The sequence below is a fragment of the Medicago sativa genome, chromosome 2, assembly GCF_051527215.1.
Source record: "Medicago sativa cultivar Bolivia chromosome 2, Bolivia_mono, whole genome shotgun sequence".
NCBI classification, from domain to species: domain Eukaryota; kingdom Viridiplantae; phylum Streptophyta; class Magnoliopsida; order Fabales; family Fabaceae; genus Medicago; species Medicago sativa.
In genome coordinates this window covers 37,887,230-38,031,142 of record NC_140750.1, presented here as the reverse complement: position 1 = coordinate 38,031,142, position 143,913 = coordinate 37,887,230, and the positions used below count along the sequence as shown (strand labels likewise).

Genomic DNA, 143,913 nt, shown 5'->3' with positions numbered 1-143,913 from the left:
GATCAAAGATGGTTTAAGACGTTAAGAGTTGCATAGTCGAGTCTAGATGCATTGTCAGGTCAAGTTGTTAAGATGTCAAGTTATCGAGATGTTAAGATGTTAAGATGTCAAGTTGATGAGCTATTAATGAAGTGCTTTATGAATGATTATGATGCTTAAGATGATGAATGATTATGATGTGTATGATGATTGATTACGAAGTTGCTTATGATGATTGATTATGAAGTTGTTTATGATAAGATGCTATGTGATTTATGATAAGATGCTATGTGATTTATGGTATGATGCTATGTGATTTATGATATGATGCTACATGTTTACTAATGATGATATGTGATGATGTATGTGATATTATTGATAATATAAGATGAAGTATATGACTAATATAGGAAGAATAGTGACACTAGTTAAGAAAGTTTAAGTTGTTAGATATGATTAATGAATTATAAGATGTTTAAGTTGTTGAATGTACTATATATGATTTATATGCTTTATATTATTGTTTGAGAAATCTCACCCCTCTGCTTGGAAATGTTGCTCTTCGTGAGATTACTTGATGAAGTATATGACTAATGTAGGAAGGATAATGACACTAGTTAAGGAAGTTTAAGTTATTAGATATGATTAATGAATTATAAGATGTTTAAGTTGTTGAATGTACTTTATATGATTTATATGCTTAATATTATTGTTTGAGAAATCTCACCCCTCTGCTTGGAAATGTTGCTCTTCGTATGGGTAACTTGCAGGTAACCAGGATTAGTTGCGGTCGTGAGTGGACTCCTCACAAGTGTGTCTTAGGTGCTCTGATACGTAACGGGATGGGATTATGTCTTTACATTCTGTTCCTTACGTATTACTTTATGAATCTTTCAAGAATTGATGTTGAATTAAGTTTTATGAAATTTTATATGGAGGCCCTTGTGCCAAAGATTATTTTTATTGTTGAACTAATTTCCGCTGCGAAGTTTTGAATTACTTATGTTAAATGATTTTGAAGAATAAATTGTTATTTATTCAGTTTATGAATTTTTAAGAAGTGTAGCATTCCGTTTAAAGTTGAAAAACTCTGATTTGTTTATGAAATTTTTACGTTGGGAAAACGGGGTGTTACAGTAAGGAGCATAAACATTGACAATAACTAACCACCTGAATGTTGTTCTTCTTCTTCTTCCACTCCCCCACAAGAATCAGCGCATAATTTACATTAATCACAAAATTCAAACTAAATGACTGTGTCCCAGATTATTAAGAGCCATTCAGATCTTCCCTCCACATCTTTGATAGAAAAATCAAAATTCCATAAATAACTACATCAACCAGCTCCAAATTTCACCCCATACACTTGATGTTATAACTGATAAACTTCATTAAACACAAGCTTTTTTACTCCCATGTACCCCAAACCCAAATTAATGACTACTATTATGTTTACCTTTTGAATTGACTCTGTTCCTATTTTCCAACTCCTCCAAGTCATCATGCTTATTCCCATCAAAACTCCAAGTATCCTCCTCATCATTAATAACACCCAGGGACGCTATTCACTAATTATTTGCTTGATTAGTTGACTCTGAATTCTCCTCCCCCAATCTAACAAGATATTCGTTTGTTTCTATATAAGCCTTCATATCTTCAATTGTTTGTTTCTACGCTGCCAGACTTCCTTCCTGATTATTGCTTTTGGTCCATTCTGAATTATGAATTGGCAATAATACATTCTTAGTTTCAAAATTTTGGACCTAATTCCTTATCCACATTAGCCTCCCCAAACTCGGGAGTCGGGACTAACTACTGGACTTTCTCCCTCCACATCAGATGGCTTAATTGTTTCTTTTACATTTTTGAAACCCTCACTCGGAGCAAGATTCTAATGGAGCTGACCCCACTTCTTTTAGTAAGAGAAGCTTCATCTTCTCTCTTCTATTTCATCCATCAGATCATTTGCATGCACAGTTTGTTTTCTGAAACACCCAATTTCAGTTTAAACTTTATTTAAGTGAAATATTATCTCAATGCAGAAATAATCATGAAAATAAACTTTAGATCCCTTTAAAAGACTTCATTAAAAACTTTAGACTCTGGACGTGATTCGGCTCCGACTGAACGATTTACGGCTGACGAGCTACAAACACTCTTCAGTCTTCTAATGTGCACTTCTATACCTGGAAACGTAACCCCAAATACATAGTGAGTAAAACTCAGTAACATATAATTTAATTCAAAATAGTTTAAAACGTTTCCAACCATGTCGGTGTGCTAAACATGGAAAATCTTCTCAAAAGTTAATTATTACTTGAACTTTTCTTCCTTCTCATTAAATCTCAAAAACACAATAATTTATTTATATTCTTAAATTTAACCTCCTTGTCTAAGTCACTAAGTGTGAGTAACTTAACTACTTAAACTAACTAATATGATGTCATACAAACTATACTTCATAGTTTTAACCTCTTCTGGTAAGATTGGAGATAGATTAAACAGTGCCCTGTTTACCCTCGCTTACATGTCCCGTCATATATAGACGGAGCACTCACCTTGCAAGGGTAAATCTTAATATTCTCACTTACTACAATACACATATACTTATATGTATAATTATAGACAATATATATCTATATCGAACATTTTAACATAACATTTGGGTTATCATCTACTCCATTCACGCTATTAAACGTGTTATATAACATATATCGATAACTTTTCTCATGTCATTGAACGGTGTAAATGTAATACACATAACAATCAAGAAGATAACCTTCTTCAACCTTTAATAACCAACCATACATCACAAAACTATTATGCCATTATAACTCTTTAATAAGGAAATCAAATATACAATGATATTTGAAAGAGTATTCTCAAACCTCTGTTCTTTAGGAATGGTTATCACGATCCCTCAAAAAAAAAAAAAAGGAATGGTTATCACGACAAAAATAACTAAAACGGAGAACCATCTATTAAATCATCATTTAAATGATTTCAAACTAAAATACTCCTCTTGCAATGATTATAGAAAGTACCATGATTCACCACTTTGAATAGTTTAGAAATAGTTTCAAATCAGAATTTCATGCATTACATCTATCAATTAAAGTCATAAACGACATATGAAATGAAATCAAATAATTTTGTGGATTTTACTTGGGATATCCAGTTCACAAACAAAGACAATTCAATTGTTCCCATATCAAAACTCAAGGTAATTAATTCAGGAAAAATCATTTATTCTGAACATAAGACTAATGCAGAACTGTCATCAATAAAATGCATAAACAGACAGTCAAATAAAATCTACTAGAATTTTTCTAAATTTTATTGAAGATAGTCAACTTGCATATGGACACGATGCAATTGGTCCCATATGAATATCACATGCCAATAAATTATTAAAAATCACCAACTGAACATGTTTTTGCAGAAATTTTCAGGATTTCTAGTTCATCTATACAATTATCCTTCTTTCTATCAATATCTAAACGTGTCAAAACTTCATATTCTTAATCAAAATTAAAGTTCAAATAAGTACTGATTAATAACATTTACAAAATAATCACAACCTATCAAAATCAAATGCAAAATCACCTATGTTCATCTCACCCCACCAAACAATCAATCAAATTAACTCATGAGTTAAAACCCTAAATATCTCAATTATATTATGATACCAACAATTTATAAGCACACCCTGAAGAGGTTTTAAGAAGAGAAATTATATGTTACCTTAAAGGATTTAAGATCCATCTTTGGTTCTTCTTCAACCTCCAACATACCCAAATTGATTACTTCTTCTTCTTCATTTTTCTGTCTAACCCTAATGTTGGTGTAGGAGCTTTTCTATGGGGAAATTATGAAGTGGAAAGGCTTAAGGAGAGTATGCAATGAAATGATAGATACCCGTGCATGACCTTAATTTCTTTTTTATTTTTGGTGCAAAATGAATTTGACCCATTAGATATATTTTTAATCTAGTGAATGGTTGTGATCTCTTTGAATTGTGACCTGCTAACATTTTATTATTTAAACATATATATTGATTTTAAAAAATACAAATGAATTTAAAATCAGATTTAATAAAAGGGTGTTTTCAGTATTGTTGAAAAAATTGTGAAAATTTCAGGATCGGTTCTAGAAACATTACAATGAATTTTGAGTTTTTTGTTACAATTGATAAAACATTAAAATGATTTTTTTTATAATTTTCATTAAATCTTTAAAACTAAATTTCATTTTAATTAAATTCAATTGTACTCCCCTTTACCATGAATGAATATCTTTAATACAGTATTGTTTTTTTTTAAGTTGTACTAATAGGATTTGTGTTTGAATTCACAAAATAAAAACCGATAAAGGAAATTTCATGATTTTGTTCATCAAATTTCAGGGTGGGCATGCTTAATAATGTGCTTGGCTGATTTTAAAAATTCGGTTAAGTTTTTGTATTGTAATTAAGTTTTGGTGAAAGTGAATTTAAATTATAGGCTAACTTACATCAGAGGTCATTTAAATTATTTAATTGTAACAATTTGGTCCGTTAAGTTGTTTCCGTACCACTTAGGTCCCTTAAGTTAATAATTGTAATAAGTTGGTTGATGAGTCCAATATTCCAAAAATTGTTATTTTTCCTCCAAATTCACGAAATTGCTTGATAATATGATTCAAAAATGCATTAAACAGAATGGAAAGTGGTTATTTGAGTTAAAATATGCAAATGGCAGAATTTTGACCCAAACAGATTTTGTGGATAAAATGGAGAAATGGAATGGAAAGAAAGGGACGCCACACTTTCCAATCCAAGAAAGTGATAAGTCTATGGGATTGAGGATCACCACAAGAAAGGATTCTTGATATGATCAAAATTGGTCCAATCCAGAACCAAAGAGCAATTGCTCAAAAACACACATAGTGTAGTTTTTCACTCAAAATAGTCTTGTTTTTATTCATAATTTTCGCCCCTTATATATATGAAAGAGGTCATGTAATATCCCGCCTGTCAGTATCAGAATATTACCAGTCAATCGTGCCCGAGGATTAAATTCAAGGAAAGTAAGTATGGATAATATATATATTACGCTATGTCAGTAAAATACGGATAAAGTATCAGACTCGGATTGGACACGCTTAAGACAAGGGTATTTTGGTAATTTCACTTGAGAAGGATATTTATTTGATATGGGGCCAAAATATCTTCACAATCTTTTCACTTTCTCTCTCTAGGTTTTTGAAGTTAGAACTTGCTCTCCCTTCTCTCTATTCCCACGCCCTCTTCTTGTCTTCTCTCCACCAATCTTTTCCAAAACTTCTTCCTTTCATGATAAGCTTTAAACTTTGTTCCCTCTTGATCTCTTAAACTCAAGGAAGCTTGGCTTTTGTTTGATTTCACTTTCTCTCCTCTCAAAAATTGATTCAAGAAATTAGGGTTTGGTTGGACTTGAGTGAAGGTTATGTTGGAAGTTGAGTTTTGTACATGTTATGGACTAAGCAAGATTAAGGAAGCAATATGAAGCTTGGTTTGAGATGATTTTATCACTCTTCCTTAAACAAAGAATTTCATGAGGCTAAGGATGTTTATGCTATGGTTTCATTGTTGATTCAAGTATGGTTTCTTCATGATTAAGCAATGAGCATGATGCTTTGTATTGCAAGAAAACAACAAGATTGAAGTGGGTTGAACAAATGGAGCAAAAGGATCAAGCTAGGGTTTTGGAAGATGGAAAGTGGTGATTGATGCTTGTAAGCTTGGGGATCAATGCAAACATATTAGGTGAGTTCCTTAGATAGCTTACCACCCTTGGGTTATGTGTTTTAATTGTGTAAGGAAACTATATGAATTCTAGGGTTTAAAGTGTAAATTAGTAGCCTCTTTTCTTGCCATGCTTGCTATACTTGTATGTACTTGTTCCATGACTGTTTTTATAGGTTTCTAATGATCCTAAGGGTCATATAGCATTTGGAGATTCTTGGTTTGAGGTTTTTAAGTCAAAAATATCAATTTTTAAGTTGCTGGACTGTCACAGCTCGCCACGGCGAGTAAACTGCTCGCAAGGCGAGCTAGAAGGTCGAACAGGGGGTCCTGCTCGCCCCCAACTCGCCATGGCGAGTAAGAGCTCGCCTCCCCAGTGATTTTACTCGCCTAGGCGAGCAACACAGTGGGGAAACCCATTGTTTTGTTTGCCTCAGGTCGTTTCGGCGTTTTGCGAGCGGTTTTTCTTGTGCAGTCTTTTTAAGAGAAATAAACCCCTCAAACCAAGATCCTAATTGTTATAGTTTTAAAAGGAGTCTTTCTTATAAATGAAACAAGTATTTGGCAAGTATGGAAAAGCTTGGTAAGCGAGAGTATGATGTTTAATTCGGGTAGCAAGATATTCCTTAAGTAAGGGAATGAATGTAGAGCCTCGACATAGTTGTTGAGAACTAGCAAGATAACATGAATCACTAAGTATGTCAAGTATAGGATATGAATACATATGTAAGTAAGACGCAAATGATAATCTATTCGCACATGAGCTAGATGATTAGCTAATAAGTAAGTTGTGGATTGATAGGTTAGATCCATCCACCATGAATAAGTATGTATATGTTTAACTTATATGCACGACAAGACTCTGACTTAATAAGTGTAGGTGGCATGTCTCTTGCTATCCACATCAGGGGGATACAAGGGGTTCTCAATATGAGAACGATTCAAGCCGTAAGGGACCCGCATGTCACCGAGTAACAAGACATAGGTGCTCGTGTCTCTTGTTATCCACGCCAGGGGGATACGGGAGGTTCTCGACCTAAGGGGAACGGTTTAAGCCGCAAGGGACCCGCACGACACCGAGGGAGTCTAATGTACGTACATCGGTCATGTATGGGATTGTACTCGGGGTTACTCCACCCGGGACTATCCGTAAAATGAATCAAGATAATATTGTTTGTTCAACGCTAACATAATGATTAATGAACTTAGATGCGATTATGATATGATTATGATCACGAATGAACTTATGTATGAATATGTTATGTACAAGTACAAGCTAAGTAAAGAATGTGAGGCCGATGACGTTCTTAGGTTTCCCTAATCGTCCGGCTTAGGATTGTGTCATGAACATGTTACATGAAGACCTCGATGCGGTTACCTTATCTTGGCATAGTGGTCTTAGGTTCCCTCGGCCGTCATGACACATATGATGATAGTAAGCCTATAACAAATAAGATGAATTATGACGGTCCTAGTATGCACCACCGTCTAAGCATGCAAGTCCCCACACACGTATAATCAACCGTTAGGTTGTAAAGTAGACACGTGGTGACCGTAGGTTTCCCTTGAGGTTGCCTATAGCCTAGGATTAGGTGGAGCTCACTGAGACATTATGTCTCATCCCAATCCTATTTTGTTACAGATAAACAGGTCGGACGTCAAGTTAGTTGCCGGATGGATATCTCATCAAGTGCTCGTTCGTACACGCTGAGGAATGTATATGGATTACAAGAATGTAATTGTTATTATTTTAGACAAAAGGTGTTGTATCGTTTTATACGAACGTGTATTGATGTATAATATTCATTCGAAGTTTTTATATTGTAATTTTAATGTATCCAATACTAAAAATAACGCGCGTGCTAAACTTTCTAGATACGTTTAGTATGGGTGTTACATTTGGTATCAGAGCAGGTCGATTCAGATCGTGCCTTGGGTCATTAAGTTACAACAAGGGTAGTGGGACCATTGGGTTCCGGGTAAAAGTTCTAGTTGTCATTGTTAGTTGAGCCTGATCAACTCAATTTAACATTCGACGGTTAGAACGGATGCCTGAGAGCTGAATAGGACCCTGGAGGAACGAAGAATGTGATGAAGATGCACTGAAAGTAAGAATTCAAGATAAGTATTAGTAAGAGTTTGTCATGCCAGGAAGTGGCCGATGTACTAAGAAGTAGAAGTATAGGTCCTCCGGGAAGTAAGGTAATGTTAAGAAGGAACGTTCCAAAAGTGTTGGGGAAGATGTGGAAGATACTTCGCATACCCGTAAGTAAGAGTTTGGAAATGTCTAAGTATGATCTGAAGTTTCAGTAAGAGTTGCTGTTTGAACAGATTTATTGTACAGGAAGGAATTGTATTCCGGAACGTAAGCGCAAGGCTATAAGTTAGAAAGAAGACGACGTTGTGACTGAATTAGTAGGCTCGCAGGGATAGCGTTATGCAAATAAGCTAATGGATTTGTAAGATCAGAGTGGACAAGGTTCTAGTGTATGGAAAGTGCAATAAGCGGCAACGTAACTAGGCAAGTTACTAGTAGTAGAGGAAGATAAGGATTTAAGAGAAAGTTTATGTTGTCAGAACTAAGGCATTAATTTCCGACGTGCCAAAAAATTGTATCGATATAGGTTGATGGTTGCCGTGCACACATTGAAGAACATTTTATGATGATGGGAATGAATGATATGCATTGGATTATTTGAGAAATAAGAATTTTCATGAAAAGAATGTTTGTAGAAAGAAAAAAAATTGAGATGAAGAAACTCGCCAATAGAGAGCCTTGGGCAGAATTTAAATTGTCAATTTGCCTCTAGGATCTATCGTGACTATTGGAGAGTTGTCTTCACAATCTTTTATGTGACACAAAACTTTTTACGATAACAAGTAACAAATGCATATCACATCCTAAGGTTTCCAAAGGAAAAAGGCACGGGCAAGCATTAACGCCATCGATATGATTAAGGTAACTTTGGAGGTTAATGTGTCAAGGGTCGAGAAGGAGTTCAAATCAAGAGGTTAGGGGTTCTGGTATTTAGAATGGATGTCGCGGAATAGAAGACATGAAGTAAGAATTAAATTGGTGCGGAGCTATAAGAAATTACAAGTTTCTTGGTTTTGTGGAGTTATGAGTATCCCTCGAACCTACGTTTTGCTTAATTAACTTGCAAAGGCTCGTTAGGATGTTGAATTATAAAGTTTACAAGATTTTAGAAAGACATACGCATATGGGTGATTGAAGTTGATATTTTTGGAAATTCAAAGAGAAGTTTTGTAGGTACCGGTTGTTACGACTCGTATAGAGTAAACTAAACTCACTGGAACTAAGATTTGATAGCACGGTTGTGTTGTCAACCCGTTCTGTGAATTTAGAGTAACAACTGGGGCCTAGGTTCAGTATAGTTTTTATATACAAACAATGGGAAATCATCAACGTCAATGGCCCGTGTGCTAGTTTATGAAATTTTCTTTAAAAGAAAAACTAACGAGCAAGCAATGGTATGATTGAGCAAAACATAGCATGAGAGAATGCCAAGTTGTAATGTTAGATGCATAAGGAAGGTACGTAAGAGTGCAAGATGAGTCTACCCTGGAAAGTAGGAAGGATGAATTATGGAAATAGTAAGTATGTAATATCAAAGATGTATACTATGAATTCAGATTACCCGAGAATAAGTGTGAGTGAGGTAGGTGTATGTCAACAGGAAAGGTCATCTTGAGATTTAATCTTACAAGTCAAGGGTAGAGCAAGATAGCAGGGATGGTTGCAACATAGAAAGTTTTGAGAAGAGTTCACGAAGATATTATTGAAATGTTAGAAGGAGGGTGAAGATCACTCGTCTCAACGGGTTAGAGAACTAGTCAAAGCCAACCGGTGGGAATTAGAGTAGCGCCGCGGAAATTAATTGGTAAAGTTGTGAACGGTGACCCTGGAACATGGAACTTTGGTTGTAAGAATCTTCACGAAGAATGTTTGGGATAATAATACAGTTTTAGTGAGAAGTACTATGAGACGAACAAGGAATTCTCAATGTAGTAAGTAAGTATTGATGTTTATGCGATCAGTGAGGATTAAGGTAAAAGAATAAGAAATGTATCTTCATCTAAGCAATGACAAAGAAGACTAGAGTTACCACAGATGAAGTAGTCGGGTTATCTAATTGATGGTTTCGAATATGTAGAAGGGCATATGTTAAAATATTGGAGTAAGGTTCATGAGAATTACATGATGAAGTACGTACCCTCCTATACCAAACTTGTTAAATGATAACGATACTTGCTAGAAGAGTGACCAGTTATGATTGTAATTTTCTTAAGGTTAGGATTGGTATTAAGGAACTTGGGAACGAAATTGTTTTAAAAAGTAAAATATTAAACATTAATGAAACCGAAGAGTTGCACCGTAAGTGAGCAAGTTCACTTAAGACGCACGGACCTCAGGACCAATTTGTTATAGACAAGTTTGGGGCGAGTTGTGAAAACCTTTTTAATAAAAATTAGAGACTCGTCCTGTGGTTCTGCGGTACCATTGCAAACTCGGTTTCAAAACGAGATTTTCATTTTATTCAAGTAAATGAATCGTTCCAAGAACCTATGTACCAAAGTATAGAAATTTCTTGAAGTAAAGTACTAGATTGGGTATCGTTATTAACTAACAAGAAGCGGTATTCGGAAGTATACAATAATTATGGAGATAAAGTTTTAAAAGAAAATGGCAATGTTCGTGCGATATTAATATCATACAGGATGCACGGTTTTGTATTAAAGTGTTCAATGCATAGTAAGATGTATGCATGATAGAATGTTTCAGATGCAAGAAAGCACTGCAGGGCAAACCTGGATTCCGGTAGGACCCCAGTATAAAGGCAAATCCTGAGTGTTTAGTTAGCAAAAGGTTACTCACGTGAATGGTTATGCTAAGCAAATGAGTTATAGAATAAAGGTAACTAGTCCATACGTAGCAAAAGTGTGTTCAAACACAATGATCTAAGATAATTCTATGATTTTGAGGAAGATATTAAGATTGAGGAGATTATATTCGTTTATGCGGATTAAGAAAGAAGAATGAGTGATCTAATTTGATAAGGAAAGTATACTTCTAACTCTTGAAGTGAGTATAAACAGACTTCATGTGACTGAAGCTAAAGAAGACAGGTTTTAGTTGCGATGATTGGTAGATAGTTTCAAATTTCGAGGACGAAATTTTTTTTAAGGGGGGTAGAATGTAATATCCCGCCTGTCAGTATCAGAATATTACCAGTCAATCGTACCCGAGGATTAAATTCAAGGAAAGTAAGTATGGATAATATATATATTACGCTATGTCAGTAAAATACGGATAAAGTATCAGAGTCGGATTGGACACGCTTAAGACAAGGGTATTTTGGTAATTTCACTTGAGAAGGATATTTATTTGATTTGGGGCCAAAATATCTTCACAATCTTTTCACTTTCTCTCTCTAGGTTTTTGAAGTTAGAACTTGCTCTCCCTTCTCTCTATTCCCACGCCCTCTTCTTGTCTTCTCTCCACCAATCTTTTCTTAAACTTCTTCCTTTCATGATAAGCTTTAAACTTTGTTCCCTCTTGATCTCTTAAACTCAAGGAAGCTTGGCTTTTGTTTGATTTCACTTTCTCTCCTCTCAAAAATTGATTCAAGAAATTAGGGTTTGGTTGGACTTGAGTGAAGGTTATGTTGGAAGTTGAGTTTTGTACATGTTATGGACTAAGCAAGATTAAGGAAGCAATATGAAGCTTGGTTTGAGATGATTTTATCACTCTTCCTTAAACAAAGAATTTCATGAGGCTAAGGTATGTTTATGCTATGGTTTCATTGTTGATTCAAGTATGGTTTCTTCATGATTAAGCAATGAGCATGATGCTTTGTATTGCAAGAAAACAACAAGATTGAAGTGGGTTGAACAAATGGAGCAAAAGGATCAAGCTAGGGTTTTGGAAGATGGAAAGTGGTGATTGATGCTTGTAAGCTTGGGGATCAATGCAAACATATTAGGTGAGTTCCTTAGATAGCTTACCACCCTTGGGTTATGTGTTTTAATTGTGTAAGGAAACTATATGAATTCTAGGGTTTAAAGTGTAAATTAGTAGCCCCTTTTCTTGCCATGCTTGCTATACTTGTATGTACTTGTTCCATGACTGTTTTTATAGGTTTCTAATGATCCTAAGGGTCATATAGCATTTGGAGATTCTTGGTTTGAGGTTTTTAAGTCAAAAATATCAATTTTTAAGTTGCTGGACTGTCACAGCTCGCCACGGCGAGTAAACTGCTCGCAAGGCGAGCTAGAAGGTCGAACAGGGGGTCCTGCTCGCCCCCAACTCGCCATGGCGAGTAAGAGCTCGCCTCCCCAGTGATTCTACTCGCCTAGGCGAGCAACACAGTGGGGAAACCCATTGTTTTGTTCGCCCAGGTCGTTTCGGCGTTTTGCGAGCGGTTTTTCTTGTGCAGTCTTTTTAAGAGAAATAAACCCCTCAAACCAAGATCCTAATTGTTATAGTTTTAAAAGGAGTCTTTCTTATAAATGAAACAAGTATTTGGCAAGTATGGAAAAGCTTGGTAAGCGAGAGTATGATGTTTAATTCGGGTAGCAAGATATTCCTTAAGTAAGGGAATGAATGTAGAGCCTCGACATAGTTGTTGAGAACTAGCAAGATAACATGAATCACTAAGTATGTCAAGTATAGGATATGAATACATATGTAAGTAAGACGCGAATGATAATCTATTCGCACATGAGCTAGATGATTAACTAATAAGTAAGTTGTGGATTGATAGGTTAGATCCATCCACCATGAATAAGTATGTATATGTTTAACTTATATGCACGACAAGACTATGACTTAATAAGTGTAGGTGGCATGTCTCTTGCTATCCACATCAGGGGGATACAAGGGGTTCTCAATATGAGAACGATTCAAGCCGTAAGGGACCCGCTTGTCACCGAGTAACAAGACGTAGGTGCTCGTGTCTCTTGTTATCCACGCCAGGGGGATACGGGAGGTTCTCGACCTAAGGGGAACGGTTTAAGCCGCAAGGGACCCGCACGACACCAAGGGAGTCTGATGTACGTACATCGGTCATGTATGGGATTGTACTCGGGGTTACTCCACCCGGGACTATCCGTAAAATGAATCAAGATAATATTGTTTGTTCAACGCTAACATAATGATTAATGAACTTAGATGCGAGTATGATATGATTATGATCACGAATGAACTTATGTATGAATATGTTATGTACAAGTACAAGCTAAGTAAAGAATGTGAGGCCGATGACGTTCTTAGGTTTCCCTAATCGTCCGGCTTAGAATTGTGTCATGAACATGTTACATGAACACCTCGATGCGGTTACCTTATCTTGGCATAGTGGTCTTAGGTTCCCTCGGCCGTCATGACACATATGATGATAGTAAGCCTATAACAAATAAGATGAATTATGACGGTCCTAGTATGCACCACCGTCTAAGCATGCAAGTCCCCACACACGTATAATCAACCGTTAGGTTGTAAAGTAGACACGTGGTGACCGTAGGTTTCCCTTGAGGTTGCCTATAGCCTAGGATTAGGTGGAGCTCACTGAGACATTATGTCTCATCCCAATCCTATTTTGTTACAGATAAACAGGTCAGACGTCAAGTTAGTTGCCGGATGGATATCTCATCAAGTGCTCGTTCGTACACGCTGAGGAATGGATATGGATTACAAGAATGTAATTGTTATTATTTTAGACAAAAGGTGTTGTATCATTTTATACGAACGTGTATTGATGTATAATATTCATTCGAAATTTTTATATTGTAATTTTAATGTATCCAATACTAAAAATAACGCGCGTGCTAAACTTTCTAGATACGTTTAGTATGGGTGTTACATTTGGTATCAGAGCAGGTCGATTCAGATCGTGCCTTGGGTCATTAAGTTACAACAAGGGTAGTGGGACCATTGGGTTCCGGGTAAAAGTTCTAGTTGTCATTGTTAGTTGAGCCTGATCAACTCAATTTAACATTCGACGGTTAGAACGGATGCCTGAGAGCTGAATAGGACCCTGGAGGAACGAAGAATGTGATGAAGATGCACTGAAAGTAAGAATTCAAGATAAGTATTAGTAAGAGTTTGTCATGCCAGGAAGTGGCCGATGTACTAAGAAGTAGAAGTATAGGTCCTCCGGGAAGTAAGGTAATGTTAAGAAGGAACGTTCCAAAAGTGTTGGGGAAGATGTGGAAGATACTTCGCATACCCGTAAGTAAGAGTTTGGAAATGTCTAAGTATGATCTGAAGTTTCAGTAAGAGTTGCTGTTTGAACAGATTTATTGTACAGGAAGGAATTGTATTCCGGAACGTAAGCGCAAGGCTATAAGTTAGAAAGAAGACGACGTTGTGACTGAATTAGTAGGCTCGCAGGGATAGCGTTATGCAAATAAGCTAATGGATTTGTAAGATCAGAGTGGACAAGGTTCTAGTGTATGGAAAGTGCAATAAGCGGCAACGTAACTAGGCAAGTTACTAGTAGTAGAGGAAGATAAGGATTTAAGAGAAAGTTTATGTTGTCAGAACTAAGGCATTAATTTCCGACGTGCCAAAAAATTGTATCGATATAGGTTGATGGTTGCCGTGCACACATTGAAGAACATTTTATGATGATGGGAATGAATGATATGCATTGGATTATTTGAGAAATAAGAATTTTCATGAAAAGAATGTTTGTAGAAAGAAAAAAAATTGAGATGAAGAAACTCGCCAATAGAGAGCCTTGGGCAGAATTTAAATTGTCAATTTGCCTCTAGGATCTATCGTGACTATTGGAGAGTTGTCTTCACAATCTTTTATGTGACACAAAACTTTTTACGATAACAAGTAACAAATGCATATCACATCCTAAGGTTTCCAAAGGAAAAAGGCACGGGCAAGCATTAACGCCATCGATATGATTAAGGTAACTTTGGAGGTTAATGTGTCAAGGGTCGAGAAGGAGTTCAAATCAAGAGGTTAGGGGTTCTGGTATTTAGAATGGATGTCGCGGAATAGAAGACATGAAGTAAGAATTAAATTGGTGCGGAGCTATAAGAAATTACAAGTTTCTTGGTTTTGTGGAGTTATGAGTATCCCTCGAACCTACGTTTTGCTTAATTAACTTGCAAAGGCTCGTTAGGATGTTGAATTATAAAGTTTACAAGATTTTAGAAAGACATACGCATATGGGTGATTGAAGTTGATATTTTTGGAAATTCAAAGAGAAGTTTTGTAGGTACCGGTTGTTACGACTCGTATAGAGTAAACTAAACTCACTGGAACTAAGATTTGATAGCACGGTTGTGTTGTCAACCCGTTCTGTGAATTTAGAGTAACAACTGGGGCCTAGGTTCAGTATAGTTTTTATATACAAACAATGGGAAATCATCAACGTCAATGGCCCGTGTGCTAGTTTATGAAATTTTCTTTAAAAGAAAAACTAACGAGCAAGCAATGGTATGATTGAGCAAAACATAGCATGAGAGAATGCCAAGTTGTAATGTTAGATGCATAAGGAAGGTACGTAAGAGTGCAAGATGAGTCTACCCTGGAAAGTAGGAAGGATGAATTATGGAAATAGTAAGTATGTAATATCAAAGATGTATACTATGAATTCAGATTACCCGAGAATAAGTGTGAGTGAGGTAGGTGTATGTCAACAGGAAAGGTCATCTTGAGATTTAATCTTACAAGTCAAGGGTAGAGCAAGATAGCAGGGATGGTTGCAACATAGAAAGTTTTGAGAAGAGTTCACGAAGATATTATTGAAATGTTAGAAGGAGGGTGAAGATCACTCGTCTCAACGGGTTAGAGAACTAGTCAAAGCCAACCGGTGGGAATTAGAGTAGCGCCGCGGAAATTAATTGGTAAAGTTGTGAACGGTGACCCTGGAACATGGAACTTTGGTTGTAAGAATCTTCACGAAGAATGTTTGGGATAATAATACAGTTTTAGTGAGAAGTACTATGAGACGAACAAGGAATTCTCAATGTAGTAAGTAAGTATTGATGTTTATGCGATCAGTGAGGATTAAGGTAAAAGAATAAGAAATGTATCTTCATCTAAGCAATGACAAAGAAGACTAGAGTTACCACAGATGAAGTAGTCGGGTTATCTAATTGATGGTTTCGAATATGTAGAAGGGCATATGTTAAAATATTGGAGTAAGGTTCATGAGAATTACATGATGAAGTACGTACCCTCCTATACCAAACTTGTTAAATGATAACGATACTTGCTAGAAGAGTGACCAGTTATGATTGTAATTTTCTTAAGGTTAGGATTGGTATTAAGGAACTTGGGAACGAAATTGTTTTAAAAAGTAAAATATTAAACATTAATGAAACCGAAGAGTTGCACCGTAAGTGAGCAAGTTCACTTAAGACGCACGGACCTCAGGACCAATTTGTTATAGACAAGTTTGGGGCGAGTTGTGAAAACCTTTTTAATAAAAATTAGAGACTCGTCCTGTGGTTCTGCGGTACCATTGCAAACTCGGTTTCAAAACGAGATTTTCATTTTATTCAAGTAAATGAATCGTTCCAAGAACCTATGTACCAAAGTATAGAAATTTCTTGAAGTAAAGTACTAGATTGGGTATCGTTATTAACTAACAAGAAGCGGTATTCGGAAGTATACAATAATTATGGAGATAAAGTTTTAAAAGAAAATGGCAATGTTCGTGCGATATTAATATCATACAGGATGCATGGTTTTGTATTAAAGTGTTAAATGCATAGTAAGATGTATGCATGATAGAATGTTTCAGATGCAAGAAAGCACTGCAGGGCAAACCTGGATTCCGGTAGGACCCCAGTATAAAGGCAAATCCTGAATGTTTAGTTAGCGAAAGGTTACTCACGTGAATGGTTATGCTAAGCAGATGAGTTATAGAATAAAGGTAACTAGTCCATACGCAGCAAAAGTGTGTTCAAACACAATGATCTAAGATAATTCTATGATTTTGAGGAAGATATTAAGATTGAGGAGATTATATTCGTTTATGCGGATTAAGAAAGAAGAATGAGTGATCTAATTTGATAAGGAAAGTATACATCTAACTCTTGAAGTGAGTATAAACAGACTTCATGTGACTGAAGCTAAAGAAGACAGGTTTTAGTTGCGATGATTGGTAGATAGTTTCAAATTTCGAGGACGAAATTTTTTTTAAGGGGGGTATAATGTAATATCCCGCCTGTCAGTATCAGAATATTACCAGTCAATCGTGCCCGAGGATTAAATTCAAGGAAAGTAAGTATGGATAATATATATATTACGCTATGTCAGTAAAATACGGATAAAGTATCAGAGTCAGATTGGACACGCTTAAGACAAGGGTATTTTGGTAATTTCACTTGAGAAGGATATTTATTTGATTTGGGGCCAAAATATCTTCACAATCTTTTCACTTTCTCTCTCTAGGTTTTTGAAGTTAGAACTTGCTCTCCCTTCTCTCTATTCCCACGCCCTCTTCTTGTCTTCTCTCCATCAATCTTTTCCAAAACTTCTTCCTTTCATGATAAGCTTTAAACTTTGTTCCCTCTTGATCTCTTAAACTCAAGGAAGCTTGGCTTTTGTTTGATTTCACTTTCTCTCCTCTCAAAAATGGATTCAAGGAGTTAGGGTTTGGTTGGACTTGAGTGAAGGTTATGTTGGAAGTTGAGTTTTGTACATGTTATGGACTAAGCAAGATTAAGGAAGCAATATGAAGCTTGGTTTGAGATGATTTTATCACTCTTCCTTAAACAAAGAATTTCATGAGGCTAAGGTATGTTTATGCTATGGTTTCATTGTTGATTCAAGTATGGTTTCTTCATGATTAAGCAATGAGCATGATGCTTTGTATTGCAAGAAAACAACAAGATTGAAGTGGGTTGAACAAATGGAGCAAAAGGATCAAGCTAGGGTTTTGGAAGATGGAAAGTGGTGATTGATGCTTGTAAGCTTGGGGATCAATGCAAACATATTAGGTGAGTTCCTTAGATAGCTTACCACCCTTGGGTTATGTGTTTTAATTGTGTAAGGAAACTATATGAATTCTAGGGTTTAAAGTGTAAATTAGTAGCCCCTTTTCTTGCCATGCTTGCTATACTTGTATGTACTTGTTCCATGACTGTTTTTATAGGTTTCTAATGATCCTAAGGGTCATATAGCATTTGGAGATTCTTGGTTTGAGGTTTTTAAGTTAAAAATATCAATTTTTAAGTTGCTGGATTGTCACAGCTCGCCACGGCGAGTAAACTGCTCGCAAGGCGAGCTAGAAGGTCGAACAGGGGGTCCTGCTCGCCCCCAACTCGCCATGGCGAGTAAGAGCTCGCCTCCCCAGTGATTCTACTCGCCTAGGCGAGCAACACAGTGGGGAAACCCATTGTTTTGTTCGCCTCAAGTCGTTTCGGTGTTTTGCGAGCGGTTTTTCTTCTGCAGTCTTTTTAAGAGAAATAAACCCCTCAAACCAAGATCCTAATTGTTATAGTTTTAAAAGGAGTCTTTCTTATAAATGAAACAAGTATTTGGCAAGTATGGAAAAGCTTGGTAAGCGAGAGTATGATGTTTAATTCGGGTAGCAAGATATTCCTTAAGTAAGGGAATGAATGTAGAGCCTCGACATAGTTGTTGAGAACTAGCAAGATAACATGAATCACTAGGTATGTCAAGTATAGGATATGAATACATATGTAAGTAAGACGCGAATGATAATCTATTCGCACATGAGCTAGATGATTAGCTAATAAGTAAGTTGTGGATTGATAGGTTAGATCCATCCACCATGAATAAGTATGTATATGTTTAACTTATATGCACGACAAGACTATGACTTAATAAGTGTAGGTGGCATGTCTCTTGCTATCCACATCAGGGGGATACAAGGGGTTCTCAATATGAGAACGATTCAAGCCGTAAGGGACCCGCATGTCACCGAGTAACAAGACGTAGGTGCTCGTGTCTCTTGTTATCCACGCCAGGGGGATACGGGAGGTTCTCGACCTAAGGGGAATGGTTTAAGCCGCAAGGGACCCGCACGACACCGAGGGAGTCTGATGTACGTACATCGGTCATGTATGGGATTGTACTCGAGGTTACTCCACCCGGGACTATCCGTAAAATGAATCAAGATAATATTGTTTGTTCAACGCTAACATAATGATTAATGAACTTAGATGCGATTATGATATGATTATGATCACGAATGAACTTATGTATGAATATGTTATGTACAAGTACAAGCTAAGTAAAGAATGTGAGGCCGATGACGTTCTTAGGTTTCCCTAATCGTCCGGCTTAGGATTGTGTCATGAACATGTTACATGAAGACCTCGATGCGGTTACCTTATCTTGGCATAGTGGTCTTAGGTTCCCTCGGCCGTCATGACACATATGATGATAGTAAGCCTATAACAAATAAGATGAATTATGACGGTCCTAGTATCCACCACCGTCTAAGCATGCAAGTCCCCACACACGTATAATCAACCGTTAGGTTGTAAAGTAGACACGTGGTGACCGTAGGTTTCCCTTGAGGTTGTCTATAGCCTAGGATTAGGTGGAGCTCACTGAGACATTATGTCTCATCCCAATCCTATTTTGTTACAGATAAACAGGTCGGACGTCAAGTTAGTTGTCGGATGGATATCTCATCAAGTGCTCGTTCGTACACGCTGAGGAATGGATATGGATTACAAGAATGTAATTGTTATTATTTTAGACAAAAGGTGTTGTATCGTTTTATACGAACGTGTATTGATGTATAATATTCATTCGAAGTTTTTATATTGTAATTTTAATGTATCCAATACTAAAAATAACGCGCGTGCTAAACTTTCTAGATACGTTTAGTATGGGTGTTACAGGTCACATGCTGTAATACAAGGAATATTAAAGAAAATAACTCATGAAAACTCTAAGAATTCAGCCATTAGTCTAACATTAATGCCTAGTGCTGAATAATTGCAAAAATGGTTACAAATTGATTTAGAATGAAATTGTGCAGCCACAATTGATGGTGGGGGCGTCTCCCATGATGCTAATAACGTCTCCAATTGATTTCTTCAATGAATGGGCTGAAAGAAAACAATTTATTGTGCTTTAAAGTGTGGCAGCACCACTTCCTTCTTTCCCTTGATGTCATGTGCTATTTTTCTCCCTCCCATTAATGTTCTTGAGTTCTTTTCACTATACTTGATTCAGCATATTATTTTCTTTTTAAAATAAAGCAAGCACGCCATTTAAAGCTTTTGAAAGCTTTAAAATGGATAAAACACACTAGAAATTGAAACTTAGTGTTTTTGGCCAGAATTGGTCCCTTACACTTTTATTACAACATAAAAATAAAAAACATCAAAATGGCCACCAAGCAAGCCCTCCCTACATTCCATTGTGGCCCTCATCATTGGTCCTTCAAGTTTTGAATATAATTGATTCTGACATAATTGATTATGACAGAATTAATTCTGACAGAATTGATTCTGAGAGAATTGATTTATGTTTGAATACAATAATGCAAAATTGATTAAATAGAGTGAATGTTGTTTGGATAGTTTTGATCAAAATTGCTTTTGAACATATAATTACTAAAATGGACATAGCTAACTACAAATAAATGGACATAGTTGAATGTATACGTAGATCAATACTAAATGTTAATATATTAGTTAATTTAAATAAATAAAATTTCTATTAATTAGTTTAAAAAATAGTAAATACGACCATTAAACCAATCTTTTTTATGAAAATATTTATTCATATATTTCATATTTTTTGATAAAATATATTCAAGTTAAATAATACTATAGTTAGTTGTCAAAAATGATAAAATATAGCCCAAAAGAAAGGTAAAAGAAAAAATACAGTAAATCTGAACGGAAACACGGTAAAAGAAAATGACCATAAATATTTTCTGGAGGCTAACTTGGTTAGTTGATTAAATTTGGTTCATCAAATTAAATACAAGGCTTAATTGCACTTTTGCCCCCTATATTTTGCCAATTGTGCGATTTTGCACCCCATTGTTTCAAACGAGCGATTGCACACTATATTTTGCCAATTGTGCGATTTTACACCCCATTGTTTCAAACGAGCGATTTTGCACCCCATAGTTTTCCCCCTTTCTGATTTTACACCCCAAAAAATCATAAAAATGTTCAGTTTTTTTCAAAAAAAATTTAATAATTAAAAAATTAGAAAAAATTAGAAAATATAATCAGATTTTTTTTAAAATTCTGGAATTTAATTTTCAAAATACAAAAAAAGTAAATTTTCAAAATTTAAAAAAAAAATCTGACCTTTTTTTAAATTTGTATCCAGATTTTTAAAAATTAAATTTTTTTCCAGAATTTTTTTAAAAAACTCTGACCTTTTTCAAAATTTTTATATAGATTTTTAAAAATTAATTTTTTTTCAGAATTTTTTAAAAAAAATCTGTCCTTTTTTTAAAATTGTATCCAGATTTTTAAAAATTAAATTTTTTTCCAGAATTTTTTTAAAAAAATCTGACCTTTTTTTAAAATTTTGAAAATTTACTTTTTTTGTATTTTAAAAATTAAATTCCAGAATTTTAAAAAAAATCTGATTATATTTTCTGATTTTTTTCGATTTTTTAAATTTTTTGGAAAAAAACTGAATATTTTTATGATTTTTTGGGGTGCAAAATCAGAAAGGGGGAAAACTATGGGGTGCAAAATCGCTCGTTTGAAACAATGGGGTGCAAAATCGCACAATTGACAAAATATAGGGGGCAAAAGTGCAATTAAGCCTAAATACAAAGCCAAAAGAAGGAGAATTGATAAAGGGTAATGAAGGAAAATAATAGGTCGTAATAATCAAAATATAAAATGTATTGGAGAATTGATTCTAGTAAACTCAAAAGTTAGGAATTGTAGCTTCAACCAGAATTGCTTTTGGAGATATGAATTGATTTTGAAAAGTTGAAATAAACATGTTAGAATTGCTAGTTTTCACTTTTGAAGCTACCAGAATTGCTTTTAAAGGGCGTTGAAGCTGAACCAAACGGATACAGGTCATTTAAGTTATTTTATCGTAACAATTTGAGGAATTTAAGATCTTATAAATAAAAGTTATTCGGGGCCTAATAGTCACAAGTAAATAACTTAAAGGAACTAAATGTTACGAAAAATATTTAAAGGACTAACATGTTACAATTAAATAACTTAAAGAATGTATGTGGTATGAAACAAACTTAAAAGGCCAACATGTTATAATCAAATACCTTAAAGGATCTCCGATGTAATTTAGCTTAAATTAAAATTGCAAATCTAAACTCATCTTCACTAAGATCAATGGCATCCAAGTTTGACTACTGTTAGATTGGTTGCATTAACCTTTATAGAGGGGTAAATCAAAAAAAAAATATTTTACAGGAGGTAAACCTGAAAATGACCTGTATTACAGGGGGAGTAAAGCACCATTAACCTTTCTTTTTTTCAATTATAACTACCAACATTATATGATATTCAAGTCATAATAATATGTCATTTTTTAAAGCGTGATTAATATGGAATTAAATATATACAAACTAGAGGATAAATTAGTGATAATTTAATTATACTCCTTCGTTCCTATATCTAAGCATCTTTTAGACTAAAAAATGTCTCTAAATATAAACCTATTTTCAAATTAATAGATGTATTTATTATTTTTTTCTTAAACATACCTCAAATTAATACTACTAACCTGTTTTAAAATATGATGAGTCAAATTTAATACACATATAAACAATGACAATTTGGTAATATTAACATTCAAAATAGACTTTGACTAAATTGCACTAACAATTTACTCCCTCTGTTTTTAAATATAAGCAAATTTTGACTTTTAGGTCAATTCAATTAATGATGTATGTGGTCTACTACTAACCTGTTTTAAAATATGATGAGTCAAATTTAATACACATATAAACAAATGACAATTTGGTAATATTAACACTCAAAATAGACTTTGACTAAATTGCACTAACAATTTACTCCCTCTGTTTTTAAATATAAGCAAATTTTGACTTTTAAGTTAATTTAATTAATGATGTATGTGGTCTATATATATAGACCACATACATCATTAATTGAACGAACTTAAAATTCAAAATTTGCTTATATTTAAAAACGGAGGGAGTATTATTCTTTTCTTGGTGCATATTTATTATTTGGACTTCTAAATATATATCTTAAACCACTTAGTAATTTTTTGTTTATTAATGTGCTTCGTATGAGTTAATATGTTCAAAGAAGTAGTATACAGGACAATTAATGAAAAATTAGCTTTTATAATTGTTTAATAGATATCAACCAGCTCCAACAGGTAATGCACAGTAAAGCAACATACCAACTTCGGTAATTCACGTCTCGCAGCGTGCGAGACCCATCAACATAGCACACGCTAGACAGAGCCGGTGTTTTCTCCCCTTTCATCTTCTCTCTCGACAAACTCTCTCTCTATTGTAGTGGTGAGAAAAGGGAAAATGGGTATAGAGTAGGTGTCCGGAACATAAATGTTAGAGCAAGGAAGCACATGAGAGAGAGAGAGAGAGAGAGAGAGAGAGAGAGAGAGAGAGAGAGAGAGAGAGAGAGAGAATGAGAGAGAAGAATGTAGTCATGGCCCGTGAACCGGCTGGTCGGACCGGTTCAACCGTGAACCGGTGACATGACCGGTTCGAGCATATAGTTGGATCGGGCATGCAGTTGAACCGTGACGAATCGGTATGAACCGGCCGGTTTCCTATCGAACCGGTGACTCAGTGGCTTTTCAACCGAACCGGTGACTCAGTGGCTTTTCAACCGAACCGGTTTCTTACACAGACGCTGGCTGCAAAAATCAGAATTAGGGAGAGCTGCATTGCATGGCAGTGAGAGAGAGAGCGCGAAAGAGAAGAAGTAGGAGAGCCTGAAACATTGGACAAAAGAAATGAATCTGAATTCTCATAACACCTTGTGCGGCTGCTGTCAGTGTTGCCACTACTAGGGTTTGTTGTTAATGCTTACGGCTGGAAGTTATACCCCACACCCCTACACTTATACCTTCACCCCAACAATTTTTTGAAAATTCCAATTTTACCCCTTTTACTATATAATCTTTTACACATAAATTTTTCACCCTCATTTTCAACATCTCCTAATTCAGGATGAGTTCACCCCCACATAACATTTTTTCAGGTACTTATTTCCTTTTTCTTTTCGCTATAAAAGGTTTCCGAAAATAATTCAGAACACTCATATATACCTTTCCGAAAATGTTTCGGAATACTCATATACATACGTTTCCGAAAATAACTCGGAATACTTATATATACGTTTCCAAAAAAAATCCGGAAGACCAGTAGGCTTAGCTTTCCGGTTCATACTAGTTTTTTTTTTTTTTTGAGGGAAAGTTCATACTAGTTAAAACCAATTAAAAATGTATCGGTGCATTTAATTTATTAGTTTCTTATTCTTGTAATGTTTCTATTATTACTTGTTTGTATTGCTTATTATATTAGTACAATAAAATTGTCCTGATTATTTTTGTATTACTTAAATTACTACAATACCAAATAATTGTCCTGATTCTTATATTACTTGTTTGTATTATTTTTTTTTAAATCTTCATTTTAGCAATAGTTTCTTATTAAAAAAATTGTATTGTTTGTAATGTTCTATTTTTGTATATCATTTTTAAATAGTTACTGACATACCTCAATTATATGATAAAGATCAACCATGTGTAGACACCACTGCTGCATTCACAACTACACAAAGGTTTGATACAAGAGAAGCTGTTGTAAGCTGGGCAAGGGAGATAGGAATTAGAAATAAAGTGACTGTTACCATTACTAGATCAGATAAGGAGACTGGAAAGAGAGGAAGAAGTGATAAATTAATCTTGGGTTGTGACAAGGGTGGAAGGTACAAGTGAGCTGAAAGTTCAACACAAAGTGCTACGAAAAAATGCGGGTGCCCATTCAAAATTAGATCAACACCGTTGAAAGATGGTCTCTGTAACACCCTATTTCTAATAAGCGGTAAAACGCGCGAATACATCAGACATATTCTAGAAATAGATGCTACGTCTCCGAATAAACCACAATACAATACATGCATAAAGGTCATGTTACACAACATAGCAGCGGACATATTTAAAAATCATAAAACATCTCCAGATCTCAACAAAATACAATTGTATTCTCCAAATCCCAAATAACAGAATATATCAACAACTCCAAGATACATAGTCAAAAGGAAACAACATGCAAGGACTATCCTAGATCAGAGCCCTAATCTAGACACTTGCATGAAAAAGAGGAACTCCACTCCTCGGCATCAACAAGCAACAACTAAGCATCCTGCACGCCGTCTACCCATCCATACAGAGAGGTAGGCGGTCCACCACAGACCACTGAGGGTTAGCATTACATCATCATAATCCATATAAGATTAATAAGAACTTTGAAAATGAAAGGTATAATCAAGGATAAAGAATGACAATTCATACATAGTTCTTCAATATTCACATCATATAAGCAATCCAAGATCATTCAATATCATTATATCAAGTTCATATCCACAGTGTATCATACACGTATCACATATACATAACCCTCCCTCCTAGAACACTAGCATCACATGATCATTATTATCCCCCATCACTTACATTTCAAGCTATCACATTAATATCATAGCATAGCATGCATATTCAACCTCTAATCAAGTCATCAACAAAAGCTCATCATTTATCAACATCAATCAATGAAAACATTACTCACTTCATTACTCATCTAGCATGCTTATCTTAACAAGTACAATTCATCATATCGAAGTTATAAGCAAGCCATCGTCATTATCAAAGAACATCACCACATCATATATGTATATATACATATACAAATCTCACCTCATCATTATTATTAAAATAACCATCATCAATTGATTCACCAAGTGTATAAGCACAAACAATTAAGACATGCAATTAGAGCATAATACAATTAGTCACAACCATCTACAAAATTCACCAATGTACATATACACCAATCCACATCATCACAACATTCACCAAATTTCACCAATACACAAATTCACCAATGTACATATACACCAATCCACATCAACACAACATTCACCAATTTCACCAATACACAAATTCACCAAGTCATATATTCAATTATGACACAACTCATCAATTATTCAAATGCATGCAATGTTCTAGACTCTTCTCTAGATGCATGTGGTACCAAAACACCTCAAGGTCGTCACCTTCGATGCAACAAAAACATCGTACTCACCTCAATTGGATATAAAATCCGCCACCATCAGTCTTGGATATAAAATCCACCACCATCAGTCATGAATGCATGAACATATGACTCGACTCAATGCATATGTTCACACAAACAATAATCACCTCAACATCACCAATACTTGTACATATGCAATCAACAACAATTCACCACCACTTAACATATGTACAATCACCAACACATCCATAATTCAAGCAACATATAGTTGTCACACATACACATCATCAATCATCTCCACATAAATCAACATATAGTTGCCACATTTCCACATAATTCCTTACAATCCAAATAAAGGAACAATTATAACATATGATCACAAACATCATATTCATCACTCAACAACCATTCATACATCATCTCATAATCATATTAATCTATTTATAAAGGGTTCATAAGCAATTGGCTCTCAAAAATCATTTTATACCAAGTTCGTCTCCAAAAAACACAACGTTGAAAATAATTGAGCACCTAAGCCAAAACCAAGTAAACGAGCTCAATTGCCTATGCCATGTATCCTCACAAGTCACACATATGTGCAGTAGAGGTTACATAAGCATTTCATCGGCCAAATACGATGAATTCATAAAAATTACAAAGTTCGTCTCCCTTTATCACTTTTCACAAAAATTCCATTTTCAAATCAAAACAAGTTAGATTCACCACATCATAGATTAAATACCATTAAACACCTTTATTGAACTCATAAAACCCAAGTTTGAAGTTTGGAAACAATCCATAAGGTTTGGGTTGACTTAGAAATAGTTATGCGGATTTTTCGTAAAATTTCCCTAAGACCAGCTTGGAGTATTTTCCTCATAACTCACAAATCAAAAATCATTTTCAAGTCAAACCAAAGCCTCTGGAAAGCTAACAAAATTATCTACAACTTTCATGTTTACGTCAAAAGCCAAATCAAAACAGAAATGTGAGAAAAAGACGCAAGAACACAGAACAGGAGTGCTGGCTTCTGATCTGGGTCAGCTTCTGATCAGGGTCAGCTTCTGATCTGGGTCAGCTTCTGATCAGGATCAGCTTCTGATCTGGGTCAGCTTCTGATCTGGTTCGCTTCTGAACAATAGCGCTTCTGAACGATGCTTCTGAACTGTAGCGCTTCTGAACAGTAGCAGATTTTTTAACCTTCACGTTTTCGCGCATAAAAATCAAACCGTTACTCCGTTTTCGATGCCGTTTTCGCCTATACGCTCCTGACACTTAGCTCTATCATAATATACAGATAAATTCAAGTTTCAACCATCCCAAAATCATTTCTCCCAAACCTCACATAATCATTTTCTTTGCAAAACCGCTTAAACACCGACATTTCACACGAAAAACCCGTTTTCTCCCAAACAACTCGACTAACACAATCACAATATGAAAACAGAAATTCTACCAATTCCAATTCATCCAAAAACATCGAAAACTCAGTCAACAACCTCATATATCAAAATTTCATTTGGGTCCTTCACATGAACAACTTGACACAAATTTCACCAATTTGAACAACAACAACAAATCTCATCATAATTCATCATTTCAATGATACCCATTGCATCACTTCATCAACAACACATGTTAAAACAACAACAACAACATTTGAACATGAATTCATCAACAATTCAACAACCACAACTTCATTCTTCATCAATTTTTTGCTCAAGAACACAATTTACCCACAATTATGCATTTCAACATGTTAATTCACATACTAGCTTGCAATTATCATATAAATCATGTTCTCAAACATAACAACAACAATCATGCATGAATTTACAACAATTAGATTCAATTCATCAATTTCATAAAAATGGGTAAGAAAGAAAAAATTATGAATTATGGTTGAATTCTAACCCTCTTACCTCTAACACCAAGACTCTCTAACCCAAGCTTCAATTTAGCTCCTAGATGATGAATCCACTCTTGCCTCTAACCCTTGTTCTTGTTCTTCCTTCTAGCCTCTATCTCTTTTCTTCTCAAATGAAAAATGTTGTGGAAAAACCCTATTTCTCTACTAACATTAGTTTATATAGGTTCACTTAATTGAGCTTATCTCACAAACCTTAATGGGCCTAACCCATTTCTATTCCAACCTCAAAAATGTTACTACTCACTTACCGGTAACATATAACACTAACGGTCACTTAACGGTAATTAAAATAATTACTACACCCTCTCTAGTAACTTGGTAAAATAATAACTTCCACTAAACACTAAAAAAAAAATAACTTTCTGCAAAATTACAAAATTGCCACTGCACTCAAATGACCAAAACGCCCCTAAGTTCACAATGACTAAAATACCCTTATACACCGAATTCTACAATTCCCAACCAAAAATACACACAGAGGCAAATAATCACATAAGAGCACATATAACACACATAAATAAATAATAAAATAAAACTAGCGAAAAATCGGGCTGTTACAACTATCCCCCACTAAAAAGAATTTTCGCCCTCGAAAATTACCTGAAGGAAACAACTCCGGGTACGCAACCCTCATCCTACTCTCCGATTCCCAAGTGGCACTCTCACCGGTTGGTCCAACCCAAATCACTTTAACCAAAACGACCTCCTTGCCACGCAAACGCTTCACTTCACGATCCTCAATCCTAACTGGCCAAGTCTCAACAGTCAAATTATCTCTAACTTCCAAATCATCCACTTGAATCACATGAGACGCATCATACACATATTTCCGCAACTGAGACACATGAAACACATCATGAAGATTCGATAAAGATGGCGGTAACGCAATCCGATACGCTACAACCCCAACCTTCTCAACAATCTCAAACGGTCCAACAAAACGAGGAGTTAACTTCCGACACTTCAAAGCACGTCCAACACCAGTTACAGGATTTACTCTCAAAAACACATGATCACCAACCTGAAACTCAATATCCTTCCTCCTCTTATCATGATAACTCTGCTGTCTACTCTGAGACACTTTCATCTTCTCTTGAATCATCTTAACCTTTTTCGTAGTTTCTTGCACCACTTCCGGTCCTAACAAGGCACCCTCACCTGACTCATACCAACACAACGGAGTTCTACACCTCCGACCATACAAAGCCTCAAACGGTGCCATCCCGATACTAGAATGAAAACTGTTGTTGTAAGTAAACTCAATCAACGGTAAACATTCAATCCAACTGACACCTTGCTCCAACACACAAGCTCTCAACAAATCTTCCAAACTCTGAATAGTCCTCTCCGTCTGACCATCAGTTTGGGGATGATACGCAGAACTCAACCTCAACTTAGTTCCCAAAACATCTTGCAAACTCTCCCAAAACTTAGAAGTAAACCTCGGATCCCGATCCGATACAATACTAGAAGGAACACCATGCAATCTAACAATCTGCTCAATGTAGATCTCAGCCAACTTCGCCACAGACATACCGGTCTTAATAGGAACAAAATGTGCCGACTTCATCAACCGATCAACAATCACCCAAATAGAATCAAAACCCTTAACAGTCTTTGGCAACGCTCCAACAAAGTCCATAGAAATACTATCCCACTTCCACTCTGGCACAAACAACGGTTGCATCAAACCTGACGATTTCTGATGTTCAATATTAGACTTCTGACAAACCAAACAAGCATACACAAACTCTGCAATATCCTTCTTCATTCCAGGCCACCGAAACAACTTCTTCAAATCCTGATACATCTTAGTCGCTCCGGGATGAATACTCAAACTACTTCTGTGACCTTCTTCCAAAATCTGCCTCCTAAGCTCAAGAACACTTGGCACACAAACACGATCACGAAACATCAAAACACCGTTCTCATCCAACCTGAAATCTCCACCTTTACCTTGGTTAACCAACACCACACGATCAACAAGTTCCAAATCTTCCTTCTGACCATTCTTGATCTCCTCCAGAATATTACTTGTCAGCTTCAACATTCCCAACCTCACACCATCCGGTGTCAGCTCACTAACCAAACTCAAATCTTGGAACTGCTCTATCAACTCTAACTCTTTCACCATTAAAGCAGACATATGCAACGTCTTCCTACTCAAAGCATCAGCAACAACATTGGCCTTTCCAGGATGATAGCTCAACTGAAAATCAAAATCCTTAAGATACTCCAACCATCTCCTCTGCCTCATATTCAACTCCTTCTGGTCAAACAAATACTTCAAACTCTTATGATCACGGAACACTTCAAACTTAGAACCATACATATAATGCCTCCAAATCTTTAACACATACACAACGGCCGCCAATTCCAAATCATGAGTCGGATAGTTCTTCTCATGCACTTTCAACTGCCTCGAAGCATAAGCCACAACCTGACGATTCTGCATAAGCACACCACCAAGACCCATCTTAGAAGCATCACAATACACAACAAACGATTCCTTCGGATTCGGCAAAATCAACACTGGAGCTGACGTCAACCTCTTCTTCAACTCTTGGAAACTCTTCTCGCACTTAGCATCCCAAACATAAGTTTGTCCTTTCCGAGTCAACTGCGTCAATGGCAACGCCAACTTAGAGAATCCCTCAATGAACCTCCGATAATAACCGGCCAAACCAAGAAAGCTTCTAACCTCAAAAACAGACTTAGGCGATTCCCACTGCAAAACCGCATCAACCTTCGACGGATCTACGGCAATACCACCTTTAGAAATCACATGACCAAGGAAACTCACTTCCCGCAACCAGAACTCACACTTCGACAACTTAGCAAACAACCTCTTCTCCTTCAACACTCCCAACACAATCCTCAAATGCTCGGCATGCTCTTCCTCCGACTTGGAATACACCAAAATATCATCTATAAACACCACCACAAAACGATCCAGAAAAGGATGAAATATTCTATTCATATACTCCATGAAGACACCTGGCGCATTAGACACTCCAAATGGCATCACAGAATACTCATAGTGTCCATACCTCGTTTTGAACACAGTTTTGGATATATCTTCCGCCTTTACTCTAATCTGATGATATCCTGATCTCAAATCAATCTTGCTAAACACTTCCGCACCAACCAACTGATCCATCAAATCATCAATCCTCGGAAGCGGATACCGATTCTTGATTGTCACCTTGTTCAACTGCCGATAATCCACACACAACCTCATGCTTCCATCTTTCTTCTTAACCAACAACACAGGAGCTCCCCACGGAGAAACACTCGGCCTGATAAACTGTTTCTCGAGCAACTCTTCCAACTGTTTCTTCAACTCACCCAATTCGGATGCAGACATCCGATAAGGCGCAATCGAAATAGGACTCGTTCCAGGCACCAAGTCAATTGCAAACTCAACCTCTCTCTCCGGTGGTAACTCGGTAATGTCGTCCGGAAAAACTTCTGAAAACTCTTGCACTACCGGCAAATCACCAACTCCTTTCTCACTACTCTCCTTCAAGGAAGCAAACATCATGAACACACAAGCTTCGCCATCCAAAGACTTCTTCACTTGCTCCGCGGTTAAGAACCTTCTACCTTCCTCAACTACCGGCTTAGAAAACGTCACACTCTTGGTCAAACAATTAATGTTAACACCAAAAGTCAACATCCAATCCATACCAAAAATAACGTCCATATGCTTCAACGGAAGACACACAAGATGCAACTCAAAATCAACATGAACCTTAACACAAACCACAACCAACTGAGCCTCCGCAGCCAAAGATAGCTTCCCTTGCCAGACCCAACGAACCTGAAACAACCTGCTACTCCCCCACTACGCTCAAACCCACCTAAAAGAACGAAACAACACAACAAGTACCGACAGTACTTCCGTACATGTCGCATACAAACAGGAAAATCAACGGGTTTTGGTCTGGACAAGACCAACCAGGCTCTGATACCAACTTGTAACACCCTATTTCTAATAAGCGGTAAAACGCGCGAATACATCAGACATATTCTAGAAATAGATGTTACGTCTCCGAATAAACCACAATACAATACATGCATAAAGATCATGTTACACAACATAGCAGCGGACATATTTAAAAATCATAAAACATCTCCAGATCTCAACAAAATACAATTGTATTCTCCAAATCCCAAATAACATATATCAACAACTCCAAGATACATAGTCAAAAGGAAACAACATGCAAGGACTATCCTAGATCAGAGCCCTAATCTAGACACTTGCATGAAAAAGAGGAACTCCACTCCTCGGCATCAACAAGCAACAACTAAGCATCCTGCACGCCGTCTACCCATCCATACAGAGAGGTAGGCGGTCCACCACAGACCACTGAGGGTTAGCATTACATCATCATAATCCATATAAGATTAATAAGAACTTTGAAAATGAAAGGTATAATCAAGGATAAAGAATGACAATTCATACATAGTTCTTCAATATTCACATCATATAAGCAATCCAAGATCATTCAATATCATTATATCAAGTTCATATCCACAGTGTATCATACACGTATCACATATACATAACCCTCCCTCCTAGAACACTAGCATCACATGATCATTATTATCCCCCATCACTTACATTTCAAGCTATCACATTAATATCATAGCATAGCATGCATATTCAACCTCTAATCAAGTCATCAACAAAAGCTCATCATTTATCAACATCAATCAATGAAAACATTACTCACTTCATTACTCATCTAGCATGCTTATCTTAACAAGTACAATTCATCATATCGAAGTTATAAGCAAGCCATCGTCATTATCAAAGAACATCACCACATCATATATGTATATATACATATACAAATCTCACCTCATCATTATTATTAAAATAACCATCATAAATTGATTCACCAAGTGTATAAGCACAAACAATTAAGACATGCAATTAGAGCATAATACAATTAGTCACAACCATCTACAAAATTCACCAATGTACATATACACCAATCCACATCATCACAACATTCACCAAATTTCACCAATACACAAATTCACCAATGTACATATACACCAATCCACATCATCACAACATTCACCAATTTCACCAATACACAAATTCACCAAGTCATATATTCAATTATGACACAACTCATCAATTATTCAAATGCATGCAATGTTCTAGACTCTTCTCTAGATGCATGTGGTACCAAAACACCTCAAGGTCGTCACCTTCGATGCAACAAAAACATCGTACTCACCTCAATTGGATATAAAATCCGCCACCATCAGTCTTGGATATAAAATCCACCACCATCAGTCATGAATGCATGAACATATGACTCGACTCAATGCATATGTTCACACAAACAATAATCACATCAACATCACCAATACTTGTACATATGCAATCAACAACAGTTCACCACCACTTAACATATGTACAATCACCAACAACATCCATAATTCAAGCAACATATAGTTGTCACACATACACATCATCAATCATCTCCACATAAATCAACATATAGTTGCCACATTTCCACATAATTCCTTACAATCCAAATAAAGGAACAATTATAACATATGATCACAAACATCATATTCATCACTCAACAACCATTCATACATCATCTCATAATCATATTAATCTATTTATAAAGGGTTCATAAGCAATTGGCTCTCAAAAATCATTTTATACCAAGTTCGTCTCCAAAAAACACAACGTTGAAAATAATTGAGCACCTAAGCCAAAACCAAGTAAACGAGCTCAATTGCCTATGCCATGTATCCTCACAAGTCACACATATGTGCAGTAGAGGTTACATAAGCATTTCATCGGCCAAATACGATGAATTCATAAAAATTACAAAGTTCGTCTCCCTTTATCACTTTTCACAAAAATTCCATTTTCAAATCAAAACAAGTTAGATTCACCACATCATAGATTAAATACCATTAAACACCTTTATTGAACTCATAAAACCCAAGTTTGAAGTTTGGAAACAATCCATAAGGTTTGGGTTGACTTAGAAATAGTTATGCGGATTTTTCGTAAAATTTCCCTAAGACCAGCTTGGAGTATTTTCCTCATAACTCACAAATCAAAAATCATTTTCAAGTCAAACCAAAGCCTCTGGAAAGCTAACAAAATTATCTACAACTTTCATGTTTACGTCAAAAGCCAAATCAAAACAGAAATGTGAGAAAAAGACGCAAGAACACAGAACAGGAGTGCTGGCTTCTGATCTGGGTCAGCTTCTGATCTGGTTCGCTTCTGAACAGTAGCGCTTCTGAACGATGCTTCTGAACAGTAGCAGATTTTTTAACCTTCACGTTTTCGCGCATAAAAATCAAACCGTTACTCCGTTTTCGATGCCGTTTTCGCCTATACGCTCCTGACACTTAGCTCTATCATAATATACAGATAAATTCAAGTTTCAACCATCCCAAAATCATTTCTCCCAAACCTCACATAATCATTTTCTTTGCAAAACCGCTTAAACACCGACATTTCACACGAAAAACCCGTTTTCTCCCAAACAACTCGACTAACACAATCACAATATGAAAACAGAAATTCTACCAATTCCAATTCATCCAAAAACATCGAAAACTCAGTCAACAACCTCATATATCAAAATTTCATTTGGGTCCTTCACATGAACAACTTGACACAAATTTCACCAATTTGAACAACAACAACAAATCTCATCATAATTCATCATTTCAATGATACCCATTGCATCACTTCATCAACAACACATGTTAAAACAACAACAACAACATTTGAACATGAATTCATCAACAATTCAACAACCACAACTTCATTCTTCATCAATTTTTTGCTCAAGAACACAATTTACCCACAATTATGCATTTCAACATGTTAATTCACATACTAGCTTGCAATTATCATATAAATCATGTTCTCAAACATAACAACAACAATCATGCATGAATTTACAACAATTAGATTCAATTCATCAATTTCATAAAAATGGGTAAGAAAGAAAAAATTATGAATTATGGTTGAATTCTAACCCTCTTACCTCTAGCACCAAGACTCTCTAACCCAAGCTTCAATTTAGCTCCTAGATGATGAATCCTCTCTTGCCTCTAACCCTTGTTCTTGTTCTTCCTTCTAGCATCTATCTCTTTTCTTCTCAAATGAAAAATGTTGTGGAAAAACCCTATTTCTCTACTAACATTAGTTTATATAGGTTCACTTAATTGGGCTTATCTCACAAACCTTAATGGGCCTAACCCATTTCTATTCCAACCTCAAAAATGTTACTACTCAATTACCGGTAACATATAACACTAACGGTCACTTAACGGTAATTAAAATAATTACTACACCCTCTCTAGTAACTTGGTAAAATAATAACTTCCACTAAACACTAAAAAAAAAATAACTTTCTGCAAAATTACAAAATTGCCACTGCACTCAAATGACCAAAACGCCCCTAAGTTCACAATGACTAAAATACCCTTCTACACCGAATTCTACAATTCCCAACCAAAAATACACACAGAGGCAAATAATCACATAAGAGCACATATAACACACATAAATAAATAATAAAATAAAACTAGCGAAAAATCGGGCTGTTACAACTCTCCCCCACTAAAAAGAATTTTCGCCCTCGAAAATTACCTGAAGGAAACAACTCCGGGTACGCAACCCTCATCCTACTCTCCGATTCCCAAGTGGCACTCTCACCGGTTGGTCCAACCCAAATCACTTTAACCAAAACGACCTCCTTGCCACGCAAACGCTTCACTTCACGATCCTCAATCCTAACTGGCCAAGTCTCAACAGTCAAATTATCTCTAACTTCCAAATCATCCACTTGAATCACATGAGACGCATCATACACATATTTCCGCAACTGAGACACATGAAACACATCATGAAGATTCGATAAAGATGGCGGTAACGCAATCCGATACGCTACAACCCCAACCTTCTCAACAATCTCAAACGGTCCAACAAAACGAGGAGTTAACTTCCGACACTTCAAAGCACGTCCAACACCAGTTACAGGATTTACTCTCAAAAACACATGATCACCAACCTGAAACTCAATATCCTTCCTCCTCTTATCATGATAACTCTGCTGTCTACTCTGAGACGCTTTCATCTTCTCTTGAATCATCTTAACCTTTTTCGTAGTTTCTTGCACCACTTCCGGTCCTAACAAGGCACCCTCACCTGACTCATACCAACACAACGGAGTTCTACACCTCCGACCATACAAATCCTCAAACGGTGCCATCCCGATACTAGAATGAAAACTGTTGTTGTAAGTAAACTCAATCAACGGTAAACATTCAATCCAACTGACACCTTGCTCCAACACACAAGCTCTCAACAAATCTTCCAAACTCTGAATAGTCCTCTCCGTCTGACCATCAGTTTGGGGATGATACGCAGAACTCAACCTCAACTTAGTTCCCAAAACATCTTGCAAACTCTCCCAAAACTTAGAAGTAAACCTCGGATCCCGATCCGATACAATACTAGAAGGGACACCATGCAATCTAACAATCTGCTCAATGTAGATCTCAGCCAACTTCGCCACAGACATACCGGTCTTAATAGGAACAAAATGTGCCGACTTCATCAACCGATCAACAATCACCCAAATAGAATCAAAACCCTTAACAGTCTTTGGCAACGCTCCAACAAAGTCCATAGAAATACTATCCCACTTCCACTCTGGCACAAACAACGGTTGCATCAAACCTGACGATTTCTGATGTTCAATATTAGACTTCTGACAAACCAAACAAGCATACACAAACTCTGCAATATCCTTCTTCATTCCAGGCCACCGAAACAACTTCTTCAAATCCTGATACATCTTAGTCGCTCCGGGATGAATACTCAAACTACTTCTGTGACCTTCTTCCAAAATCTGCCTCCTAAGCTCAAGAACACTTGGCACACAAACACGATCACGAAACATCAAAACACCGTTCTCATCCAACCTGAAATCTCCACCTTTACCTTGGTTAACCAACACCACACGATCAACAAGTTCCAAATCTTCCTTCTGACCATTCTTGATCTCCTCCAGAATATTACTTGTCAGCTTCAACATTCCCAACCTCACACCATCCGGTGTCAGCTCACTAACCAAACTCAAATCTTGGAACTGCTCTATCAACTCTAACTCTTTCACCATTAAAGCAGACATATGCAACGTCTTCCTACTCAAAGCATCAGCAACAACATTGGCCTTTCCAGGATGATAGCTCAACTGAAAATCAAAATCCTTAAGATACTCCAACCATCTCCTCTGCCTCATATTCAACTCCTTCTGGTCAAACAAATACTTCAAACTCTTATGATCACGGAACACTTCAAACTTAGAACCATACATATAATGCCTCCAAATCTTTAACACATACACAACGGCCGCCAATTCCAAATCATGAGTCGGATAGTTCTTCTCATGCACTTTCAACTGCCTCGAAGCATAAGCCACAACCTGACGATTCTGCATAAGCACACCACCAAGACCCATCTTAGAAGCATCACAATACACAACAAACGATTCCTTCGGATTCGGCAAAATCAACACTGGAGCTGACGTCAACCTCTTCTTCAACTCTTGGAAACTCTTCTCGCACTTAGCATCCCAAACATAAGTTTGTCCTTTCCGAGTCAACTGCGTCAATGGCAACGCCAACTTAGAGAATCCCTCAATGAACCTCCGATAATAACCGGCCAAACCAAGAAAGCTTCTAACCTCAAAAACAGACTTAGGCGATTCCCACTGCAAAACCGCATCAACCTTCGACGGATCTACGGCAATACCACCTTTAGAAATCACATGACCAAGGAAACTCACTTCCCGCAACCAGAACTCACACTTCGACAACTTAGCAAACAACCTCTTCTCCTTCAACACTCCCAACATAATCCTCAAATGCTCGGCATGCTCTTCCTCCGACTTGGAATACACCAAAATATCATCTATAAACACCACCACAAAACGATCCAGAAAAGGATGAAATATTCTATTCATATACTCCATGAAGACACCTGGCGCATTAGACACTCCAAATGGCATCACAGAATACTCATAGTGTCCATACCTCGTTTTGAACACAGTTTTGGATATATCTTCCGCCTTTACTCTAATTTGATGATATCCTGATCTCAAATCAATCTTGCTAAACACTTCCGCACCAACCAACTGATCCATCAAATCATCAATCCTCGGAAGCGGATACCGATTCTTGATTGTCACCTTGTTCAACTGCCGATAATCCACACACAACCTCATGCTTCCATCTTTCTTCTTAACCAACAACACAGGAGCTCCCCACGGAGAAACACTCGTCCTGATAAACTGTTTCTCGAGCAACTCTTCCAACTGTTTCTTCAACTCACCCAATTCTGATGCAGACATCCGATAAGGCGCAATCGAAATAGGACTCGTTCCAGGCACCAAGTCAATTGCAAACTCAACCTCTCTCTCCGGTGGTAACTCGGTAATGTCGTCCGGAAAAACTTCTGAAAACTCTTGCACTACCGGCAAATCACCAACTCCTTTCTCACTACTCTCCTTCAAGGAAGCAAACATCATGAACACACAAGCTTCGCCATCCAAAGACTTCTTCACTTGCTCCACGATTAAGAACCTTCTACCTTCCTCAACTACCGGCTTAGAAAACGTCACACTCTTGGTCAAACAATTAATGTTAACACCAAAAGTCAACATCCAATCCATACCAAAAATAACGTCCATATGCTTCAACGGAAGACACACAAGATGCAACTCAAAATCAACATGAACCTTAACACAAACCACAACCAACTGAGCCTCCGCAGCCAAAGATAGCTTCCCTTGCCAGACCCAACGAACCTGAAACAACCTGCTACTCCCCCACTACACTCAAACCCACCTAAAAGAACGAAACAACACAACAAGTACCGACAGTACTTCCGTACATGTCGCATACAAACAGGAAAATCAACTGGTTTTGGTCTGGACAAGACCAACCAGGCTCTGATACCAACTTGTAACACCCTATTTCTAATAAGCGGTAAAACGCGCGAATACATCAGACTTATTCTAGAAATAGATGTTACGTCTCCGAATAAACCACAATACAATACATGCATAAAGATCATGTTACACAACATAGCAGCGGACATATTTAAAAATCATAAAACATCTCCAGATCTCAACAAAATACAATTGTATTCTCCAAATCCCAAATAACAGAATATATCAACAACTCCAAGATACATAGTCAAAAGGAAACAACATGCAAGGACTATCCTAGATCAGAGCCCTAATCTAGACACTTGCATGAAAAAGAGGAACTCCACTCCTCGGCATCAACAAGCAACAACTAAGCATCCTGCACGCCGTCTACCCATCCATACAGAGAGGTAGGCGGTCCACCACAGACCACTGAGGGTTAGCATTACATCATCATAATCCATATAAGATTAATAAGAACTTTGAAAATGAAAGGTATAATCAAGGATAAAGAATGACAATTCATACATAGTTCTTCAATATTCACATCATATAAGCAATCCAAGATCATTCAATATCATTATATCAAGTTCATATCCACAGTGTATCATACACGTATCACATATACATAACCCTCCCTCCTAGAACACTAGCATCACATGATCATTATTATCCCCCATCACTTACATTTCAAGCTATCACATTAATATCATAGCATAGCATGCATATTCAACCTCTAATCAAGTCATCAACAAAAGCTCATCATTTATCAACATCAATCAATGAAAACATTACTCACTTCATTACTCATCTAGCATGCTTATCTTAACAAGTACAATTCATCATATCGAAGTTATAAGCAAGCCATCGTCATTATCAAAGAACATCACCACATCATATATGTATATATACATATACAAATCTCACCTCATCATTATTATTAAAATAACCATCATAAATTGATTCACCAAGTGTATAAGCACAAACAATTAAGACATGCAATTAGAGCATAATACAATTAGTCACAACCATCTACAAAATTCACCAATGTACATATACACCAATCCACATCATCACAACATTCACCAAATTTCACCAATACACAAATTCACCAATGTACATATACACCAATCCACATCATCACAACATTCACCAATTTCACCAATACACAAATTCACCAAGTCATATATTCAATTATGACACAACTCATCAATTATTCAAATGCATGCAATGTTCTAGACTCTTCTCTAGATGCATGTGGTACCAAAACACCTCAAGGTCGTCACCTTCGATGCAACAAAAACATCGTACTCACCTCAATTGGATATAAAATCCGCCACCATCAGTCTTGGATATAAAATCCACCACCATCAGTCATGAATGCATGAACATATGACTCGACTCAATGCATATGTTCACACAAACAATAATCACATCAACATCACCAATACTTGTACATATGCAATCAACAACAATTCACCACCACTTAACATATGTACAATCACCAACAACATCCATAATTCAAGCAACATATAGTTGTCACACATACACATCATCAATCATCTCCACATAAATCAACATATAGTTGCCACATTTCCACATAATTCCTTACAATCCAAATAAAGGAACAATTATAACATATGATCACAAACATCATATTCATCACTCAACAACCATTCATACATCATCTCATAATCATATTAATCTATTTATAAAGGGTTCATAAGCAATTGGCTCTCAAAAATCATTTTATACCAAGTTCGTCTCCAAAAAACACAACGTTGAAAATAATTGAGCACCTAAGCCAAAACCAAGTAAACGAGCTCAATTGCCTATGCCATGTATCCTCACAAGTCACACATATGTGCAGTAGAGGTTACATAAGCATTTCATCGGCCAAATACGATGAATTCATAAAAATTACAAAGTTCGTCTCCCTTTATCACTTTTCACAAAAATTCCATTTTCAAATCAAAACAAGTTAGATTCACCACATCATAGATTAAATACCATTAAACACCTTTATTGAACTCATAAAACCCAAGTTTGAAGTTTGGAAACAATCCATAAGGTTTGGGTTGACTTAGAAATAGTTATGCGGATTTTTCGTAAAATTTCCCTAAGACCAGCTTGGAGTATTTTCCTCATAACTCACAAATCAAAAATCATTTTCAAGTCAAACCAAAGCCTCTGGAAAGCTAACAAAATTATCTACAACTTTCATGTTTACGTCAAAAACCAAATCAAAACAGAAATGTGAGAAAAAGACGCAAGAACACAGAACAGGAGTGCTGGCTTCTGATCTGGGTCAGCTTCTGATCTGGTTCGCTTCTGAACAGTAGCGCTTCTGAACGATGCTTCTGAACAGTAGCAGATTTTTTAACCTTCACGTTTTCGCGCATAAAAATCAAACCGTTACTCCGTCTTCGATGCCGTTTTCGCCTATACGCTCCTGACACTTAGCTCTATCATAATATACAGATAAATTCAAGTTTCAACCATCCCAAAATCATTTCTCCCAAACCTCACATAATCATTTTCTTTGCAAAACCGCTTAAACACCGACATTTCACACGAAAAACCCGTTTTCTCCCAAACAACTCGACTAACACAATCACAATATGAAAACAGAAATTCTACCAATTCCAATTCATCCAAAAACATCAAAAACTCAGTCAGCAACCTCATATATCAAAATTTCATTTGGGTCCTTCACATGAACAACTTGACATAAATTTCACCAATTTGAACAACAACAACAAATCTCATCATAATTCATCATTTCAATGATACCCATTGCATCACTTCATCAACAACACATGTTAAAACAACAACAACAACATTTGAACATGAATTCATCAACAATTCAACAACCACAACTTCATTCTTCATCAATTTTTTGCTCAAGAACACAATTTACCCACAATTATGCATTTCAACATGTTAATTCACATACTAGCTTGCAATTATCATATAAATCATGTTCTCAAACATAACAACAACAATCATGCACGAATTTACAACAATTAGATTCAATTCATCAATTTCATAAAAATGGGTAAGAAAGAAAAAGTTATGAATTATGGTTGAATTCTAACCCTCTTACCTCTAGCACCAAGACTCTCTAATCCAAGCTTCAATTTAGCTCCTAGATGATGAATCCTCTCTTGCCTCTAACCCTTGTTCTTGTTCTTCCTTCTAGCCTCTATCTCTTTTCTTCTCAAATGAAAAATGTTGTGGAAAAACCCTATTTCTCTACTAACATTAGTTTATATAGGTTCACTTAATTGAGCTTATCTCACAAACCTTAATGGGCCTAACCCATTTCTATTCCAACCTCAAAAATGTTACTACTCACTTACCGGTAACATATAACACTAACGGTCACTTAACGGTAATTAAAATAATTACTACACCCTCTCTAGTAACTTGGTAAAATAATAACTTCCACTAAACACTAAAAAAAAAAAATAACTTTCTGCAAAATTACAAAATTGCCACTGCCCTCAAATGACCAAAACGCCCCTAAGTTCACAATGACTAAAATACCCTTCTACACCGAATTCTACAATTCCCAACCAAAAATACACACAGAGGCAAATAATCACATAAGAGCACATATAACACACATAAATAAATAATAAAATAAAACTAGCGAAAAATCGGGTTGTTACAGTCTCGGGTGGAAAGTTGAGGTAAAATGTGGATTCCACAACCACGAGTTACCTGATAGATTGGAAGGTCATGCATTTGTGGGACGTCTAAATGTAGATGAACATAAACATGTTGAAGATTTGGCAAAGCGTCGTGTTCCACCTAGACACATACTTCTATCATTGCAAGAGAGAGACCCGGAGAATGTCACTCGAATCACACAAATATATAAGAAGAAGAGTACGCTGGAAAAAAAGGTGAGGGGTAATAAAACAGATATACAACAGCTGCTAACGTTGATAGATGGTGAAAATTATGTCAGTTGGAGTAGAAGAAGAGATGACTCAGATGTAATGAGAGATATAATGTGGGCGCATCCAGACTCAGTCAAGTTGTTGAACTTGTTTCCAATTGTGTTGATTATGGATAGCACATACAAAACTAATAAATATAGATTGCCGTTGCTCGAAATTGTAGGTATGACATCTACAGAGTGCACATTTGCGGTTGCATTTGCTTATATGGAATCTGAGCGGAAAGAAAACTTTTGTTGGGCATTAGAGAAGCTAAAAGGTATGTTTATTAGGGAAGGCTTATATCCCCAAGTAATTTTGACTGATAGGGATTCTGCTTTGATGAACGCCATTGAAATTGTATTTCCAAATAGTGTTAATTTGCTTTGCCAGTTTCACATAGACAAAAATGTTAAAGCAAAATGCAAGAAATATATTTCCAAGGATATGCGAAAGGTGGTGATCAAACTGTGGAAAGATCTTGTACAATCGCCTAATGAGGTTGAGTATCAGCAACGATTGCAACAGTTTGAGCAAACATGTGTTGGTTGCAATACGTTTGTCGATTATGTGAAAGAAACTTGGTTAAATCCTCATAGACAAAAATTTGTTGGAGCATGGGTCGACAAAGTGATGCATTTGGGTAACCAAACGACTAATAGGTATGATTGAATTGAAATTTTATTTTATATATTTTAATTTTTATTTGAACATGTTGGAAAAGAATAACTTTGGAAACTGAAGTGTTGTTCATTTTTAGTGATGTTCATTTTTAATTTTGTTTCATATTAGGGTAGAGTCTGCTCATTGGAAACTGAAGCAAATGTTGGAAAACAGCAAAGGAGACTTGTGCAAATGTTGGAAGGGTATGCATGATAACATGAAGTTGCAATTAGGAAACATCATAGCTTCATTTCAGAAAAGTTTTTATGAAGTTGAACATGCACACACAAGTCCATTTTATGAAAAATTGCGTGGATTTGTTTCTAGAGCTGCCTTGAGGCGCATTGTTGTTGAGTTTGAAAGAGTTAGATATATGGAAATCGACGAATCGACATGTGGTTGCAAACTCAAAGCAACATATGGATTGCCTTGTGCTTGTGAGTTAGGAAGATATAAAATTAGCGGTATGCCTATACCATTAGATTCAATTCACATTCAGTGGAAGAAATTAAGCATGGAAGGTCAACAAGAGGAAGACACGGAAACTGGATATGAGTTAGACATGACTTATGCAATTGAGGAATTATGGAAACGGTTTCGGTCACTTGACATTATTGGAAAACGAGCATTGAAAAGTAAGGTTCTTGAACTTGCTTATCCAGCTACGAGTTCCATGTGTCCACCTCCCGACAAAGTTAAAACCAAAGGAGGAGTGAAGAAGGATAAAGGCAAGGGACCAAAGGGATATGATGTGTACCGTGATCCTTCATATTGGGAGCATGTTGACAATGAATATTATGACTCTCAAGGATCGTCGAAGAGGCTGTGTACACAATCATCCCAATCCTCTCAAAAGCAATCATCTCAAAAACAGCCATCTCAGCCATCTCTGAAGCTACCCTTTCATAAACAGTCATCTCAAAATCTACCATCTAAAAAACAACCATCTCAGAAACTACCCTCTCAGATACAATTGTCTCAATCATCCCAGAAGCAACCCTCCCAGAAACAACAAGAGTTTCATAGGTTATTGGGACAATTTCCTGATCATATTCATCCATATGTTGAAGACATAGTGAATGTTGCTCCTGATGGAAATTGTGGATTTAGGGCGATTGCACTATTACTCGGATATGGTGAAGAAGGATGGCCTATAGTCCGCAGAGAGTTGGATAGTGAGATAGTAGCTAATATCAGTTTCTACAAAAATTTATTCGGAAACTGTCTGCAACAAGTAAGAGATTCATTGAAGATATCAGGATTGGGCCCTCAGCCTAGAGAGAGATGGATGACCATACCGCATATGGGTTACGTGATAGCAAATCGGTATAATGTTATTCTAGTAACGTTAGGGCGTCCCAGTAAGACATTCTTTCCTATGAGGACTTCACATTTCACTGGTGTTAGATTTTGCATTCTTTCCTATGAGGACTTCACACCCCAGCAAAATCTGCCGCAATTTGGCAAATTCCTAAATAGCGGCAAATATTTTGCATCTACAAGACTAAAAGTCTTGTCTGCAAATATAGTACACCCAACTAGCAACATCATGTACGCCCTAGCACCACAGTCAAACATCCTAGTCTGGCGATGCCTTTTGAACAAATCATACAGCCACTCCTGCCTATAATAACCACCTCTGTTCCTCGCCGTCTCTGCCTTAGCGACATCATAACTTACTCCCAATAGGTCCACAACAACTCTAGCTGCTGCTTCTTCGGATAAACCAGAAGGTTGAGCGTAGAACTCTCCCCTCACCGGAATATGAAGTAAGCATGCCACATCATATAGAGTAATCGTCATTTCACCAAATGGCATGTGAAATGACGACGTCTCTGGATGCCATCTCTCAACAAATGCAGATAAAAGATTGGCATCAACCATCTTCATGCTACTCCTCTGAAGTGCGCTTAGTCCAGAACCATTCAGCCAATCCCGTATCCGAGGGGGAAGTTGTGGAGGAACCCAATCTTCCAACTTTTTCGCATGGGATGGTACCTTTAAATATTTTTTTTTACCGCGTTCCTACATAAATTTAAAATGAATCATTATTGTATAATTTAATAAAATCGAAATAATGGAAGATGATAAAATATTATTATGTAAAAAAAATAAAAAATCTATAAGTAAAACAATTGAAACTAATAAACCTTATTGTATGACTAATAGAATAAAAACACCCCTTCGAATTACAAAGTGTGGCTTGAAGGGAACAAATACAGTATACATTATAAGCAAAGAGTGTGTTAATTACTTACCTGACCATACCACAGCCTACGGGCAACATGGACCTCATACCGCCTGAGAACAGACAAGTCATAAGGTCCACCCATATACCTCTGTGCGGGTTGCTCCACATCTTGATCCATATGCTGCTCTACTGCCACAAGTCCATGCTGCTCTACCTCTTGATTTATGAGTTGCTCCTCCGCTTGATGTAAGGCTGGTTGATCCCAAACCACCTCATTTCGTCGTTTGTTTCGTCCTATGCGTATAATCTTGCCACCTCGACCTTTGCACCGAACACCCTCATGTCGTCGATCGTTTTTTCCTATGCGTATAATCTTGCCACCTCGTCCTCTGCACCGAACCACTGAATAAAAAAAGACAAAGAATTAATTAAAAAAAGACAAGAATTAAACTTAAACAATAACATCACAGAAGCTTAACTAACTATGTCACACCCATAACCCATTAAATTCATTGGTATTTGTACTAGTTTGATTAGAGAATACTGATAATAATTGAATTATCATTGTGTATGCAACAGAATCATTGACAACATACCCTGATTTTCAATCTCTTTTCACCAAGAGAAAAAGATAAATTGATATGTATAGTTAGTATAATGGCACGAAAGCCAAGCAGAAAACCAAAACTGAAGTTTATATCATATATATATGTAGTTTAATGAGTTTGTCCTATCAAGCCAAGCTAAACAATGATAATGATAATTGATATACACTAAAACAAGCAAGTGTTGAAATATATCAAGCCTGGTATAAATTTGGTATCTTGATGAATGCTATAATTTGATCCAAACCTTTCTTACTATTTGAATCCATTCTATCTAGAACTAATAAAAATAATTGGACTATTTGGCATATCCATTGAGCGATTAACAAATTCATATCCATTGAATGATTAAGAGAAAGAACAAAGAACAAAGCTTCAAAAGCATATGAAAGCAAAAACATATGAAAGTTTCAAAAGCCACAACATTAACACATATGAAAGTTTCAAAAGCCACAACATTAACATTTTGTTCCACAACGCTATCATATTAGCACAACAGACAACCAAGTCACTATAAAATAACACACTAAGTAATGTATCGAGTATGAAGAGCTAAATGAATTCAAATTGCTACAAAAGAATGTAATTATATTTCAACTTCCAATAATTTGCATATAGAAGTAACCTTGATCAGTAGTATGTCATACCCAAAGCTATTTCAGAGAGCTTTGCACGACAACGAAATTAAAAGTTGTCCGAACCAGAAATAAAAAAAAAATTAAGAACGTAAAAAAGAAAAATCATTTCCAGAACGGGAGAAAAAATTAACCGGAAATCTTCACAAAACGATTCCGGAAAGAATTATCCGGAACACGAGTTTTCCGAAACCCCCCGAAACACTTTGCATGTGGTTTCCGGATATCAACCGGAACGTTTTGGTTAACACGATTCCGGGAACGATTTCAGACGACTGCATTTCACAGAATCGTTATTTCCAGAACACGATTCAGTGAAGGATTCCTAACCATTAACCCAGAAAACCTTGAAAAACCTAGCAAACCCCCATCATTGATTCATTGTTTACCGGAATTGTCATTTCAAGAACACGATTCAGTGAAGGAAAAGTTTGTTGGAATGGAACACGATTACAGAAACGATGAATAGAACATAGAACTTACTGTTTGTTGGAAGCGAAGATTGATTTTTCCAGAAAAAAGTTTGAACCTGTTGAACTGCAAGCGAAGGGTGTGTGGGGGTGAAAAGTGAAAGGTTAATTTTGTTTTGTTTTATATAAAGGGTAAATTGGGTAGTTTGTGTCAATTGTTGGGGTGAAGGTATAAGTTTAGGTGTGTGGGGTATAACTTCCCTTACGGCTTAGTAGTTACTAGGCATAATAATGGGCCTCTCAAAATAAGCCCAAATTTTATGAAATGTCTTTAAAGAATGTGTTAACAAAGCTTCCGCACAAAAAGTAACAAAGCTGGTGTGAAAAGAAATTAATACAAAAGCATTGATATTTTCAAAATTTAATTTTTTTAAAAAAGCTTGTTATATTTTTGGATTTTTATGAATTGAATATTTAGTATACTTTTAATTAGTGTTTGCAGTAAAAAAATAGTGTTATGAATGACTTTTCAATATTTTGAGATGAGTTATTTAGTTTAATATGATTAAATGTAGGAAAATTTTTTAAAATATTAATCATGTAGTTTAATTTGAAGAATGGGATTGTAAAATTACGTGTATTTATATGATTCTTGATATTTTTTTGAATTTTTTAGAGATCAAGTCATATGGTTTAATACTATACAGTTTTATTATAAGGACCGAGTCATATAATCGAGTCATTCGATTCAATCCGGTTCAGTCATGCGGTTCAACCAATGACCCAGTCGTTCAACCAATGAACCAGTGACCCAGTACCCTTACCGAATCGACAACCGGTCCGAGTTTTAAAACTATAGTCATGGGCCTACATTGCCCACTGTCATTTCACACTTGATCAAGAACTACATGTGGTAAGTTGATACTTATCTATATTTTTGTTGAACCTGATATTTAATAGGGTTAAATAATACTTCTCCTAACATTTGAGTGAGTTTTGAAAAACCCTTGTAAATTAATATAAAAATGCGACATGAGAACAACTAATATTAAAACTTGATTGAGAACAACTATTTTTGAATAAATTTAAACCCTTGTAAATTAATACTTCTCCTAACATTTGAGTGAGTTTTTAAAACTTGATTTCTAATATTAAAATTATTTAAAAAAAAATGAGAACAACTATTTTTGAATAAATTTAATTAGAATATTTTCTTAAAAATTATAAATCTTTTTCTTTTTAAAAGAAAAAAATTATAAATCTATAATCTGTTAAAATAAATTATCTATTAATCGGTTAACACAATGTGATAGATAAATATTATATTCTCCATCAATGTGACTTGTCCACTATGCCACTACTAGTACTACCACTATCAAAAGTACAAAGTAAACAACCAAACATACATTTCCCTCATTCACTTTTGTTTAGACTAGGCATAAAGCAATAATTTTTACAAAAAAAAAAAATAAAGAAAAAGAAAAAACATAAAGCAATAACACATGTGATATGTTGATTATTTATCTCTATAGTAACATGTGATATATATTGAGAGTACTAGTACTTTCAGCCATTCTTTGTTTCACTTGACGTTTGGCTGACATTTTTCAAATTATTACCATAAAGTAAAGTACTTCCAACATCTACAAACGGCTGAAAAGACTCATCTTTGCAACAGAGATTAGAGCATAATAATTTAACAAAAGTGAGTAATGGTGAATATCTTCTTCTCTCTTTCTTTCAATTTCCCCACCTCTCTCTCATTGCAGTAGAGATTCTCTCCCAAACTTTACCTTTCTCAAAATGGCAATGAGAATTTCCGCAGTGTTGTTTGCAACACTTGTTTACCTCCGCTCATGTTCATGTTCATGTTCATGCTCATGCTCATCACCGGAATCTTTCAAAGCGGTCTTACCAGATCAACCGGTGGTTAGTTTTAAGCAGTATTCGGGTTACATCACCGTAGATGTAACCCATGACAGATCCCTCTTCTTCTACTTCGTTGAAGCTGAGCTTGATCCTGCTACAAAGCCGGTCGTACTCTGGCTTAATGGAGGTACCTACCTTTCTTTCTAACTTATTATTATTATTATTATTAAGTAAGTAGTAATTTTACCTTACATGTTTTGTTCAGGTCCCGGTTGTTCCTCAGTTGGCCAGGGAGCATTCACGGAACACGGCCCTTTCAAGCTTTCAAACAATGGGCATCTTGTCCGAAACAACTACAGTTGGAACAGGGGTAGATAAGATACATCTCTGTTCATTTCATTTTTTAATCATACGTACGTACCTTCTTTATTTATACTTCAAATAATTTTGTAGAGGCCAACATGCTTTACCTGGAATCCCCGGCTGGGGTTGGATTCTCCTATTCAGCCAACCAGTCTGATTATTATCTTGTAAATGATGAAATCACAGGTTTGGTTTATTTCTTCTTTTTCTGCATTCATCTTACTTACTTACTTACTTAGTTAATATCACTGATCTGTTGCTATGTATGTATACAGCAAGAGATAATCTCTTGTTTCTGCAGGGTTGGTACTCCAAATTCCCTAACTACAAAACCAACCCTTTTTTCATTAGTGGGGAAAGTTATATAGGTACGTAATATATGTTTTTGTTAAATGATTAATTAATTAATTACTATTTTAGTTTAATCTGATTGAAGGTTCTGTTAATTAATGCTTTGAACCTAATCTTTGTTTTCAGGTCATTATGCTCCCCAGCTTGCACACCTCATACTCCAATCCAAATCTAACATCAATCTGAAGGGAATTCTCGTGAGTTTACATTTAACAATTACTGTTTTGTTATAATTATTATTATAACATAATGAGTTTACCTTGATTTTTGTGTTTATTTCTGTGGTGTAGATGGGAAATCCACTTCTGGATTTTGATCACGATTACAACTCCCGAGCCGAATATTTATGGTCTCACTCACAAATTTCAGACTCGACTTACCACAAGCTCACACACATCTGCAACAACGCAGAATTCAAGAGGCAGGATCGAATGGGGAATGCTAGTGTCATCTGTGAAGACATATATCTTCAAATGATAACGGAGGTTAGTTAGAAATGTATATCTAAATATTGACGTGCACCATTATTAGCCTAGGTATAAACTCTTACAATGGATCATGAAAATCAAATAAAGTTTTATTGAAACAAATAAAAACATCACAATCTTTTGTAGTGGATGAACTATTCCGTGTCTTTGAAACATTGTGATTAGACTGATACAACCTGCACAGTTTTCAGATTGTATGCGATAGAGAGCACTCTTCGAGTGAGTGTAAACTCCTAGAAATTTAGAGAAGAAAAGAGAATTTGAGAGAGAATAGAACTTTCTTTATTATTCAACATGACCTAAAAGTGGTTCTCTGTAACATCTTATAGAAAGCAGGTCGTAACAAACTAACAGAATTAGAAATAAAAGGGCATAACAACTTGCACAAGAAAACTGAATTGGAATAACAGAATCTAAAATAAAATTGCTTAGTTTTCGGCTGATTGATCTTAGGCTTCCTCTTTGTCTCACACTGATAGTCTTGCATCCAAAGAGGCTTCTTGGACTCTCTCTTCCCAAGTGTTGGACCTTCCATAGCAGTAACATTCTCTACTGTTGAGCTGTTATCTGTTTGTGTCGTATCACTCCTCACCCCTTCAGAAATCACCTTGTCCGCAAGGTGGTAAGTTGGAAAACTTCGCTGGAATGAATCAAGGTCCTCCCATGATGCTTCATCTGCAGGTAGGCCAACCCATTGAACCAAAATCTGGTGACAAGGTTTACCGTGAACCAGAATTGTGCGCTGATCCAGCACTGCAGCAGGCACTTCGACAGGTTGATTGTTAAAACTTTCAGTAGGTAAATCACAAGGTGAAGGTGCTTCAGTACCGCGAAAAGGTTTAAGAGTAGAAATGTGGAATACCGGATGTATGCGGCTGTTCAAAAGGAGCTGTAGCTTGTAAGCAACTGGACCTATGCGTTCAATAATAGGATAGGGACCGTAATAACGTTTAGATAACTTGTGGTGACGTTGCTGGCGCAATGTAGTCTGACGATAAGGTCGGAGACGAACCAAAACTAAGTCGCCAACAGCAAGAGTGAGTTCACGGCGATGTGCATTCGCCTTTTGAGTCATGCGATTTTGAGCAGCCAGTAAATTTGCCTTCAGTTTACGAAGAAGTTCATCTCTACTAGTGAGTTCTTCGTCCAATGTTGGAATGGAAGTTGAACCTCTGGTATACCTTGGAATGCAAGGAGGTTTTCGGCCGTACAGTGCTTCAAAAGGGGACATTTGAAGGCCGCTGTGTAAACTTGTATTATAATGAAATTCAGCCCATGGTAGAAAATTGACCCATGAAGAAGGCTTGTGTTGAGTGAAGGCTCGAAGGTATTGTTCAAGACAACGATTGGTAACCTCAGATTGGCCATCCATTTGGGGATGGTAAGCACTGCTCATTGCTAACTTTGTACCACTGAATTCAAAGAGTTTCCGCCAAAAATTGCTGACAAATATGGGATCACAGTCGGATACGATTGAGCGAGGGAAACCATGATGCTTAACCACCATAGACACGAACACTTCTGCAACTTTTGAGGCAGTAAATGCAGTAGGGAGTGCGCCAAAATGTGCAGATTTGGATAAACGATCAACCACAACAAAGATAACCGTTGAACCATGTGATGGTGGTAAACCCGTAATGAAATCCATCGTGATATCTTCCCACACCGCCTCAGGAATGGGGAGTGGCTGTAATAAACCGGCTGGAACCTGAGTGGAGTATTTAATTTGTTGACAAATGAGACAAGAAGCCACAAAAGATTCGACAGATTTTCTCATACCTTGCCAAAAGAAATTAGCAGCAACCCGACTAAGAGTACGTTTGATACCCGCATGGCCTCCACAAGGAGTATCATGAAACTCACTAATAATAATGGAACATAAAGGAGAAGCCGCATTAAGTACATAGCGTCCTTTATGGACAACCAACCCATTCATGATAGAGTAAGGTGAGACAAGAGTTCCTTTAGCATGTTGCTGATGAAATGCCAAAAGGAACGGGTCAGAAGCATTTTCCTTGTGAAGTTGTTGAATAATACCAAATGTAGGAGTTGTCACTAATGCTAGTAATGAGGGATCATCACAATCTGGGTTCTTAGACCATTCCGCTGGGACCCGAGATAGCGCATCAGCCACACGATTTGAAACCCCCGGTTTGTATTCGATACGGAATTGAAAACCCAACAGCTTACGAACATAGGCCTGCTGGTCTGGTGTCTGAATCACTTGTTGCAATAACTCACGAATACTCTTGTGATCGGTGTGAATAATAAAAAAATGGCCCAATAGATATTGACGCCATTTAAGTACTGCTTCTGTTATAGCATGCAATTCTTTAATGTATGTCGAAGCAGCTTGCATCTTAGGTCCAAGTTTTTTACTGAAAAAAGCCAATGGGTGACCATCTTGCATAAGTACAGCCCTGAGACCAATATTAGAAGCATCAGTTTCTATAACAAATTCCTTGGAAAAATCTGGGAGATGTAAAACCGGGGCTGCAACCATAGCATGTTTCAAAGCCTCAAAGGCCGCAGATGCAGCCGGGGACCAACTAAATGAATCACGGCGCAATAAATTTGTTAACGGAGCAGCAATGCTTGCATAGTTGGCAATGAAGCGGCGATAATAACCGGTGAGCCCAAGAAAGCCACGAAGTTGCTTGACTGTTGTTGGAATAGGCCACTTAACCATAGCCTCCAACTTACTAGGGTCGGCATGAACACCTTGTGCCGAAACAATATGCCCCAAATACTCAATAGATTCTTCACAAAACAAGCATTTGGAAAGTTTCACATAAAATCAATGAGTTAGTAAACACTGCAAAACCAATTCCAAATGCACCAAATGATCCTCAATGGAAGAGCTATATATCAAGATATCGTCGAAGAAAACGATAACAAACCGCCGGAGGAATTGTGAGAACAGTTGGTTCATGGTAGCCTGAAATGTTGATGGTGCATTTGTGAGGCCGAATGGCATCACCAAAAATTCAAAGTGACCATCGTGTGTACGAAATGCTGTCTTGTATGTGTCCCGAGGATGCACTCGTATCTGATGGTAACCTGCATGGAGGTCTAATTTGGTAAACACCGTTGCTCCACCAAGTTCATCCAATAACTCATCGATGGTGGGTATAGGAAACTTGTCCTTAACCGTTACAGCATTTAAGGCGCGGTAATCAACGCAGAAACGCCAAGTGCCATCTTTCTTACGAACTAAGAGTACCGGAGAAGAGAAAGGACTATGGCTGGGAATGATAATGCCCTGATCCAACATTTCTCTTATCAACTTCTCCATTTCAGATTTTTGAAATTGTGGGTAGCGATAAGGTCGCACATTAACCGGTTCCGTGCCGTCAATTAAGTGTATACGATGATCAACTGTGCGGTGCGGTGGTAGGCCAGTTGGGGTTGCAAAAATCTTTTCAAATTTGTGTAATATTTTAGTAACAGAAGAAGGTAAATGTGCAGGAAAAATTGGGCACGTAGTGGTTGTAGGTTGAGGAAAAGGCTCATGATCAGTTGTTGTTAAAGTGAAAATACCTGCAACTGTGTCGTTTTGAACTAATGCTTGCAGCTGGTGTAAAGAGACAGAATGAGGATCCAAGGTGCGGTTGCCGCGAAGAGTGACAGGCTCACCATTCCAAACAAACTCCATGGTGAGGGCAGAATAATCATGAGATACTTGCCCAGTGATTCTAGCCAAGGAAATCCAAGAACCACATCCGGTCCTTCGATTGCTAAAACAAATAAATCCACAGTGAATTGAATACCTTGGAGCATTAATTCAGTTGATTTGCAAAAATGTTGACAAACCAAGAATGTACCGCAACCAGTAGCAACTCGAAAACGAGGGCAAGACGTAAGTGTTAAACCCAAACGCTCCACCAATGACGGCTTGATAAAGTTATGGGTACTCCCGCTATCGATGAGAATTTGAAATGAGTGACAGTCATAAATGCCGGATACACGTATAGAACGTCCTTGAATTTGACTGGAAAGAGCATTTAAGCTTGAAATGTCACCGGAGATTTCTTCAGGGGGATGATCTTCAGGCTTGGTTTCTGGTTCGTCGTCCTCGGAGCCGAGGAGGAGGAGGAGGACTTTACTCTCACAACGATGTGATGGGTTCCACTTCTCATTGCACCTAAAGCATAAGCCTTTAGCACGGCGGTCTCTGATTTCAGTTGGTGGAACGTGTCGAATTGACATGCCTGAGGTAGGTGTAGGGAGAATGGGGGTTGAATGTTGAGGTTTAACGGTAGCAGTAGCATTCACAGATTGGTTTGAATTATTTGTGTTAGGATTGATTGTGGAAGAAGATGATCCTCGAGACCAATTTTTAAAATTAGAAGGATTGTCATCCAAACGAGCCTCATATGCCCTGGCAATAGCGAAGGCTTCCATCAGAGTTGGAGGTCGATGAAATTGTAGCTCTCGGCGTAAATTCTGTTTAAGCCCTGTGATAAAGAAACTGATAAGCAAGGGTTCAGAAATACCAGTGACCTTATTCATCAAGTCCTCAAATTGTGCCTGGAAATCAGCGACCGAACCCTTCTGTGAGAGCTTAGATAAATCGCCCTCAACGTCTTCGTAAGTTGTTGGACCAAAACGGTTGCGTACGGCTTCCAAGAAAACAGACCAAGACGGTAGTAAATTGTTACGCATAGCCCATTGGAACCACGCTGCTGCACGTCCTTCTAAAGTGAAAGGCAACAATCTGGAGACGGGATGCTTCCGGCATCTCGTGAAAGTTGAAGAATGATTCAATTTGAAACAACCAGTCAATGGGGTTAGAACCGTCAAAACGAGGAACACTGAGTTTCATCGCTCGCGATGCGTTGCTATTCGGCCCTGAAGTTTGGTGTTGCGTTGCTGGACGGAATTTAGCAACCTTTGCATCGACCTCGAGTAGGTGGTTGTGGAGGGTGGAGTGAATCGTATCTGAGTGGGAGTCGATGGCTGTTTGAAGTAGAGTACGGATTTCAGTGGAGTGAGCGTCCAATTTGGATTGAATGGCGTTCATGATTTCAGTGGAATCCATATCAATGAAAGCACCAGTGATACAACCTGCACAGTTTTCAGATTGTATGCAATAGAGAGCACTCTTCGAGTGAGTGTAAACTCCTAGAAATTTAGAGAAGAAAAGAGAATTTGAGAGAAAATAGAACTTTCTTTATTATTCAACATGACCTAAAAGTGGTTCTCTGTAACATCTTATAGAAAGCAGGTCGTAACAAACTAACAGAATTAGAAATAGAAGGGCGTAACAACTTGCACAAGAAAACTGAATTGGAATAACAAAATCTAAAATAAAATTGCTAAGTTTTCGGCTGATTGATCTTAGGCTTCCTCTTTGTCTCACACTGATAGTCTTGCATCCGAAGAGGCTTCTTGGACTCTCTCTTCCCAAGTGTTGGACCTTCCATAGCAGTAACATTCTCTACTGTTGAGCTGTTATCTGTTTGTGTCGTATCATAGACACAGCATTTTCTATCAAAGCTTCAGTTTTCTACAATCTTTTATAATTACTAATTGATGGTGATGACTCGAGAAATGATAATTTATCTTCTATGAGAGACTCAAATCACCTTTTTCTTTGACATGGAAACTTGATTATAATAAATCCAACCAAATGTAGACCCATCCTGTAAAAGAATATGGTTTTATCTACCCATGTAATATTTTTCAAACTGTATACATAATAAATATGGAAACCTTATACACATTTCAAATTGGATCTATATATGTAATAAATCCTACCAAATGTAGACCCCTCCTACCAGTAACTCATGTTTGTGGTTGACTTCTACAGTTCTACTACCAACCAAGGCATGTTAGAGTAAGCATGTATATTGTTTTCTTTCATAAATGAGCAGCAGGGACATGATGTCAGCATCACCATTGTACATCATATACAACCCTGAAAAAGTTTCCTATATATACCTATGCTAGAAGTTACCCTCTTTTTTTAACATTAGAGATCAAATAATGCATTGTTTAGTTAACATTAGAGATTAGAGACAGAGGAAAAATAATAAGAAAATAGTAAAGTTCATTACCCTGTATCAAATTGTTCTTTAGCCATCAAAGAAATTGAACATCCTCGAGAACATTTTCAGCAGTAGCAATTATACCAAAGGAAAACATACAACATACCTATGATACAAATACCCTCATTATGGACAGCATATAAGGTATATGCCTCTCTAAAGAAGTTTGAAATGGATTGCTAAATATTTCATAATTGATTTCCCGCAAAAGCATGACCACTAATCCATCTTATGAACGAATACCATGTTTATAAAACACTAAGACTCTAAGTAGAAAAATCACATACACAAACACAGTCAGAAAACAAAGTAACCTCAATTTTCAAAAGTATTAGTGCATATATAAGAAAGCACAACAATGATATATAATTGAAAGGCCAACTAAAATCCTTTGATAGTAACTTACTAAAACAATAAGATTTTTACAATCTTTTATTAAAGAATTAAAGAATAATGCTTCTAATATTATTGAAACCAATATTCAAATTCAACAACTTAATATATAACATTTATACCTCATGCTGTACAAAAAGCGTCAAAGCTTGAATTGGTGAATCAATGGCTTCTCTTATGCTGTAAAAATGCTAGGCGAAATAAAATCAATAAGATCCATGTCCAAATGTCCAATAACTGATAATAAGTTTTCTACTCCTATTTTTCTATGAATTCACAAAACTACTTTACAATGATTTCTATAGCAAAAGAAGAACACTGTCCCGTTAATTTAAAAGAGGACATGATAAATCTAAGATAAGTATAAGAGTATTATACTTATAAGTATTATATTTGTCAAAAAAATAAGAGTATTATTTGTGTAAACTAAACATATAAAGCAAAAATAAAATTTGCAGGAAACGTTTCCCATTTTCAATTCAGGAACATTTTCCATCATCATAGTAAGTTAACTCACAAAACAACAACATAAAAACAACAAATCCCTACTGGGTAGATGATAGTAGATAAGTTTGATGGTTCAAAAAGGACTGCCAATCTTCTTGTTGTAATCGAGTCTCATACGCACGCACAAATAATCACAAAAAAATCGCGCACAAAATTAATCATAACAATCTACAAAGTCAAAATCGCACATAGCAACTATCAAGAAAAAAGTAACTCTCATGAGAGAAAATATAAAAGAATACTCATTTAACCAAAGATACTCATTGCAAAGTTACTAATTGATGTTGGCTAGTCGTTTATTTCTGATTTTTGTCTTTGTCAAGTTCATGTTCCAAATAAATAGTTAAAACATAATCCACATAGAATACCCCTTACACCATAGATTGAACAATTCATCGTCCTTGCAAATACAAAATTAAAAAGGTCACAACAGAGAGCATTTGAGTTAAAAATTATACCAGAGTTGTATTTTTTATAAGAATCTCTGTTAACTCGGCAAATGCATCAATCACCTCAAAGCCCCCCTGATTAGGAGGGAAAAAAATTTGAAAAATTTTGAATTTTGAATTGAAGAGGGAAAAAGAGATAAATAATATTTTAATTTTGTGATTGATTGAATGCTTATAGTGGTAAAAATTAATGTGGCAAGAATGATGTGATTGATTGACACATAGGATTATTGGCTCCAAAATGAGGCTATGCTTGTATATTATTAAGATTAAGAAGATTAAGTTTTCCTTGAAATTAAAATATGAACAAACTCTTACACAAACTTGATGCTTCATGGACAGATGGGCAACATAGACCCCTTTGATGTAACTTTGGATGTGTGTATCTATCCACAGACACATAGGCTGAATATTCTTAAGGTATTTACACTTTTAATCTGTTCTCTCTTTTTATTTTTATTTTTTTGGTTTGCTTATATGCTTATGCTTCCTTTCATGTTTGATTTAGAGAGCTAGAGAGGAGGTTGATGTTTGTCTGGAATCCAAGACATTCAAATACCTGAATAGGAAGGATGTCCAGATAGCTCTTCATGGAAAGCTAGTTGGGGAAGGAGTTTATAACTGGTCAACTTGTTCAGGGTAAATTTCATTTTTTTCTAATTGATTTAAATAGAACAGTAATGTTGATGTACAAGTTTAGAGATAAAAGAAAGGTCATTGTTATTATTGCTAAAGAATAAAATGGTACATCAGTACATTGAAGAGTCATCAGCTCATATATATACGACTAATTACAAATGTAAAATAAATTAACTAATCATCACTGTAACTAATTGTTGAAGTGGCACAACTAACTTAAAGTGTCTATAACTAAACTATGTATTTACAAAGTATTGAGTTATGTACATTAATATCTCCCCTCAAGTTGGACTATGGATAGCACATAGACCCAACTTGGAAACAATAGATGAAAAGGAAGGAGAATAGAGCAGTTTGGTGAAAACATCGGCAAGCTGTGAACTGCTAGGCACATGCAGCAAATGAATGAGTTTGGATTGGAGCTTTTCTCTAATGACATGACAGTCTAACTCAATGTGATTACTGTGTTCATGAAACGTTGGGTTGTGAGCAAGGCAGATGGCAGACCTGCTATCGCAGTAAACCGAAGCTGGTGCAGAAAAAACTACTTGAAAGTCTTTGAAAAGATACTGCAACCATTCCATAAGTGAGAGAAGCAAGTGCCCAATATTCAGCCTCAGTAGAGGACCTAGATACAGTATTTTGCTTCTTGGACTTCCATGAAATGAGGGAAGAGCCAAGAAGAACACAGTAGCCAGTAATGGACTTGCGTGTTTCAGGGCATCTTGCCCAGTCAGAATCTGCAAAACCTGATAATTTCAGGGAGCTAGATGCAGAAAATAGAATTCCTTTGGCTGGAGAAGACTTGAGATATTTAAGAACTTTTGTTGCAGCAGTATAATGAGAAAGTAAAGGCTTTGGTACAAATTGACTGAGGTGCTGGACAGCATAAGCAATGTCAAGCCGCATGTTGGTCAAATAAAGTAACCTTCCAATAAGTCGCCTATAAGAAGAAGGATCATCTAAAGGAACACCTTCAGTAGAGGACAACTTAGTAGTAGGATTAAAAGGAATGGAGGAAGGTTTAGATGCCTGAAAACCTGATTCTTCTAACAATTCAAGGGTGTATTTTCTTTGATTCAGAAAAATACCTTTATCTGATGCAAGTTCTAAGCCTAAGAAGAAACAAAGTAGACCAAGGTCTTCGATACGGAATTTTTGATGCAAAAATTGTTTAACAGAGGTAATTTCCTGAATAGAAATTCCATCCAGGACTTTGTCATCAACATAGACCAATAGGGCAGTAAAAGAAGTGCCATCAGTTTTGATGTATAGAGAATGATCAGCCTGAGAAGCAACATAACCAAAAGAAATCAAGGAAAAAGAAAGCTTGGCATACCATTGCTACTAGCCTGTTTTAAGCCGTATAATGACTTGCGAAGCTTGCAGACTTTGGAGGGATTAGGGTCAGAATATCCAGGTGGAAGAGACATGTATACCTCCTCATTGAGGTCGCCATGAAGAAATGCGTTATCCAATTGCTCAAGATGCCAACCTTTGATGGATGCCGAAGATAATAATACTCTGACAGTAGTTATTTTGGCTACCGGGGAAAAAGTCTCAAAATAATCAAGTCCCTCCATTTGAGTGTACCCCTTTGCCACCAAGCGTGCTTTATACCTTTCAATAGAGCCATTTGCACGATATTTTACCTTGTAACCCACTTACCACCAACTGGGGTTTTACCCGGTGGAAGATCCACAATGGTCCAAGTTTGGTTTTGATCAAGAGCAAGCATCTCAGCATCCATTGCTTGCTTCCAGCAATCAAGTTTAGAGGTTTGGTGATAAATGGTTGGTTCAACGATAGCAGAAATAGAAAAACAGAAGGACTTATATGCAGGAGAACAATGAATATAAGAGTGAACATACGAAAGAGGATAATGTATAGTATTTTAAACATCAGCAGAGCTACCTAAAACAGAATTACAGTGATAATATTGTTGCAAATAACTGGGGTTAGTGCTAATTCTAGTAGACCTCCTGAGGGGAACAGAAGGAGGAGAAGGAGAAGGGTTGGCATGAGCAATGGGAGACTCGGAAGGTGAGGTGGCAGGAGGATTAGTAGTTGAGGGAACAAGTGGAAACAATAAGGAATCAAGCATGACAGGGGCAGAGGTAGGAGGGGCCGGAGTAGATAAATGTTCAAAGGCAAGAAGAACATCATCAAGAAAAGGAAGAGGAGCAGAATTTTGGGCTGAAGATGACGGAGAAGATGAAAGTGGTGCAAAAGGGAAACAAGTTTCATAAAAAATAACATTCCGAGAAACAAAAAAATCATAAGTGTTAAGGTCGTACGAAATATATCCTTTAGTACCATCTTTGTAGCCAAGAAATATAGCTTTCCTAGCCCTAGGGTTGAATTTGGTTCTACGAGCTTGCAAAGTGGTTGCATAACTCAAACAACCAAACACTTTGAGATGCAGAAAGGTAGGAGGAGGCTTATTAAAAAGAATTTCATATGAACTTTTGGACTTAAGAAGGGGTGTAGGTAGTATATCAATGATGTGGACAGCTTGTTGAACACTAAAGTTCCACATGGTTAAAGGGATGTGAGAATGACAAGAAAGAGACCTAGCCACATTTAAAATATGTTGGTGTTTTCCTTCTACGACCCCACTTTGTTGTGGTGTTTCAACACACGACTTCTGATGAATTATGCCCTTAGATTTAAGAAAGTCCCCCATGAAGAATTCTGTTCCATTATCAGTCCTAAGACATTTTAAATTTGTGTGAAATTGATTCTCTATATAGGCAATGAAATGAACAAGACTCTTCCTAGCTTCATCTTTGCTTTGAAGGAAAATTACCTAGGTGAACCTAGTAAAGTCGTCAACTAGAGTAAGAAAGTATCTATGTCCTAAAAGAGAAACAGTAGATAGTGGGCCCCACAGATCAGCATGCAATATATCAAAAGGAAAAGAAGTTTTGATACACTATGAGGAAATGGCAATTTTCTTTGCTTGGCAAAGTGACAAGAATCACAAGGTGTCATGTTATTCTTACAAGGAATGAAAGGAAACAATTTTGAAACAGATTGCATGTCTCAGTCAGATATATGGCCTAAACGTAAATGCCAAAGAAGAAAAGAATTATTTGAAACATTGTTACAAGTGTTTGCAGAAGTCCCATATGCATTTGCAGTGCCTAGCACATACAATCCTCTTTGCAGTCTAGCTGTACCAATCATTTTCTTGGAACAGTTCTGCAAAATTTCACAAGAATTGTTGTGAAATTGAGAAAACTATTATTGGACTCGGCTAATTTTGTGACAAATTAAATTGACATGAAAAGATGAGATGTATAGAACATTATGCAAAGTCAGGTAGGGTGAGATAACACTGGTTCCAGAAATAGAAGCAAAAATTTGAGAACAATTAGGTAAAGAAACAGGAATTGGGACAATTGGTTGATATGTAGTAAAGGCTGCAAGATGAAAAGTAATATGGTCAGTGGCTCTGGTATCTAGGATCCAAAGATTAGGACTCTTACCATCACCATGAGAAGACTGAGAATCGAGGATGAAGGGAGAAGTGGACACAGAATTTACAACGGATTATGAGAGAGTTTTGATTGTTGAAGCAAGCTACGAATGGTGTTATATTCCTCGAGTAAAACAAAAAGACTTGGTGGATGTAGGAGATGATGTAGAATCAGACTGTGTAGAATCGAGAACTGCAGAATTAGCCTTAGATTGAGACTGATTCCTCCCTTTATTCTTATAGCCAGGAGGAAGACCATGCTTTAACCAACTAGTCTCAACAGTATGATTCGATTGTCCACAGTGCGTACAAACACGATTAATCCCTTGTCCTTTCCCTTTTCCACTCTGATCGTACTTCCCATTAAAATTGTTGTATTGAGAATTAGCCATTAAAGCAGTAGAAGGATCAGAGTTAGGTGCATCATGTGAGATGGGATCAAAAACAGAACTAACAATTTCCCTTTCTTGTTAAATGATCATTGAAAAAACCTTATCAAAGTCAGGTAAAGGGGACATAAGCATCATTTGAGATTTGGTGTGAGAAAAACGTTCATTCAAACCACCACAAGAACAAGCAAAGGAACATTTGCAGAAAGGAAGTAGTCGATAATTTTCCAATTCATCCCTTGACGAAATTTGTTAAGCTCTTCCTGAATATCAGAAATTCGAAAGATATCACCTTGGGAAAGCCTAGTTCGGAGATTCTTCCAAACCCCAGCTGCAGTGTCGATCCAGATAACTGATCGGGCAATAGATTCAGAAATTGAGCGCCGAATCCATGACAGAACCATCGTATTGCATCGACTCCATGGAACATAGAGAGAATCAGAGACAGATGGTTTCGGAAAAGTACCATCAATGAACCTTTATTTGTTCTTCGAAATCACAGCGACGTGCATCGATCGAGTCCAAGTGTGGTAATTCTTGTTGTCCAGAGGCGGAGAAACAAGAATCAATACTGGGCTTTCATTTGGACGCCAGTAGTACGGATTTGCGGAAATCGTTGAAAAAACTGAGTAGCTCTGTGTAGCCATGATTCAAGAAATCAAGGAGAATTTTTCAGAAACAGAGAAAGTGCAGTGACAGGAGAAAGGAACGATGAATCATTCGAAGAAGATGAAGATCGCTGATAGAAAAATCGAGAAATGGTTAAGGAAAGAGAAATGGCTACCAGAGCTAGATGAGCTCTGATACCATGTTGATGTACAGGTTTAGAGATAAAAGAAAGCTCATTGTTATTATTGCTAAAGAATAAAATGGTACATCAGTACACTGAATGAGTCATCAGCTCATATATATACCACTAATTACAAGTGTAAATAAACTAAATAATCATCACTGTAACTAATTGTTGAAGTGGCATAACTAACTTAAGTGTCTATAACTAAACTATTTATTTACAAAGTATTATGTTATGTACACTAATAAGTAATTTCATTCTAATACTAATACCAATATTTTCCTTCTTTTAGAGTTCTGGTATACGATTTTCAAAATCTGGAGAACCCTACAATCTCTATGTTAGGGCCACTTGTTAAATCAGGGGTTCGGGTTCTAGCTTACAGGTAACAATCTGTGTTTTCCTCCAACTTAGTTACTTATATACATTGCATTCCTACTTAATCAATCAATGTCATATACTAACCAAAGCTTTTTGTTTTTTTCTCCCTGCAGTGGAGATCAGGACTCTGAAATACCCTTTTTTGCGACTCGGTCGTTAATAAAGGGATTGGCGAAGGACCTGGGATTGACTGCAACAGACTCGTATAGAGTTTGGTATGAGGGTAGCCAGGTAAATATTTAATAGGATATGTTGCATCATTTTATTATATTCTAATCATATTATGTATCAATCATTTTATTAAAACTTACTTAATTTTGATATTTAATTGTTCAGGTGGCAGGATGGACGGAGGGTTATGGTGAGTTTTTATCATTTGCAACAATAAGGGGAGCAGCTCATGCTGCTCCATTTTCTCAGCCTGCGCGAGCTTTGGTACTATTCAAGGCATTTGTGGAAGGGAAGTCTCTTCCAACTATTAGTGAATTTGTTGGTAAACTTGATAGAACTGAACTGTAAATTTAAAACATGATCCTATTTTGTGATTCTGTATATGTATGCACATATTTCTTCAAGTTGTTTAGTTTTTTTAGTCTCACAAATTAAATGACTGTTGTGTTCAACTCAAACACTAAATTAAAATTTTTAAAGTAGGCTTTTACCTTTGGGATACAAAAAGAGTAGATTATTTTTTTTTTGAAGAAGCTAAAATAAAAAGAGTAGATTATTATTATCTATTGCTAAACCTTTATCTAGCAACATTATATTAGTGGATTCCTTTTATTGGCACAAAGTATTAGTAGATTCCTATCACTATGCCATTTGCTCTTTTATCTGGCAAAAAAAGTAATACTGTAGATTCTTCTCAGATTAGGTTTTGCAAAAAATTTCTTAGATTTTATGGGATAGTCATAATGAGTGATCTCAGAAGGTATTGGATGAGGTAGTTTGATGATTATCAATGAAATTTATTGGTGGGTGAAGTGTTTATCGATTAAAGACTTTGAGCAAAAGGTGCCATCTTTGTATCTCAAAATCCTTGTCTGTTTGGCTCCGAATTAGATGAATATGTCCCTTGCATTTTCGCTGGGTATTCAGTAGTTTGTGTGTGGCTTGAAGCGAGATCCTAAGAGCGTATTTTTTTGTTCGATGGGCAGCTTCATGATGTAGCTATTATGTTCAAAATTGCTGTGTCTTTTTTTTGGGGAAATTCTCCTCTCTCTGTAGCAGGTTTTATGGTCACAGATTATCTAGAATATGTTAGGAGGTAGTTTTTGACTCATTTCTAGCATGTATCTTCCTTGATATGCATTGGTTCTTTGTATGTTGTTTTGGAATCTTCGGGGGTTATTGGCTTTGTAATTCATATGTAATACTCTCTCTTGTTTGTGGCTTTCTTTTAGCATGACTTGTGAACTTGTGGCTTTAGGATGTTTGTTTATTGCCTTAATATGCCACGTGCTCTTTTATCTGGCAAAACAGTGTAACCACTATTATTTACTAGATTTTAATTAATGCCAGAAAGGTCCAATAAACAATTTTGGATCATTTATGTTCCATTTTACAATGAAGAGATACTGTCGTCAACTAAACTGAAGTGACAGAAATTATATTTTTGAATTTATTTACTTTCACTTGTATTTTGGAAATGTATATCTTTTTTAAGAAATCACCAAGTATAGATTTGGTATCAAATGACTCATCCATCAAATGTGTGTCGTTTATTTATCGATTTATACGAAGAAAAATGAAAACAAATAAGGGTATATGGCAAAAACATACACGGGACATGTCTTATGACCAATACCAATTATGGGGTCAAACGTTCAAACTGCCAAGCTGGATGCTGAGTCTAACTACCAATTATGTGTGATTGCACATGCAGATACATATTTCATATCTAAAGTTAAGTATGATGTTGTAAAAAAGCATACCTACAAAAGCCACACTGATGGGGTCATTATTCTATGGAAAGTACAAAAGCGAAAGCAATTAGGTCTTTAAAGAACATAACAAACATCTTCAAAATCTTACAATAAAATGATGTGCAATGGTTGTTGCGTTAAAAAGTAAAAACACCAAGAAAAACATCCTCCATGCAAAGCTTTCTTTTCTTTTTTTCCTTCATATAAAAACTATTTATTTTAAATGAAGATTCAATATCATATTTCTGAAGGGAAAGAACTGTGGAATTTGTCGCTATAGTATGGAAACAGAAAGTCGTTAATTTTACCTGCCTGTTGGCTACTTTCTTGTAAGTAATTTCAAAATTCAAAAGTTTGGCACAAATAAGAAAGTTAAAATACTATGGTGCTGTGCTATTAACACTGATTTTTAGTTTAAAGTGAATGCTCACACACACTAGAAAAAAAATCTCCATCCTTAAACAAGTTGCACACCATGGAACTGTTTCCATGTTACTCTTTGGTGTACCTTCTATAGAGTAGTTTAGTAATCTTGCCTGCTTTTTTTGCGGATTATTTAGTGCCATTATCAAAAAGGACATCTCTTTTGCACTCTTTGGTGTACCTTCATTTTGTGTATCACTAGAATTAGGATACATGAAGAAGGAAAAAAGCAAACCGTAAAAATTGGTCTATATTCAACAACAGACTAGAGAGCTAAGCTGATCAAGAGCAAAAAAAACAACAGTTTAAAAGAAAAAGACATAGCACATAAAATATAGAATATATATACATACATACATACATACATACATATATATATATATATATATATATATATATATATATATATATATATATATAAACGGCAATTTGCATGACATAGATGCTTCCACAAAAATATGTGTCTATTTATCAATATAGCAATGCATTACTTATTTAGTGCCTATACGGGATAACATTACTTCTAAGGACACTTATTACAACCATGGTAGTCAAGAATGTAACCAAACAATTATTCAAAGATTTATCTCATAGATACTATTGTGTTTTTGATTCTTTATAAATAAAATTATTCAATATTTTTTTTTTTGTGGGAAAATCTCTAAATTTTAAGTGGAAACAAAAACAAAAGTTTTCAAAAGATCAAAACAATGTATATATAGTGGATATAGATTTAGTTATTATCCTTGTAAATGATAGAAAATAATTTTTAAAAAATATTTTAATTTAGCTATTAATTTAAATACCATATTTAACGCGTAATGTAGAAATTGTCCTAATCTATGACTATATGCATATAAAAATAAAATATTAACAAATAGAATTCGTAGTCTATATATTATTTATAATCAAAATGTGGTTCTTAAAGTTAACATGATTTTTCTCCTTATTATAGAACAAGGAGATGGTTGATATATTTCATACAACCTGTTGATTTTGAAGACACCATGCTTGTGATTTTAAGACCCCACAGAATACCGTAGAGTTTGGTAAGCCACGAAAAACAAAACAAAGACCAAGGAACATGAACTAGCATACACGTACGTTGTCAACAATTTGTAGCATTCCACGGGCAGTCACAGGTTTTCTAACTTTGTCTCAATGGGTCCAACAACATATCACTACTATATAATCTAAACAAACCAAAGGCTTCACTTTCTGTCTACCTTTTGTGTAGCAGTTTTCATTTGTATCATCATCTATCTCTACATATTTTTTTTCTGTTCGCTTTCTTCTTCGTACTCTCCGTTTCTCTCTACCGTCTATGGGTGGTAGAGACCTGGAGAGTGTTGAAAGTATACAGATAATTATAAAATTTAATTATATAAAAAGAAGATTAACTTTATAGTTTTTCTCTTTCATCATGACTACTGATATTTCATTTGAGGATCTGAAGAACGAGAATGTGGACCTTGTAAGCCAAATAAATAATATTCAGGGTTTTAAATAATGGATTGCGACATTACAGTTTTTGATGTTGTCAAAACAACAATGTGACTGCAATATCAAATATGGCAATATGACTGTAACCGTTGTTATTTAAAACCCTAATAGGAATAATGAATAATATACCATTTACATTTTTATTATAATAATGACATTGATTATATGTGTGTAGGAAAACATTCCAATTGATGAAGTCTTTCAGCAGCTAAAATGTACCAAAGAGGGTCTCTCATCCGAGGAAGGAGAGAAGAGGCTCCAAGTTTTTGGACCCAACAAGCTAGAGGAGAAATCAGAGAGCAAACTCCTCAAGTTTTTGGGTTTTATGTGGAATCCATTATCATGGGTGATGGAGGCAGCTGCAATCATGGCCATTGTATTGGCCAATGGAGGGGTATGTATGTGATTGATTATTTACAAATGTTTCATTTTTCTAAGTTGTTATATATGTGACACATTAATACTCGTATCGTATGCATATATTGATAACAGGGAAAACCACCGGATTGGCAAGATTTTACTGGTATTATGGTGTTGCTTATCATTAACTCAACCATTAGTTTCATTGAGGAAAACAATGCCGGAAATGCTGCAGCTGCTTTGATGGCCGGTCTTGCCCCCAAAACCAAGGTAACTTTTGTTATTACTTATTCATATGATCTATTAGCATTCAATAGCTAACAAGAACTAGGCAATTTTAATTTTGTAGGTGTTGAGGGATGGAAAATGGAGTGAGCAAGAGGCAGAAATTTTGGTGCCAGGAGATGTGATCAGTATCAAGTTGGGAGACATTGTCCCAGCTGATGCCCGTCTTTTGGAAGGAGATCCCTTAAAGATTGACCAGTCTGCCCTTACTGGTGAGTCCTTGCCAGTAACAAGGAACCCTGGTGAAGAGGTCTTCTCTGGTTCAACTTGCAAGCAAGGTGAAATCGAGGCTATTGTCATTGCCACTGGTGTTCACACCTTCTTTGGGAAGGCTGCACATCTTGTTGACAGCACTAACAATGTTGGTCACTTCCAAAAGGTATATACATATGATGATATGATATCTTTAGAAAGTGTTTTTTCTTATAAGTTAATTTAATACATTAATTTTTAAAAAGTAATTTTTTCTTCCTATATATTTGACCCCCTCGTTAATTTATTGCTGACTTTGACTCAAGGTGTTTGTGTATGTGTCGGTGCTTTATAGATTGTTCATATGATCCAAATTTGATTGCTTTGAATTAGGTGTTGACATCCATTGGTAACTTCTGTATCTGCTCAATTGCTGTGGGAATGTTGATTGAAATCATTGTAATGTATCCCATCCAAAATAGAGCTTACAGAGACGGTATTGACAACTTGTTGGTTCTTCTCATTGGAGGTATCCCAATTGCCATGCCAACTGTCTTGTCTGTGACCATGGCTATTGGATCTCACCGCCTTTCTCAGCAAGGAGCTATCACCAAGAGGATGACAGCCATTGAAGAAATGGCAGGAATGGATGTTCTATGCAGTGACAAGACTGGAACTCTCACTCTTAACAAGCTTACTGTGGACAAGAACTTGATTGAGGTTTGTGGCTCACATAAAAGATAGTATGTATTTATTTCAAATATGACAATGAATCAACATCTCTTGAGAACTACAATTGTTAAATTGCATTAGTTTTAGGTAACATAACATTGTTAAATGATTCATAAGTGTTTCATTACAATATCAACAAATAAGAGCATAAACTTGCACTTCAACAATTGTTTATGACTGCAGGTCTTCCCTGCTGATATGAACAAGGACAGTGTTGTCCTATATGCAGCAAGAGCTTCAAGAGTGGAAAACCAAGATGCCATTGATGCATCAATTGTGAATATGTTGAGCGATCCCAAGGAGGTATTTATTATGATTTACATTCTTGTATGAAATATTATTTGTATCCTTGTAAAGTATGCAAAATGGCTTAAACATTCTAACTGGGCTATTACTATGACATGTTAGGCAAGAGCAGGAATCACTGAGGTGCATTTCTTGCCCTTTAATCCTGTGGACAAGCGCACAGCTATTACCTTTATTGACGAAAATGGCAACTGGCACAGAAGCAGCAAAGGTGCTCCTGAACAAGTAAGCCAATAGATTATATGCCTTGATATAACATTCAAAATTTCATTCATTGAAAAATTATAATGACATACAATACACATCATTTAAGATATTCAACTACTTATTTATATGTATCAGATTATTGAACTCTGTGGACTTAAGGGAGAGACTTTGAAAAGGGCACACAAAACCATCGATGAGTATGCTGAGCGCGGTCTGCGTTCCTTGGCTGTTGGTTTCCAGGTGATTAAAGGGTCTAAATATAACTGTCCATGTTTATATTTCTAAAAAGAATAATAAATATATTTTCTAACAAATGCACATGATTACTTTCTATTTTGGCAGACTGTTTCAGAAAAGACCAAGGAGAGTGCAGGAGAACCATGGGTGTTCTTGGGTCTCTTACCCCTCTTTGACCCGCCTAGACATGACAGTGCCGAGACTATTCGTCGTGCTCTTGACCTCGGTGTCAATGTTAAGATGATCACTGGTGATCAACTTGCCATCGGAAAAGAAACTGGCCGCAGACTTGGAATGGGAACCAACATGTACCCTTCATCCTCCCTTCTTGGCCAATGCAAGGATGCAGCCATTGCATCAATTCCAATTGATGAACTTATTGAGAAGGCTGATGGATTTGCTGGAGTCTTCCCTGGTAATTACATTAGTCTAAACTCATACTTAACACCCTAACTAAAAAAAAAGTAGGCAGTTTTAAATTATGATAATATTGCGTAAAATCGGATTCAGATGAGACGGATGCTGCCTCAATTATGATAAAAAATAAGGTCGCAGAGAACTTATGAGAATTATGTCAGAGCCTAAATCAAAGTCGCAGACCTTTTTAAAAAAACATGAAAATATGCTTACAAAAACCTTTGACACGTGGCATGCAGAGCACAAGTACGAGATTGTGAAGAGGTTGCAGGATAGGAAGCACATATGTGGTATGACTGGAGATGGTGTAAACGATGCACCAGCATTGAAGAAGGCAGACATTGGTATTGCCGTTGCTGATGCAACTGATGCCGCAAGGAGTGCCTCAGACATTGTCTTGACTGAGCCAGGTTTGAGTGTGATTGTGAGTGCTGTGTTGACAAGTAGGGCCATCTTCCAGAGGATGAAGAACTACACAATCTATGCTGTTTCCATCACAATCCGTATTGTTCTTGGGTTCATGCTCGTTGCTCTAATCTGGAAGTTTGACTTCTCCCCTTTCATGGTTTTGATCATCGCCATTTTGAACGATGGAACCATCATGACCATCTCCAAGGACAGGGTGAAGCCATCTCCTGTTCCCGATTCATGGAAGCTCAAAGAAATCTTCGCAACAGGAGTCGTTCTTGGAACATATATGGCCATCATGACTGCAGTTTTCTTCCATCTTATTCACGACACCGATTTCTTCTCAGTAAGTAGCTCAGACCAACCCTAAATTTTTCACTATAAAGGAAACAAAACTACCATCATAGAATGAAACTGATAAACATCTTTTAATTTTCAGAAAATCTTGGGTGTCCACTCAATTGCAGACAGTGAGGAACAACTTAACTCAGCTCTCTACCTCCAAGTGAGTATCATTAGTCAGGCACTTATCTTTGTGACCAGGTCAAGAAGCTGGTCATTCGTCGAGCGCCCTGGTTTGATGCTTCTTGGAGCCTTCATTGCTGCACAATTGGTTAGTCACCATATTTTTCCATCAAATATTTCCATTTTTTCTTGTCCAAAGAGAGTTTCCTTTCATCAAATTTGGTTTTGACTTGACATTCAAATGCTTTCAATCTAGGTGGCAACTGCCATTGCTGTGTATGCACACTGGGACTTTGCTAGAATCAATGGAGTTGGGTGGAGATGGGCTGGAGTTATCTGGATCTACAGCATTATTACATACATTCCTCTTGACATTCTCAAGTTTCTCATCCGCATGGGACTCACAGGTAGTGCATGGGACAACATGCTCCAGAACAAGGTTTTGAACAATTATCCACCTTTTTTATTTTATTTATATGTTTGTAGCCTTTGTTTTAATCAATTAATCACCATATATTGTCGTTGTGGTGTTGCAGACTGCATTCACAACAAAAAAGGACTATGGTAAAGGAGAGAGGGAGGCTCAATGGGCCGTGGCTCAACGTACAATGCACGGCCTTAACTCTCAAGAGGCCCACAAGAACAACCACCACCATGAGCTCTCTGAAATTGCTGAACAGGCTAAGAGACGTGCTGAGGCAGCTAGGTCAGTATTAGACTAACAATAAAATTTGGTGAAGTTGAATCAAAGACACTAATGTTGATTGAACTTTGCAGGTTGAGAGAGCTACACACACTGAAGGGACACGTTGAATCAGTTGTCAAGTTGAAGGGTCTTGACATTGATACCATGCAACAACACTACACAGTCTAAAAATATTTAAAGATGGAAGAAAAGAGTCTACTCATATTTGTAAAAAAACAGCTGAGTAACTAACTTAGGCTGCTCACGAAGATGTGGTCAGATACAAAGCTTTAAAGAGAAGATGAATACATATAGCTTATCTCGGACTTATATTAATGTCATCTTTTTTATTGTCCTACATTCTTTTGTTCTTCTTCCGAAATTGAAGTGAAAATATGAGAGATGGTTTACAAATATGCAATTTATGTTTCACAGAACTTATCCCAATCCCTTTTACGAGTATATAACTTTGATGCATGGAACAGGAATGATTCTGTTTTGTAAATAATCTAGATATAGATATAGATATAGATGGCTTTTGCGGAAGCAAAAGGAAATAAAGTAAACCAAATTGTAAGGTTTTCAAATACTATTTTTAAGCTTAATAAAGAGGAGATGAAACTTATATGTAGTTTTCTATGTGCTATTTTTACAGTTCTTTGATCACAATTCAATACAGCGATGATTCAGCTTAACAAAATGACAAAACAAAGATACATATATTTTATTGGGTTTGACTTACCACTCATAAAATGACAAAACAAAGATACATATATTTTATTGGGTTTGACTTACAACTCATTTTTTTTTGTGGTGTCCGGGGTTCGAACCCCGGACCTTGCATATATTATGCATTGTTCTTACCAGCTTAGCTAAGCTCACGGGACTGACTTACCACTCATTAATTAAACTACTTGATTTTGTGTATTTTAACAGAAAATAGTATCGAAACATAAGAGAAATACTTCCATAAACATGGTTCACACAATTAGTTAGCTGCACCAAACTAATTGCACAAGATTAAAACCATTGCCTATTATTCAAAAAAAAAAAAAAGATTCACCTAATTTTTTTTTATCTACATAACAAACTCTCATCTAACTCAAGTTCCATTCTTGGTTGAACAAGATAAACCAAAAAAATCATCAGAACCTATTCTACATATTGTTTTATTGAATATTATATTTCAACCAGAGATTAATCCTTGTTAAATAATACTGATCTTTACCCAAAAAGTAGATTTTAACTAGTTTCTAAATGTCTTTCATGTTCTAATCTTCAAATTCACATGCTCGAGCCTCAACAATCAATCCTAAGAACAAACTACTGCATTATTTCCCAACAAGACTATTCCTCCAGCTAATGGTTACTTCAATTTTTCACTGTTACAACAGCATAAAAGTTCAATCTTTGACTGTTGATATTGCATTACAAGGCTCAAATACCATTTGAATTTGAATAAACTTACAAACATATGTTCCTTTCACTCAAAATAATGCAAAATTGACCTTAATTTAAAGGCACGTAGGAAAACATAATTTCCATATTCAATATGTATTTGAGTATTGACAATTGAATGTTAAAATTTGGGTTTAATGTTTTTCCAAGAAGTCAACTCAGATGGAATTACTTCTTCATTACAGGAAAGTACAGCATGTGCCATCAAACTACCTAGCCAACCATGATATAACAATCCTCTTGAACCTAGCCCTCCAAATAACCAATACTTACAACTATGGTTTCTGCCAATGAAATCATTAATACAACCCAGAAGTGGAAGCGATCCATGTGGCGTGAGTGGAGGCATTGCCCTCAGACCAGCTTTTGCTCCGGTGAAAACCCAATCCTTTATTCCAGGATAAATGGCCGATGCCTTCGGCAGGAGCTGATGAAGAGCTTTTGAAGCTTCATCATTAGAAACATTTGACGACGAATTTATAGATTTCCACTCCCAAGTTGACCCAACATTTAGACTGCGGGAGCCCTGAACAGAAATCCATGCATCTGATAATATGGAAGGTCCATGCTCAGGATAACACCTGAAAAACAGTGCTAGATAATTCTAAAATGGGATATGACTTTAATGCAATCTCTAGCATAGTTTATTAAATGAAGGTCCCTTCCATGAAAACAATACTCTTGAAGTAATAAGGCTTAATAGTTATTTCATGAAACACCAATTGAGCCAAACTAGAGATTTTTCAGATTGAAAGCATTTGTCAGGCTGAAACATTAAACTTTACCTCGTATAATCAGGTGGTTCCATGTGAACAATTACACCTCTGCATGTTCTCAAAGGAAGCCTCCCAAAAATCTCAGGAAGCATATTCACTTTGGCACCAAGGCATATGATGACTGCATCATATTCCCCTGAGACTTGAAAGATATTTAATTAGTCTGAAGAAATGTAAAGCTCTGCAAAAATGTCTGCTCATGACTATAAGAAAAAGCTATCATAAAAAAAGTTAAGAAAAATATATTTCAGTCACTAGTATGAAAAATGATAGGCCCGTAATATACAATATAGGAGAGGAACAAGTGGACAAGGGGCGAAAATGGGCCATCTGAAAAGAGCCTGAAAGTGTATATGAGAAACAATGTCACACACGAGGAAGTAAAGAGGGTAGGGACACAGATGTATGAAATGGAGAAGAGAGGGAGAAACAACAGAATGGGGGCCACATGGGAAAAAGGGAGTGGAGCGAATGTTTTTAGGAATCAAAACAATACATTATGGGAAGTAACAGAATGAGGGAATCATCTGAGAAATGAGAGAATTGGTATTGAGGGAAAGCTGAGCAGGTAGGCTACCACTCTCTCAGTCCAGGATTCCTTCTTTAGTTTCGTTCATTCCTATCCATCTTTAAGTAGATTTACTTCAAGTAACGGTCTTTGTTTTCTTTATAGTTTGGTTGTATTTTCCGCTACAGAGGTATTTCACCTCTGATCAGATTTCTTTTTCCACAACAATTCACATACAAGTTTCCCTTATTTGTTCGAGTCCTATCAGAAAACGTTGAAACATGAGAGCCTTCATTTTGCCAATATGAATACTTGAATCAAATAAATATTCTCACTGACATGCTTATAGAAACTAAATCAAAAAAGGAATTTCTTTATTGACTGAATGTACTAATCTCTAGATATTCGATAGACCCCTATTCTAATCTCACTAATTGCCAACTCTTCATTAGAACCCCTATTCTTATTTTCAGGCATCATGTCTTGTTTCTTCAAACTAATTATCTCATCAACTAATTAACCACCTAACAATAACCAACAAAGTAAGGTTTACCTTATTCCTCTATTGCTTCTTTTTAGAAAAAGTTTACCCTATTCCTATGTTTTTGTTCTGGAGCTGCATGATTGTATCCTTTGCCTTTGTTATCTAAGTCATATCAGTTAGCCCCACTAATGCTCACTGTCTCCTTGCTAGATGCTACCAATGCCCTCTTCTCCACACACAAGCCCAAGTGCGGCGATTTAATTGATGGGAGCATTTCATTCTGTTAGACATCTTGTTAAGGAATTGTAGGAGAAGGGGCAGAGAAGACAAAAACTGACTTATGCTTATCTGTGCAGTTTTTTATTATATGTCGACAGTTATGTGTTCAGTTTTTATTATGTGAGATTTATGCATTGTAATATATAAGGAAGTAATGGCAAAGGGAGGGTCATTCAGTTATTTCGATAAAGGAGAGACCCAAGACTCTCGATGTGAACCATTTTAATTACTATTAATTTGAATTTCTGTACCAGTTTCTACCAAATTCTGCCTGAGCGATACCACTCCTTAAAGATTGTTTTCGACGCTTAAGGTTGTGCAATTTCATCGTGGCAGCAGCCACTGTGTTAGTAACACCATCAAATGGTTTTGGTGGAGGAAACTTTGTTATAATGTCCAGGACCCACAGCTCCATCCTTAATAAAGGCCCATCTTCCTTTGCTGCTGGTATCATCCTTTTCCGTCTGTGTAACCTTATATTTGGCATCACCACCGCCAGAAGACCTATCTATGCTTATACACTCTACAGCCCTCCAAGAAATTATTCTAACTTCACTCTCTATCTTTGTTTCCTCTGTTTTGTCTTGTCTGCTTGCCTGCTATTGGTTTCTCTTGTCATTAATGTTTTCCACTATCTCAATCCTTCCCTAGTTTCCCGCAAAATGATCTTCGCAATCTGCATTCAATGTTTAGTCTTGCTTCTTTTCATTACCATCAATTTCTGATTCTGCCTCCTCTTCGTTGTTTTCTTATTTGGTATCCACACTGTCATATTTGCTTGTGTTTTTTCATTCTACTTCTGACTTCAATATTCATAGTGATCACCATTCTTGCTCCTTTTCATAATTAGCTTTTGTAATTTTCTCCATTGGCTCTCTTCTTGTACTTCATCTTTGCTTTTGATCTCTTGTTGCCTAGAAGCATGAATATAAACTTCATGTTTTGTTTGGACATTCTCAAAGGAGATGAATGTACATTATGGTTGATTAGCTTCTCCATCCAATGGCATCTAAATCCTTGATAACCACTCTTCCCCAAAAGAATGCAATGTCTTCGGAGTACTAATCTAAACTGATCATCCACTAATAGGCGTTGCCACCTAACAAATCTTGGCATCGTTGTTGAATCCATTTTCACTCTAAATCCCCTCATAGCTCCAAGAGTGTAGCACTATATTGGGTAATAGGAAATGGACCAGGAAAGGGTTTTTTTTTAATTAATTGAATGTATAAATCCCTGGATATTCAAGAGACCAGGAGTAACGGGACACTCCCAAATTTTAATTCCACTAATTTTGTGCTCTCCGTCAGAATCCCTATTCCTATTTATAGGCAACATACCTTGTTTCTCCTAACTAAACCGTAAAAGATTTACCTATCATGTGCCAAAAGAGAATTTCATAGACACTGCTCAGCCCAACAATAAATTATTTTATGAAACAATTGGAACGGTAAATGAAAGACTTACAATTGAATGGGGTAAGTTAAGATGTCTTTGTGAGGAATGATGGACACTAGCAACTCATAAAAAAAATTGCAATAACTCAATATCTATGTAGCCCAAAACACTGGTACAACTATTGGAAAGTTGCATATTTGAGCTTTCTATATTTTATGATTTCTTGCATAAGAATACCAACTTCAAATTGTTGCATCCGCTCAATTTAAAGGAAACTTTAAAAGCAGTTAGCATATTTACAGTCAGAGAGCAACACAATGAATAAAAGAAGAAGCACTACAAATCATTATACCTTCAAACTCAGAAAGTCCATGGATAGATTTTTTGTGTAAACTAAGCTGTTTCTCCCCAAAGTTAAGACTGGATGATTCTTTCACCAAATTTTCACATGCGAGGAAAAGTGCCTAATAATAATATAATATTAAAATGAATCAGAAAGTCCGCGGTAAGAACAAACTTAAACAAGAGAAAAATAAAAAATTAGTGATGGAAACCTCAAGGTAGTGTCGAGGATTGATATTTAGAGCTTGAGGCATAAAGAAAGCTGTGTCAAATGGTAAACATAGACCAGGTAAAAGAGTTTGAGCGGCTTGATTGTTAAGTGTTTGTACTCTGCAGCAAGGAAGAGAAGTCTTGGCATTCTAAGAATCACATAAACGCATATAATCAAGCAGTAAGAAACCCAAGTCTAATATAACAAATAATTCTGAAATGTATCAAATCAGAGAGAAATTACATCATTCAATTTGGCCATAGTCTTGATATCCATTGCCGGTCGTAAGATGCCCCTGAAGTGAGGTGAACATCAGCAGTGTTGAGCAACTAAGATTGGAATGAATGTGAAAAAGGAAAAATAAAAAAAAACCTTTTATGAGGAAGAAAAGGTTTGATGTGATGTTGAGTAGCTTGTTGAGCAATTGTGAAAAGGTTTATGGTCTCTTCCCAACACTGAGCACCCTCCCAGAGAGGCTTAACTACATGAGCATGAGTATAATAGTGTGATAAAATGAGAAGAATAGAATAGAATAATGAATGTTATTTGAAGATGAAAAATATACCTTTTGGGGAATAAGGATGAAGAAGACCTCCAGAAATTCCAGAAGCACCGCCCCCAATACCAAATTCATCATATAAATGAATATTTAAGTTCAACTCCTTAGGACTTTGCTGCAATGCAAGGTTATTATGTTAGTTAGGGTGAATTGAAACAAACACATTGAATTGAATTGAATGAAGAACGTAGGTACAACATGTACGATACCTTGAGCAAATGCCAAACGACGGAAAGTCCAGCGAAACCAGCGCCAAGGACAGCGAACCTGGAGAAACGAGGAGAATGACAGTGGTTAGTTAGTGATGAAATGAGTAAAGAAGAAAAGGAAGAAAAAGAAGTTACCTTACCTGAGAGGATGTTGGTGAGTTAGAGAAGAAGAAGGGTTGTTGTGAATTGAACGGCGGGGGGCCAAAATTGTATGGTTAGGGTGCGGAGGACATATCTTCATCTTCTTTTTTTCCTTCTCTGTCTATGGGGTATGTATGTCCGCTCGACCAAAGACGACAAGTATGGGTAATTGTGGAATACCATATTTTAGTAAGGGGTATGTTAGTAATTTGAAAACACACGTATAAACATACAAAATGATCGATTCAGATTTTAGGGTTAAATATGTTTTTGGTCCCTATAAATATGTCTACTTTTCGTTTTAGGCCCTCTAAAATTTTCCTTCAACTTTTAGTCCCTATAAACTTTTCAATCACTACTTTTGGTCCCTATTTTTAATTTAATTTTTGTATTTTTTAATGAAATTGTGCAGAAATGTGTAAAATATTCTAAAAAAATTTCCTAAAAAAATTCATATTTAATTTGTGTTTTGTTAAAAAATTCTGAATTTTTTTTGGAGTGATTCTTATAATATTTTGAATTTTTCTGGAAAATTTTATTAAATAATATGAAATCTACATATGATTTTACTTTAAAAGATGGATCAAAAGTGAAGATTGAAAATTTTATAGGGACTAAAAGTTGAAGAAAATTTTTAGAGGGACTAAAACGAAAAGTTGACATATTTATAGGGACCAAAAACATATTTAACCCCAGATTTTATTTTGAACAACCTCTCCTCCCCAAATCTCTCTCGCCACGCCATCACCAGGTCATGTAAAATACAAGATTTCCAATTTGAATACAGTAGCAAAGGTTGACAACGTTGATGAATTTCCGGCGAGCTCAATTTGTTCTGTTCTGTTCTAATTAATACGCATTCAATCCTTAGGATGACATGACACATAGCTTTTTGTCTCAGGTACGAACATCATTCATGCATTATTTATTTATATCATAATGTAAACTTAGTTTGCCAAATTTGATACTTATTATTATACACAAACTATTACTTTTTGGTTCATAGCATTTCACTTTTGAAGTTTGAACCTTTTCGTTTTTGATTGCATGCAACCTTATATAGTATCCATTTTCTCCTTAGGAAAGGTTGATGTCACTTTTCATTGAAAACTACCTTTTTCTCAAATGAATCTCTTTCTTTAAAATCACAGCCACTGGCACGCTCAAATTAATTACTTTTAGGTCTGCTTCTATGTAAATTACAATCCACTCTATGTCTGAGACTGGCTTAATCATGTAGTATACTCCCTCTTAAGAGATGACACGTTATTCGGTTTTGATTTGAGATTTATGGAAGTTATCGTGATTTTTTATTGCTTCAGATGGGGTTTATTGGTGGCATTGGGAAGCCTGCTTAATTTGTTCTATGTTCATATGCTTAGCTAAAGTTAGTTAAGGTGTTGTATTATGTTCGAAGTTTAGAATCAGGTTGTGGTCGCATTTGTGGAATTGTGGCTTGCAGACCCTTCTCTTGATGCTTGTAAATTAATAAAATCTTTGTGTGCCATATATTAATAAAATCTTTTTACATCTACTTAAAAAAAATGTGGGGTAGTCAAAACAGCCTGTATCAAAATCGTAACTTACCACAATGTCCGATCAGGTATTAAAATTTTGACAGATATTGATCCCTTAAATCCTTAACTGTCAAATGATTTAACCCACCCAATTCATGTCCAGTATATATATCCTTCGGATTCCTACTAATGGGATCTAGACAATTCTCTCCTTTTTCGATGTCCCATTTGGAGGGATTAAAAAAATGTGTGATTGTCTGCCCGGTTCTATTTTATCATGTCCAACTAAAAAAGCTTCACAACAGTTCCAATTCTTTGTTGGGCGTTAACAATAAAGATGGAACCAACTGTAATATCAAATATCATATGATTGTTTTATTTTCTTACAAGTTTAATTAATACATGCTTCATTGTTCCACCAAATCCAAATTGAGTGTATCAGTACTTTAGATGGATGTTACTGTGTATGATCCGAATAGAATTATACTTTTACGTTTACTTTTGATGCATGATCTATTCCATTCACATTGATGATTCACTGTCACCACTGTAACTCAAGTCACCAATTGAATGAGTTTTGTTCATGATGCTTTTCATGTTCTGTCTAGTCTTTCTATTTCTGTCTGATCAGTTCCTATTTGAATACAATAGTTCCTCACAACTTGTGAATTGTAAAATATATAAGAATTATTATCATGCTGGGGTGAACTGAAGAGTGAAGTTGTTTGGCTGTCACTGGTTCACTTATTAGAGGATTATCCTTAATTAACAAGTGATTTATGAGTAATATAAAAAGAATTTAATCTAAGGCCGTAAATTAGTGATGGGTAAATTGGATGTATGGGCATTTGATTACTTGTCAAGTTAGAACACCCCCATTCAGTTGTTTCCTTTTCAGGTATAAGCCGTACTGGAGTCCATCAGAGCCAGATCACAATGTCTAGAGTTAGGATTCCTCAGTTGTATTTTAAACCTTCTATTTATGTTTTATAAAAAGGATGTCAAATTGTAATTAAGTTCTATTTCAATTTCAAAACTTTGTAATTCGAATTAATTCCGTTATGGAAGACTTTTATCGAGTAAACTTTTGGTTTAAATTTTTCTAGTCGTTACACCAACACCAAGGTTTCGGCTGCCATCACCAAAAGACCTGTTAATGCTATCTCTGATTTGCTTCTACTTACTCTGTCCAGTGGTTTATTGCTTGCAGGCAGTTAGGAAGATCGTTTGTTGGTTAAATCCAGAACGAAGGAACTCAATTCAGAGTGCGGACCCTATCAAACATGTGATATCATTTCCCTCACCATTTAGGTATTTCTTTCAAATCAATTTTACACAATATTTATTGGTGGCTTCTAGGGTGAGGGATCGATTAAGTCCCTCACCAGCGAAGCGCAAAAAAAATACCATTGATTTTTTCTTTTTTTTGGTACAAAGAGCGGTTGCAGAGGCCGCTGGTGAAAATACCGTTGATTTAACTAATGGTTGAGATTTGTTGAAAATAAAAACGATAGCATCTACACATTTCCACAAATAACTATCCTATAGCCCTTAATTTCCATAACCACCAACCCTGAATGTTTTCAACTGCAAAGCTTTGCTACAACTTCAAGAAGTTTCCTCGCCTCATCCAAGTCTCAACTGCAACTGTAAAGAGACTTGTTTGCAAGCAAGATCTTCAGTAATGTTTCCTATGCTTTCAACATTTTCCTTTTTTTCTCCTCTACCTATTGTGATTTGTCCTTCGAGATTTTTGTAGTTAAAGTGCGTATGTTTTATTATTGATCTACTCGAACACAGAGGTCCATATCTATGATCTCTTCATCACTCCCCAAAAATGTGTTTCCTTTGACGATGTGGTTAACGTCACTGTTCACCTTGATTCTTATCCTTCACATTTTCTTATTTCCGATTTAGAAAAGGCAGATTTTAACCAATGGAAATCTAGAATGTGTGACGTTTCACCATTGAAGAACCATTAGAGCAGACAACGGTAGAGAGAGATAGAGAAAAGATTGTATATGAACATTTGAAGGTATTCTCATTTTTATTTCTAACAAATCTGCACCATTGATTAGATCTAATGGTATCTTTTTTGTCCTTCACCGGTGAGGGACTTAATTGAGCCCTCACCTTAGAATCCACCATATTTATTTAGTCAATTTTTTCTTTTGTGTCACTGAATGATTTGTTGCAATAAAGAAAGTGTCAGAAGAATGAGATTGTGTTGTGTTGCGGATAGAAACAACTTTACCAAAATTGAGTATAATCCAACTGCTACTTATGCATTTGATTGATTTCCTAGAAATTATTTTTCTGTTGGTCAATTACGCTTCTACTTCAAAATTGATTATGGTTTTGCTATTAATGCAGGCATTAATGTTGGAATTCTGACTTAATTAGCGGCAGAGTTTGTACTTTGAGTTTTTGGACGACATACCAATTTGAAAGAAGTGTCTGAAGTACCAGCCAAACCTGTCCCCTGCTGAAGGAAGGCACCTATTTTTGAAGGCTTGCTCAACGCCAGGCTCATCCAGGTTCAAAGTTACTTCTGTAACTGTTACTTGCTTATAGTAGTTGTTCATCCATACTACTACTTGAAAAATATTGGTACACCGAAGGGAGGTTATTGTAATTCAAGTTAAACAAAATGACGCAGTACAATTGTTTTTTCAATGATTGATTCGTGAATACAATTTGGGGACATTTTTTTTTTTTTCATGTTAGGGACTAGACAGCAACATAACTACATTGTTCGGGTTAATTATATGCTTATTGTAGCTTTAGTTTAATAGTCACAATTTTTTGCAATAAAGGCTTTCTTTACAAATTTAATTTTCCTATTTGGATGCATTTTTTCTGGACACCATGTTTTAATGTTTTTGAAATTACATAGTTAATATGTTTTTGTTATATTGTGATTAGAATGTTTGAATATATTCTTTGACATTGCTATAGTTAGTTTTTCTGTTTTTTCATTGTTGAGCTGCTCATATTATATATGTTTTAGAGTTTTATTATAAACTGAACTTAGTCTATAATCATTTTTGGAAATACAATGCTTTGGTGGTATATTTTGGAACTTAGTCTATAACACACAAGCAATGTATTTATTTTACTATGTAATGTACAACAAGAAAACTGCTGTATATTTTGAATGTTTTTTTAAACTGTAGAAATGAGAGAGCAACACGGTGATTACACAACTTACTTTTGCTTGTGTATCTAATAATTTCTGCATTGTATATTGATCATTGGATATATAGAGACTGAAAGTTGATCTCGTGATCATGTCATCAGCATGATCACATTGGTTATAAACAATGTACAGTGTAGTTGCTTTAAAGGATATTTGAACAAATCCCGTGTCCTATTATTAGATTTTGTTATCAAGCATCAGTTAGCATATTTGTTGAGTTGAGTGTTTAGGGATAAATGTAAGTGCTCTGGATCTATAATTTTATTGTAATTTAGTTCTTCATGTTTCACTGGTATGACAAAAAAATACTCTTTCCAGAAATTGTTACAGACTAATGTACATTGTGATTATTTTGAAATTCCACATCATGCTAACATATGAAATTTAACCATTATAAGTTATTGTAGAGTTAACAATATGTTGCATATCAATTATAACTTATTAAAACAGCTCCCAACTTTCTCCTTCTGCTAGCTCATCTCTATGTCTGCCATGTACTCTATTTTGTGCTACATCATCAAAATTCTTAGGTGTACGTCTCCAGGACCTGAGAATGTTATACTCTCCACTGCCAACTCATTTCTTATTTAACCGTTACTATTCCTCACACTTATTTATTCTTATTCTTCTGTAATAACACCATTAACAGTTTCATACATATGTAACGGCCACATTATATTTTCTTTGTTCCGTTGCAGAAACAATCACAAACTCACAAACACCTTTGTGCCAGAAGCAACATCACTCCCTATGAGACACAAACTGTGAAAACAAATGCCTCAGCTCCCTCGTATGGCTCGATGATCCAAGTAGATACAACAAGAAAGGTAGTTCCTGTGACGAACAAGACTCGTGTGTCTCGACTTCTTCCTTGCCTAACTAATGTATGTAGTCACTGTTATTGTTGAGAACTGCCTTCATCTCCCCATCCACTGCAGCCTCCACACATCAGTTTATGCACGTTCAACATGTGTCTTTGCATCCGCTCTCCACTGCGTGCTTGCATCGGCCGTCACGACTCATGTCTTCACCGTTCGTTTCCTCCGTTCATATAGCGAATTAGGTAACTTTCTGTTTTTAACAGATGAAAGCAGCAGCAGCAGCAACTGAAGCTTTCTTCACTTGATTGAGGCACACAATGCACAACAGGAGCTTTTACATTGTGTTTTTATGCTTTTCAAACACTACGACAACAGCCCAAATATGTTTTTTTTTCCTAATCCCTGTTGTACGCTTTCATATGACATGCGGAATTGTGAGCTTGAATGTAACTCACATATTGTTCAGATACAAGCTGGAGTTTAGTGTACAAAAGATGTATTTCATATTTAATTGTTATAAAATACAGTTGTTTGCATTTATTTACTTTCCTCATTAAATTATTTTGCAATTTGTGTATGATTTAGTTGTTTCCTATATTATGTCAAGATGTACAAAGGTCCTGTTTAGCTAGAGGAGGATATTAAGTTCGACGCTTAATCTTTATCATTGCCATAATAATATTCTTCTGCACAATGGCAGTGGAGATTCAGGCCTTTGATGAGGAACGAAGAACTTCTGGGAGGGATGTGCGGGCGCAACTATGCATACAATACATGTGTGGTTTGGGATGTGAACTTGCAGATGTTGCTTGCCATAAGTTAACTACATTTGGAGCATCAGTTCGATGTTTGATCGCAGGGGCACTTACAGTGGCTTATTTGTCACGGTGAGGCATCCAAGTGTTGGCCTTCTTCTATATATCTATATCTTATTTGGCCTGGTATCAAATTAAGGGTTCATTTCTTTAATTTTGATATTGCATTTCCTGTCGAAGGAGCTTATTACTATGCCTTTTCTTATAGTTTGATATTGACAATGATTTGAATGCACACTATGATGTGATAGTTTTTCACTTCAGTTGTAATCCTATACATCTTGTGTTTGGTGTTTAATCCATTTTTAATATATATATATATATATATATATATATATATATATATAGACACACACACACACATTTATGTGTGTGTGCGTGTGTGTGTGTGATTATTAAAAAGTGGCAAATGGAATAACTTGCTTTCATATTCACTTTCTTTACAATCTCGGTTCGATAAAACAGTTGGTCAAGATTAGCAACTCTATGTTAAAGAGTTATCATATATTGTGAGGTCATGTGACAGATGGAGATAACACTTTTGTGGTGTAAATACTTTTTCTTAAAAAAAAAAAAAAATGTTCTTTATTTTAAATATCAGTATTCATTTTCTGGTTCTTTACAGAATCTTATTATTCATTTTTCACTTTATCACAATTTACTCAACAAAATAATATCAATTGCCCATTTTAATTATTTCCATGCTGTCACAATTTCTTAACCCAACATTCCATTATAATAGATGTATACTAAACCTTTTTACCTCTAATATAATATCTGAAATCTCTTCTTCAATCGTTGAGATAACATATAATATAAATAAACTCTCAATTTAATCTCTATAGTATCATTTTTTATCTATAATTTAAAGATTGTATAATCTTAAGGACATGTTATTGGATAGCTCATATTGACTATATTAAGGCGAAAACTACATGTATATTCTATTGTGCAGTTCTACAACAGATTTCTTATAATGGTTGAAAAACATTTATCAAACTATTCCATATCTTCACTCTAACGTACAACAAATTATAGTATTTTTAAATTTTATGCACGAATTCATCTCATGATAATATCAATATTTATTTTTAAATAATTTTATTTGATATACAAATATTTTATGCACGAATTCATCTCATGCTAATATATTTAATTTTTCTACGCAATGTGCAGGTTAGCATCTATAAAGGGGCATGTGAAGATGATTGTGAACAAAAAAGAAGTACAAACAAGGTGTTTATTTTCTGTCCTTAGTGAAATTCTTATTAATAATCTTATCATTCATGGCATTCCATACAATGTTAATTATTAGTTACAAATCTTATTAGTTACAAATCTAACATTGCAAAATAATTCAACACTGGCGCACCACGCGGATTACAGTCTATTTGTTCAAGCGCACCACGCAGGTTACAATCTTGTTGTTCGTATATCTGATCATGTCATGTTTCATATGAACTGGATGACTTTCTCCTTAACCCAAGTCCTCTGTATAGTAAGACATTCTAAAGATGGTAAGATATAGTTTTTAGGCTAATTTGGCCTTTTTCTGTCTAGAAGGAGCAGGGGCATGATTAGTCTCCACTATTGTATTTGTTTGTAGGAGCAGTGAGTGACTCATATATATTATGTGATTAAATTAATACCATTTTAAGTATTTTACTAAGTGGATTGAGGGAGGGAGACTGAGACATAGTTATATGGCACACTGAAACAATGTAAATATGTATTATACAAGCTACAAACTCATGTAATTACACATATGCAAACTTGTTAGCCAGGCAAATTATAGGTTTCTAATGGCTTTCAACACTTTGATGCAAATGGGAATTTCTTTTATTTCCCTTATTTAGAAGTTTTGTCATCTTCTGAACGCTTTAACCCTGATAAAAGCTTCAGAGCATCTTCCATGGATGGGCGATCGGACAATCTGCTTTTAGTGCAAATCGTAGAAACTTCAAGAACCAGTTTAATCTCTTGGACTGTACTAGCAGAAGCCGCTTCATTACCATTGCAAACTTCTCTTAGTAGAAGCTCCCGGGATTTGGTGTCAATGCTAGCTGCTGCACTTGTCAACCTTTTGCCAGTTAAAATTTCTAGAATCATCTTCCCAAAATTGTAGACATCATTCCCGAGTTCCTCTTTAATTGCTTCATGGTATTCTGCATTAAAAAGAAATCTAAAATCAGTGTTGATATAGTGTTATTTGTAAGGATCATGGGTGGGTTTTGGAACAGGATATTTGAGTCTTTCATAAGACTTATGTGGTTGCATACACATTTGAGAGACGTACAAAAAATAACTTACAGCTGTTCACAGTCGGTTATTAAAATAGCTTACATCAAAAACAATGTGACTACATTACCTCGTGATTGTAGAAGTAGCTTATACCTATGTGCTTATATCATAAGTACTTATTTAATAAACACATAAAATAAACTGTTTTTCAGAGCACCCTAAGGCATGAGAATATGCACCTCTAGGGTTAATTAGTGGTTTGCATAAAGCCATGTACCTTTTATGCACTTCATAATCTTACTCATTTTCATATAGTTAAGAATGTGAACAAAATACTTGATGAAATATCTCTTAATTCTTATGCACACTGCACAAATTTTTGTCTTACCTGTTTCCTGCTTCGTTGTAGTTGGAGATGAGCCTTTAATCAACTGTATGACATGTTTGAATCCAAATTCAGCCAAATGGGGTTCCATATTTTCATCAAATACAATGTTTGTGGACTTCAAGTCTCCATGTGGTATAGCTGGGTAACATTCATGGTGAAGGAAGCAAAGTCCCCTTGCAATTCCAACTACCGTTCTGAATTTAGCTGACCAATCCCATTTCATTCCAATTTTCTCAGCCAAATTTCCATTTGGCAGGTAATCATGCAAAAGGTAAACTAGTTTCTGATTGTGGCAAAAACCCAACAATCTGATTAAATTCTTGTGCCTTGCATTTCCTAGCCTCGTTATAAATTCGGACACCAACTTAATGCTCCCTGTTTCCCATTCAATCTTCTTGACTAAAACTGTTATACCTGTAGGAAGAACTGCTTTTGTAACTGCAGATGATGGTGATGGAACTTGTGTATGTTCAGTAGCAACAACATTGAAGCTTGTCAAGACATCTTTTGGTGTGAATTGTGGAAGTCCAACAAATGACACTATTTTCCATTGACTCTTAAATCCCTTTCTGAGATGAAGTATTCCAAAACCCAATACCAGAAGGATTATTAGCAACCCTACAGAGAGTAAAACAATATGTGTAACCTTCCAAGTGTTTTTGCTGCCTAATATTCCTACTGACTTAAAACACGATCTTAATGGTGCTCCACATAGCTCTGAATTTCCAACAAATGCACTGCTATCCATTAATTTGAATGACTTTCCTTTTGGTATTGAGCCCGAGATATTGTTGAAAGACACGTTGAGAAGTTGTAAACTTGATGAACTACCAAACTTTTCAGGGATGAAGCCATTGAACTTATTGTTAGATAAATCTACAATTTCAAGAATAGGGATGCTTGCAAGCTCCTCAGGTATTTGACCTGTCAAATTATTGTCAGATAATTCGATTGTCACAAGAGCTTGACATTTCGAAACACTTTTTGGGATTGTTCCAGACAAGTTGTTTCTACCAAGATCAACTGTTGAAATTGATTTGCAGGACTCAAATGAAGGAAGATTGCCTAAAAGTCCACAAGAAGATGCCGAGAAATTTTGAAGTTGTGGCAAAGACCAAATTTGTGAAGGGATGTTTCCTCCTAATTGCATATTACAAGAGACATTGAAATACTCCAATTGAGTAGCTTGAGAAATATCTAAGGGAATACCACCAACAAAATTGTTCCATGACAAATCAACATATGTGATATCAGGAAGATGGTTGAATTTTAAAGGAATCTCTCCTGAGAATGAATTATCTTCTAAGCGAAGACGGACAAGGGAAGAACAATTCGAGATCGAAAAAAGACTACCTGTGAATTTGTTTGAAAACAGGATAAGCTTAAATAGTACTCCACTGAGACAAATATCTGGCGGTATGCTGCCATTGAAGTTGTTTGTGGAGACATCCACCCATTTGAGTTTCGAGTTTTTGCCTAAACTCCTTGGGAGTGGTCCGGAGAAGCGATTGTTCCAAATGAGAAGAGTTTCCAAGGATGGTAGTTCTGCAATGCCTTCTGGAACAGTTCCACTCATGTCATTGTACATGAGACTAAGAAGTCTTAGATTCTTCAGCTCTGAAAAGCTTTCAGGAATTGACCCTGAAAGGAAATTATCAGAGAGATCTAAATCTGTGAGAGGTTTAATTTTTCTGAACTCACTTGGTATTGATCCTGTGAGCTGGTTTCTGAATAGAAAAATTGATTGCAAATTTGTGAGATTGGAAAGTTCCTTTGGAATAGAACCAGATAGATTGGCACCTGCTATGTCAAGATACTGAAGCTGGCTCATGTTACCTAGTTGAGGTGGAATGAAACCCTGATAAAAATTGTAGCCAATTTCCATGTGAGTCACTGTTACAAGGTTACCAAGTTCTGGTGGTATACTTCCGGATAGAGAATTCCCAGCTAGATGAAGAAACTCTAGGCTTTTGAAAGAACCATATTCTGAAGGAATGGTTCCTCTAAAGTAACTTCCAGCTAGGTTGAGAATCTTAAGATTTTCCAATTCTGAAAATTCAGCAGGTAATTGACCCGAAAAGCTGTTGCTAAAGGCATCAAGTACAACCAAATTTTTTAGTTTAGGAATTCCTTTTGGGAATTGACCTGAAAAATTGTTTCTGCTTATATCTAAGCTTTTCAAGCTTGTGAAGTTGAAAATTTCTGGTGGAAGTTTCCCTGAGAAGAAATTATAGCTTATGTTGAAATCAATAACCTTTGTGAAGACACTGAATTGGTTACCTGATAGTACACCACCTAGTTTCTTCATGGAAAGGTCTATGGAAGTTACAATTGAGTCATTGTCACACTTGATGCCAGACCAAGAACATGCATAGGACCTTCCACTTTCAGTCAAGTTCGCTCCAGAGGACACAACCCAGTCATGCAAGCTATTGTTATCATCTATGAACTCAGATTTTAGACTGAGGAGTGTTTGTGAATAAGGATCAATTGCTAAAGATGATGATGATAAGATGAAAGTAGTAAGGAGATTAATGAAGTAGAAGAATTTGAAAATCTCCATTGGAACTTGGAGAGAAGAAGGAAGAGGGACAATTGTAAGTGTAACTACCCTATGCAAAGGTAATGGTGTGTGTCAGTATAATATATGTTTATGTATATTTATTTTGTTTTGTGGTATGAGGATTGCATGGGGAATAGAGAAAAGGAAATAGTACTGTGCATGTGAAACAAGATAATGACTATTCTGCCAACAAGAATGAAATTCATATACTCCCTCCGGTCACTGTTATAAGCAAAAGTTCACTTTTTAGATTCATTCAATAAGTGATGTATGCAGTCTATATATAGATCACATACATTATTTATTGAATGAACCTAAAAATCAACTTTTGCTTATAATAGTGACCGGATGGAGTATAACATAACGTGTGTCTAAATTCAACTACAGTTGTAAAGACTTTAATAAATAATCCGTAACGGCATCTATACTGGGTCCTTCCCTTATTGTTCTATTGTAGATGTTCTACTACGCAACTTCGTAACTATTTTGAGATATGGATCTGCGCTTAAAACAAAAAATTGAATGAAGAGACATTTGAGTTATGATTCACTTGGTTCAGTTACCGTTGAATTAGATGACAAAACTAAAAAGATTCAAAAGTAAAATCCAGTTTAGCCAAATTGCAGTTCAACTAGTTTAACCCGGTTCAATACATGTTTAATTAGATTGGTTCAATAATACATGTTCAATTAGATTGTATTGTGACACAATCGAGATCAAGAAATCAATCTAGTTTTAAAAAATTGATCAAACTAAAGTTTTTGGTATAAAAAAGAGAGAATGACTATTTGTGATTGATTAGTTGGTCTAAGAACACTATATAGTTTACTTTTGGGAGCAAGAGGGGACCCTGATGAGTTTATTTATTTGAATGGTGTTTGCCATTAAGAAGGAATAAAGCCTTCAAATCAGAAATAATCTTTATCAAACTTTTTTTGGGGGAGTATCCAATCCATCCTTTAAGTAGAAAAAACGTCATGGTTAATTAAAACTGCTTTTTATCTTTATTTTGTGCCATGTGGGTCATGGATCAAATTTGTCCATATTCTCATTATCATCATTGTATTGGACGTAAATCAACTAATGTGGTTAAATCTTTGTGTGACAAAATAGAAATTTGCCATCTACAGAATTTGTCTACATCTTGAGATTTTATTTAATTTTGCCTTCAAATATGTTTGTTCTTGTGTTTTTTTTTTTTTGGTCAAAACTCTAACAAAATCTGCTATTGTTTTACTAGTTTTAGTTTGTCGCTTACCGTGGCTCTATTCAAATTGTTTTCGTTTTTACGATTGTCTCCTTTCAAAATAATTATTCATCCTTAAATGCGGTGATTTTCTTTTTATAATAAAATGTCATAATTGTGTGTTTCCATTTGGCAAGGCTATTGTGATATTCAAGTTTATGTGAGGGGCTATGGGATGGATCCGTCTTAATACCGTTGACACGTCTAAAGGGGGATATATAGCTGGTTGTGGAGGAGTGTTGTGGAATGAAAATGGGGAGTGAATATGTGGTTTCCAAAAGGATTAGGGGGTTGCGATTCGTATGTAGCTGAGCTTTGAGGTGTGTTTAAAGGTTTGAAGTTGGCTAGAGCTCGTGGTTTTAATAGAGTAGAGCTTCATATTGATTCTTGGGTAGTGGCCACTACTCTCTCTTCCTCGAAAATTTATTGCAACATATTCGACGGTTGTTGGATATGAATTGGGAGGTCCGGATTTATTCGTGCAGAAAAGTTAATGCTTATGCTCACACACTTGCAAATATAGCTTGTTACATAGGTTTCACTTTGATGTTACATGAGCATCGTCTTGCTCAGATTAGTATGTTGTTTTTAGCTGATTTAACTGGTGTTTATACTTCACGTATTGTTAGGTGGTAATTTCTTTTTTTTTGTTGGGCTTAGGCCCTTTTGTTATAAATAAAAAATAAAAAATTTGTGAGGCCGTGCCTTTGATTCCATTTTCTGGAGAACTTTCTTAAGCCACTCTTTATTGTTGATGGCATCTAAGACTAGGATTAAGGTTTTGTTTGGTAAAAGATAACGGATAGTTCGTTAAGCTAACTTATAACAAATGATTTATAAGTTAGTTTATAAATGATAGAAGATAAGTTAGTTGATTGAATTTATAATGTTTGATAAAATTGACGGTTGAAGTATCTTATAAATATGAAAGGACATGAAAAAGTGTGCATTACTTTTTTCAGTTAAGATTATAGGGGTAAAATTGAGATAAAAAGTGATAAGCTATAATCTACTTGAATTAGCTTATCATAAACCGCTATAAGTTCATAAAAATAAGATATAAGCTCATGTAAAAATAGCAATTACCAAATGTCTTTTTAATCACACGGGCTTATAAATTATAAGTCATAAACTCAAAAATATTTTATGATCTAGATGACTGATTTATAATTGAATTAATTTTGAAACCGTTGAAAGAAAAAGACAAGGTATTCGTGTCCTATCAAGTATTTGGAACCATACGATAGACGTACATGACCCTTCATCATCTACTCCCACGTGCCCATGTGGCTTAGGGTGTATTTGGATTTGGATGGAGGGGTTAGGAGGGAAAGGAACAATGAGAGTTTACTTTTCATTTTTATATTACGGCATTCTGAAATATTTTTAAAAAAATTAACATATTAACATGATAAACGCTTACTTCATAAAAACATGTGTATATATTTCCTTCTTAAACTATCAATCCAAACAGGAAATATTGTGCTCCTATATTGGATACTCCTTTTTTTGTGCCAATGAAAAATTCATTGATGGGACACCAATTCTGAATAAGGAAGTTATCAATTATTTTTATATTTTAATTATGAACAACTTCCTTAACAACAGAGAGAGAGAGAGACAATAGAGAGAGGAATGATATTTGTACAACCAATTCTGAATAACTTTTGTGACAATCACTTTTCCTCTCTTCTTATTGGATAAAAACAATAGAGAGAGAAAGAAGAAAAGAGAGAATAAAAACACGTATGAATATGAGAGAGAGGGTTGTTCCAAAAGTTATAGTACTATCATAAAGTGGTCATTCAAATACCATTTCTCGAAAAGAATAGTACTCCCTCCGTCTCACAATAATTGTCTCTTTACCATTTTTTCTTTTTCTCAAAATAATTGTCACTTTAGAATACCAATGCAGCATTTATTATTTTTTTCCATTATTATACCCTTATTTATTGAATTTAATCCAACTTAACTACTCCACTAACTATAATTAATATGGGTGTTTTAGTAAATGAAACAAATTTTACCATCAAAATCAACACAATCAATCATTTCCTTAATAATCGTGCATAAACCTTAAACGACTATTATTTAGAGACGGAGGGAGTACTGCTACTGGTTTTCAAAAGACATCAATAATTGCTAAGTGACCGTGTGGCCTAGATAAGCACAATAACACATCTTTTAAGAAAGAAGTAAGGCAGGAGTACTGTATTACGTTGGACTAGATTCCCACCACGAAGGCCAAAAGATACGGGGAAATGTTAACTTGTGTCCTTGGGGCATAAGTTAAGGAACCAAAAGTAGAAGTTTTTTATTGGAAATTGTACATTCAATGTCTTGAAAGTTTCAAAAGTTATATTTTCAGCATAAAATTTATTAACTTAATTCTATTTTAAATTCCTTAACTTGTGTCCTAAGGGTACAAGTTAACATGACCCAAAGATATGATATAAAGCATAATCAACAGAATTATTAACCAGATAATTGCGAGATTGATTGCTTCTTTTTCTTGATAAGTGGGGTAATCTTACTTAGGAAGCCACTGCTAAGCTTCAAATAATAATGGTTTAATTTGAATTATGTGACATTTAGGAGGGCCATTTGGCCCTAAACTCAGATAATGGGACATTCAGTAGATATAAAAGAAAAATGAATAGTGAAAAGTTTACTTTGAACGCAAATTAAACTAGTAGTATAATGTGTCTAAATAATGTGCAAGCATGCTCCTTTTCTGGATAAAAGTTTCAATCAATGTTTTTGCTTAGAAGTTAGAATAAAGGAAAATCAGTACTTTTCACAACAATAACAAAAAAAAAAAGGAAAGTAAGCTACTCTATTAAAATAAAATTCAGTAAGATTGTAGATTTTATAAAAAAAAAATTATGTAATTTCCTAAGAATAGAAAATGAAAAAACATATTGCTCAAAAAAGCACATCATTATTCCTAAAATAAGAATTAAGAATACTACTCCCCACAATATAGGATTTTATAAGAAAAAAGAACTTTTTATATTCATTGAATAACTAATGTACTTGATTTATATAAGGGTCTTGCTAATCAGTGCTCTCAGGGCAATGGTTAAGGAAACCAAAAATAGTATATTTACATTGAATTCAACAATGTTTTAACTTTTAAAAAGTTAAATTCTTCACTTTTCACCATTTTCCAATGCAATGTTTCTATTTTTATCATCTTAATCAATGCCCCAAGGGCACTATTTAGCATTTCCTTTTATATAAATCAAGTACATTAGTTATTCAATGAATCTATGAAGAATGGTGACGTATTAAGAGATATCTCATCCGAATTTACGAGTTAGCACGTGATTTGTAAAACACTAACATTACTCTTGTATAGGTCAAAAACACAAACAAGCACGCCTGCGCGTGCATATTACAAAGGCCCTAGTGCAGGGGCGGATGCATTTGTAGATTAAAAGTTCCACATGATTTTTTTTAATAAATAAAACACATGTTAAAAATAAGATTTTTTGAATGCTTTGTAACTTGTTAATGATACCAAAAAATAATTATAAGAAATGAGGAATGAGGGATGAGGAGAACTTATATCTAAAGTCATTAAATTTGCAATAAGCATGATATTGATGTGAGTGATATGGATGCACCGTATGCGCAAATGAAGTAACTTTTCATTGAAAAACACCAATTATTTATTAAAAAGTTATATATTTAATATAAAATACACAAGTTACAAGACAAAACTTACCATTTTAAATTTTTTAACATGTGCAAATTTGCACATGATAGAAAAAACTCTTCTTATTTTTAATATAATTTGCATTATTGTTTCTTCAAAATTTTAACTCCACGTATACTAAATGTCTGGATCTGCCCATGGTCTTGTGAAAAATGACTACAGTTGGAACAAAGGTAATCAAACAATTCAGTAATTCTACTCCCTCCGGTCCTTAATATAAGAAAATTTTCAAAAAAAAGTTTTGGTCCTATTTATAAGAAAATGTCACAACTTTTAAGGATAGTTATTGCTTAAAAGACTTTTTTATCCCTCATTTAATGTCTGTCTTTTTAATATTAGTGGATGTATTTAATGTTTCACAACATTTTATAAGGTTATATTTGTAAAAAAATTAAAAAAGTTACAACAATTAATGCTGGCATTGGTTTTGATGTTTTTTGTTTTTTTTCCTTATACTCCCTTTGGTCCTTATTATAAGAAACAATTAATTTTTTTGGTTCATTGTATAAGTGATGTATCTAGTCTATATTTACAATAAGATACATTAATTATTCTATGAACCTAAAAAGTCAACTTTTCTTATAATAAGGACCGGAGGGAGTATATTCTAAATAGATTTTTATAACCGTTTTGTTTACTTAAATTTGCACCGCCATTTTTTACTAAAATATTCAATTATTATTATTATTAACAAAAAGACAGACACTCACGAGTCACCGTATCCATCTTTTTGTTCCTTTTATTACGCTAATGAATGTAAATTATGAATGACAATTTTTATGATATTATGATTTCGATTAAAAATATGGAGATTAAATTTTTGTGAATTGTAAACTCTAACAAACCCAACAAAGCATTTTTATCTTTTTCAATGACACCAACAATATAACAAATATATTATAAATTTTTATATTTTTTAATGACAAAAAAATTATTATAAAAAAATTTGTTCAAGAGTATAATTGAAACAACAAAAAAGTCAACCCAAAATCTCTTATTTTCTTTATATATAGTATAGATCATAATCGTCTTCATCGTCATCTTCTTAGAGGAGATCAACTTATATAGAGTAATTCTTACTTGGACAAACTACAAGAGATTCTTCTATGGTCACAAGTATAAGTGAATAGTGTTTGGACACACGAGTTAAGATCTTCTCTATTTAGGATTGTCTCCATTTCATTCATTTGAAGAAATAAAGACATCCTAACTCTTGGACACACGCATAAGAAGATTTTTACTAATAACAAAAAAATAAATTGATAATAAAATAAATTAATATTTTAAGGAAAAATCTATTTGCGAGTGGAGTTGGGGCGGGACCCCTAATGGAGGTTGAAAGCAGTAGCCACTTGGGAAGGAAATTTCCCAGAGGAAACCCCCTTCTCTTCCGCATCGGTGACTTCAAGTAAGATTAGGGCCAAAACTGGAAGCAGCCGTCGCGGCGTAACTACTAACGTCGCGTACCCTCCGCTGAATTAGGAGTGGTGACCCTAATTTCAGCATGTTATACGATCGACGCTGGCTCCATACCCAGGGGGGATAGGTGTTTGGGAAGGTGTGTCCAAACACTATTCATTGATGTTTGTTACCATAATAAAATCTATATGTATATATATAGTTTGCGGTTGTTCACTTTGACAAACAAAAACTTACTTTTTATTTTCTTTCTCTGGGTTAACAATAACAATATTCTTGAAGTTCATTCACCTTGAATCTTTCAGAAGAGCATATTGAATTGACTCCTGAAGGATTTTCATCTTAGGTGGATAAATCCTTAAGAACAATGTGACTTCACACACCTCAACCTCACCCTTATTTTATGACTCTTCTCTAATCTTGTGTCGTGTTATAGGTTTGTGGTTTGTGATTGCAGAATTGTTTGTGGGATTTTGCACGCGGGATTCGTTAATTACGAATATTTTAAGCGTCAAAACGTCAAGAAAGCACGACATCCGCGCTAGTCGACCTAGAATTCGAGATTGCATTTGATACTTGTTATGTGGTACGAGAGTTATTTATCATGACCGTGATGTGTAGTGTTGATGGACAATATTTTCTAACACAATTATCAACCGTTAGATTAAAATAGATGGTTGAGATTTTTTTTCTTTCTGGAAGGTATATGATTGAGATTAAAAGTCTCATATAAACAACATATGTGGCTCATCAGATTCCTAGAGAGCCATGTGCTTGTGTTCATAATGCAGCTCTTGATGCTAGTGTTCAGGTTCGTCTTGACAACAACACCTCTCATCAATCTATGTATGCAACTGTTTCTATGCCGCAACCTATAACTACCAGCTATGCTAGTTTGACAAGTGACAAGTGTAACACCCCGTTTTCCCAACATAAAAATTTCATTTAAAATCATAGTATTTAATTCATAACGGAATGCCACACACTACTTTAACATCTCAAAACAGATAGTAATAATTATCCTTCAAATTCAACATCATGAAAAATCTTAAACTGTTGCAGCGGAAAATAGTTCAACATTTAAAAGTCTTGGCACGCAGGCCTTATTGAAAAATCCCATAAATTAGTTCATAAAAGAGACACGTAAGGAACAAAAGTAAAAGCAAGCCCCCATCCCGTTACGTATCAGAGCACCTAGACACCAACTGAGAGTCCACTCATGAACGCCTCTAATCTTTATTACCTGCACATTACCCACGGTCGAGGCAACATATACGCAGAAGGGGTGAGATTTCATAATCAATACATTAAGCATATAATCCAATAAAATGCATTTAACAACTTAAACATTAATAACATATCAACAATTAACAATTAGCATATTTTTCATTTCATAACAAATACAATCATCGAATATCATTACTAATTTTCATCACAAATCATAATCAACTTAACACTCAACTTGACGACACAACTCATTTTGACCATGCAACTCTATCAACTCAACAACAACTTGACAACACAACTCATCTTAGATCATGCAACTCTATCAACTCAACAACAACTTGACAACTTAAACATCATGAAACTTCTTGATATGCAAATGCATGTGGTACCAATCAACAACAAAATGAGCATAATAGGCACCTCAACGTGTGAGCACAAAGGCTGCCGGGCCTAAAGCCCCCAACTTTAATGAGTATGCAATGAACATCAACTTCCAACAACTTAGACAACAACATAAACAACTCATACGACTCATAATCATGGACAACTTCTTAAACTCTTGCAACATAGACCGACTCATGCAATTTCAAGACTTTATAGGTCAGCAGCAATGAACAGCAACAGATTTGCAACATATAACAGTGTTGGAATATCTCAACATCATTTAAGGAATGGATTACATCAACATAAATATCATAAAACATCACAACATTATTCATGCAACATTACTAATCATTTCAGTCATATAAACAGACTTCTGTAACATCTGGAAACATCCTAAACCTCCCTCATTCTTACTTCTAAGGTCAGCTCAAGACTATACGTGCGAAGGATCGCATCGAGACAATTTTGGGCAACTGACAGCCTAACTCGCAGTGGCGAGTGATTCTACTCGCAGTGGCGAGCTCAAATTCTGGCTCGCAATTTGTAACGCCATCCTTTTTATTTAATTATTTTTATTAAGTTAGAGTCTATTTATGTGATTTATTTAAATATGTGAGGTGTTAGTATTTTATTAAGTGGCATTATTCTATTATTTATAAGAATATGAGAATTACTAGAGTAAGTAGATTTGAAGGTAGTTTTTAGATTAGATGTCTTTTTATGATTTAGTCGATTTATTTTGATGAGTGGTATTTTATTATGTTATATGTTGGTATTTACTAGCATAATATATTTGTTATCTGATGAAGAGATATATTTGTTATTTTGTGTAGAAATATATATTTTATTTGGTGTAGAAATATATATGTTATTTGGTGTAGAAATATATTTGTTATTTTGTGTGGAAATATATATGTTATTTAGTGTAGAAATATATTTGTTATTTTGTGTGAACATATATATGTTATCTAGTGTACAAATATATTTATTATTCAATGAAGAGGTATATTTGTTATTTGGTGTTAAAATATTATATACATATATTTTGATGAAATATGCTATTATTTGTTATATGGTGTATTATTATATATTTTGTGGAAGACTATATTTAGTAGAGAAATATTATTTATAAGATTATGAGGATTATTAGTGTGAGTGGAATTGGGGGTTAGAATAGAAAGAAGAATAAGTTGTTGGACCTAAATAGATTTGGGAAGAATATTTTAGTATTATAAATAGAGAAGCTTAGGTTGGAAAGAGTTTACCTTAAACCGCTTTTTGGAAAAGAGGAGAACAAGAAAGAAGAGAAGAGAAGAGAAAAGTCAAGAGAAGATGAGAATACCTTAGGAAAGAAGAACGTTGCTGCTGATTCAGGAATTAATCTAAGGTGAGGGTGAGACTATCTTGCATTAATATTAAGTTGTTAAATCATTAGATTACATCTAACAAGTTGGGGAGAGTTTGTGAGAATTTGAGAATTAGGGTTTTGAGAGAGTTTTGATGATTAGATGATGAAAACTTGTTGAATTGATGTAGAAATTGTGTAGAGACCTTAGATAATCCATAGGATGATTATTGGAAGTAGTTTTGAAGTTAGAACCATGAGATTAGGTGAAACTTGGAGAAAATCTGCATTCAGCCCGAATTTTGATATTAAAACTGATATTGATTGGTGCGGAATTGGTCTTAGGTGTAAACACGAAAGTTGTAGGTATGGATGTTAGCTTTCTAATGCCATTGGTCTCACGTCAGTAGGATTTATAGAACTTGAGTTATGGTTAAATTACTGCACGTAGGTCACAGTGAATTTTAATGGACTTTCAGCACAACTTTTCCGAATTTAAAATGAAAACTGGTATTGATCGGTACATAATTGGTCTTAGGCGTAAACATGAAAGTTTTAGATAATTTTGTTAGCTTTCTAGTGGCTTTGGTTTGACATGAAAAATGATGTTTGGTCTGTGAGTTATGATGAAAATACTACAGGGACGTCTTAGCAAAATTATACGGTGACAACATTCTCTGTTTCATGTTTTTGCGTTTTGTTCATATGTTTCTGTTTTGAATTGATCTTTGTTGTAAACATGAAAGTTGTTGATATTTGTGATATATTTCCAGTAGCTTTGGTTTGACATGAAAATATGTTGTGGATAATTTATTATGTTTTTACAAAGATACATAGTGAATTATTGATGATGTTTAAATATGATGTTATATGAAGTTGTTTATGATTGGTGAATATGATGTCTTAAGATGTTGTTTATTATCAATGTGATATTGTTATATGAGTATTAATATGAATTATATATGATGTTTTAAGATGCTAAGATGTTAAGATGTTAAGACGTTAAGATGATATGAAGTTGTTAAGTCGTCGAGTCGTTATGAAGTCGTCAAGTTGTTAAGATGTCATAGATGTTCATGAAGTTTCTAAGACGTAAGATGTTGAGTCCATGCATACTCATTTAAAGATGAGGGCTCATGCCCTGGAGCTTTTGCTCAACCACGACGATGGAGCTTTTGCTCAACCAGAGACGAGGGCTCATGCCCTAGGAGCTTTTGCTCAATAGCGACGAGGGCTTATGCCCTAGGAGTATATTTATGCTCATAAGCGACGAGGGCTTATGCCCTAGATTGGTACCACATGCATTTGCATTTTCATGATGATTCAAGATGGTTTAAGACGTTAAGAGTTGCATAGTCGAGTCTAGATGCATTGTCAAGTCAAGTTGTTAAGTTGTGATGTTTTAACGAATTACTTTGTGATGCCTTTTAGTAAGATGATATGTGACGATGATTGTGACTTCTATATGATGATATATTGCTAAGATGAAATGCTGATGTCTATGTATTTGATTGTAATTGTTAAATTATAAGATGTTTATATTGTTAAATGTAATTTATGATTTATGAGCTTAATATTATTGTTTGAGAAATCTCACTCCTTCTGCTTGAAAATGTTGCTCTTCGTATGGGTAACTTGCAGGTAATCAAGATTAGGCGTGGTCGTGAGTGGACTCCTCACAAGTGTGTCTTTAGGTGCTCTGATACGTAACGGGATGGGGATTTTGATACTATTTTCTGTTCCTTTACGTATTGCTTTTGAAGTTTAAGAATTATTATTGAACTAAGATTTATGAGACTTTTATGATGAGGCATGCGTGCCGAGACTATTTCTATTGTTAAACTAAATCCGCTGCGAAGTTTTTTTAAATATTATGTTGATGAATTTTTGAAGGATAAATTATTATCTATTTTTTTAAGATTTTATGATAAAGAGATGTAGCATTCCGTTTATGTGAATTACTCTGATAATTTATTATGAAATTTTCACGTTGGGAAAACGGGGTGTTACAATTGGTATCAGAGCAGGTCGGTCCGTCCGGCCAAGTAGATGAGTCGTTGAGTCGTGTCGTCATGTTTTCTAGTTAGTAGTTATGTTTTTATGTGATCATGTTTAACTGACTAACTTGATGTAGTTTTTGTGTTTTGTTTGAAGAAGTAATGACTAAATTTATTTTCTATTGTGCTTGAATTTCGAGGACGAAATTCTTTTAAGTTAGGGAGAGTTGTAACGCTATCCTTTTTATTTAATAAATTTTATTAAGTTAGAGTCTATTTATGTGATTTATTTAAATATGTGAGGTGTTAGTATTTTATTAAGTGGCATTATTATATTATTTATAAGAATATGAGAATTACTAGAGTAAGTAGATTTGAAGGTAGTTTTTAGATTAGATGTCTTTTTATGATTTAGTCGATTTATTTTGATGAGTGGTATTTTGTTATGTTATATGTTGGTATTTACTAGCATAATATATTTGTTATCTGATGAAGAGATATATTTGTTATTTTGTGTAGAAATATATATTTTATTTGGTGTAGAAATATATATGTTATTTGGTGTAGAAATATATTTGTTATTTTGTGTGGAAATATATATGTTATTTAGTGTAGAAATATATTTGTTATTTTGTGTGAACATATATATGTTATCTAGTGTACAAATATATTTATTATTCAATGAAGAGGTATATTTGTTATTTGGTGTTAAAATATTATATACATATATTTTGATGAAATATGCTATTATTTGTTATATGGTGTATTATTATATATTTTGTGGAAGACTATATTTAGTAGAGAAATATTATTTATAAGATTATGAGGATTATTAGTGTGAGTGGAATTGGGGGTTAGAATAGAAAGAAGAATAAGTTGTTGGACCTAAATAGATTTGGGAAGAATATTTTAGTATTATAAATAGAGAAGCTTAGGTTGGAAAGAGTTTACCTTAAACCGCTTTTTGGAAAAGAGGAGAACAAGAAAGAAGAGAAGAGAAGAGAAAAGTCAAGAGAAGATGAGAATACCTTAGGAAAGAAGAACGTTGCTGCTGATTCAGGAATTAATCTAAGGTGAGGGTGAGACTATCTTGCATTAATATTAAGTTGTTAAATCATTAGATTACATCTAACAAGTTGGGGAGAGTTTGTGAGAATTTGAGAATTAGGGTTTTGAGAGAGTTTTGATGATTAGATGATGAAAACTTGTTGAATTGATGTAGAAATTGTGTAGAGACCTTAGATAATCCATAGGATGATTATTGGAAGTAGTTTTGAAGTTAGAACCATGAGATTAGGTGAAACTTGGAGAAAATCTGCATTCAGCCCGAATTTTGATATTAAAACTGATATTGATTGGTGCGGAATTGGTCTTAGGTGTAAACACGAAAGTTGTAGGTATGGATGTTAGCTTTCTAATGCCATTGGTCTCACGTCAGTAGGATTTATAGAACTTGAGTTATGGTTAAATTACTGCACGTAGGTCACAGTGAATTTTAATGGACTTTCAGCACAACTTTTCCGAATTTAAAATGAAAACTGGTATTGATCGGTACATAATTGGTCTTAGGCGTAAACATGAAAGTTTTAGATAATTTTGTTAGCTTTCTAGTGGCTTTGGTTTGACATGAAAAATGATGTTTGGTCTGTGAGTTATGATGAAAATACTACAGGGACGTCTTAGCAAAATTATACGGTGACAACATTCTCTGTTTCATGTTTTTGCGTTTTGTTCATATGTTTCTGTTTTGAATTGATCTTTGTTGTAAACATGAAAGTTGTTGATATTTGTGATATATTTCCAGTAGCTTTGGTTTGACATGAAAATATGTTGTGGATAATTTATTATGTTTTTACAAAGATACATAGTGAATTATTGATGATGTTTAAATATGATGTTATATGAAGTTGTTTATGATTGGTGAATATGATGTCTTAAGATGTTGTTTATTATCAATGTGATATTGTTATATGAGTATTAATATGAATTATATATGATGTTTTAAGATGCTAAGATGTTAAGATGTTAAGACGTTAAGATGATATGAAGTTGTTAAGTCGTCGAGTCGTTATGAAGTCGTCAAGTTGTTAAGATGTCATAGATGTTCATGAAGTTTCTAAGACGTAAGATGTTGAGTCCATGCATACTCATTTAAAGATGAGGGCTCATGCCCTGGAGCTTTTGCTCAACCACGACGATGGAGCTTTTGCTCAACCAGAGACGAGGGCTCATGCCCTAGGAGCTTTTGCTCAATAGCGACGAGGGCTTATGCCCTAGGAGTATATTTATGCTCATAAGCGACGAGGGCTTATGCCCTAGATTGGTACCACATGCATTTGCATTTTCATGATGATTCAAGATGGTTTAAGACGTTAAGAGTTGCATAGTCGAGTCTAGATGCATTGTCAAGTCAAGTTGTTAAGTTGTGATGTTTTAACGAATTACTTTGTGATGCCTTTTAGTAAGATGATATGTGACGATGATTGTGACTTCTATATGATGATATATTGCTAAGATGAAATGCTGATGTCTATGTATTTGATTGTAATTGTTAAATTATAAGATGTTTATATTGTTAAATGTAATTTATGATTTATGAGCTTAATATTATTGTTTGAGAAATCTCACTCCTTCTGCTTGAAAATGTTGCTCTTCGTATGGGTAACTTGCAGGTAATCAAGATTAGGCGTGGTCGTGAGTGGACTCCTCACAAGTGTGTCTTTAGGTGCTCTGATACGTAACGGGATGGGGATTTTGATACTATTTTCTGTTCCTTTACGTATTGCTTTTGAAGTTTAAGAATTATTATTGAACTAAGATTTATGAGACTTTTATGATGAGGCATGCGTGCCGAGACTATTTCTATTGTTAAACTAAATCCGCTGCGAAGTTTTTTTAAATATTATGTTGATGAATTTTTGAAGGATAAATTATTATCTATTTTTTTAAGATTTTATGATAAAGAGATGTAGCATTCCGTTTATGTGAATTACTCTGATAATTTATTATGAAATTTTCACGTTGGGAAAACGGGGTGTTACAATTGGTATCAGAGCAGGTCGGTCCGTCCGGCCAAGTAGATGAGTCGTTGAGTCGTGTCGTCATGTTTTCTAGTTAGTAGTTATGTTTTTATGTGATCATGTTTAACTGACTAACTTGATGTAGTTTTTGTGTTTTGTTTGAAGAAGTAATGACTAAATTTATTTTCTATTGTGCTTGAATTTCGAGGACGAAATTCTTTTAAGTTAGGGAGAGTTGTAACGCTATCCTTTTTATTTAATAAATTTTATTAAGTTAGAGTCTATTTATGTGATTTATTTAAATATGTGAGGTGTTAGTATTTTATTAAGTGGCATTATTATATTATTTATAAGAATATGAGAATTACTAGAGTAAGTAGATTTGAAGGTAGTTTTTAGATTAGATGTCTTTTTATGATTTAGTCGATTTATTTTGATGAGTGGTATTTTGTTATGTTATATGTTGGTATTTACTAGCATAATATATTTGTTATCTGATGAAGAGATATATTTGTTATTTTGTGTAGAAATATATATTTTATTTGGTGTAGAAATATATATGTTATTTGGTGTAGAAATATATTTGTTATTTTGTGTGGAAATATATATGTTATTTAGTGTAGAAATATATTTGTTATTTTGTGTGAACATATATATGTTATCTAGTGTACAAATATATTTATTATTCAATGAAGAGGTATATTTGTTATTTGGTGTTAAAATATTATATACATATATTTTGATGAAATATGCTATTATTTGTTATATGGTGTATTATTATATATTTTGTGGAAGACTATATTTAGTAGAGAAATATTATTTATAAGATTATGAGGATTATTAGTGTGAGTGGAATTGGGGGTTAGAATAGAAAGAAGAATAAGTTGTTGGACCTAAATAGATTTGGGAAGAATATTTTAGTATTATAAATAGAGAAGCTTAGGTTGGAAAGAGTTTACCTTAAACCGCTTTTTGGAAAAGAGGAGAACAAGAAAGAAGAGAAGAGAAGAGAAAAGTCAAGAGAAGATGAGAATACCTTAGGAAAGAAGAACGTTGCTGCTGATTCAGGAATTAATCTAAGGTGAGGGTGAGACTATCTTGCATTAATATTAAGTTGTTAAATCATTAGATTACATCTAACAAGTTGGGGAGAGTTTGTGAGAATTTGAGAATTAGGGTTTTGAGAGAGTTTTGATGATTAGATGATGAAAACTTGTTGAATTGATGTAGAAATTGTGTAGAGACCTTAGATAATCCATAGGATGATTATTGGAAGTAGTTTTGAAGTTAGAACCATGAGATTAGGTGAAACTTGGAGAAAATCTGCATTCAGCCCGAATTTTGATATTAAAACTGATATTGATTGGTGCGGAATTGGTCTTAGGTGTAAACACGAAAGTTGTAGGTATGGATGTTAGCTTTCTAATGCCATTGGTCTCACGTCAGTAGGATTTATAGAACTTGAGTTATGGTTAAATTACTGCACGTAGGTCACAGTGAATTTTAATGGACTTTCAGCACAACTTTTCCGAATTTAAAATGAAAACTGGTATTGATCGGTACATAATTGGTCTTAGGCGTAAACATGAAAGTTTTAGATAATTTTGTTAGCTTTCTAGTGGCTTTGGTTTGACATGAAAAATGATGTTTGGTCTGTGAGTTATGATGAAAATACTACAGGGACGTCTTAGCAAAATTATACGGTGACAACATTCTCTGTTTCATGTTTTTGCGTTTTGTTCATATGTTTCTGTTTTGAATTGATCTTTGTTGTAAACATGAAAGTTGTTGATATTTGTGATATATTTCCAGTAGCTTTGGTTTGACATGAAAATATGTTGTGGATAATTTACTATGTTTTTACAAAGATACATAGTGAATTATTGATGATGTTTAAATATGATGTTATATGAAGTTGTTTATGATTGGTGAATATGATGTCTTAAGATGTTGTTTATTATCAATGTGATATTGTTATATGAGTATTAATATGAATTATATATGATGTTTTAAGATGCTAAGATGTTAAGATGTTAAGACGTTAAGATGATATGAAGTTGTTAAGTCGTCGAGTCGTTATGAAGTCGTCAAGTTGTTAAGATGTCATAGATGTTCATGAAGTTTCTAAGACGTAAGATGTTGAGTCCATGCATACTCATTTAAAGATGAGGGCTCATGCCCTGGAGCTTTTGCTCAACCACGACGATGGAGCTTTTGCTCAACCACGACGATGGAGCTTTTGCTCAACCAGAGACGAGGGCTCATGCCCTAGGAGCTTTTGCTCAATAGCGACGAGGGCTTATGCCCTAGGAGTATATTTATGCTCATAAGCGACGAGGGCTTATGCCCTAGATTGGTACCACATGCATTTGCATTTTCATGATGATTCAAGATGGTTTAAGACGTTAAGAGTTGCATAGTCGAGTCTAGATGCATTGTCAAGTCAAGTTGTTAAGTTGTGATGTTTTAACGAATTACTTTGTGATGCCTTTTAGTAAGATGATATGTGACGATGATTGTGACTTCTATATGATGATATATTGCTAAGATGAAATGCTGATGTCTATGTATTTGATTGTAATTGTTAAATTATAAGATGTTTATATTGTTAAATGTAATTTATGATTTATGAGCTTAATATTATTGTTTGAGAAATCTCACTCCTTCTGCTTGAAAATGTTGCTCTTCGTATGGGTAACTTGCAGGTAATCAAGATTAGGCGTGGTCGTGAGTGGACTCCTCACAAGTGTGTCTTTAGGTGCTCTGATACGTAACGGGATGGGGATTTTGATACTATTTTCTGTTCCTTTACGTATTGCTTTTGAAGTTTAAGAATTATTATTGAACTAAGATTTATGAGACTTTTATGATGAGGCCTGCGTGCCGAGACTATTTCTATTGTTAAACTAAATCCGCTGCGAAGTTTTTTTAAATATTATGTTGATGAATTTTTGAAGGATAAATTATTATCTATTTTTTTAAGATTTTATGATAAAGAGATGTAGCATTCCGTTTATGTGAATTACTCTGATAATTTATTATGAAATTTTCACGTTGCGAGTGTCTTGGGGTAGCTCGCAGTTGCGAGTGTTCTTGCTCGCAGGTGCAAGCGATGAATGTCAGTACGACCAGAAACCTAAAAATTCCAACTTTTCACTTAATCTCCTAATTCTAACCTCAATTCAACATCTAATTATCATCTTATGATATATCTAAGTTCTGTACACTAATTTAGCATCAACCTAACATCTTTTCATGATTCAATCATCAAATTCGGTCTTAAACCTAATTCCTAATTCTCACCAAAACTTAATCTAATCATGCTAAATTCATCCTATTGAATCATACTCTTAATAATATTGAAAATTCGTCTCACCCTTACCTGGTAATAGCAGAAATCGAGAGCCTCCTTTTGTTCTTCTCTCTTTCTGACTTTTCTCCCTTTTTCTCCAAAAACGTACGTTCTGCCTAAAACTTTTCTCAACCTAACTCCTTTTATTTATAACCTCACTTCTAATTTCTCTTTACACCTCTAAGAATACTCTTTTCACATCACAGCCCAAATTCTAATATTTTTATTTTATTTCTCATATCTTATTTTATTTAATAATAAAATAAGTCACACCAACATCATAACTTCACAAAACATATTCTTCACATAAATTATCTATAATTCATATAAACCACTCAACTTCATGAATCATATAATTCACACATATAAATCATGTAGATCACTTAAATCATAAATCGTATAAGCATATATTTACAAATATATTCTAAACCTCATTGAATTAATTAAATAATTAAGACGGGCGTTACAACAAGCTCCTTCAAACCAAATCTTGGTTCCTGCCTCCAAACCCTCCCACCATTATGTTGCAGTCCGTAAGAGTGTGCAGATTCTCTCCAAATTCTGGGGGGAATAAAGTAGTGGAAGAGGACAATAATGAAGTCATCACATCAGTCTTTGAGCAGCACTACCCAAATTTATCTGAGAGCACTAAGGCATAGAGAAAGAAGAAGAAGAAGCAGTTGAACAAAGTGAAGCCTAATAGTTTCAACTCAGCCGGAATGAGGACTCGTGCCCAAAAAGGTGCCTCCAAAGCTTGGGCAAATACAGAATAGTTGGTTCATTTGCAAAAAAATAACTAGAAATGTCAATACTTTTGTTCAAATTTTCATAGAGGGTAGTCTTATAGCATTTGTTTGGCCAAGTATGGTCATAATTTGTCTTGTTTTTGTACAATGGTGGTCTTTGACACCTCTTTCCTTTGGGCATTTCTTTTCTTAGGATAGTTCCGGTTTTTCTTCTCATATGTTCTACACTATGTGACTCTGTATTAGTTCAAGTCTCTCATGTCTTTTTTATTTCATTGCTTTGATAAAAAAAAAAAAAAAAACATCTTACTTTATAGTTGTTTCTAATTTCGATATTTTCAAATTTGGCAGTTTGACAATGCTTCTATCTTAGATGAAGTTTTTTTTTTTTTTTTTGAAATATCTTAGATGAAGAAATTAAATACTCCCTCCGTCCCTTAATGTAACCCCCTTTGCTTTTTTCACATTTCTTAAAAAAAGTTGCCAGTTTAATTAATGTGTCTGTTTTGTGTATTTATATTACCAAATTGTCCTTTGTATGTGTAATAAATTTAACTATTCATATTTCAAGGCAAATTAGTAGTATTAATTAGGGGTATGTTTAGGAAAAAAGTAATAAATGCATCTAGTAATTTGAAAAGGAGTTTACATTTAAGGAGAAAAACAAAATCAAATGGGTGTTTAGATATAGGGACGGAGGGAGTAGTTGAAGTCGCTATAGCAACAAGTGCGCGTATTTATTGTGACAGTTCTATTTTTTTTTTTTAGGGAGTACATTATTTCATACTCCCTTATTCTCAAATAAAGTGTCATCTTTAAAATATCAAATTAGTCACAAATAATTTGTCATTTTAGATAATAAAGAAAGTATTTATTATTTCTCTTTGTTTCTCAACCGATTTTATATTAACTAGTCTTTCTATCTAAGTACACCAATAAATAATTTAGTCAAGAAAAGTTATTTTATCTTTAAATCAAATACAATAAATTATTTTCTTAAAAGGTGCGCAGCTGCACATAATTTCATATGACACATAATAAGATACAGAGGGAGTACTATATTACAAGAAAACTAGATTGTGTAGTTACTAGTTATATAACCAGCCTCCTCACTAGCACTAACATAATCAAATCCATCAAATTTACATTTTCTGATTAGAGTCCTCAGTGTAATGGAAAAGTTATCAATCAAACAACTAGTGTACATACACTTTTGAATACTCTTTGTAGATCACCTCAAACTTCAAACGGTACGGCAGATTCAAGTCTTACGCGATTTAATCGAACAGTTCCAAGAATGTACTCTGGCAGCTCTGACTCTTCTTTTGCCTGCAAATATGGCATCAGTACAAAGTATATGCATCAAAGTGGATATACTCATTCATCACTACTATCACAAACTTCATTAGAATCTACTAGACAAACGTGGATATGCTTTATTTAAGGATCAAATTTAGTATTTACTCGAAATAAGATACGCCAAGACTGCAATACTATCCTTTTGCAATTCACATTTACACCAGTGAATCACAAACTACGGATTTTTCATAAAATAACAGACTCCTTAATCCAAACAAATCTCAAGTCCACATGAAAAGAACACGGAAACCATAATATAATTTGTCCAGAAATATTATAACTAAAAATGGCACAAACCTCTATTAAAATTGCAAGGTCAACGACCAGGCTTGTGACGTATCCCAGAACAAGGCCAACAACACTCCTGGCTACAGAGGATGATCCAATATCCACATCTATCTGCATCATGCAGAAAATCGCTATTAAAGTGTAATCAATCAGAGAATTTACGACAATGCAAGAAAAGTTTCATGTGTATTCTGATGCTCCATTCTATGAACGGTCGTGCTCAGTTTAATAGCAATATGTATTTGGATAGGCAAGCGTCAAATTATAACAAATCTTAACTTGCTATTGTATCTTTACCTCCAAAAAGTTATCTTGTTTGAAGTATTTACAAGTCACAGCTTTCCCCAAAAGGCAAGCTTTTGTTCCAACAGCTCTTTTGACCATCCAATATCCCTTTATCAATTGAAAATCATTAGCTACTCAATTAAAAAAAATTCATACAACATTTATTAAGAATCACACACCTCAACTATACTTGGAATTAGTTTGAATCTTGAGTCTCGAAACATGTCATCTCCATCCAAAAACTTAGCCAATAGAGAATCTTTATTTATAGGTCTTTCAGATGCATAATATAGAACCAAACTGTAGTTTGGTTTAGCTGGAACCTGGGATTGACAACAAAGTAAAAACTTCCTTGATAATCTTATAACTAAGCATACATATATTTTCCCATCGCAAAACTTAATATACATAAAATAAACAAATACATTTATGAAGAAAAAAAATCTCTTCAACCAAATAAATCTCACATTGTTGAGCAATGCCAGAGATTGACCGATATACAAAATATGATATGTTGCACTGTATTCGTGATTTCAACTGAAATTTTTTGTTGCATTCAAATAACATTTGTAATTCTTGTGATCTTGTATTTCCGTTCTTTTGCTTAGTAAATTCCTCTTTTATTGGAAACAAAAAAATAAAAAAGATGAAACGTTGTCCTTGATATGAAGCTCACACAGCTTGAAAATGTAAAATGGGACACGGTTGCCTTATAATGATGCTAAATGACCAACCACTTAATTGGAATTTAAAGATCCACTGTATAATCATAATCAAAGTAGTTTTTATAATATTAATATGTTTGCTAAACTTCACCTTGCAGTAATCTGATATGCAAGAGCAGAGATATCCATACCTGGAGATTTAATACAAGGATAAATGGCAGCTTTTTACCAGCTTCACTCTGCAGTTCAGAAGGGAACGATCGCTTAGCAAAAATGGCGAGGCAAAAATTATGAATTTTTTTTTAGCAAAAATGTTGACAACATAGATATATCAATTAAATTGGCATCTCACACTCAACTAATCAATTGCAGCTAGATTAATATTAAGATGTAAAGTCTTGAAATATCAATTTTTACCTGAACCATGCTTCTACTGTGTAGCGCAACTTTATCTACAGGTTTATCAACTTTTAACCAATCAATTGCTACGAGCTTGAGAAGAGGATCTCCTCCAACTACCTGCATAAGGAATGTCATATCCACAACATCTAAAGCTTTAAATCTTTAGATTTAGATCAATGAAACTCAATTTAAAACAAGTGTAGCACAAGTGCTATACTCGAATTTTAAAATATTTTACCACCTTTATTCTTTACTCAATCGGCTCATTTGGAAATGTTTCCTCAAACAATTAAAAAAACTTAAGCATCTAAATATTGAATAAATCTTCAAATCTGTTATAATGTATATATGATTATCCATATTTTTCTTAGAAATTGAAAATCCCACCTAAGTCATGTCTTTTTGATTCATGGATGATAAAAATAGTTAAATGGTAAACTCACCTTAGAATTATCTTTTAGATAGTTTTTTCCTCTAATCTTAAATCCTTCACCACTAGGAGACGTCCAACAGTCTGTGTCATTGTCATCCTTTCCTTTGCGCAGAGAACCATTAAAGTCACTTGCATCAATTTCTATAGGACTTACATGAGAATCTAATTCTTTGCATAGATTTGGAGCTGCAAGCAAAATGACCAATTCTTTTAGGCTTGATGTTGAAATATATGAATGAATGTGTGTGTGTGTGTGTGTGTGTGTGTGTGAGTGTGTATATGTGTGCGGGGTGAACCGATTTAAAGAGATCTGTGAAATTAAGAAACTAGAGTGACTTTATCATGTTGGTTACAAATGATAAAAGTGCTTCATATGAATAGATAAACAGAAGTAAAAGAGCTAAAAAACTTCTGCATGATCCCTTTTTAATAAAAAGTTATATTTGATATATATGGGACGACTAGTGACAACACTTGATTATTGTGAGAAATGAGAACACCTAATTATAACCATTAGATTTGATTAATTAGAATTAACAACTCCGATGGGAACATGGTTAACGTCCAGTGGGAGCATAAAAGGTTTTTTCAGTTTAGAGGCTTGTTTAGTTGGTAATTCTGATATAGTCTGAAGACAACAAACTTGTTTTTTAAGAGTAAAATTGATGAAGGGTGACACATATTGTAGGGTTCATGCTGGAAGCATATCCTACACTCCAGCACATTTAAACTTGATAAGGATTTAGATCCCTTGTAACAGGACAGTCTAAATTACCAAAAATTTGAACTTAGACACAAAAGGGTAAGAATTTGTGCCGCACAAATGATTATTAATGTGTTTAGACCCCTTGTCCCTTGCAAATAACAACAAACAAGAAAAGAAACTGACCTGTTGTTCGCTTCAAAGGTAAGGCTGTCATAGCCCATGAAATATTCTTTAGTTTGACCTTTTGATCCTGAAAAATTTGAAAAAGTAATAAATTATAGTGTTTTACAGAAATAGTACTTTTTCTCTGTTTCAAATCAATAACAAGATTCAAGTAGACCTTATGCTCAAGGCCCTCGTCCTCATCACTTTCGTCATCTGATGTCGATGACTCAGCAGCAATAGCATCATAAAATTCATCCTGCACTTCTGCATTTTCATATTCAGCTCCAGACAACGAAATACTGGAGAGTTTGGAATGAACAACAGAAACAGAATCTTGTTGGTGGAGTGCTGGATTGGCTCCAATATATTCCTTTAGACCTATTTAACAAATGTTACTATTTTAAGACACATTCTTCTGATAGTAAGAATTGCCAATAATTCTTGAGTTCAGATAGATACAAGATGAAAACAAAAGTTCAACTCCTTTACCTGCCACTTGACACAACAATGCATAAGGGATGCTCTTCTCAAATTTTGTGTCCTGGCTGTTCTTCCACTTATGCCAAGCTGTAGAGTGTATTTCTAATGTGTGGGTCACTAAACATCTTGGTACATTTGATCCCATTGGTGTGTTCAAATTTCTTATCTCCCACGTCGATGCTGCACCACAATGCGTGGATAAAATTTGTGAATGATCACAAAGAAGTACAAGGTAATATTAACTTTTTCTTTTTCTTCTATTGAGTTTAAAGAAATAGTAAGATATAAGAAGCTTCTATTAAGAAAAATTAAACTTGACAAGCATCGAACAAATTTATGTGATTCTCATTCAACACCTTTTTCCTATCTTTATGTAAACACCCCAGCAAAAAACTCTTGCTCCAACAATGAAGTTAAATTACACAAATAATATATCTTACGATTAATTTTTGTACGTCGATAGCCTACTTTTGGCGGCTTTTTCTTATGAATTGCTGGAAATTGCAAGATAGCTGCATCAGTTAAACAGATCGAGCATGTCAGTCTAAATCAATCTAGTCAGAATACAATATGCATTCTAAATCAATTTACCTCCTAAAAAAAACTGCTAAGCATGATGGATGTGAAGCTCAATTACATAAACATCAGTTCTGAGTAGGGATGGCAAAGCGGGCCGGCCCGCCCCGTTTAGGCCCGCCGCGTCTAAGCCCGCTAAAAATCAAGACGAGCCGAGTCAAAATTAGTGACCGAGTCCAAAATCTCACCCCGCCCCGTTTTGTGGCGGACTTGCGAGTTGGCGGGCCGGCCCGCCAAACAAAAAACTTTTTTTGATTTTTCTTTTACAACTTAATTGTTACAAAAAAAAACTATGTTGTTTTTATAATTAAAAAAATATAAAAGAATAGGTGGCAAATAAATTTGTGAAAAACAAGATAATTAACAAATTATCGAATTCAACATTATAATTAATAGCAAAATAAGGCAAATGCGCAACATAAAACAAATCATAAAATAAATTCAACAACCAAATTAAATCCAAAAGGATAAAATAAGTATCAAAATAAATAAACTCAACAACCAAGATAAATCGAAAAACATAAAATAAGTTCTAAAATAAATCCAACAACCAAAATAAATCCAAAACATAAAATAAGTCTAAAAATAAACTAAACAACCAAGATAAATCCAAAAGCATAAAACAAGTCTCAAAAATAATCGCAGCAACAACATAATTCTTTTATTAAATCAATCAACTCCAAGTCAATCATCATCGAAGTTATGAATATATGGTGCACCTCCTCCTCCTCCTCCTGTTGTCGTCGTAACATAATTGTTTCCAACAAGTTAAGCGGGCCGCCCCGCCCCACCCCGTGCCCGCCCCGCTTTTCAACGAGACGAGCCGAGCCGAACCAACTATAAAAAGCGAGTTCAAAACTTCGACTCAGCCCGCCAAAAATAGCGAGCCAAACGGGCCGGCCCGGCGGGTCAAGCCTGTTTTGCCACCCCTAGTTCTGAGGTTTTATTTGAGTTTTATGTGTTATTTAAAAGCTTTATTCTGCTGAAATTGTTAGGAAATATCTTCTGCATAGTTGACTCTATTTAATGCGTATATATTTACCTCCTATGATAGTTAACTCTAGTTATTTTCCTTTCAATGCACAGTAAATTAGATCCCACTGATTGAGGATTGTGGCTGTCTTGCCTTAGGATTAGCTTAACATACTTCTGTAAATATATTATATATATGGCCTAGAGGTACATACGGTACAAGAAATATACACAAAATTCTATTCCAAATTGTTCTTCTCATATTTTATATTCTATATTCCATTTTCATACTGCTGTCTTAAGAGAAATTAAAATGAAAAATCAAAGTCTTACTGTATGTTCCATCTTGTGCATGAAACCATTGCCTAGAGAAGATAAAATCCCGCTTTGAGTGCCATCTGGATTAGGTTTGAAAAGAAATTCATGAATGGCCAATTTTAAAAGTAAAATTTGCTCCTTATTCACTAATGAAAAATAATAAGGCAACAGGAAAACTGTTAGACATGCAATAAAATTATAGCTACATGGAAACTAAATTTTTTCAATAACAATTAGCTACTTTGGATAGAGACAGATAAAAACTAAATAGAATACATCCATTATAAAATATATGATATTTTACAAAGTGGAGGTCAAATATCATTTTAGTAAAACTCACGAGCTCATGCAAACCTCCATCAATTATAACAATCCAAATTTCACACACACACACACACAAACGACGAAGTTATGTGATATTTGAATAAGATTATAAATGATGAAAGTACTTAAAATACTACTATAATAACAATCTAGTTGTAATGCTATTTGAAGTTATGAATTGAACATCCATTGGTTACCTGGTTTGATACTTAGGATCATACGTCCCATAAACAACATCGTAATGTCCATCATAAGATTCTATCAGCTGCAAGTCACCCATCAACATATCCCACCTGAAAAGTAATTATGCTAATGACTGATTTCCCCAATATGCTATCAATCCAAAGAAGCCGCTTTTATAGAAAACTTACTCATATCTTTTCCTCCGATCGGTGTTTAAAAACACTTCAAAAACACTATCTGCAGTTGCATCAATAACACCAACCGATTTAGCGAGGATACCCTTACCATTCTACAAAGCATAAAACAGATGTTAAAGCAAAAAATACACACATCTATCTATCCCACCATAATAAAGTAAAGTACACATTTGTTTATTTTCAATGTGATAAGTGCATTTTCAAAGACATACGGTACAAATTATTACTGCTGGGGACCTTTTCACAAACTAGAAAGAGATCAATTTCCATAAGTTTAATACTTGCACGAAATACTGGATTATATGTTAGTGTCTCTGTCTTTTGGCTATCACAATGTAACATAACGGTGACAAAAAGATACTGCTAACTCAGTAAGTAAAATCTAAAGCCACAAAAAGATACTGAGCAATGTAGCGTGCAACCTTGGATTGAATATCCCACACGTGGATTAAGCCTAGTTAGAGTGAGTATAAGAAGATCTAAGATGAGGAGAAAGAGACAATAAGTGAAGAAGTAGTGGAAGAAATAGAAGAAGACTACAAGGATAATGCTCAGCAGTGGGGATGAGGAGAGAGACCACACTAGAGTTTGGAATAGGAGAATGATATTGATATGACAAGGCAACGGAGGAGGCTGGAGATATGGCAGAAAGTAGACATGATGTATTAGATGATGGATTGTTTAGGTTGGAAGTATATGATTATGCTCTAGATGTTTATTACAGGGTGTGTTAGAATCCTGTCATTCAACCAGTATTAGTCTGTGCTTTAGGAATATAGGCCGTTTAAGAGAAGAGAATTGGTTAAATCCAAACATTGTACTTCAATTAAAATGACATACATAAATGCAAACCTAATTAAATTTTAATGATATATAATTTAGGCTTACATACAGTAACATACCTTGTGACTAGCAATATCCTCAAAAATTCTAATACCTGAAACCACAAACAAGAAGCACCAGGAAGGATAAGAATAAATTCAAAAGGTCAAATATAAAGTTCTCGAAAGTCAAACATTGAAATGTGAGAATCCTACCCAAATATTTCTCAAACAAATGGGTCAACCATCAAGGAGTATTTGTTATGAAAATATGTGCTCACATTTAGAAAAATCATATAGACCAAAGATTCAACCTTAAACCACCTTCAAAATATTCACTACATTATAAGTATTTCGTAATTGAATGAATTATCTTATATTATCTACAAATACACACAAACACAACACAAAAAAAATAAAAAATTGTCGATGTCCTTGAATTTCGATATCAAATCAATCAACCAAGGTTATCTATGATAACTATGAAGGGCTATCAAGAAATAGGAGGTTTAAATGGTGATACTAGAAAAAAAGCATAAATACTAATTATGCTTGAAATCAAGAGTCCCCTCAGGCTAAAACATATATGTTAGATGTCTATAGCTTGTCACGTATGTATGTTATCCTAAGACCCTATAAATGTACTCCCCTCAAGCTGCAGCATATATGTTAGATTCCTATGGCATGTCACGTATGTTAACTATCCTATGAAGTAAAACCCTGTGTTACAGCAATAAGCCTGTTGTAACTCCATTTTACTTTTACCTTTTAGTTTAATTTCTATTTAAACGAGAGTCAACTAAGTTTGTTTTATCAGAATATTTCCTTTGAAGAATTGCAATTGTAAGTTAACTGATCTTTCTATTGGCCATAGTGGCTGGAATGAAAAGAGACTCTCATTTTATTACTCAATTACAATTTTCCTCTCTCACTCACTTTCATTGCTTAAACTCTTCACTCACTCTGCACCAGTTTTCATTCAGATATTGAATTCCCTGCTCCGAGTAGGAATTATCCCAGTTTCCTCCCTGATATCCAAACCCATCACACCCCGTAAAAACTAATTCAACATGTCTGTTGGCTGGTCAATAGAATTCACAAAAGAAGTCTTCATGGCGCCTAACAGGACTTCAAATGAAGTCAAAATAGGAAGGAAAAAAAATAAAAAATTGAAGAGCGATACAAAGCTATTTGGTCGTCACAAGAAAGTTCACTAGGACATATCTTGCAAAACAGCAGCTCATTCTTAATAGATTTTTTCTTTCTGCCACTTTTACATCCTATTTCAAGCCATATATCAGTGTGTGGTAAAAGTAAAGTACCAGACATTGTTCGAACACATTTCCACTGATGCGCTTCAAATGCATCTCCAGTTTCCCCTTCAAACCCGTCTGAACTACCAAAAAACTTTGATGATAGCCGTAATAGCGACTCTGGGCCTTTAAATGAAAGAGAAAAAAAATTGTTACCAAATAATGTAAAAGTACTATTATTAGTACTATTATTAGTTCTACCTGTTTTTTGTTCATATCAATTATTTAAATCTCTCTGTTAAAAAATAAGAAAGTAAACATACACACCATCTGACTCTGGTTAAATACAAAACATATGGTTTATGTAATCCAACCACAATATAATGATGGCATAAGAGAATCATAAATACATGTCATGAATTGTTAAGCAAATGACAAATACATTAATAGCTCCCCAATGAATATTATCAATCAAACAATTTTATCAATTTACCTTGGCCAATTCTTTTAAGCTTCCTCAGCCCAGAGGCATACCGCCTCACTCTAGGTCGATGTCCTTCTAGATTGATCCTTCCACAATAGAAGATAAGTGATATGCCAATTTATAGCAAGTTATAAAACATGACTTCTAAGGCAGGCCACCTAAAAATGTTTCAAAAACTACACATCTTTCATTAATATTAATGAGAATTTGAGAGTTTTAAATAGAAAGAAAGTTATGGAGCGACTTATTAGTAAACTTAAGAACTCGAGATTAAATTTTCTCAAAGTTGGTGGCCTTGTAGGAGCAAATCGCACGCTGGCTTTAGCAAAGGAGCTAAAATTTTCACACTTTCAAGATTTTGTAATAGAAAAAATGATGGAAGATAATAAGAAAATTAAAGAACACGGAGTAGGATGATTAAAATTATTGGAATTCCCAGTAACTACGTCCAACATAAAAAACCTCATTAGCAATTACCAATTACAATTACTGACTATATTGTTCATGTTATCTAGCAGATGGTTGGATAATTATATGTCGTGGAGAAAAAAATGCATACTCAGTTTCCTGGTTTAGTCTTTCTCGAGCACTAGCTCCTCTTGATAGCTCATACGTAGCCTACAAAGAAGATCCATAAATTGAATACAATCATACTAATGGTGTTATGAATATAGTTCAATGACATGTCAAATTCTTGTAGATAGAAAAAAAAAAAAAAAAAAAAAAAAAAGTAACTTCAATAATTTTCATGTACTATGAATATCAATATATTTAAAAATTTGAACTACAAACTCCAATCCACACCCCCACACAAAAATAGATTTTCCACAAAAACCAGCTTTGGGTTGTAACAAAACGCTAAAATAATATACAAGCAACTTTGCTGTTATTTTCTCAAACCTGGCTCTTGGCTTGTTCAAATGCTTCCATCCATTTCTGTGCTTCCCCAGCGGTGGCACAGGCAACCTTGAAGAAAAAATAGGTAAAAAAATCATTTCTATACTGAATATACAAAAACCAACAGCACCCGCCACAACATGAAGAGGTTCATTCAATTTTAAATGAATAAGTTCTTCAATACAGACATAGATTCATATCCATTTGGATGCTCATGGAATTGACAGAGATAGACTAACACTGAATTTTTCAACGCAAAATTTCAAATATCACGTTCTGTTATACATTTTAGTCAAGGGAATCAGGCTTAAAGCACTTTGATCAATCCTCAACAAGAAGAATGGTTGTAACATCTGAAGGAAATTACTAGATGAGCAGAGTTTTTTTGCCATGATGGAATTTCATTTTGATTGACTATTGGACAAATGTGTGGTATCTATAAATGATGTCGTTGCACTGCATTAGCCCTTTATCTAAAACTATTACTCCAAATAACATTTCCATGATGAATACAAATATATGACTTTTCAATTATAACACTAGCATTCAACCTGTATGAAACAGTGAGATTAAAGAAATTTACACTAATTATAGGTGAACTAAATTGTTGATATATGAGTTGTGGATTGTATGAAATGCCTAGATCTCTTAATTGGATAAAACTACTCCAGTTGTTTATGTACAAATCAATTAGTAAGTATTACTTCTGAATATCCACATTACTACTACTGTACAAATTATTTTGTAAAGCAATATAGAAATACGTCTGGACTTTGCATAAATGTTACATTTTAATTTACTGACAAAAACAGCCAGAGCCAATATCCTAGATATGAAAACTATAAATTCCGAAAATTGATCCAAAGGAACAAAATTCATTGGTTGTTGACGGAGTGCTCGTTTTTTGATATATATTCCAAAAACTCCATTTCACACAGAATTCATTGTTCCTTGGTCAACCAACATTGTCCCTTCTAACTCTTTATCACATTTAGACTAAACTTGTTTTCATTACCCCCAACAACAATATAAACCACAAAACCACCAATAGCCCACATTTTTGTGTGAAATGGCACAATATTAAAGGCGTGTGTTGAATGTGTGGTTTTTGTTGAATTATTGGTTAAGGAAATGGACATATAGGGAATGAGATTTGGTTAAGGAAATACACAGAATTTCAATAAATGAAGGTCATGTTTGTGAATAAAGTAAGAGAATGAGATTTGGTTAAAACGAATTGGAAGAAGGAATCGAGGGGGAAAGTTGGTAGGAGGACGAGAGTGGTTATGTTGAACCGGAGATGGAGGAAGTCCCAAAATAAGAGCAATACCTGCAGTAGAAAAAGAAATGGTAACAAATGCCTATTTTTAAGGACAGAAATTTAGAGGAGATTTGGAAATTATGAGCGTGGACAAGACTAACACTTTAATCACTTCAAAAGTTTAAAGATGATGAGAGTGAAAGTTTGAAAAAATGTTCCAATCGAACTATCATTTATAACTCAATTACTTTGTACAGAAAGCATCACACTTAAAAAATACAAAAAAGAAAAATCCGACAGACTATGGACAACCGACTTGGTGATGAACAAACATCTATGTCATAATAGGATAATAGGTACGTTTGGTGGACTCTGGACTGGTGTAAACTAACTTGAGGAAGAATAAACGTCTACGCCTTAGCATGTTTGACGCTTGTGGACTGTGGACTTGTATGGACCGATCTGATGAAGAACAAATGTCTACGCCTTAAAAAGCTTGACGCTTGATGGAATGTGGATATATATAGACGACCAACGTGGCTCTTAATATTTCAACTTGACTAGTCAGGCCCACTCATAACTACACTTGTTTAATTGTTCAAGTCGTGCTAGCTCACCTCGTCCAGCCATTTCTTACCTCGGAACTACATTAGTTTGACTTTTCCTGCTATGCTAGCTCACCTCATCCAGCCAGGTCCTACCTCAACACTTTCTTATTGTTCAAGTCATGATAAGCTCGCACTCAACTAGGCTGTGCAAGTCAGCTTGTTGTGGTTTCTTCCAAGTGCTTCACGGCTTGCCACACAACACAGTAAGGAATTTTTATAGTTATTTTTGTCATATACCTAGCCTGTTTTAAAATTTAACACACCCAGTTTCTACCGAGGACTATTCATATCTCACGTTATCATGTCTAGAGAAGGATTTGATACCATACTATATATAATTTAAAAATGAATTGACCATAACTCATCCCTAAAAGCTAGTTAAACATTATAAAGGGGAGCTAAGTTCCTCTAATAATTAGTTATATCATGATAAAATTCTCACAAAACCAACTAACTACCCATGGTGGGTTCTTAGCTAAAAGGAACTCACCAATACAATTTCTGGCCACTTCAATCAGCTTATTGATTCTGCTCCTAGCTTTCATCCCAACAGCAGCTTAACCACTTCTACCTTTGTCTCAATCCTCTATAATCACTTTTCTGACAGTTTAATTACTTCTGGAAGCTTTTGCAAACAGGTTAAGCTCCAGCTTATAGCTTATGCCAATTCCCAAAACAGCTTAACTCCTTTATTTCCACTCTTGCTCTAACCAATCAGCATGTATAAACAATTCCCTCTCAAAAATTAATTCTTGCTCACTTAAAACACTTCTGGTTCCTTCCGCAGCTTAAGCCCCAATTTTTAGCTTATGAGTTATGACTCAACAACTCCCATGCCAAATCAGATTATTCCCACACTTTAACAACTTGTCACTAGTCATGGTTCCTTAAGTTCTTACCTCTAAGACCCAGCAATCATCAACAGAATTAAGCTTAAAATTCAACTTCTTCCAACTCAACTTCAGCCCATATCACTACTTGTAAAACTACTCATACAGCAACTTAATCTTACCGTTGTTAATTTAATCATGACAAGGCCATTCAACAGCTTAATTCGAAACAGTTTCAATTCCAGCTTCTGCTTATTATATTTCTACTTATTGGTTTTGAACTCGAAATCAAACCATTCATGGTGATAGATGAGAAGGGATTCGGCCGAGAAGGAGGGAAAAATTAACCCCAAACAAGCTTCATTGTTTACCACTTCACTTGCATGTTGGTTAGGGAAAGTTCGTTGGAGGGAGTAGTGAAGAGGAAAAATGAAGGTTGGCATGTTTATTTATATAGTCATATGTCAATTACGATTATGCCCTTCCTTAACTTGTAATCTTATTTGACGAGATGAAGAAATAGCAGAACTGAACTTATGCATACCATAGTATAGTTGAATTGAATCTCTAAAATGAGTATGAGTTAGACATAGACAGGAAGTTATCATGCAATGAGTACGTATGTGTTGTTGTTTACATGCATGCATGCTAAAATAATGCAATACAACAATAAACAAGCAGATTTCCAACTTTAACTTACTTCTCCCTTTCTGCTTTCGTCTAATCGATTGCAAAAGCGTATCACATAAAAATCCTGTGGAAGAAAAATTAAGGAATCATCTTTAGCTTATAATGAAGAGTAAGTTTTGATCTACTACAATCTTATTATAAATAACCATTATCATTATCATAATAATATAATGAATGGTTGTTATACCACCTAATTTGGCCCTTTTCATAAAAAATATAAAATCAAAAGAAATGCATGAAACACATACCCCATTGTTAACCTTTCTCGGGCCAAGCTCCTGCACCATTAGTGTGGGACCTATGACACCCTGCCTAATGGGTTTCTGAATTGAGAAGAAAAGAAATATAAATGAATGAGGATTGAAAATGATAAAAATGAAATGAATATATATAATATAATATACATTACATACAATGCCAGGATTCTGATGAGGATCACGTTTGTACATAGAAACACATTTGCCTCTAATGAAGAGAAAACGTAGGTGACAATATTCATGACCAATAGAATTCACGCCAAGGTGATAAACCCAACCGAAATATTCAAACATTCCTCCTTTTTCTTCTGTTCCTATTCCTGTTCCTCCACTTGCACTTGATGATGATGATGCCTCCATTCTAACATACCAATGTTACAACAACAACAACAACAAGATCCCTTTTTTCTTCCAAAATAACTAACTATTGTGCCATTTTCTGTTATGTTCGGTGCTCCCTAATATCCGTTGGGTTGGACCCACTTTCTCAACTTTCATAGCTACACCTGTCGCTACCTTCATAAAACCAACCCTTTTTTTTTATTTTTAATTAATTCACAAATCTATACTTTATCGTTATTCCAATTATAGCTTAAACAAATTTTTTTTTTATAAATAGATAAAGATTCATATTATATGTTCCCGTGAGCTTAGCTCAGTTGGCAGTGATATTGCATAATTTATGCAGGGGCAGAGGTTCGAACTCCTAACACCTCACTTCTCCACATTAAAAATGTGTGACCTTCAGCCACTAGGCTACTTGACAAAAAAAAAAAGATTTATATTATATTTAATTATACTTTGGACCCGTCAATTTTTAATTAAGTGATTCTGGTCTCCCAATTTATTTTGAACCAATTTAGAGGGGTTGTGGTTCAAACGCCGGTCACGGTGTTCGGCTTTACAATTTTAATATTTTATCAATTGAACTATAACTTATCCTTTTATTAATAAGAGAATGGAATCAATTTAGGTGACATTTAACATAGGAGAGGTTAATCCTTTCCCACCATGGGAAAGTTTTTTTTTTAACAATCAGATTAAAGAAGAACATAGATTTTATGATGGTCATTCTGCACTATATATTTTCCCCTCATCATCTTCAACCTCGTGAAAATGCAAATCTGCAATTCACCACCACCAAGAGACTACAATCCATATCCATCTTCATCAATTTGTTCTTAGAAAACCTAGAAAATTAAAATAAAAAACAATCCAAAAACAATCTTCATGTAATTAAAATAAAAAAACACGCTCTTTTAAGGAACAACAACAAAAATTATATTGAAAACTAAAACAAGCACAATGTGTGCAAGTATAGGCAAAATACAAAAGTTTTCGGCAAACAAGAAAATAAGCCATATACAAGTGTGAAATTGATTAATAACAGCAGCCCCCCAAAAAAAAATCCAAAAAGCTAGCCAAAATTGGGAGTACTAGCAGGGGCGGATCCAGACTTTAGGTACATGTGGAGTTAAAATTTCAAATAAATAATATTGTAAACAATTTTTTTTTAATCGACAAATATTATTACCTCATTGTTTGATACAATACATTACAATGAAAATCGTATCCTATCCATTTGTTGAAAATGAGTTAAAATGACACCATTATTGCTAATTGTTAATAGAACATCATTTTCTATATAAGTTACAAGACGGTCATTTAGTCATTGATCACCCATTTTGTTACATAGATTACTCTTTACAACTTTCATAGCAAAAAAAACACGTTCAACACTTGCAGTTGCTACCATACGTGTGTGTTGTATGTGTTTTATCTATTAAATAATAATAATAATAATAATAATAATAATAATAATAATAATAATAATAATAATAATAATAATAATAATAATAATAATAATAAAAAATAGGGAAAAGCATGTGGAGTTATAGTCCCACATAGCTCCAACATGGATCCGCCCCTGAGTACTAGTATTATCCATTGCTATAAATTTATTCTTCAGTAACATTATTACGAAAATTAATATAATGGTATAATGTTTGTGGATACCCAGATCAAAACAATATTTATACTTACCCAGATCTCAAATTCTAGATTACAGATTTTAGATGAGTGGAAGAAAATAAATGAAGTTGTTTGAGTGATTGGATAAGCAATTTAACCCAAATTAAAGTAGTAATTTTTTTGCTTTTCTGTGGATTGTAAATGAAGATGGACGAAGAATACATTGTAGTGGTGGTGGTGGGTGAGTGCTTGAGTGGGGGAATGGAGGAGAGAAAATGTTGATGAATGATGTAGTGTGGGCAAACCATCATAAAATCTATGTTCTTCTTTAATCTAATGGTCAAAAAAAACTTTTCCATGGTGGAAAATGATTCACCTTTCCCATGTTAAATGCCACCATCAATTTAACGTATCGAATTTTGAGATAAAAAACAGTAACAATGCATAATACTACTTTCTCATATGTCTCTCTCCTCCCACCTCACCTCATTGATAATAATTTGTTGTAAAGGTCGTGGGGTTGCATGCTGTAATTTTCCTAGCATGGGAAAAGTAATTAAGTTGTAGTGATCGAGCATGTTATAAGTAAAAACACCATTTAAAGCCACTTGTTGCTTTTCATGAGTGTGGTGTAAGTAGTGACCTCTGGCTTTGCATGACATATAAGTTTGTGCACATTCGATTTCATGTGCATCTCATGATATTTTTAAGAACTTTTAAGTTTTACACTTTAATAATGAAAATTGCTTTTTTGACAACATTTTTTTTCCTAAACACACATGGACAACATTTTTTTTCCTAAACACACATGGAAATGTCTGTTTTAGTCCCATCGGTAGTTTGCCACCGTTCAGACAGAACAACTTATAGCGGTTAACTACTGTTAGGGTCATTCTCATAGATGTAGTACAACTCCACCCTACCTCCTACTATTCATCCATCACCTTCCATCACCATACGTCAAAAAATTCCCAATTTCAAATTTTTTCACTCAAATCTTGGACTCAAATCATTGGAGAAGGATTGGTAGAAGTTTTCTACATACATTTGATGTTAAGAAACAAGTAATGCATATTTTAACTCGTTTACATTTGTGCATTTTTCTGACATGCAGCGTAGCAGGAGTTAACTACCGTTGAGTCAAACTGTAGTCAACTAACATTGTGGACATTAGCTTTTGTTTTTTTTCTTTTCAATTTGGCAGTGCTACTGCCTAAAACTTTTTTTTTATTTTTGTTTTTACTTTATATTAGATATATGTTAATTAAATATTTTTGCAATTATTGTTGCTACCGCCTAAATGTTTATTTATAGTTACGGTTGAGAATGCAGATGGTGATTCGGTTGATCGAAAACCTAGTTTTGTTGATTAATTCTTCGAGATCAAACCGCCTAAGGTTGAAGCTTTCGTGAAAGTTGAAGCTTCCGTAAAAGTTGGTGTGTCCAATCTTCGCGACAATGAAGTGGACACAAGTCATTTCTTTTCAAGCCAAGATACATGGAAAGATAATGACCAATTGCTTGGTTGGGTACGTCGACAAGTAAATAGGGCTGAATTTACAGTTGTCATAAAAAAATCTTGTGCAATAAGGAATCCAATTTTGGAGTTGGTTTGTGAAAGGAGTGGCGAGCATAAAGTACCGAAGAAAAATTGAAGCATGAAGCAACGGGATCAAGAAAATGTGGGTCTTTGTTCAAGGTGTGTTAATGTATTGTTTAGGAAAAAAATGCTTGGAAGTTGGCTATTCTTAATGGTGTTCACAACCATGAGATGTTGTCATATTTAGAAGGGCGCCTTCTTGCGGGAAGATTAATGGAGGACGACAAGAAGATTGTACATGACTTGACCAAGAGTTCGGTAGAACCAAAAAATATTTTGACAGATTTGAAGAGAAAAAGATAAGAGTCCATGAAAAATATAAAGCAAGTCTACAACAAATGTAACAGCCCGGTGGGCCCCTCGCAAGGCACTGCACCCACCGCACTGCACTGTTACTCACAAGCTTAATCACTAGCCCCCTCACCATACTAGTGTTTTTGCCTCCCGTGGGAATCGAACCTAGTACCTGGGGATAAGTACTACTTCAATGCATTCCCACTACCAATTGAGCTACTAGCTCAATTGGTAGTGGGAATGCATTGAAGTAGTACTTATCCCCAGGTACTAGGTTCGATTCCCACGGGAGGCAAAAACACTAGTATGGTGAGGGGGCTAGTGATTAAGCTTGTGAGTAACAGTGCAGTGCGGTGGGTGCAGTGCCTTGCGAGGGGCCCACCGGGCTGTTACAACAAACGTCATAAAATCAAAAAGGCAACCAGAGGTGACAAGACGGAGATGCAGTATCTAACCTCAAAGTTGGAAGAGTCAAAATATATTTATTTCATAAGAGATTAATGTGAGAGTGATATTATTCAAGACATATTTTGGGCTCATCCTCAATCGGTTAAGTTATTTAACAATTTTTCAACAGTTTTGGTTATGGACTCAACCTATAAAACCAACATGTACAATATACCATTGTTTGAGATAGTTCGGGTCACCTCAACTGATATGACATATTCGGTTGATTTTGCATTTATGACGGGTGAAAAGGAGGATAAATTTGCATGGGTGTTTACGTTGGATTTTCGTAAACAACCGCTGGTTTACAAATGGTAACTTGCAAGATCAACCAGTAAATCTTAGGACATATTGTGTTTGTTCTTGTTGTTAGAAATTCTGCGTTTTTGATGCCAAAAATATAAGAAATATGATAAAAACAATCGAATTCAATCCACTTGAACTCAATCGAACTTAATAAAGTAAAGTGCAAGAACACTTAAAGAACAAAGGGTAAATTGCATTGATTAAACAAAGGTTGGTACACAGATTCATACATTGCAACTTGTGACTCGTTTCTCGCTTCCATACGGATACTTTGAGTATAAGTTTGTATGACGGAATTGTGACCTGTTTTTCCTATGAAAAACTACTATTTATACTAAGTCTAAAAATAACTACACTTCTTTGAAATTCAAACTACAACTGCCACAAGTCGACAGTTTTACTTATTTGAAAACAAACTTAAAATAAAAACTGACTTAAAGAATAACTGTTGATAACCACCTTCGAAAACTGCTTTATCGAAGTCTTCTAGCATCTTCGAACCCATATTTGCTTTCAACACAACACTCTGTTCGAATCTTCTTTAAATCTAGGTCAACTATACTTTGACCACATTTATTACAGCTAGTAAAATATATTGGCTAACAAATTGCCCCCCAGAAACGCCATTTTCGATTTCACCGAAGGAGAAAAAGACGTTTTTGAAAAAAAACTAACATTCTCCATCGAAATGAATGATGTCAGTATTTAATTCAAAACTAATTCAAATTTCCTTTAAATACTGACCCCACAATCTTAGTTAGTGGGCCACGTTCTCTATCATTGGAAAAGACAACACTTTAATGGTAAAACTGTTAAAATAAGATCTTGACATGTGTCATGATCAAAGGTCCATATAAAAGCAAACTCACCTTTACTCTTTTCACTTTTCACCATTTCATTTTCACTTTCACTGTTCCTCTTCTCCGCCAAAAGTTCTCTCGAAGAAAAAACTTTAAATTTTCTGCAACTCCTATCTTTACACACGAACTATTCATCAAATTCTCACAAAAATACTTAAACAATGACGAACGCAGCAGGAACTTCTCATGTGAATCGCAAAGAACCCATTGATTTTACTAAAGAAATCGCCAGTGCTGCTCCTGCTTTTATGAACGAACCAGAGATCAATGAAGCTGAAAAAGCTATCTGGAAAACCCAGGTAATCATCCCTTGTACTGATACTCCACATGCATTTTTAGGCCCCATTTCTCTAGAACCTGAAACTCCAGAGATTAATTCTCTTTTCCCATGCATTGAAACTCAACCTCCTTTAATTTTCACAAAAGGTCCTTTTGACCTAAGTTTTGTAAAATCCAAAATTAGGACTGAACCAAAAACTTATCCAGAATATATTGCTTGGTTAGACAAAGTTCAAAAACAAAAGGGACAGTTCTGGAAGGAGAAAGGGATTTTTGATCTCATCCAAATATCTCGATATGGTCCAAAATACCATAATGAATTGATATTTGCTGCTTTACATTTTTGGAACCCATCGAACAACAGCCTTCACTTGAAATGTGGAATGCTCACTCCTACCCTTTTAGATGTGGCTGGTCTTACTAGCTTAAAACCAACTGGATACACCTTTAATCCAGATGTTACCACTTCTCAATACTCAATAAATTTCGATAGCCCTGCCTATGGTTTATTTATAGCTAACAACCATGATACCGAATGTGCTGAAGTATCTGCAGATGAACATGTAGCTTTTTTGACCTACTGGTTATCTATGCATGTTTTTTGCTCGAGGTCAGTACAAGTCCCTAAGAAATTCATGTGTCTAGCTAGTCAGTTGCATGAAGGAACAGATATCTGTTTAAGCAAACTGATTCTAGGTTCTTTATATGAAACCCTTAACCAAACAACTAATAATCTTAGAGATTATCCCCAAACTGGTGGAAATTTAGTTGTATCAGGACCCATATGGTTGTTTCAACTATGGCTTTTAGCCATTTTTGGATCAAAACTTGCTTCGATCCTACCTTCCTCTTACACATCAGCATACTCAGACAAGACCACTGAAGGTATAGGCTTAGCTATGTTTCACCCCGATGGGAACAAGTCTTCACAACAACTTTTTGAAAATGCTTATACAACCCTGCTTGATTGTCCCATTTTCACCCCTATGATGGCACCATTTACCACTAGGAAATATGGACCTAACTGGTTCAAAGAGGACTTTCCCACTACTTCGAAAAAAGCCAATAAAACAGAAATCAATGCTATATGGGAAGCTTATTTGACCCCTACCTATCTATCTAGCAGACTTACACCTGGTAGCCCTTATGGAGTATATGGTTATCAACCTAACCATGTAGCTAGACAGTTTGGTATGGTTCAATCAAAACCCAGCTCCTTGTTCAAAAGTATAAGTGAATGGAGAATTCCTCTGATCGAACCTGTGTGGAAATCCATAATTCAAGCCAAGAGAACAACTGTGTTCGAGCCTACATATTTCTCAACATCATTTGCATGCTCTGAAGCATTCTTTCGATGGTGGCAAAATTATTACATGCGCCAATCCAATCGAGGGAATCCCGATGAATTGCTGCCTCAACTGACCAGTACTTTTCACACTTTGCAGAACAAAGACAAGAAGACTAGAGGTACGCACATTAAAGAAATTCAGCAATTTCAAAGATATTATCAAACAACATATGACCCTTTACATCCAAAGAGGACAGTATATTATGCTGCTCAAACTCTGAGAGATAAAGTTCGAGAGAAAATTTCAGAAACAATTTTTCCCCCTGGAACACCCAATAAATATCTTTATGTTTTAGAAAAGAAAATGAGACTAGCAAGACTTCCATCTTGTAATCTTGCTTTGGCCTTCAGGCCACCATACCCAAAATGGTTACTTTATAATTTCAAATTCCCACAAAATAATTTAGTAACCTATGCTAAATGCAATTTATACCAATATAATGGTGAACTTGGCTATGAATTATCCCAAGTTCGAATCGAAACTCCCAGTATCATGGGTATGATTTTTTCTTTCGCTAAAACACATTAATACTATTGTTAAAAGAAATAGTACTTATCTGTATAATCACATATTTCAGCTTTGCCTTTAACTCCAGGAGAAGCAAAGCTCGATGATGCCAGCGCCCAGAACACTTCGAAAAGCAAGTCTGACAAGAAGAAAAAGAAAGCTTCCCAAACTAAAGAAGTTGAATCGAAGAAATCTGAGGCTGCATCGAAGGAACCTCCTAAATCAAAGGAATCCAAAGTGAAAACAACTTCATCAAAAGGACATTCTAGATCGAAGAGCAAGAAAGAACAAGCAACTGTCGATCTCTCTGATGATGATAGTGAGGTGGAGATAACTAAAGAACAGATCGAAGCTTCCAAAGTAACACTTCCCAAAGTCCATACTGAAGGAAGAAGGAAAAGAAAACAAGAACAAATATCACTTGTCCAAGAAAAGGAAGTCGAAGTGGAAGCTTCTGAAAGTTCTCCCCCCATCTCACCATCTAAACCATTCAAACGTCGTCGAAAGACTTCTCATTCTAGTGCTCATTCACATGTTGGTGATAATGGTTCGAAGGTATTTTATCGAAACCATATTTTATACAAAATATCTCTAAATGTCTTGTTTTTTAAGCATCTATCTTATTCTTTTTAGGGTATCGAACAAGAACAAACTAATCCATCACAACATGGGCAAGTTCTTCCTTCTTCGAAGACCACTTCACCAATTGCTGAAGACAAAGAGGATGAGCATGATGATGCTAGCAGTCCAGAAGGTCTTAAAGTGGATCATCCTCAACAACAACAGGCAGAAACACCCACTGATGACTTGGTAAATGATGAATCACTTAACAATGACCAATCTCATTCTGCACCCACCCTTGGAGATAATGTATCGAACTTTGCTACTGAAGATACAAACATAACTACTCAACAAGATGCTCCTGGTGATGCAGAGATGATTGCTCAACAAGATGCCCCTATGATCGATCTGGAAGAAATCGATCGATTGGCCAAAGATGATCCTTTCAATGCCTTTGCCTTGATAGCTAAGAGTAATACTCTTTTCTCAACTAGCACTGGCCAAACTTCTGATTCATCCAAGGGAAATCCCTCTGAGACTTCAAAGAACAACCTGCTAGCAGAATTTCAAAAGAAGATCATCGAAGCCAACTTGCTAGAGTTGATTGAAAAAGATGCTGGAGCTCTTGCTGAAATCAAGAGTTTATTTGAAAAACTTGGTGCTCTCCCAACTGGTTGGAAGTTTCGAAACCTGTTTAATTATCTTGAACCAATGTTGGAGAGTGCTAATCAAAATTTCCAGAAGAGGAAAACTGGTCAAGCTCAAATGGCAGAGAAGAAAGCGCATCATGATCAAATTGTGATCGAACTGTCATCCTTCCAAGAGAAATTTAGAATTCTTCAACAAGAGAGAAACAATGCGAAGCAGCAAGTGGTTGACATCGATGCCAAGATTAAAGAACTGGAAGCTCAGAAAGCTGAAATTTTGGCTAAGGATGAAGCCAGAAATCGAGAAGCCAATGAAGCTGTTAACAAATTCAAGCTCTCCAAGGAACTAGAGTCTACCATTGCTCAACTTGCAAATGACAACCATGCTCTCGATACCCAATTGGCTGAATACAAAAGCCAAATTGAGAAACTCATCTCATCATTTGAGATTTAGTTCTGTTTCCATTTTATTCTCTAAGACTTTTATTTTATTTCAGCCTTATCGAATATCTTGGTCTATAATGTTTTTATAACAATTTGTGGACCATTTTCTATTTCGAACGACAATTTCTTTTCAATCATCGAAATTCCTTTCTTATTTTCTTGTATCGAATTTAAATTTTATTTAAATCCAAATAAGATTGGAACAATTTCCAAGACATTTTAATGATGAGGAAACAAAAAAGTAACTTTTTGTTTAACCCAACAAGTTAAACTTGCCTAGGAAGTTGAAAAGAAATAAAACAAATAAATGGCCTTTTAACACAAATTAATCCTTTTTAAAATAAAACCTTTAAAACTTCCCTCAGATTACGAAGTTAAGTAACCATTGGCCATCGGAATAACTGTTCCCACGTGTCATCATCTTCAAAGCAAGAAGAACCGTTTGATTGAGCCACTTCTTTCAACTTCCCTCCATTATAAATATGATTTTCCCTTTTATAAAAATCACTCTTTTTCTTTGTTTCGTCTTCGTCTGAAAAAATCCTTCTTACTCAAAGCTTTTCTTTCTTAAATCATCATGACCACCATTGATAATCTGAGTGATGATCTTTTAGTCAAGATTGCTGCAAAGATTGCTGCTCAAAGCAGGAAAGATCTTTTCGCTTTTCGCCATACCAATAGCAGGCATTGGCGCATCAGTGAGGATTCTGAAGTTTCTAGGGCTTTTGGAAATGATGTCCTCTACTTCCTCTACGACCCCAATGAATGGTACAACAATGCTATGGTGGCTCATTCTAAGTTTGCTTTTAAACTTAGACTCTGGAATCATGGCAACGCCATGTTCTGTATTCTTCGAAGCACTCAACACATGTTGGATGCTAATCCAAACGTTGAAGAAATGAAACGCCTCCTTACTACTGCTATCAATGCCACTGGCTCTCTGAGTGCAAGGTACTACCTTCTTCTCATCAATGCGCTCTCCATGCCTATGCCAGAAAACATCCTCGAAGACTTCAAAGATCTTGCATGGACACATCGATTGGCAGAATTTCGAAGCGACATTTTGGGAGGAACTTCGAGTTATCGATTTCGCTGTCCTTGGTGGAATAGGCCCATGCCTATTTGGCTTACTAGGCGTCGTTTTTGCAACAACTACCACAACTGTGCAGGAGATGGGAGAATTGGAGGCTGGTATTCACTTCTACCTGGGCCAGATCATGACTACTACCTGGTCAATGCTTGCTTCAGGTGTCGTCTCGATACAGAAATTCGCTGGTTTCTCGATCGCTTTGGGATTGTAACTGAATGGTGAAAACCATTTCTAAATGCTTTTTGTCTTTAAGTACTTTGTGTTTTCTTTTGTAATGGTTTTTCCGTTTTAAGCATTTCGATGTAACCTGCCCATCAGTTGGCATTTTTAAATTAATGCCAAGTTTTATTTCGAATCAAATTACTCTTGTGTAATTTTAATTTCTTGTAACATCGGTTTATATTTTTTCAAATATTTACCGTTTATGCGTAGAATTCTCTGATCTTCTTGTAGTTCCTCGATCTCATACGCATTATTCGAAAAAACTCTTAGAATTTTCCATGGTCCTTCCCAACTAGGAGACCATTTTCCTAAACATCGATCCTTTTTATCCATAGGCAAAATGACTTTCCAAACTAAGTCTCCTTGCAGGAATAATTTCGATTTAACTCTTTTGTTATAGGCTTTTGCTATTCTTTCTTTTTGCTTTGTAAGCACTTCTAAAGCCATCAATCTTTCTTCATCAATATCTACTAATTCATCCAACATCATATCCAAATATTGATTTGTTGGAATTTCGATTTGTCTTTGAATTCGAGTAGATTGAAGTAAGATTTCTGTTGGCAATACAGCATCATGGCCATATGTTAATCGAAAAGGAGTAGTATTTATAGATTCTTTAGGAGAAATTCGAACTGCCCATAAAGCTTCATAAAGAAACTCATGCCATTCTTTGGGTTTTTTCTTTTGGCTAGCTTTTCTTTTGATTATAGTAATCAAATTCTTATTTGCTGCTTCTACCTGACCATTTGCCTGAGCATAATATGGTGTTGAAGTCAACAATTTATATCCCATTTCTTCAGCAAATTTTACCATCTTTCGACCAGTGAATACAGATCCTTGATCTGTAGTAATAGTTTCTGGTATGCCAAATCTATAAACAATAAATTTTTGAATGAAGTTTATAACTTCATCTTGAGTAACATCTTTTAGTGGAACAGCTTCTATCCATTTAGTGAAATAATCTATTCCAACCAAAATATATTTGTAGCCTTTGGATGACTTAGGTTTAATTTCCCCAATTACATCTAAAGCCCATCCTCTGAATGGCCAAGGTTTTACTATTGAATGTAATTCACTAGCTGGTACTTTTTGAATTCCAGCATGTTCTTGACATTCTTTACAACCTTTAGCAAAGTTTATGCAATCTTTTAACATGGTTGGCCAATAAACACCTTGTCGAAACAAAAGCCATTTTATTTTATGGCCTGCTTGATGTGTACCACAAGCACCACTATGAGTATTCGATACAGCCAAATATGCTTCTGCTTCACTAAGGCATTTAAGTAAAACTCCTTCTGGAGTCTTTTTAAATAATTCATTGCCTATTATCACATAACTCAAGGCTCTATATTTGACTTTTCTACAAGTTGTGCCATCTGGATTTTCCAAAAAATTGACTATGGGTTTTCGCCAATCATCATCATCCAAATTGTTAATGACCAAAATTTCAGAAAATTTTGCACTCTGAAGGTATCCTTGAGATGTTTCCATGCCCCCAAGTTTTGGTCTTAACAATTTGTTAGGCACAATGTCCATCGAATTACGCTTTGTTTTAATTTCAATAACCTCTTGCTCTTGTTCCTTCGAAAGTTTGTACCCAGAAGCCAATTGAGCTAAATCATTAGCTTCTTGATTTTCTGCTCTAGGAACATGTTGAACTTCAATTTGAACAAAATGTTTAAGTAATGCATTAACTATAGTGTAATACATTATCAAAGTTTCTTTGAGGCATTTATACTCTTTTGTTATTTGCTTTATTACTAATTCAGAATCACCTCTAATAATTAAACATTTTGCCCCCAGTCCGAGCAAAATCTCTAAACCATTTATTAAGGCTTCATATTCTGCCTCATTATTCGAACAATATTGACTAATTCGAAATTTATATTTGGTTACTTCATTTGTTGGTGAAACAATAACTATACCTATTCCAGAACCATTTTTATGACTAGACCCATCGAAATACAATGTCCGTGGAAATGTTTCGATGCCCCCAGTCACAGGTTCTTCAATGGAATGATCAGCAATAAAATCAGCCACTATTTGGCCTTTCACAGTTTTCAAAGATTGATAAGTTAAAGAATATTCTGTGAGTGCCAAAGCCCATTTACCAACTCTACTATGCAGAATAGGTTTAGATAACATGTGCTTAATAATATCGAAATGGGAATAAACATAAACATCAAAAGGCTTTATATAATGTTTAAGTTTCATACATGAGAAATATAAACAAAGACATAGTTTCTCACTAGGATGATATCTTGTTTCAACATCACTTAAAACTCTACTAAGATAATAAATGGCTCTTTCTATACCATTTTCATCCTCCTGTGCTAACATACTCCCTATAGTTCTTTCAGATGATGCTATATATAACTTCATCTTTTTGTTTTTCAACAAAGGTGAAAGAATAGGAGGATTAGATAAATATGACTTTATGTCTTCAAATGCCTTTTGATGTTCAGGCTCCCATCTAAAAGTTTCCTCTTTCTTTAATCGAAGTAATGACGAGAATGCTTGCGCTTTGCCACTGAGATTAGAGATAAATCTTCTGAGGAAATTTATTTTGCCTAATAAAGACTGCAACTCTTTTTTGGTAGAGGGTGCTTTAGCCTCCATTATAGCTTTAGTCTTATTTTGATTGATTTCGATGCCCTTTTTATGGACAACAAATCCTAAAAAATCACCTGCACAAACACCAAACGCACATTTTAATGGATTCATTTTTAATCCATATTGTCTCATCCTTTCGAATGATAACCGTAAATGTTCTAAGTGTTTGTTTTCAGAAGATGATTTCACAACAATATCATCAATGTAAATTTGCATAAAATCTTCAATAAAATCATGAAACATTGAATTCATTGCTCTTTGATATATAGCACCAGCATTTTTAAGACCAAATGGCATTACTATCCACTCATAACATCCTAATGCCCCTGGGCATCGAAATGCTGTTTTAGAAACATCTTCTTCAGCAATAAATATTTGATTATAACCTGAATAACCATCAAGCATACTCAAATATTCGAAACCTGCTGCAGAATCTACCAACATTTCTGCTACTGGCATAGGATATTCATCTTTGGGAGTAGCGAGATTTAAATCTCTAAAATCAATACAAACTCTTATACTACCATTTTTCTTTTTAACAGGAACTACATTAGCTGACCAATCAACATACCTTGCAGGCCTGATGAAGCCACATTTGAGGAGTCTTTCGATTTCTTCTTTTATTTTTGGTAGAATCTCTGGTGCAAACCTTCTTGGAATTTGCTTCACTGGTTTCTTGTCTGTCCTGATTGGCAATTGCAACTCTACTACCTTTCTACTCAAACCAGGCATCTCATGATAATCCCAAGCAAAGCAATCCTTGTAATTTTTCAAAAGCGCCACAATTCGATCTTTGAAGCTCTTAGGAATCTTTGAACTTATGTATGTTGGTCTTTTTACAGAACCATCTCCTATATCCACTTCTTCAAGAGGATCTTGGGCCTTCATTTTTATTGTAGATCCCATTGGATCTTCTTCAAAACCCAAAGGTTCATCATCATAAATACAATCTAATTTTTTATCATCAATGAGGTCATCAGAATTATTTTCCACTGAAGCATCGAAGACCTCTTCTTCTTTGGCTGTTTCAGCCAAATCGAAGTTTTTCTCGGCTACATAAGCCGTAATCTTTTCCCATATGCTGGGCTCAACCATTGATCACTTATTGATATCCCACCTAGTTGGTGAGATTCCATTTGCTGAACATCCTTGGTCATCAGTGACCCTCTTGTACGAAGTACTTCTTGTCTTCAGCAAATCTTTTTCCTTTACAGGTATCTTCTCATGGCAATCTTCGTTGTTCACCACTACGAAGTCATCGTCGAATGCAGTTTTCCAACGAAAACCCCATTCTGGTGCAAGTTTTACAAAGAATTTTTCTTCTTTAGTCATAGAACTTGATGCATCATTTTCCATGAATGGTGCAATAAATTGAAGCTGTTTGTCAAAGTTCTTTTTGTTGATATCTTGATTATCAACTTCAGCTTTAAAATAATAACTCTGATCAGCCTCAATATTCTCTACCAAACCATCTTTCCTCCAAATCACAATCCTTTGATGCATTGTAGAAGGAACTGCACCTACAGCATGGATCCATTCCCTTCCTAATAATGCATTGAAATTGGCTTTAGAAGGAACTACCAAAAACACAGTTGCTCTGGTTATGCTTCCTACTACCAATTCTAGTTCGATAGCACCAAGAGATTGTCCAGTAGATCCCTCATAATTAGTGAGCACTACATTATGTGGTTTCAAATCACATTCAGAAATACCAAGTTTCCTTAGAAAAGATTGTGGTAAGAGATTAACAGTAGCACCACCATCTACCAACACTTTGTTAATTCCAACACCATTTAATTTAGCTTGAATAAACAAAGGCTTTAAATGAAGCTTCATGCTATCATCAGGTTTCTCGAACACTGCATGTTGATCTTCGATGCAGCCATTATTCATAACATAATAACATAGAGGTCTATGACGAGCCATTTCCTCAGTGAAATCACATTCATCATCATGATTGGCCTTCGAAGATACATCATGTGCATATTCAATTGGTAGTACAGAAACCACACATATAATGTCAAGACTTGGTTCAGAATCTGAAAAAGTAGAAGTTAGAATATCATCATCCCCTTTAGGGATGTTTAAAGCAGAAGATAATGGAGGGAAAATTCTTTCAGTAGCTGGTTTTTTAACCATTTCGAAAACTATTGGTTGTTTTCCCTTACTTTTGTCACCATTAGTGACATCTTTTAAAACTCCTTCCTTTTTCTGGCGTTGAAAACGGCGCCATTGAGTTCTAGTCATAGGATTCTTACCTTTATAGTTATTTTTGTAAGCATACTTGTTAGGATTAGAACTCTCTGGTTGGTCTGGAACTTTGACAGCTCTTTTTACCCATTTTGTTGGTGGTGCTGGAGGCGCAGAATGACCAGTTTTCTTGCCTCCAGAGAAAACCCAAGTATCAACAGGAGACTTCGATGAAGGAACGAACGTCTTCTTATGGTTCTTCATTTGATACTTCTCTGAAGTTTTCATCTTGTAAGGAACACCTCTTTTGTTAAAGCCAAACTTAGAACGGTTCTCGAACCACCCTCCTTTACGTTTTGTCTGAGGTTGATATCCTTCAACTGATTTCGCAGCTTCTTTATCGAACACTGCACTACATCGAGGACAAAGCATAGCATGGGTGTTAGATATTTTACATCGGTTTAAAAAATCAACCAAATCTTCTTCAGCCTTTGGATATGCTTTCTCCATTTCCTTGGCCAATTGATCTTCAGTAACCACTGGCTCTTCAATTCGATGGTCCTCAGTAACCATTTCTACATCAATATTATCTGAAATTTCCACCATATTGATAGAAATACCAGCAAACATGGATTCTACCACATTGGTAGACACATCAGCAAACATGGACTCTGCCTTTTTCATAGGATCTCCATCCACTTGTTGTTTTGGTTTTTCTCCGAATTTTAGCCTCCCTTCATCAAGAGCTTTTTGTACAGAATCCCTGAAACGAGTACATCGAGATAGGTTATGACCTAAAAAACCATGGAATTTACAAAATCCTCTTTTCTTCCTTTGTTCCAAAGGAGGTAACTTTATATTAGGTGGCACCAATATTATGCCATCATTAACTAATAGATCAAAAATTTCTTCACTTTTAGTAATATCAAAGGTATAAGTTTTAGAAGGATATTTGTCACTCTTGGGATCTTCGGGATTTTTTCCATTGGATGGCCTCAACATTTTACAAGCATATGGAGGTCCATCTTTTAATTCTGCCAGGTTTATATCATTGTCTTCAACGATATCTAAACCCCAATCGAATTCGGGTTCACTATCTCCTGTTTCTATATAGGCAATTTTTTCTTTTTTAGAAAATTTGTTATGAGTTCTAGTTTTTTCAGCTTTAAGTCTTTCAACTTGTCGAACTCTGTCTGCCAATTGGGCCATGTCTCTTAAGTACTGGGTATCTAATTTCTTTCGAACAGAATAATCGAGGCCACCAGCAGCCATTTCGACTAATTCATATTCTGGAACAGAAGTAAAACATCTAGCCTTAAGGAGACGAAACCTATTGAGATAATCATCGATTGACTCATGACTTTTACGTCGAACACTGGCCAATTCTTTCAAACTAATCTTAGATTGACCCATGTAAAATTGTTCATGAAAAGCTTTTTCTAATTGGTTCCAACTATAAATTGAATGAGGAGGTAAAGTTGTAAACCAAGTAAAAGCATTTTTTGTCAAAGAACTTGGGAAATATTTCATTCTCAAATTTTCATTTTCTGCAATATTTCCTGCTTCCATGAGAAACCTAGCAATGTGTTCGACAGTAGACTCATCAGTTTCTCCAGCAAATTTGGTAAACTTTGGAATTTTCCAATTTCTAGGCAATTCAGCATCTAAAACATACTCAGACAAAGGAGACACAAAATTTGGTCGACGTAAACCCATATTAAAACCACTTTGGGCTAACAAGGCCTCGACAATACCCGCTATATTATTCTGACCATCGAAATTGTTCCGACGGGCTTGTAAAACCACTTGATCGGCATCCTGGTTTCTATTAACCAAAATGGGTTGCCTTTCAGGTTCTGCCTGAATTTGTGGTTGTACTACTTGTGGTTGGACAATATTTTCATGATTTCGAACCACTGGTTCATCAGCAATTATTTCAATTGCCCTCACATTTCGATTTTGAGGCAATGGGTTATTTTGGATTGGTGGAGCGCCAAAGAAATTGGCAATTCTTTCCATTTGATCAGACAACCGTTGATAACTAGTGTTGGTGTCTCGAATTAAAGGATTTATGACAGTACCAATTTGTTGGGTCATCATATTAACCATATCATGATTAGTTTCTTCCATAGTTTGCCTAATGGCAGCCATAGAAGCGTTGGTTAAATTTTGTTGGGGACTTCTATATGTTGTAGATACCCCAGGACCAAAAAGTGGTGGTAATGAAACATTTAAATTCTCTGAAAACATATTACCACTAGTTTGTAAGCCTTGCATCAATGATGATGGCATACCATATGGCATTGATCTATGATCCCAAACTCCTTGAATAGAAGTATTATTTGGATAATCATGTGAAGTTTGGGTAACCATCGAAGGCATGGCTTGAGAAATTACTGTGGCCATCGAAGGCATGGCCTGAGACGATGTTTGAATGACTGTATTACTAGTTGGAATAGCCTGGGATGTTCTAACATTCCCTGGGGATGAAACATCATCTTCAACCGTCACTTGATCCACATCTTCATTTGAAGATGTTGGATTTGTTTTCTTTTGGTTGTTAGCGCGTGTCATATTAAGAAGCAATTTCTTGTTTCTTAATTGCATACACAACAAAACAAACCAGAATTAAAAGAAACTCTAACAAAAACTATAAACAAAAACACAAACGGTCCCACTGGGCGTGCCAATTTGTTTACGTTGGATTTTCGTAAACAACCGCTGGTTTACAAATGGTAACTTGCAAGATCAACCAGTAAATCTTAGGACATATTGTGTTTGTTCTTGTTGTTAGAAATTCTGCGTTTTTGATGCCAAAAATATAAGAAATATGATAAAAACAATCGAATTCAATCCACTTGAACTCAATCGAACTTAATAAAGTAAAGTGCAAGAACACTTAAAGAACAAAGGGTAAATTGCATTGATTAAACAAAGGTTGGTACACAGATTCATACATTGCAACTTGTGACTCGTTTCTCGCTTCCATACGGATACTTTGAGTATAAGTTTGTATGACGGAATTGTGACCTGTTTTTCCTATGAAAAACTACTATTTATACTAAGTCTAAAAATAACTACACTTCTTTGAAATTCAAACTACAACTGCCACAAGTCGACAGTTTTACTTATTTGAAAACAAACTTAAAATAAAAACTGACTTAAAGAATAACTGTTGATAACCACCTTCGAAAACTGCTTTATCGAAGTCTTCTAGCATCTTCGAACCCATATTTGCTTTCAACACAACACTCTGTTCGAATCTTCTTTAAATCTAGGTCAACTATACTTTGACCACATTTATTACAGCTAGTAAAATATATTGGCTAACAATGGGCTTTGTAGATGTTGCTTAAACTTCTTAAAACCAAAGAGTGATATGCCTAAGGTGGTTGTGATTGACAGGGATACAACTTTGATGAATGTCATAGTAAAAGTTCTCCCTGAAACTAGTGCAATACTTTGTTATTTTCATGTTGGAAGAAATGTTAGAGCAAAAATCATCGTAGATTGTAGAGTGAAACCAAAGGTTCTCAAAGTGGATGGAAAAGAGAAGATTGTGAACGAGGTGAAGCCAAGTGAGATAGTTGATACCATATTTAGAGCATGGGAAAAGGTGGTTGAATCTCCTCTCAAGAGTCGTATACAAGTAAAAATACATGTTAAAGGGGTTTAATCTTGTACCAAAGTTTATTGACTATGTTAAAGGTACCATTTTGGACACTGTCAAGGAAAAAATTGTGAGGGCATGAACAAATCGTGTGTTGCATCTTGGGTGCAGAACCACCAACAAAGTTGAAGGGGTTCATGGTAGAGTGAAGAGATATTTAACCACTAGTGTGGTTGACTTGGGTATTTGTTAGAAAAAAAATACATGAGATGTTGGTAATCCAATTAGGGGAGATAGAAAAATCATTTGGTAGAAGCGTTACTGTCTTGGAACATAGATACAAAGACGTCATTTTGTACTATGGGTTGGAGGAATATGTCTAGAAATGCCATGAACAATATTTTCGTGGAAGAATAATGTGCTCGGGAAACCTTGTGGAAGAAGAGCGTGACGGTTAATTATGGTGATGTTCTTGATTAGTCGTGACGTCGTGCATATTAAAGAGAGTCTTGTATTAATAGGTGATGTATTGATGATGTGTATTTACCTGATGAGTCGGTCCCATGTATGCATACTAGAATTGAGTTTAGGAAAAATGGTGACGAATTGGTGATGAAAAGTTCAGTAACATATCTTTGACAACTTGGTGATGAAAAAGTCTAGAAATATATCTCTTGCAACTTGGTGATGAAAGGTATTTGTTAGCCTGTATTTTCGACAGGCTCAATAAATGAAGTCAATTTGAAGTTTGACTTATCATTCAGAGGCCAAAGGCGAAATCATCGACAGGCAAGATGTGGTCGAAGATTTCGACTGAGCTTAGGATTTAGCAATATTGAAGTAATTGAAGGTTGGCAAGCTCGACAAGAGAAGATTTGGCTGATAATGGATAAGACCAAGTAACTGTTGTCGAAAGAAAGAGGAATCAGACTTAAATTCAAGAGTTTCGATAGACAAAGAGACGTTGGAAGCAGTTATAGTTAGATAGGATTGTACAATTATTTTACTTAGTATAACTAGGAGTTTTCATGAGGAAAAAAGGGTCACAATTCACATGCAAAAACTTACACTCAGAATATTCATGTCAAAGTGAGAAATGAGTAACAAATCAATGTATGAACAAACTTTTACTTCAATTCAATACAATTTAAATTCAGTTTCTTTACTTTTATTTGTTTTTACATCTTTCGACATCTTCAATCTCCTTTGGGTTTGAAGAGTCTTTTCCTTTGTTTTTTTTATTCAAACAAACTTATAAACACTATAAACATTCAAACATTTTTGGGAAATATTAACACACATATGTCCTCAGATTCCTGGTTGATCTCGCAAGTAATTAATTTCTAACCAGCGCTTGTTAACCAAAAATCACAGTAAACAGTGTGGTGCCACATTCATATAGGTCTTAGGACATGGTCCATATGCATATAAATTGATGATGATTCATACTTGGTGATTAAGTGTGATATGTGAGAGATGATAAAAGTAAATATTTGTTGATGTTCTCATGATGATGGATATTATTAATATTATTTTTAATATTGTGCATGATTGTCCTAATGATATGTATGGTGACTGTACTCTTAGGTTACAGACACTCAGGTCGAGGAAGATTAGTTGCGGGACAATTTAAAAGGTGGCGACAGAAGTACATTCCGTTTCTTTCTTTTATTAGGAGTTGAATAAATATGTAGTCGCTATGAGCTCTGACTCTTGTAACACCAGGGTTGGGGTTTACGATTAGTTTATTATACTTAAGTTGAATCTTAAAACCATTTATGTTTCTATTTATGTTCGGTGTCTTACGAGATAGATTTTATTATTATGAAGTATGAACAATGAATTGTTTTTCCGCTGTGGAAATTATTATTTTAAAATAAATGTTTATGCTATTGTGTGTGATAAAATGTTTGAGATTTGTAACATCCTAATTATTAAATTTATATTTATTAGTTAATCATTATCGTCAGAAAAAAAAAAAAAAAAGGTGTTACAAAAACTGTGTTACATTACAATGCGAATAATAAGAAAGAGTGAGAGAAAGAAAGTAACTCTGAGCCTCTCCTCCAGTGTTTCTTTTCTGTTCCTCGTCATACCTTCTCCTTAGTCATTCATTCCCATCTATTCTCTGTTATTCCACCTTGATTTCATTATCATCAATAAAACACTAGCCTATTATAAACTTTTCATTGCAGTACCGAAACAGTATCAACATTGCTGAAACACTTCAACAGCAATGCAATCTCTTCTTCAAGCTTTAGTTCTGAAGGTTGATAATAGCGCACATGCCTCCCGTCCCATGGTGGTCCAAAACCACACAATGATGCCAGTCGCTCAGCTGGAATTTCCGCAGTTCGTTGGAATGGATTTTTCGTGATCAAAATGTCGTTCCTTGGTTTCGGATGCACAAATCAGTTTCAGTCTTGGTCAGATCTATCGAGTGCCGC

The 143,913-nt window shown here is 35.2% G+C and overlaps 7 protein-coding genes, 2 long non-coding RNA genes and 1 pseudogene across 12 annotated transcripts; 4 read left to right on the top strand and 6 right to left on the bottom strand.

The window, feature by feature from the left end:
* Positions 1-1,110: 1,110 nt before the first annotated feature.
* Positions 1,111-3,888, bottom strand: LOC146946715 (uncharacterized). The gene is made up of 2 exons (XR_015026801.1): positions 3,724-3,888; positions 1,111-2,165 (listed from the first exon to the last, which is right to left on the bottom strand). It is a non-coding gene; the product is annotated as an uncharacterized LOC146946715 (long non-coding RNA).
* Positions 3,889-42,792: 38,904 nt separating this feature from the next.
* Positions 42,793-44,922, top strand: LOC146946714 (PKS-NRPS hybrid synthetase cheA-like; the record flags this gene model as incomplete). The annotated part of the gene is made up of 2 exons (XM_085748288.1): positions 42,793-43,516; positions 43,647-44,922. Coding segments are annotated over exons 1-2 (1,878 nt in total), but the record flags the coding sequence as incomplete, so codon positions are not given.
* Positions 44,923-49,031: 4,109 nt separating this feature from the next.
* On the top strand, positions 49,032-64,189 carry LOC146946711 (serine carboxypeptidase-like 45). The gene is made up of 11 exons (XM_085744649.1): positions 49,032-49,414; positions 49,493-49,597; positions 49,681-49,776; positions 49,866-49,958; positions 50,068-50,138; positions 50,232-50,426; positions 58,171-58,248; positions 58,337-58,467; positions 63,423-63,515; positions 63,625-63,742; positions 63,848-64,189. The coding sequence occupies exons 1-11, from the start codon at positions 49,162-49,164 to the stop codon at positions 64,028-64,030; spliced, it is 1,416 nt and encodes a 471-aa protein (XP_085600775.1). The 5' UTR covers positions 49,032-49,161; the 3' UTR covers positions 64,031-64,189.
* Positions 53,991-55,094, bottom strand: LOC146946713 (uncharacterized). Its single transcript, XM_085744650.1, has one exon. It carries the CDS (start codon positions 55,092-55,094, stop codon positions 53,991-53,993), a length of 1,104 nt encoding a protein of 367 aa, XP_085600776.1.
* On the bottom strand, positions 58,532-63,407 carry LOC146946712 (uncharacterized; annotated as a pseudogene).
* Positions 64,190-67,083: 2,894 nt separating the features above from the next.
* On the top strand, positions 67,084-72,093 carry LOC146946710 (ATPase 8, plasma membrane-type). 2 transcript variants are annotated; one of them, XR_015026799.1, is made up of 14 exons: positions 67,084-67,333; positions 67,538-67,756; positions 67,855-67,992; positions 68,072-68,386; positions 68,593-68,919; positions 69,115-69,234; positions 69,340-69,462; positions 69,580-69,684; positions 69,787-70,096; positions 70,338-70,852; positions 70,946-71,119; positions 71,228-71,378; positions 71,508-71,677; positions 71,749-72,093. XR_015026799.1 is itself a non-coding variant. In XM_085744648.1 (14 exons), the coding sequence occupies exons 1-14, from the start codon at positions 67,283-67,285 to the stop codon at positions 71,843-71,845; spliced, it is 2,847 nt and encodes a 948-aa protein (XP_085600774.1). In that variant the 5' UTR covers positions 67,084-67,282; the 3' UTR covers positions 71,846-72,093. The 2 variants fall into 2 exon arrangements, 1 of the variants encoding a protein (XP_085600774.1); XM_085744648.1 differs by having other exon boundaries at positions 71,228-71,410.
* Positions 72,094-73,031: 938 nt separating this feature from the next.
* Positions 73,032-78,178, bottom strand: LOC146946709 (FAD-dependent oxidoreductase family protein). Of its 2 annotated transcripts, none has more exons than XM_085744647.1 (9): positions 78,021-78,178; positions 77,881-77,938; positions 77,678-77,786; positions 77,485-77,593; positions 77,356-77,407; positions 77,114-77,260; positions 76,912-77,023; positions 73,900-74,026; positions 73,032-73,695 (listed from the first exon to the last, which is right to left on the bottom strand). In XM_085744647.1, the coding sequence occupies exons 1-9, from the start codon at positions 78,119-78,121 to the stop codon at positions 73,236-73,238; spliced, it is 1,275 nt and encodes a 424-aa protein (XP_085600773.1). In that variant the 5' UTR covers positions 78,122-78,178; the 3' UTR covers positions 73,032-73,235. The 2 variants fall into 2 exon arrangements, with proteins under 2 accessions (XP_085600773.1, XP_085600772.1); XM_085744646.1 differs by having other exon boundaries at positions 73,900-74,032; positions 78,021-78,154.
* Positions 78,179-78,715: 537 nt separating this feature from the next.
* Positions 78,716-84,098, top strand: LOC146946708 (uncharacterized). Its single transcript, XR_015026798.1, has 4 exons — positions 78,716-78,922; positions 80,749-80,849; positions 81,912-82,075; positions 83,436-84,098. It is a non-coding gene; the product is annotated as an uncharacterized LOC146946708 (long non-coding RNA).
* A 1,979-nt stretch (positions 84,099-86,077) lies between these two features.
* On the bottom strand, positions 86,078-89,636 carry MOL1 (Leucine-rich repeat transmembrane protein kinase family protein). Its single transcript, XM_085744645.1, has 2 exons — positions 87,003-89,636; positions 86,078-86,538 (listed from the first exon to the last, which is right to left on the bottom strand). The coding sequence occupies exons 1-2, from the start codon at positions 89,563-89,565 to the stop codon at positions 86,222-86,224; spliced, it is 2,880 nt and encodes a 959-aa protein (XP_085600771.1). The 5' UTR covers positions 89,566-89,636; the 3' UTR covers positions 86,078-86,221.
* A 19,347-nt stretch (positions 89,637-108,983) lies between these two features.
* LOC146946706 (protein ENHANCED DISEASE RESISTANCE 2-like) lies at positions 108,984-122,902 on the bottom strand. 2 transcript variants are annotated; one of them, XM_085744628.1, is made up of 22 exons: positions 122,633-122,902; positions 122,468-122,542; positions 122,230-122,283; positions 118,834-118,899; positions 118,493-118,551; positions 117,943-118,019; positions 117,519-117,635; positions 116,278-116,312; positions 115,367-115,467; positions 115,193-115,288; positions 114,687-114,751; positions 113,246-113,317; positions 112,815-112,985; positions 112,501-112,703; positions 112,344-112,410; positions 111,465-111,640; positions 111,037-111,138; positions 110,811-110,858; positions 110,134-110,277; positions 109,967-110,062; positions 109,679-109,780; positions 108,984-109,351 (listed from the first exon to the last, which is right to left on the bottom strand). In XM_085744628.1, the coding sequence occupies exons 1-22, from the start codon at positions 122,834-122,836 to the stop codon at positions 109,259-109,261; spliced, it is 2,223 nt and encodes a 740-aa protein (XP_085600754.1). In that variant the 5' UTR covers positions 122,837-122,902; the 3' UTR covers positions 108,984-109,258. The 2 variants fall into 2 exon arrangements, with proteins under 2 accessions (XP_085600754.1, XP_085600755.1); XM_085744629.1 differs by lacking the exons at positions 122,230-122,283; positions 122,468-122,542; positions 122,633-122,902 and adding an exon at positions 121,190-121,989.
* Between the last annotated feature and the right edge of the window lie 21,011 nt (positions 122,903-143,913).

Excerpts from the sequence above, each read along its gene's own strand:
- LOC146946711 (XM_085744649.1), top strand. The coding sequence starts at position 49,162 with ATGGCAATGAGAATTTCCGCAGTGTTGTTTGCAACACTTGTTTACCTC. Across the intron at positions 50,427-58,170 it reads ATCTTCAAATGATAACGGAG|ATGGGCAACATAGACCCCTT; the intron begins GTTAGTTAGAAA and ends CTTCATGGACAG. Across the intron at positions 63,516-63,624 it reads GTTCGGGTTCTAGCTTACAG|TGGAGATCAGGACTCTGAAA; the intron begins GTAACAATCTGT and ends TTCTCCCTGCAG.
- LOC146946713 (XM_085744650.1), bottom strand. The coding sequence starts at position 55,094 with ATGCGTAACAATTTACTACCGTCTTGGTCTGTTTTCTTGGAAGCCGTA.
- LOC146946710 (XM_085744648.1), top strand. The coding sequence starts at position 67,283 with ATGACTACTGATATTTCATTTGAGGATCTGAAGAACGAGAATGTGGAC. Across the intron at positions 68,920-69,114 it reads TGGACAAGAACTTGATTGAG|GTCTTCCCTGCTGATATGAA; the intron begins GTTTGTGGCTCA and ends TTATGACTGCAG. Across the intron at positions 70,853-70,945 it reads ACGACACCGATTTCTTCTCA|AAAATCTTGGGTGTCCACTC; the intron begins GTAAGTAGCTCA and ends TTTAATTTTCAG.
- LOC146946709 (XM_085744646.1), bottom strand. The coding sequence starts at position 78,121 with ATGAAGATATGTCCTCCGCACCCTAACCATACAATTTTGGCCCCCCGC. Across the intron at positions 77,939-78,020 it reads ACTCACCAACATCCTCTCAG|GTTCGCTGTCCTTGGCGCTG; the intron begins GTAAGGTAACTT and ends TCGTTTCTCCAG. Across the intron at positions 77,594-77,677 it reads TCATCCTTATTCCCCAAAAG|TTAAGCCTCTCTGGGAGGGT; the intron begins GTATATTTTTCA and ends ATGCTCATGTAG.
- MOL1 (XM_085744645.1), bottom strand. The coding sequence starts at position 89,565 with ATGGAGATTTTCAAATTCTTCTACTTCATTAATCTCCTTACTACTTTC. Across the intron at positions 86,539-87,002 it reads TACAACGAAGCAGGAAACAG|AATACCATGAAGCAATTAAA; the intron begins GTAAGACAAAAA and ends TTTTTAATGCAG.
- LOC146946706 (XM_085744628.1), bottom strand. The coding sequence starts at position 122,836 with ATGGAGGCATCATCATCATCAAGTGCAAGTGGAGGAACAGGAATAGGA. Across the intron at positions 122,284-122,467 it reads CGAGAAAGGTTAACAATGGG|GATTTTTATGTGATACGCTT; the intron begins GTATGTGTTTCA and ends TTTCTTCCACAG. Across the intron at positions 112,986-113,245 it reads TCGACGTACAAAAATTAATC|CATCGACGTGGGAGATAAGA; the intron begins GTAAGATATATT and ends ATTGTGGTGCAG.